At 37.0% G+C, this 144,179-nt stretch overlaps 12 protein-coding genes and 1 long non-coding RNA gene across 16 annotated transcripts; 8 read left to right on the top strand and 5 right to left on the bottom strand.

Annotated features, from left to right (window-relative positions):
* Positions 1-10,613: 10,613 nt before the first annotated feature.
* Positions 10,614-12,203, bottom strand: LOC126792091 (GDSL esterase/lipase At4g18970-like). Its single transcript, XM_050518580.1, has 5 exons — positions 11,933-12,203; positions 11,624-11,748; positions 11,269-11,508; positions 10,940-11,192; positions 10,614-10,837 (listed from the first exon to the last, which is right to left on the bottom strand). Exons 1-5 carry the CDS (start codon positions 12,201-12,203, stop codon positions 10,614-10,616), a joined length of 1,113 nt encoding a protein of 370 aa, XP_050374537.1.
* Positions 12,204-13,317: 1,114 nt separating this feature from the next.
* On the top strand, positions 13,318-19,559 carry LOC126792637 (threonine--tRNA ligase, mitochondrial 1). The gene is made up of 20 exons (XM_050519078.1): positions 13,318-13,631; positions 13,812-14,049; positions 14,128-14,187; positions 14,278-14,367; positions 14,504-14,578; positions 14,690-14,818; positions 14,913-15,002; positions 15,609-15,697; positions 15,788-15,884; positions 15,961-16,047; positions 16,383-16,467; positions 16,580-16,674; positions 16,796-16,828; positions 16,923-17,009; positions 17,118-17,222; positions 17,552-17,644; positions 17,738-17,962; positions 18,650-18,721; positions 18,978-19,049; positions 19,289-19,559. The coding sequence occupies exons 1-20, from the start codon at positions 13,318-13,320 to the stop codon at positions 19,382-19,384; spliced, it is 2,232 nt and encodes a 743-aa protein (XP_050375035.1). The 3' UTR covers positions 19,385-19,559.
* Positions 19,560-39,780: 20,221 nt separating this feature from the next.
* Positions 39,781-40,813, top strand: LOC126791283 (uncharacterized). Its single transcript, XR_007671807.1, has 3 exons — positions 39,781-39,933; positions 40,574-40,651; positions 40,751-40,813. It is a non-coding gene; the product is annotated as an uncharacterized LOC126791283 (long non-coding RNA).
* Positions 40,814-41,211: 398 nt separating this feature from the next.
* On the top strand, positions 41,212-42,060 carry LOC126792093 (26S proteasome regulatory subunit 7-like). The gene is made up of 3 exons (XM_050518581.1): positions 41,212-41,225; positions 41,338-41,513; positions 41,712-42,060. Exons 1-3 carry the CDS (start codon positions 41,212-41,214, stop codon positions 41,867-41,869), a joined length of 348 nt encoding a protein of 115 aa, XP_050374538.1. The 3' UTR covers positions 41,870-42,060.
* Positions 42,061-43,435: 1,375 nt separating this feature from the next.
* LOC126791273 (villin-4) lies at positions 43,436-53,717 on the top strand. Of its 3 annotated transcripts, XR_007671805.1 has the most exons (24): positions 43,436-43,603; positions 44,609-44,724; positions 44,984-45,083; positions 45,338-45,406; positions 45,520-45,756; positions 46,671-46,848; positions 46,930-47,062; positions 47,401-47,563; positions 47,660-47,807; positions 47,928-48,028; positions 48,160-48,315; positions 48,894-48,962; positions 49,054-49,122; positions 49,263-49,400; positions 49,574-49,702; positions 49,963-50,110; positions 50,249-50,259; positions 50,923-51,063; positions 51,340-51,465; positions 51,542-51,607; positions 52,303-52,621; positions 52,715-52,914; positions 52,995-53,184; positions 53,277-53,717. XR_007671805.1 is itself a non-coding variant. In XM_050517705.1 (23 exons), exons 2-23 carry the CDS (start codon positions 44,669-44,671, stop codon positions 53,106-53,108), a joined length of 2,871 nt encoding a protein of 956 aa, XP_050373662.1. In that variant the 5' UTR covers positions 43,436-43,603; positions 44,609-44,668; the 3' UTR covers positions 53,109-53,717. The 3 variants fall into 3 exon arrangements, 2 of the variants coding, with proteins under 2 accessions (XP_050373662.1, XP_050373663.1); XM_050517705.1 differs by having other exon boundaries at positions 52,995-53,717; XM_050517706.1 differs by having other exon boundaries at positions 52,724-52,914; positions 52,995-53,717.
* A 4,819-nt stretch (positions 53,718-58,536) lies between these two features.
* On the top strand, positions 58,537-65,009 carry LOC126791276 (putative glucose-6-phosphate 1-epimerase). Its single transcript, XM_050517708.1, has 9 exons — positions 58,537-58,783; positions 59,998-60,072; positions 60,941-60,997; positions 61,079-61,239; positions 61,375-61,515; positions 62,867-62,969; positions 63,066-63,165; positions 63,771-64,017; positions 64,629-65,009. The coding sequence occupies exons 1-8, from the start codon at positions 58,652-58,654 to the stop codon at positions 63,983-63,985; spliced, it is 984 nt and encodes a 327-aa protein (XP_050373665.1). The 5' UTR covers positions 58,537-58,651; the 3' UTR covers positions 63,986-64,017; positions 64,629-65,009.
* Positions 65,010-67,489: 2,480 nt separating this feature from the next.
* On the top strand, positions 67,490-69,351 carry LOC126791277 (peroxidase 45-like). The gene is made up of 4 exons (XM_050517709.1): positions 67,490-67,727; positions 67,850-68,047; positions 68,254-68,419; positions 68,674-69,351. The coding sequence occupies exons 1-4, from the start codon at positions 67,518-67,520 to the stop codon at positions 69,078-69,080; spliced, it is 981 nt and encodes a 326-aa protein (XP_050373666.1). The 5' UTR covers positions 67,490-67,517; the 3' UTR covers positions 69,081-69,351.
* A 108-nt stretch (positions 69,352-69,459) lies between these two features.
* Positions 69,460-72,010, bottom strand: LOC126792094 (putative pentatricopeptide repeat-containing protein At1g09680). The gene has a single exon (XM_050518582.1). It carries the CDS (start codon positions 72,008-72,010, stop codon positions 70,304-70,306), a length of 1,707 nt encoding a protein of 568 aa, XP_050374539.1. The 3' UTR covers positions 69,460-70,303.
* Positions 72,011-79,172: 7,162 nt separating this feature from the next.
* Positions 79,173-80,120, top strand: LOC126792095 (uncharacterized mitochondrial protein AtMg00860-like). Its single transcript, XM_050518583.1, has 3 exons — positions 79,173-79,310; positions 79,408-79,480; positions 79,600-80,120. Exons 1-3 carry the CDS (start codon positions 79,173-79,175, stop codon positions 80,118-80,120), a joined length of 732 nt encoding a protein of 243 aa, XP_050374540.1.
* A 21,888-nt stretch (positions 80,121-102,008) lies between these two features.
* LOC126791278 (uncharacterized) lies at positions 102,009-105,071 on the bottom strand. The gene is made up of 3 exons (XM_050517711.1): positions 104,533-105,071; positions 103,110-103,351; positions 102,009-102,800 (listed from the first exon to the last, which is right to left on the bottom strand). Exons 2-3 carry the CDS (start codon positions 103,347-103,349, stop codon positions 102,135-102,137), a joined length of 906 nt encoding a protein of 301 aa, XP_050373668.1. The 5' UTR covers positions 103,350-103,351; positions 104,533-105,071; the 3' UTR covers positions 102,009-102,134.
* A 28,188-nt stretch (positions 105,072-133,259) lies between these two features.
* On the top strand, positions 133,260-138,031 carry LOC126791279 (nifU-like protein 3, chloroplastic). Of its 2 annotated transcripts, XR_007671806.1 has the most exons (5): positions 133,260-133,452; positions 133,551-133,668; positions 136,623-136,921; positions 137,036-137,291; positions 138,004-138,031. XR_007671806.1 is itself a non-coding variant. In XM_050517712.1 (4 exons), the coding sequence occupies exons 1-4, from the start codon at positions 133,354-133,356 to the stop codon at positions 137,225-137,227; spliced, it is 708 nt and encodes a 235-aa protein (XP_050373669.1). In that variant the 5' UTR covers positions 133,260-133,353; the 3' UTR covers positions 137,228-137,360. The 2 variants fall into 2 exon arrangements, 1 of the variants encoding a protein (XP_050373669.1); XM_050517712.1 differs by lacking the exon at positions 138,004-138,031 and having other exon boundaries at positions 137,036-137,360.
* Positions 138,032-138,636: 605 nt separating this feature from the next.
* LOC126791282 (uncharacterized) lies at positions 138,637-139,289 on the bottom strand. Its single transcript, XM_050517715.1, has 2 exons — positions 139,095-139,289; positions 138,637-138,919 (listed from the first exon to the last, which is right to left on the bottom strand). The coding sequence occupies exons 1-2, from the start codon at positions 139,256-139,258 to the stop codon at positions 138,775-138,777; spliced, it is 309 nt and encodes a 102-aa protein (XP_050373672.1). The 5' UTR covers positions 139,259-139,289; the 3' UTR covers positions 138,637-138,774.
* Positions 139,290-139,450: 161 nt separating this feature from the next.
* Positions 139,451-142,417, bottom strand: LOC126791281 (uncharacterized). Its single transcript, XM_050517714.1, has 3 exons — positions 142,225-142,417; positions 141,928-142,101; positions 139,451-139,848 (listed from the first exon to the last, which is right to left on the bottom strand). The coding sequence occupies exons 1-3, from the start codon at positions 142,374-142,376 to the stop codon at positions 139,599-139,601; spliced, it is 576 nt and encodes a 191-aa protein (XP_050373671.1). The 5' UTR covers positions 142,377-142,417; the 3' UTR covers positions 139,451-139,598.
* Positions 142,418-144,179: the final 1,762 nt, after the last annotated feature.

Raw genomic sequence — 144,179 nt, forward strand, 5'->3', positions numbered from 1 at the left:
TTAATACCACTAAGGAGATTTACAAAGTGTAACTTGTTACTTTTTCACTTATGTTTTCGGTTTGGATTCTTTTTGTGATGTTTTGTTTCTGTTTTTGGCTAGTTCCAAATTTATGGAATACTCATATGTAGTTTATGATTTTGCAAGATGTTATAAAGTAGTTCTAATTTTGTTTTCTATGATTTCTATGTAGATGTCGTGAGTTTATAATTTAATGATTTAATGATTCTCTTCCTTGTGCGTTAACTATATGTGATTCAAGGCGCTAAGTTAATTTTGCATATAAGATTCTTAAGTGTTCTTGTTAACTTGTTAGTAATCACTAGGAATTAACCATGATCCGTTGTTATCTAAGATGCGCTAAGTAATTAGATAAGAGATGAATCAATGAAGTGGTAAGATTGAGAATAACATGTTACCTTGTAATTTCTAAGCGCTAAGATAGGATTACCAGACCATGTTTCGAGTTAGGGATGCGCTAAGTAACCTAGTTCGGCATTAGGTTGTTGTTTGTTCACTCAATACTTGTCCGCTAAGACTCGGTGTTTGCATAGGATGGGATTATAATTTTGAAGCTACTTGTGACGATTTGTTTGGTGATGTTTATGTGTTGGTTGGTTGATCACATGTATATATCAGTTTAAGATTTATTTTTATGTTCTTGATCCGATCCTATATCAAATCTTTATATCTCTTATGAATTCGTTGTTAAATGTTTGTGATTCTTTACCCTGGTTGGATCCCCGGTTTGTGAACGATACCCTCTTGCTTTATACTACTAATGATGCATATAAGATTAATATTGATCTCGAGTAATCGAATCGATTAGTTCTGACTCATTTTCATTCTGCAAAACTGCAAATCTTGACCCATTGGAACCACTTTTCTTGGTCTCATTAGAGTTGCCAAACTTCTTTTTATTCCTATAACTCATTAGCATCCAAGGGCCCATATCATCTTTAACAAAATTATCACATAGGGAGTTTGTATCCATCTCTTGAACAGTAGCATCAGTGGGAATAGAAACACTTCCAGTTAGAACATCAAAAAGATTATTATTATCAAAAGAAACATTATCATAAGCTTTGATAGAAATACACTTATCTTTTGAGTGTCCAAAACACCCACATTCAAAGCAAATCATGGAAATGCCTTCATTAACAACATGATATGCAATACCTTTAACTTCCACAAAAGGTCATAGAGGCTTGTTTAAATCCACCTCAATGTAGATTCTAGCAAATTTACCATGACCTTGACTCATAGCGATAGGATCAATATGAACAACACCACCAACCAACTTCCCAATTTTATCAATAGTAAAATCTATAAAATATTTTACAGGAAGACAAAAAATCCTTACCCATAGCGCCCCATGTTTCAAATGACTTCATTAGCAAGGTCGAAATTTGGGCACCATAGTCTGACAATAATTGTTTGAGCAGAAATGATCCAGGGGCCATTACAAAGAGCATAATTCATGTCTTATTCGAGATTGAATTTTACAATGATGAACTCATTTGGGAGATCGATCAACTTCCATGCTCTTTTCACCTGCCACTTTCATCTTAAACCTATCAGCATAAAATCAAAAGAGTTGGTGGAATTGGGTTTACCCATGAGCTTTACTACCATAGCGCAGCACCATTCATAGTCCAGCTTGTTATGAACCTTTTCAGAGAATGTGACATTGCAACCATGCTTGCCGATGGAGTAAGCCCAATCATCATCGGTGAAATCGAAATCCTCGGTCATGGTGTGTTTGAAACAATCGATTGGATTTTTCAAGGTATTCACATAACTCACAAAAGTAGGAGATTGAAGGGAATTATCCACCTCCTCCATCTGAAAAGCATCAAAATCATAACAGATGTCACCATCGGTTTTAGAACGTTTACGTTGCAGCATCGAAGAAGCGGAGACTCCACCGCTTCCAGAAGGAATGATGGAGAATTTAAACATAGAATTAGGCCCAGTTTGGCGCAGCTTCTTGAGCTGCTTTTGGGTCTTACATGAGGTGTTTGGTAACACGTGAAAACTGATTTCGGCGGAAGTGGATTGTCCCAAAAGCAGGTTTAAGAGAAGTTGTTCTATATATGCTTTACGAATAGCTTCTGCGGAGATCTCAAAAACACGGAACCATTTAAATGAATCTTCTCTTTTAACCCTATTTTGTCCTCGGTGGTTTCTTCAAAATACCCCGAAACCTTATCTCCTCTCGACCTATCATCATCGCATATAGCTTGCAAAAGATAGATTGTTCTCCTTCTCCTAATCTCTAATCCCTAATTCAATAATCAACTCGATCAAGAACAACCATTCTCGTCAAAATCTTATTAGAGGAGCGTTGTCCCCTGTCTTAAGAGGTAAACCCCTACAATTATTTTACTTGACTGGTTGATGTGTTGTTGATTGTCATTGTTTTCTGGGTTCTGGGTTCACCTTCCCATTTTGTCGTATCAAGTATGTAATCAGGTATTGTTTCTAGAAACTGTTGTGTTTTCTCTCCTCTAGACATGAAGTTTCTTTTAATCCAATTACGCATTTGAAGGATGCTTGATCTTATATGCTTATTCTTTACCTGTTTCCGACTGAATAGGATTTGCGGAAATCAGATTCTGAGTCATCTGATTCGCTGGATAGCTTATTTGGCAACAAAGATACAAGCACTCATCTGGAGGTTTCTAGTTTTAGTCAGCCAAAAGAGGTATTTTGTGAAAACCTCTGTGAACTTTTTTGTTGTATTCGGGATGACCCAATTGGTGGCTAGTGGTATATTTGTTTGACTGAGCACTCCATGGTAGTGGAGGTCTTTGTTTTTGTTTTTTTGTTGTTGTCTGGAAGTGTTTTCCTTTCACTTCTTGTTTGGTTAAGATTTCTTAACTACTGTTTCATTTTGCTTTTCTTTTTTTTCAATTTGATGAATTTGGTTCATATTAGAAATTTTTTAAAAAAATATTTGCAACTAAAGATACTATCAATAGTGCTTAACTGAAATTGGATTGTGAAGTTCAGGTAAAGGGTGCTCTAGAAGGCTAAATATAGCAATCTTCAAGATAATGATAAGACAAGTTATGCTTACGAATTTTGTGTTTTTTTCCTTCAAAGATATTAAGCTTAATTTTAAACCATATTTCAGAAGCTTGATTCACCGGATGGAGTAGATGATGGAAGAAAGGCATCCTTACTTACAATGAATTTTTGTAGAGATGAAGTTGAGTTTTGCAATGAACAGACTAATTAGTAGGTTGACATTTCTGGATATTCATTCGACAGCAAAAGGCTTTGCTGGTTGTCAAATTCTTGTTTATAAATCTCTGATAGAGCGGATGTTCAATGAGAATTATCATTAGTACTTATATCTTGTTTATAAACAAGACTGATGGTCATGTATCCATAAAATTTTGAATTATAATGGTATGTCTGTTTTGGTAATTAGACATTCTCAAAATACTTTTTGTTTACACCATACCAAATACTTAATTGATTTTCGTTCTCACAGCAATTTTGAAAACAGTTTACCAAACACCTTTGCTGCTTCATGTCACAGCAAATCCAAAAGCAATTTTGCTCACAGTAAATCCAAAAGCAATTTTGCTCACAACACAGCTGCGCCAAACTAGGCCTTAGCCACCCGATTAGAGTAATCTAGCATAGAAATGCTGGAAAAATGGAACGGAAAAGTACCCAATCGGAGAAGAAGATCATAAACGGAAAGATGATAGAGAGCGTGTGAGGCGCGTTCCACTGTTTTAGAATATTGGTAAAATGAGATACACACATTTTCAAGCCCTTTTTTAAGTTAAACCCACAATTTTTTTTAATCTACACCCAAAACGTATATCTACATTCTTTTTTGGGTTATGTTTTATAATTAACATATTCAAATTATTTATTTGAGTTTACTTTTTTGCCCTTTTAACTAAAAAATGGAAAATATCTCAGCTCTATTTAGGATTACAATTTTGTAAATTCTATAAACATGTAACAATTTTAAATATAATATGTACTTATAAATCAAAATATTCAATTTGGTAAATCTGGACAAATTTTATGTTAAGAAATAATCAATTGAAGAAGAAATTTTATGTTATAAACATAATTTTATTAATCAAAACAATTGAATTGAATACCTTAAAAGCTGTCAATTTGGCTCTTACTTTTTACCACTTTAAGACTATTTAATCATATAATATGGTATTATATTTTTTTCCTCCTCAAAAATACATATTTATTTTTTGTAGTTGTCTAATTTTCTTTTTTCAGTGTATGTTAGAGATTACTTTAATAGTGTCAAACAAATCGAAACAGTCTTGGGAGGCCGCTAACTAGGGTTTGGCGTCGGAGTGGTAGCGTCAGACATGGCGCTCCCAAAATCAGGCAAAATTGAGGCTGAAACGGTATGGTAGTTAAGAGGCAAGGCTTTTTCTACTACCGACGTTGCTTCTTCGGTCTTAGAGGTTCAAAAGCTAGTGGTTGCCATCAGACTTAGGTGTGCAACCGTGTGTTTGCAGCGACAGGGGGGCTGCTACATTTGCCGTGATCATGCGGATCAAGACAATTGTTGGATGGTTGGAAGTAAGGCTGAGAGTGACTGCACTTCTTTGGGCGGTGGGGTTGTCGGTTTGAGTTGGTTGCCGACTTCGGATCTGGGATTCGAGTCGTCGTTGTTGCATGTTGGACTAGTGGGGCTGGTGGCTTCTAAGTGTACGACGGTATCCTCTCTTTTGCTAGAAGTAACTCGTAGATCTTGGATTGACTAACTGTGGGTGAGTATCGATCTACAACAATGGTTGATTGTGGAAGCCATCGGCAATATGCGCCATAGGTTGAGCTTTGATGGGAGTTGGGTTCCCATAGCATTTGGCGGCTCCCATTCTTAGGCCTGGGTCAGTTTGGGCTTGAGAAGTGGGTGGGTTGTGTGAAGGCTAGCTCACTTTTAGACTAGGATTTGAGACCCTAGAGGTTGGGTGGGGCTGACTTGGTTACCTAGTCATTATTTACGCGTGGTGCTACATTCTAAGCCTCTAAGGTTTGCAACATTGAAATTTGTTGGGGTCTCTCCTGAATAGTTTCACATGGTTATTTGGTGGCCCAAAAGGGCGTTTTGTGTTCATGATATATTCCTACATATTACACTCTCCTCGGTGACCGGCTTCTCAAATTCCTAGGTGACGATCTTTGTGCATATACTCAGAGATTCAGCATATGAGTGTTCAAAAATCTAGTTTGTATGTTTTTGTTTATTTTGCACATTTCAATTATGTCGTAGTTCGCGAGGAGGAATGTGTTCAGGTTGTATCGTACATACCCCGTTCTAATATATGACTTTCGTCGATTAAATTTTGTTGTACTTTTATATATTTTTTTTTATTTCTATATATTCAACCATTGACCATTAGTAGGTTATGAATTTTTTGTTTTGTTTTTAGATTCCATATATGATATAGGTGTATGATCCCTCCAAATTCATTTGTTATAATAACAATCATATCTCAGAGGTAATTTATAGTTAAGTGTGGTATATCCAAACAATGCATCATACCTATGAAATCCACCTTCCTTAACTCAGAAGGTAAATCCTACCTATAAAGTAAAATTAACAAACCAAACCCACTTATCTTCAAGAGTTCAAGGAATAATTAATCTATATATTCCAAAAATTTAACCTACTGAATACAAATTACCTTTTCCACAGGATATAAAAACAATCAAATAAATACCCCTCAAAACCACCTGCCTTCCATGTACATTTGTCTATCACACACGTACAACAACCTAAATTACAAGTAGAATACACCTCACCAACAAATTCAACTCAACAAAGAATCATATATACTTATTTGACAGAATTCAAATGTGAGTCATATCTATGGTACTGGAACCACACAACAACAAACACCATAAACATAACCAACTCATACAATTAGAAGCTCAATACCTACCAAATAGGTCCAAATAAGTGAAGACAAGAGTTGTTGACAAAGCAACGCCATAGAGGCTTGTGAAATCGAGCAATTCATTCATATCGCAAAAATTATACCGATTGATATCATGAATAAAGGTGGGAAACTAAAATTGAGAAACCTCTTATATCAAGGTTTCATATGAGGAGATTATATAATCTCCAAATCCCCCTGTATTTAATTATGTTACTTTGATCATAGATGAGAATGAAATCAATATATGATGCTACAATCAAGGACCAGATATTGAATCAATTAACTCAATCATGGTTGCATTTTTAAACAAAGACATGTTTCAATCAAGTGATACATGTCATTTTTGGATTTTATAGTTATATATTAGGAGAGTGGAACATTTAGTAAATACCAACAAAATATAGGTTTTGAGTGTAAAGTTTATGAGATAAACTGAAATTAATTCTTTATTTTTCAAAAAGAAGAGAGCGTGATAAATAGGTTTGGTGTAACTTTAAGAAGTAGGTGTAATATAAAATAGGTCTACCTTTTTTGGGTGTATGTCTAAATGCCCTTGAACTAACTTCAAGCATTAAAATCGTCATCATCATCAGTTAAAATATCAACATCCAAATTATCATCCAAAGTAGCACCACTATTACCATCACCTCCAACACCATCACCTCATCAAGACTAACAGAGGCTGAGAGAAGGGTTAATGCAAGAAAGAAAGAGGCTGAAGTCTTTTTAAAGTCTCAAACTATCTCAAAACATTATCTCATCAATTTTTCCTTCAATTGACTATAAGATATTGTTTTAGTAATTCCAAGGATGTCAGACTTCACAAACTTAAGAATTTATTTAGAGAAGCACAAAGTTTAGGCTTATTCTAATTTAGTTGGTCCAACAATTATTCCAATTCTACAAGATACCAGATCAGCAAATTATCTAGTCATTGCATCTAAAGCATAATCATTAGAAAGTGTTTGTAACATGTAAACAACAAAAAGTGCAATCTTGAAATTTCCAATCCTGAGTCACACCTCAAATCTATGAGAGCTAGAAACAATATAAACGCATTAGGCACAACATTTAGGAGGCTGGGGATCAAATGCATCCATCGTACATCTATAGCAGATCTAGGGTCAGCAGACATGTAGATCACGTTCTGCTTCTGAGTAGAACAAAAGGAAACATCTTCCACAACTTTCGACCGTAGCAACTCGATGAGTTTCGTAGTGAGTTTTGACATCTTCAATATTGAGAAACACTTGTTTATTTCTTCATAGTAGATTAAGTATTGAACGACCTTCTTTGCCGCAACAACAGCTTCTTGGCTCCTTATAAAAAAAACAAGAAACACATAAAATACAAAAAGCCTAAGCCTAAAGTCAACATAAAAAATGAGGAAGTACCATGGATGAACTGAGCAAACATGATCTTCCAGGTCTTTGATATCCAAAAACACATTATCGCACTACTCAGAAAAATGTGCGTCTGGATCCCTTATGAGAGCATAGTAGTTGCTCGAGAAGTTACCTGAAAAGAAAATGGAGAGGGTGCCTCACCCAGGCCAATACACTTATATATGTTCCCAAAACGGAGCTGCCAAAATCATCTCTAGCGACCACCTTACATAAAAAAACTAGATTGATAATCATTCCAAGAGTTCTAAAGACCTGAACTAATGTCGAATCACGTTGTAACTAGTCGCCATCACCAAACGTCACCACAACATCCAAAACTACCACCTCAACTAGTTTTACAAAATTCCTAGCAACACTTAGGCTAATACAACAACTGCGCCGCTCTACTACTCACACTAAGAACTGACTCCTAGGCGTTACTAGTAGACAAAACCCTTGGGAAGAGTCATTGCTCATCTTAACGAAACTAGGGTTTCATGTATGCAACTCTGGAAAAGCTGGACACATATTTTGTTATATCTATGTCTCTTTTTCAAAAATTGTCATTAGTCAACTTATACAAATATTATTTTCCTGTGTTTTTATTGACAACAACTACTCGTTGCTTCTAAATTATGCTGCCAATAACATGTAATTTTTTTTGACCAAATAAAAACACGTAATTTTTTAGAAAAAAAATTGTTGCTTTTATTTGACATATCACATATAATATAATTTAAAAGTTAAGATAAGAGCTTTTTTTTTCAATAGCAAAGTAGTTACTAACTAGGTCCAAAATACTTTAGACTTAATTTGCTTCTCTTATTGCTTGGTAGCCATAAGAAATTATCGAAACCCATCAAAGACTACGAAAATGAGAATTAGTTGAAGTTTTTGAAATCCATAATTTAGAAGACCTAATTTTCGTTGACACGTTCTTAAATCAACTAATATTATACATTAGACGTAAATTAATCACTTGTCTCCAAAAATTGCCTTTTACCGATTTAAATCCTCTTCACTTAATGTAATGCAGATGGAAATGATTCTGGTTTAATGAGATGACACATGTCGGTATGACATTAAATGAGATAGAATATGACATTTATATTTGGAACAAATTATTTCTTTCCTAAATGTTATTCCTTATATCTTTATGAACTTGTATCATCACATGGCTATTATTGAACTGATAAGAGTTGCATACTCCTTATATAATAAAAAAAATGAATAAGAAAGCAAGAATGGTGACAGATCAAATCTCTTATTAATAAGAGTGAGTATGAAGATGAATCCGGTCATAATACAACTTTATAAAAAGTTGGTAAAAATGCACATCTTCAAATTCGTCTTGGAACTCAATTAGCCTCAAGTTTCTCATATCTTATTTATTCAGTCAATATTATGAACAATATATTTGTTATATAAACCACCAGATCTACATAATAAAATACATGTTTAAATTTTATAAAAATTGCTACTCCCCAACATGCATCATTTTTGTACTTCTATTCACTTCAGGTAATCATCTTTGTTTTCTTACTTGTTCTTAATTTTTGTTGAATATTTCGATGAATTCTTTTTCTCATGTTGTCTTAGCATGGTCAAGTTCTTCACTTTGATTTTTCTTTTTTCTTACTCTTTTTCATCATATGACTTTAGTTGAATTGTAGTGACAGTGTATAAATATTTTCCATAAGGAATCCTTAATAAGATTGCTGGGTACTTATTTTGATGTTTGAGGATTAAGAGTTTAAGTCATCGACTCTTAGCTCAATGTTTTTATATATGATCCTATTTGACTCTATTTAATTTTGGCAAAAGTCTAGAACTAAGTTCAAATTATATAATCTCAGTTTGATCGGTCTCACTAAATGTTATTGTGCAGCAATATCTCTTGTACTTTAATTAAATCTAAACTTCAAAGCACCCAAATTAGTTATTTAACTTCAAATCTAATATCAAACTAAACAAAACACGCTACCTATGATGAGAATCATCCATGAGTAATGTATGAGATTTGGAAACATTATTATTGCGATCTTATTGGTTGTAAATATAAACTGCTTGAATGGTGTTGCTAAATGTACCCAGCAAATTTCTTGGCATATCCAGTAAAGTGAAAAGACAAAATTACCCTAATACAAAATGACCTTAACAGTCCTGATAACTCAAGATAAAAAAACAACCCATAAAATTCAACTCTTATTTATACCCAGCTATTTTTGGAATGTACCCAACCACACCCACTATTTCAGGTTGTTACATTGTTGGTTTCACCATAAAACCCAAAACCTCACTTTTCACATTTCTTCTCAAAAACATGTTCACTTTCATGGCATCAAGGCTTTTACACTTTAACTGACGGGTTTCCTGCTCTTGGTACTCTAGGATCTGCAACGAGTTATGTAAATCAAAAGTTAAGATTTCATTTATGGCAACTTAGTTGAGAAATTTGGAATGTAGCTATAAGCATGTTATTTACAACTATAAGTAACTAATTTACAAATCAATAGTAAATAAGAAAATCCTAAACAGATAAATACTTAACTAAATTAAATAAACAAAATCATGTTGCAGATCCAAGGAAATACGTACATCAAAATTTTAATCAGGGGTGTTGCTCTTTGCAAGCATAAAGTACAACAATATATGTAAAATATTGACCGATCTTCGGATCTTCCCAACGCCAAAATGGGATCTCTATCCATACTACAACGCTAAAATGGTGTAAGAAAGTTGATATAAATAATTCAATCAAATAATGAAAGCATGTTATACAGTTCAAATTGATCAAATTTGTCATAACAAATTTGAATTAAGAGCAAAACAAAACACTACCCATGAATCAAAGAGCATGAATCAATAGATGAACATAGAATTCAGTCCCTAAACAAATGAAATATGTTGTGGATGTAATTTAAACCAAGAAATGAGAGATACCTTCAAATCTGCAGAAGCAAGAGAGTCGACGGAAGTAAGAGAGTGATGACCAAGAAGAGGCAGGTGTAGTTTTTATGGGTTTGGTACAAGAAAGGGGCGGGATGTGATTCACTCTTTTGCTGGGTTTTGATAGAACAAGGTCATCATGGGAAATTACTAGATGTAGTGAGTAATTATGTGGGTGTATAAAGTATGCTCGGTATGCCAAGAAATTTGTTTGGTACATTTAGTAGCACCATATTATTATTATTATTATTATATTTTTTGTATTTGTATTTGTATTTGTTCCCATAACTAGCTGCGGGATTTATTTAGTTAACTTGTTATATATTTATTATTATTATTATAATTTAGCTAAATGACTAATATCATATGGAAAAGCGTCGGTAGATTGTGTAGAATTATATGCTCTTGCTGCAATAGCAAGATTTGAAATCTCAGTAGGATGGATAGCATCCCAAAATGCGTATATAGTTCTGTTCTGGCATGGGGTTTTGAACGGAGTACATAGCCCTGTCGTACTATTCTTTTCAACTTCACAACATGGTGCTGTGAAATTCACAGAACCTGAGATTCAAAATATATATGAGATGCATTGATGAACTCTTAAACTTCAGATTATGCATGATAAACACAATAAAGAAGAGAATGAAAAAGAAGATTAATTACCAGGAGGAGAGGAAGCAGCACCAGATTGTCCAATTCCATAATAATCTATGTATATAAACTTAGCATTTGTGAGATTTGTGTTAAGGTCAGTGACAAGTGATTTGAGCTTTGCATTGAAAATTTGGGCAGCATTGTTGATGTTATCGACGCATACGCTACCGCTTGTGCCACACATTGCCACTTGAAAGGGTGTAGAGCCTATCATACCTAGTCCAAAAATGACTACCTTCCTTGCCCCAGAGTTGTAAAGGGTCTACCATCATTACAAATGCTCTAGTAAGTTTCACATTAAAAGAAGAATAATCATGAAAAGTTGAGTGCGTACTAACCCGTAGTTGTTGAGAGTACTGTTGAATAAGAACATCTGCATATTGCTCTGGAGTATATAATTGACTAGTTCTATAGAGTCTTGGCATGAAATAGTTGTTAATGTAATCATTGCTGCCTATTCCAACTGAATATATGCACTTGCTTAGATGACCTTCACCATTATTTCCCTTTAAGGCAATGAGCGTTTTGACTATACTTTGGTGATTTTTCAATTGTTTATTCAAGGGTATTCTCATTCCCTGAAATCAAATTAAAACATATCGAAGTTACATATTTCATAAAGTTGTTCTTGTTACACACACTTCTTATATTTTCAAGTAATGAACTGGTATCAAATAGTTAAAACATACGTACCTGGTTACGTCCAGATTCGTCACGGATACCTGCTGCACCAGATGCATAATTTACTCCTTTTCTTATATCTCCTCTTACTGGATTCGCGAAAGGGGGAATGTAATCAACAAAACCTAGTAGTTCAGCTGCAATGGAGAGATATTAGCATGGTGATACATTAGAGCATTCTTACTTAATACTCGCTAATGAATTATATAAGTTTATAATTTTCAAATGTAAGTTATATAATTCATTCAATTCTAAAACTAGCGCAAATAGTTAACTAAACTAACATGATTAATGTGTTAAATTTTTTACAAAGATACTAACCAATAATATCGACTAAATTTCTTCCATTGCAAAATCTTCCAGTTGGACCTTGTGGAAAATCAATGCCATATGGACGATAATTGACTTTGGCCAATGTTAGAAGCCAATTGTTATTTCCACTATCAGATAATGAGTCTCCAAATATGAAGTAACAAGGAACTTGTGGTGCTCCATCAACTAAGTAATGTGTATTCGATGAAACAAAAAACAGTAAAACATAATAGCACATAAAAAATGTGTTTGTAGCTACTTCACGTAGGATGATGGCCATTGAAGATTCAAAATTGAATAACAAGAAGGTAAATGTTCTTCAAATAATGAACCAAAAAAGATTATATATAGGCGATATTGGTTTAATGTGTTAGGCCGGAAATAAATTGTCTAAGCCCACCTAGTATATTGCCTAAACCAAAAAAAGATAAAAATTGACTTCTCACTAATCCGTATTAATGCATTCATATTCAATTTGGCAGGCCTATTTAGTGATTGAGTCATGGTCTTATTGCTACTTGTGAGACTAACTCAATTTACTCTCATTTGGGATACGACGTTCTTGTTAGATTTCGACCAGATTAATAATCTTACAGTTACATTATTATATTTTGTTGGTTTTGTATGAGTTGAAACAACTATGGATGTGAAAGAAAAAAGAATTCTACATAGAAAATTGATAAATAGAACAATAATATAGATGCAGACCCATTTAGGAAGAAAGTCAAATAAAATAAATTGCCGCGAGAGAAGACTTCTTGCCTTCTTGCAACAAGGCAAGCAACCTTGTCATAAATTTTCCTAATGTATTTTTTTTCTCATATGAATGTATATCATTTCCAATCCACAAGTATAATATAACGTGCACACTATCTCAAGAGAAATGTCTAAAAACTTTAATCATCTAAAATTATTCTCTAAAATTTATTTAGTGCTAGAAAGAGAAATCAAATCATTTACACTTATCCATTAAAGTAACACCTTTCATTACTTCAGTATTTTATGGAAATTAGATCTAACTTCTAAATGGTAGTCTTAGATGATAGAAAATTCTACAATGCAGCGCTACATACAATGCAAACTATTTTTTGTTTGTGTGAAAAAAAAAGTCAGTAAAAAAAATTGATGACAACATATAATGAGAATCACAAGATTTTAAAAGTTGGAATTAAACTGTGAAGATTTTGATCGGCATGGTGTGCAGATGTGCACCGTAGACAAATAATGGTAGCATATAAAATAGAGTTCAGACATACAAATTGGATCGGATACAGAGTAGTTTCATCCCACTGGATCCACACATTTTAAGGCCCAACTGGATAACAAGCCCAAATGTTTTAGTCTCGGACAACATATAGTGATATGAGAGCGGGTCACAGAAATATTGTTACTATATGCTGCAGTGCTCTAAAACCTCGATATCAGCCGCAGCCGCAGCCGCAGCCGCTTTCTCGTTCTCTCTTCTCCGCCGTAACCGAAACTCTCCCTCACTCTCCACTTTGACTCCTCCGCCGTACCGGAAATCCTTCTCCTCCCTACCTCCGCCGCCATCTTCCGCCGCTATGCCGCCGGCCGCCGCCGCCATGGCGTCCTATCCTAAAGACGACGCTTACCTCGCTAGCGTGATTCCCAAGCGCATCGAGCTCTTCAAGGCCATCCAGGCGCAGCAGCTCGCCGAGCGTCAGGCTCTCCCTTCCGATCCTATCAAGTGAGTCTTCTTCAAACCCTAAACCCTAAGACCTTCAGTGTTGCTGTGTGTGAGTGGATTTTGGTTCTGTTTGAGTATTGTTATCGAACTCTAAGCCCTAGCTGAGACCATCGGCGGTGGTCTGTGTTGATTTAGGGATGGAATTTGATTCTGTTGTGGACTTTTTGGCTTGGTTTTTAGGATTACATTGAAGGACGGGAATGTGAAGGAGGGGAAGAAGTGGGTGACTTCGCCGTTCGACGTTGCGAAGGAGATTTCAAAGAGCTTGGCGTCGAATGCGTTGATTTCTTCGGTCAATGGAGTGCTGTGGGACATGAGCAGGCCTCTGGAGGGTGACTGTGACTTGAAGCTGTATACTTTCGACGAAGATGAAGGGAGGGACACTTTCTGGCATTCCAGCGCGCACATTCTCGGAGAGGTAGTGAGGCTTTTATTTTCGAATGTTTATGTGTGTTTTGATTGAGTTGCAGTGATGGAATTTCGATTTTGGTTGCAGGCGCTTGAAGCGGAGTATGGTTGCAAGCTGTGTATAGGTCCTTGCACAACTAGAGGAGAGGTATTCTGATTTTGTTTGGTTGTGCCTTTTATTTCGTGACTACTGAATACTCATTTGAGTAACTTATGGAATGTTTGAATTTAATGACAGGGTTTCTATTATGATGCATTTTACGGAGATTTGGGATTGAATGAGGACCACTTCAAGAAAATTGTATCAGGAGCAGACAAGGCTGTTAAGGTATGTTTATTATCTTGTAAGAAAATTCATGCAAAGTTACCTTTGTTTAGGAAACTATTTCACCTTAATGGATTGCGAATGACATTAGGTGTTGCAATATTATACTCTTGACTTTTTATTTGTATTATTCTTCCAGGACAAACAGCCATTTGAGCGCATTGAAGTATCGAAGGATCAGGCACTTGAGATTTTTTCTGATAATGCATTTAAGGTAAGTGAAGCTGCCAATTAGTTTCTTTTTAATTGGTTGAGTTTAACTAGTTTGTTCATGCTTTACCCACTTCAAATATGTTTTGTTTTTTCTTTGCTCTACTTCCACCAGGTTGAAATCATCAATGATCTTCCAGCTGACAAAACTATCACCGTCTACAGATGTGGCCCCTTAGTTGACTTGTGTCGTGGACCACACATACCGAACACATCGTTTGTCAAAGCGTTTGCATGTTTGAAAGTATGTTAATATGTCATTTCTGAGATGTACCTTCTGATTTGTTATTACTGGCTTAGATAGTCTGTATGTTTGATCTGTGAATTTGTAACTCCAGGCTTCATCTGCTTACTGGAGAGGAAATAAAGATCGTGAAAGCTTACAGAGAGTTTACGGAATATCTTATCCTGATAAGAAAAGATTGCAGGTGATATTATATTTGTCTTCTGGCAACTTTGGCTTTGGTTTACTTATCTCATTTCTTAGTTCTGTCAGCTGCTTAAGCTGAGTTTGTTACTGTGGTTAGAATATAAAGTTCCTTGTGCTCATTGTTGCACTAAGTACCCAAATGGCATTTTGGACAAAAATGTGTAAGGATCTAATTCAATGCTACATGATGACATTTAACTTGACCATTGCTTACAGATTGCAATTGTTTTGAAAAGGTTTCAGTCCGTTTCACATATGAAGGATAAATTGTGTTTTAACTAACTAAAATAGTACAATCGGTAGTTGAAAGGGTAATTTATAGATTACACCATGCGAACTTAAACCTGGTTTCCTACATTAATCCATTGAAGCTGCATAAAGTCAAATGATGGCATGCTGTTGAAGACATGTCATGTTGTTTCAAACATGAGCTTAACCTGTAATCAATCCGTATAAAACAATGAATGCTACCGTAAACAATTGGTTGAAAAAAATATATTTTATAGTCATCATAGAAAATCTTTAGAAGCTATGCCTATGAATTTTTGTGTTTATCAGACCTAAAAGTATGTCATTCTTCCTAATGTGGACTTCCTTTTTTTAGGAATATCTCAAGAATCTGGAAGAAGCCAAGAAATATGATCATAGATTGTTAGGTACAAAGCAGGAGCTGTTCTTTAATCACCCACTTAGGTATGTTCTGGATTTATATATCTTTATTGTTTTAATTGGCTAAGATTGTTTATTATTTAATAATCTAATATATACTTTTGTCAAATTCAGTCCAGGAAGTTGGTTCTTCCTGCCCAATGGGACCCGGATTTATAACAAGCTTATGGACTTCATAAAAAATCAATACAGACAAAGAGGATACCAAGAGGTTAATGAATTTTCAGTTGTTCTGTCGTCCCATTAATCTTTAATGATTTGTACTTAGTTTTACTTTTCTTGGGTAGGTTATATCGCCAAACATGTACAATATGCAACTCTGGGAAACATCTGGTCATGCTGCGAATTACAAGGATAATATGTTTGTCTTTGAGGTGAGTTTTTTATATAACTTCTACATATTCATGTTGGAGCACCTTGTGAAAACCCCCTCGTGCTTAAATGCAATCTGTCTGTCAGGATCAAGGAAATGGAAAACAAATTAATGATATATAATGACTAGAGATTGTTTTTTATTTGTGTGCGTGGATGTATTTTTTCTGGGGAAGTTTGTAATGCTGGTTGATTCATAAACAGGCTTTATTGCTCAATATATAAGTAATGTTGAACTCATTGTAGGAAATGATTACTTATTTCAGTAGCTAGGAATTAGTTTTAGCTCGATTTGGTGTTGCATATGATGAATTGTAATAACTATTTTCTACTACAGATTGAGAAACAAGAGTTTGGATTGAAGCCCATGAATTGTCCGGGGCATTGTTTAATGTTTCAGCACAGAGTTCGTTCCTATAGAGGTCAAGTATCATCTTTTGTTCTGATTTTTCATTTTCTTGCCAGATGGTCAAATCAATACGTATTCATGTTCATCATAGGCATTGATTATTGTTTTTTGTTATTATTTTAAAGAACTTCCTCTTAGAATGGCTGACTTTGGGGTGTTGCACCGGAATGAGGCCAGTGGAGCTCTCACCGGGTTAACTCGCGTCAGGAGGTTTCAGCAGGTTCGACTATCTGATTGATATACTTATTTGTGGATTTATACTTTTTACTTCTTTCTCTTTTTTACTCATCCAGTTGTATGTTTGTGATCATTTGACCAACTTTTGCTCACTTACGTTCCAGGATGATGCACATATCTTCTGCAGGGAATCTCAAGTGAGTTAAACATAATTGATTCTCCACATCACTATTAAAATATTTCAGGCTTTGTTTCGATTGCTGGACTCATATGTGGTTCTTTTCTTTTCAGATAAAAGATGAAGTTAAGGGTGTCTTAGATTTCATCCAGTACACCTACGATATATTTGGTTTCACTTTTGATCTGAAGCTATCTACAGTAAGATGTCCCTAATAATGCATCTTTTTTGTGATTCTGATGTCTTTCTCTTTGAAGGAGTTCAGCTTCATTGTATGTGTGCAATAATTAGTTTCTTGTGTGTTGCAGAGGCCAGAAAAGTACCTTGGAGATATAGAAACATGGGAGAAAGCTGAGGCAGCGCTGACAGACGCGTTAAACGAATTTAAAAACGAATTTGGCAAAGACTGGCAGGTACTTTTTATAATGCTCTAGTTGCCTCTAGGCACCTACCTAATGCTTTAATTGATTACACGTCTAGTGTGTATTTTTATGGTAAAAGGCACATCATGGCAATATTATTAATGTATGAAATTTAGATAATGGTTTTGCTGGTACGTGGAGCTAGATGGATATGGTTGGAGTTTTGATTCCATTAACCTGGGCCTAGAGTAGAATGCCAAACTTTTGTGGCTGATGTTGTGTTGTTTAGGGTCCATTATCTATTTATTTATAAGAGTACTCCTGTAGCTGCCTCAGATTTATTGTTTGGCTACGGAGTTTCACATTTGATCATGTTACAGATAAATGAAGGGGATGGTGCGTTTTATGGACCAAAGATAGATATCAGTGTATCTGATGCATTGAACAGGAAATTTCAGTGTGCAACGTTACAGGTATGTTGTCATCAGTTTTCCTGTCCAGTGATCCTTTTATTTTGTTTTCTCATTATTTCTGTAATTGTTTTGGGGAAAAACTGTTGGTTGCAGCTGGATTTTCAGCTTCCTGCTCGCTTTGAGCTGTATTACTCAGCAGAGGGGGAAGAAGGCAAAAGGGAGGCACCTGTTATGATACATAGAGCCATTTTGGGTTCTGTTGAGCGTATGTTTGCTATACTGTTGGAGCACTATAAGGGGAAATGGCCGTTCTGGCTTAGTCCTCGTCAGGCAATAGTTTGCCCCGTCTCTGATAAGTCTCAGCCCTATGCTCAACAGGTACTTCAAAAAAAATATTTCCTGTTTTTTTAAATATCAGGTTTTGATTCTTTTTTTTTTGTCCTCTTTCAATTATTCAATAATATACTTCAAAATTTCACTAACTTTTTTGTGGTTCTCCTTTTAAGGAATTATACAATATGTACATTAATTTTATTAGATATATAGGTTCAACATACTTTACATTCTATATTCATGGAGTGCTGACATGTGCTTCTTCCCTAAGAAGTAATCAATCTTAGTAGTGGTGTTCTTTGAGATCTGTTGCTTTGTTATGTGTCTTCTAAATTAAGTCAATCACTTCAACACTCAAGGCCAGCTTGCACAATTTGCAGTCCTAACACTAAATTAGTTGAGTAGGTTCTCATAGCTAGCTAATTGCCAAGCTAGAGCCGATTACTATATGGTATGAAAAGTTATTTAGCAGTTCTGGTTATGCCTGAATCATAGCCAAGTCAAAAAGTGATATAGTTTGCAGAAACCAGACAGGCTAAATTAATATCTCCCGCAACATCAATCTGAGAAATAAGCTGGTTGCTCTCAGCAATAGTTCTTGCTATTTTTTTTCCGACAATGTAATAGTTTCTTGCACTTGATTTATGTTTCTCTTCTTAAGTTTATTTGAATTTAAATAAAAAAAATGTTACATGAGACTTAGTTGGGGACATTTTTTTGAATTTTTTGTAGGTCCGGGACAGAATCTTTCAGGCAGGTTATTTTGTTGATGTTGACACTAGTGACCGGACCATTCAGAAAAAGGTTTGGATTCATAATTGTGTCGTAATGTATCATATTTGTTTTATTTTTTATTTTTTACTTATTGAAGGTCCATAGGTCATGCAAGCTCTCTCCCTCCCATATGAAGCAAATGAATCTTGGCAATGAGATTGTTAACTATCTATTAGATTCTTTCCGCCCAAAGAATATGATGATTGTTCTTCTGTTGCTTCACATGTCAATTTATTGTTACTGAAGAACCGAGCTCCTAATTCGTTGGGGTTGTTTGTTTTTGCAGGTACGAGAAGCTCAAATGGCACAATACAACTACATTTTAGTTGTGGGCGAGGAGGAAGTCAAAACTGGACAGGTTATCCCACTATTATTCGTTTAAATCTTAATGTTGCATTTCACCCTATTTGCAGTTTTCTGGCGCAAAAACATTGTTCAATTCCTTTTATAACATTCTCTTTTACTTACCGGGACTAAGCTTTGTATGGGGAGCATGGTTTACATACAAGAAAATTATAATTGACATAACACCATTATGTGCATGGTAGGCATGATAAATTTTTGTTAAAAGTAAGAAGTTACTCTTTTATTGTTCAGGTGAGTGTACGGGTTAGAGATAAGGCAGACTCCATTGTAAAGACCATGGATGACCTACTCCAAGAATTTAAGGAAAATGTGGAATCTTTTCGTTGAACTTTTCTAAAGAAGAATGCTGAAAGTAATTGTAGACTTCTATCAAATGAACACGCATGAGGGCTTTTTCGGATACTGAATTGTCTGATATACTATTACTACAATGGATTGTACTGGTGTATTCACGTTTTGCAGATTCAAATGTTGTTGAAGCGTTTGCCATCTTGTACACTTTGCTCCTGTGTAGTTTAATTTTTTGCCGCCTTCATTTTTTTATTTTTTATCGAGTGTTCTAGGCTTGGTCAGATTGCTTTAGTACGGCGCTTTGATGGGTAGGGATTCATTTATCAGATCATCTTACCATTTAGTGTTTCAACCGTTTTATTATTATTATTATTTTCTTTTTTGAAGGAGTAGTGTTTATCTATAATTTGCTATTTTAATGGAGTATACAGCCTAAAACATAAAAAGTGCGTTTAAGCCTGCATTTTACAAATTTGAGAAGTGGAGAACCGGACTTTTGAATTGTTCCCGATCTTTGTGCAAGTAACGGTACATAGTGTTAATTTCATCAGATTTTATCTTTAATTTATTTTCCATCGTGTCTACTTCGAACTAGATTATAATACCTTTTCTTAATTTTTCATTCCAGAATGCATCTTACTATCATGTCAGATTAGTATTCCGGGGTCTGCTCTTCCCTTTGTGCTGCCTTACACCTAGACAACTGATTTTATTTAGCAAAACCAAAAAAAAAAAACGTATTAAATACAAGAACTGATCTCAATACATGTTTTCCTATGGAATGGAATTAGAATTGCATCTTCAAATTGGAATGCACGGAAGAAAATCGGCACGATTTATATTGTGCCCTGGCCCTAGCTAGCATGCAGTATTTGATCAGGAATATTTTATGTCACCACCCTGTCCCGGAACTATAATCATGATCTATAGTTTGGAAACCCTCCATTCCGGATTTTCTGTTATACACACTACTATCCCAATTACAATGGCAGATGATCAGAATTGCTGCATCATAAAGAGAACACAACAGTGCAAATCAAACTGGTCCGAGCTCCCACTTGAAATCCCAGAGTTGATATTGAAAAGGCTTGCGTCGATCATTGCCATCCTTCGCTTCAAAGGAGTTTGCTCTTCGTGGATATATGCTGCAAACTCTTACATCGCTGCATCTTATAACAAGCCCTTGCCTCAATCTCCATAGCTCGTGCTTGGTAAGGGTCAAGAAGACGTACAACAGTTTTCGGTTTTTCAGTCTAGAAGAGAACAAGGTTTATACCATCGAGAACAAACTATTTGAAGGTCGTTTTATAGGCTCATCACATAAGTGGCTGACTGGGTGGTGAATATGAACAAGTCTTCAACCATCAATCTTCTAACAGTTTCAGGTGAAAGCATTCAATTCCCTAATATTCGAGCTTTTGGTAATGGATTTTCCAACTTATCTAGTTGTCAGCTATTGAATGTAGTCCTTTCCTCGGAGCCATCGCCGGAATAAGTTCTTTTTGACGATTCGCACTATGAATTACCTCGCAACCTTTAATTTAAGCATGAAGACAACGCATGGAGTATTTTGCTCCTTCAGCCTTTCTGTGGGGAGATTTATTGTATTTAAAAATGGCAAACTATTTTCATTAATGGGCAACAGTGCAGTTCATATGATACCGACCGTGACAAATCTCTTCATGATCGATTAACTATATATATACTCGGACGGAGCTGGCCGTTTTCGTGTGCATGTGATGAGGGTTTTGATTGGGAGCTTGAGTGATTTTGTATGATCACAAAAGTATATTTTGAGGTCTATAAGATGAGTTTCACGCTTAGATCAGATGCTTATAATATCGCTTCGTGGGAGAGAGTGGAAAGTTGAAGTCACAATCTATGATTTGGTGTCGGAATCAATCTCCGATGGTATTATCAGCTACAGATTATACAGGGTTCAAAGAAAACTCATAATAGCCGGGGCCGTGTTTTCATGTACAACTTGCAAGTTAAAATTGTAAAGCCATGTTTCAGCGAATTATATGAGTCCAAAACGGATCAAGATTCGTTCTGGATCGCTCCCAATTTGTCCTTGAAGTAGGAATTTGTCTTTGCTAAAACTCATGTATTCGATTTAGTTGTTTATATGCTAAATTTAATAAGTGGGTAGTCGTTTCAATAATGCAGATAATTAAGATATTTTGGTATCTAGTTAACATCAATGAAAAGCCACTAAATAGAAACAAGTTAACAAGTAGTCGATCAAAACTGACAATCTTTTCTTGTCTATATTTCACCAAATTAACCTTCAAAATTATTAAACTTCCAACTTTGATTTAAAGTTGTGGTTTCCGTTACGAAAATGCTAATGTTAGTCCTAGTGTTGGAGTATACACAGCCTAAATTTAATTTGAAGCTTTAAAGCCATGCATACAAATTTGAAAAGTTGAGATCTTAACTACAACAAACTTGAGATATCTGTAGACACATGAAATTTAATGAAGTAAATCATCTTCATTAAATAATTAAATCGATCAAGAATCCAACAAAATTGCACACGTGACCCAAAAGTCAACAAAGTTAGTGCAGATCTGAATAAAACTCGTGTCAGCACATAAATTGATGATCTTAATCGAAGCTACGTGATTCCGACTTAAATCGGAAATTGAATGTCATTGACGATTCGAAATGGTAATTGGACATTTGATTAAATTAATAAATTCTTTAACGGTTATAATTAAATCAATTATTTGAATATGTTTAATTTAGTTATGAGAATAACTAATTTTAAATTAATCAGAAAAATACATATTGATTTAATTATATAATTAAAGGAATTTATTATTTTAGTATCATTAAAATATTCTATTAAAAAGAAGCTTTGACACTATAAATATCTATTCCAACATGAAGAGGGGGAGCGGAGAAGAAGAGAGAAAATCACTTGAGCAAGATCACTCTCGAGAAATCCCGAAGTCTCCTAAGTCCACGAAGAACCGTCAAGCTACCAAATCGCTTGTTCTTCATCAAATCCAAAATCCAAACTCAAGTCCACGAAGAATCATCAAGCTACCAAATCGCTCGTTCTTCATCAAATCCAAATCCAAACTCAAGTCCACGAAGAATCGTCAAGCTACCAAATGGCTCGTTCTTCATCAAATCCAAATCCAAATTCAAATTCTCAAGATCAAGTGCATGTCACCCTTGAGCCAAATCACATACGGAGATAGAATCAGAGGAGTTCACAAAGATTGTAACCTCGCGCTTGATTATCAATAAATCACATTTTATTTGTACACGTGTCTGCATTATTATTTGTTTTCAGATTCTCGTTCTACAGTATAAAACCGATAAAATTTGATAGTCTAGAGGTACCAAAGTGAAAATAGTCACTCATTATTTTCTGTAATTAGGTAGAATTCAGTTGAGTAAAATACCCTAGCCCTAGCTAGTAGTAGTTGATTATGTATTTATCACCGTCAAAATATATATATACTTGAAAAATTCTTCTCCCTTATTTGCTACGGACTGCTATCCCATAAACAATGGACAATGATCAGAATTGTTGCACCAAAAAGGGAACACAACAATCAGAATCAAAGTGGTCTAATCTCCCCATTGAAATCGCAGAGTTGGTCTCCATCACCACAATCCGATTCCTCAAACAAAGCCAGGCTTCCAATATTGGGTAAGTCAGGTATTTGAGCGATTGCTCGTTGGGATGAACATCTCCGACATGGCTAGACCATGACGAGCATGACTCAAAGATTTTTAGTATGACGATTAAAGAAGCAGGCGACAGATGATTATCAGATTCGACCATCCGAGTCCAACGGTGCATTGGCCGACCATGATAGATTCCAACTATAGGGAGGCTTTCGGGGATCAACCTTAACAGATTTGCGAGGAGGTGGCAGCAATGTGACTTGGCTGGAACCTTTGGTGGCCTCTACTTTCCATGGTTCAACATCGTAATGATCTTGGTTAGGCTGGTGATCCGCTGCTCTTCGTGAGTTGTCCAACGACGGCGATATTTTGATCATGGTGAGAGGATTTTGACGTTGTTGGGCAGCAGTCGGTGGAATGGGTCATGTTACTGATGTATAGGGAGCCGGCCGACGGTTTTTGTCTCAACGAGAAGCAACGCTGGGCATAGAGGAGCCTGAGTGCCCACTGCTTTGGGTGGGTTGAGTAATTTCACCTGGGCCTTTTTGGGCTTAGGTATTGAGGCCCACTCATTGTTGGGTCATGATCTACGACCTTAGAGGTTAGATGAAGTTATTTTGCTGTGTTTTCAGGTTCTCTTGTTATGTGTGGAATTCCACTCCAGGGTTTTCAATATTGAGATTACTTGGGTTTTTCTTGGGTATTTTCGCATGGCTCTTCAGTGGCCCACAAGGGCGTTCCATGTTCATAATGCCTGCCTAGAAGTTACACTCTCCTCGGTAACCGACTTCTCTAGTTCCTTGGTGACAATTTGTGCCTCTCCTCAGAGATTCAGCATATGAATAGTTAGTTCTCTAGTTTAGGGTTTTGATTTTTCTGCACATTTTAAATTCTATCGTTGCCCGCGAAAGTGGAATATGTTCATGTTGTTTCGTACATTTTTTATTATTAATATATGACCTTATGTCGATTCTCAAAATAAAAAAACTATATGTTCTCATATGGCTGATGGATCGATGTTGGTGTTAACAATTTAGATTACATAGGATGTAAATAAGATTATATGTCTTCATCTTATATCCAATTGGATTGAATCATATGGTTGCAAATTTTATTCCGATCGAAATTTTCGAAGGTGTTTGCTACTTTGAACCTTGTAACAACAATTTAACGACAATAGTCTCAAGAGTTGGGTGAAAATAATAAATTCCACGTGACAGTTTTTCATTAGTACGAAAGATCACTGGACATTGTCACGTGGTCCTCTGGGAGGATTGAAAAATTTCTCACATAATACCAATTAACGTGGAAATTATATGGTATTTCATATTTATGATCCAAAACAGGGAATTAAAGTGCAAACAAAAATCTGGAAAATAAAAAAGAAACAAAATGTGAAAAGAAAGAAGTTGGAAAAAAAAGTAGAAGGTTAGAACGAAAATAAAATTGGATATTTGGATAAGTATAATTGGAGGCCTACTCAAATCAATATAACCCTTAAAAAATAGTCATCTATTTTTCAAATTATATAAAGAAGAAGAAGAATAAACAGATCTAATTAAAACAAGTTCCCCCTTTTCCAAAATGTAAAGAGGTTATGGCTCACCTTTTTCTCTCGTTGATAACCCTAGTTGTGCTCTCCCTCTCTGGTGGAGTCGATGGTTCTCGAACTATCGGAGGCGGTAGAATATTTTGGGATGACAACCTTGGCTTGTCTCCGGCATCGAGGGGACTATGTCCTCCTTATGTGTTTCTTTCTCCCTGTCAATCCAAGGCTGCGGAGGTGGACTGCGTTTGAAATCGTAATCTTCGATCTATACTAGGAACGACCATAGTTGCCGATGACTTGGTCGACTGTAGTGGTGGTTAATTGGCTGCTCTGACGGGGTTTGTGCCACTGATGGATGATGATACCGATCACAGTCTGCGGAGGTGGAGTGCTTTTGGGATCATAATCTCTTATCTAACCTCATGCATTAGTGGCCTTGGCATTGTCATTGTTAGTAAACTTGGTCAACATCGACACTTTGGGTAGAGAAACATAGACATCGCAATGCTCCTCATATGCTCTTTCGCATTCAGCCAGCACCTGAGCCTCAAGAGCTTCCGGTCCATTGAACTCCTCAGGATCCACTTTTGCAAAAGTGTCAAGTGTGTTGTAACGGAAGGTCTCCAAATGAATCATGGATGGATCTGCTTCTTCTGTAAAAGGCCCTCAGGTAGATCATGGTCACTATCACTAGACTGGTATGTCGCATGGCATACATATATCCAACAAAGTGAAGGGAGACTCATGGTTACACAAATCAAACTCTAAGCGTTTGGTCTCCAACTTGGCAACCAAAGCATAGCCCACAAACTTCTCAACAGCCTCATCATAAAGAGGCTTGACAACACTAAAGAGATCTTCTGGGGTGCTGTAGTCAACAACATCTACACGAGCCAACATCTTATCTTTTCCCTTCTTTTGCGCTCCGACAGCCACCATTTCAAAGATATTAGAACTAGAAAAAGACATCTTTGGCTAGGAAGAAGATATGTTTGGAACTCTTGGCTTGTTGGATGAATTGAAGGCTAAGGAGGAGCCACTTATATGTAACTCGGAGGAGGGGCTCTTGTGAGTCTGCATTGTCATCTCTGCATTCCACTCAAGCTAAAAAAGAAGGATTCTCTCCCACTCTCAGGATTGTGCATCATGATCTATGCATTCCATTTCTGGTAGCTAGATTCTCTCCCTCTCCATCCCATGACCCTAGCCTCCATCATCTTCAATTTCCTCGTCACCTTGCATCATCTTTGCATTCACAAAAAGAGACTCACTCCATTCCATTTCTTGCAAAGATGTGACTTATACTTCTCAATTTTATTTTCCCATGAAGCCATCCCTTTCGATACTCTTTTTCGCAAATCTGCATTATCATCTCTCCATTACACTTAGGATGGTGTATTGTATAGGATTTGTATGGATTTTGTTTTTAATTCATAGACTTTCAGAGTAGTCCACAAACTTTTAAAAAGAACACATACTTACATAGATTTCTGTTGATTTCTTTAAAGTCATTGGCTTTGATTATAAACTTTTATTTATTTATGAAAATCCACAAAGTTCATTATGAACGACTTTTACAGATTTCATAGAAACTCAAAATAATTTTATAACATAAAGTAATTTGAACATAAAGGAAAACATCTCAATGTCACGAATGAGAAAGTATATGCATCAAATAAAAAAACAATACCAAAAATAAAAGGAAGAAAAAAAACTTTAACAAAATTTCATGTTGGCGGATGAGTCCCTAAAACAAAGAAAATATCATAATTCTTCTCATTCATCGTCACTTTCTCCATTGTCATAGTTTTCATTATTGGCATTTTGTTGAACATTTGGTTTGGTATCTACCCACATATGATTGGCAATACTCATTCTCCATTCATTAGCATTATCTCTCTGTTGTTTCTTTCCATGGGCAAATTTATTGTTTGTGGAAGTCAATAAATTGTTTAAGAAGTTTCAAGATAAAGAAGTCGGTGTTCATGAAATATTGATATGATTAGTATTTTTCTTTCTTCTTACATACTTTTTTCATCGTCATTGTTTTTAGGCAGAAATATCACTTTAGTCATCAAAGTATGCTTCGATCGATACTACTTGACATTAAACTTTTGAAAACTTCACTTTGGTCATCCAACTATACTACCCGTATGTCACGTTGGTCATTTTGTTTATCTTCTTTGTTACTTGAACATTAAATCATGTATGGTCATATTTATCATTCCAATTAGAAAATAATTACAATGTTGTGCTAGAAAATAAGAAAAAAAATGTCGTTTGATTGTTTTAATCTCCGAAGTACCATTCGAGTTAACAAAGAAAAACGGTGAAAATACACGGAATGACCAATGTGACATACATTTAGTGTAGTTGGATGACTAAAATGAAGTTTTTAAAAGTTCAAAGACCAAAGTGTCGATCGAAGTTTACATCAATGACCAAAGTGATATTTATTCCTTATTATTATTGTTAGCATTGGACATGTGTCCACATATGACAATGTGGTTTTAATAAGTGTAAAGATATAAGGTAAGAATATAACATAAAGAAGAAGAAAAATAATCATGGGATCGTAGGTTGGATAAACATATTAGGTTGTAGGAAAAAGAATCCGTAAAGAAAAGACAAAAAGAAAAAAGGTGGAAAATAAACATCTTTAAATACAATGATAAAGTCCATGAAAATCTTTGGTCTATATGTTAGACAATTTTTGAATTATGGTGTGTATAATTAAAACTGAAAAATTCATGAGATTCTATGAGTTTATAATTCCATAAGTATGAATGATATTTTGAATACCCACATAATTCTATTAATTTAAAAACAAATCATGATTGAATACCCCAAGACTTTCATGGATTCCATAATGACTTTTAAAAATCATAATTGAATACACTTGACTTTTGAGTTTCATAGAGTTCTTTATAACTCTCACTAATTCTGTTACGATCTGAATCTTTTTGCCTCTTTCCCATGATTGAGAGTCGTACCAAGTGTAGCGACTATAAAAGTTGACTTGTCGCTGCATACGTTTTCGGGAAAACGTCTTTCACTAAAGCTGTAGAGTTCGTCGATACGAATTCGTGGACATGAGACACACCTAAATCGGAGTTCGTATGAAGAAGTTACGAATAAAAAAAGGTATTTGGGCATTTTTGGATAATAGTATAAATATGAGAATTAAAGAGAAAAATGGGAGGAACCCATATTTTGTTCCACCCAAACCACAAACTTTAGGCCTCTGGATCTCTGCCGTCCGGCCACCATAGATTGGCACACCGGTCTCGTTTGAAAGGTTGTTGCATCCCCTGTCAATTGGTGGTAGCGCCACCTGCTCTCTCGTCGCCGTTTTAGACCGGTGAAGCCCAGAAGGTCCCCCGAAAGTGCACAATTTCGCCGATCTTCTCCTTGCTGAAACTCCCTCCTCCGGCCACCAATCGGTGAGATTCTTGCCTCATTTGAAAGATCTCATTCCATACTACAAACCCTCCAAAGGATTTAACCCAAATCATTTTGTGCTAGGAGAATCGAAGAAAAGAAATTCTAGAGTTTAAATTGGGGCTTTTCGGTTTTTGTTAAATTGAAGTGTTTAGGCTCGGATTTGGAGTCTGTGGTGAAGTAGAAAGTTGTTAGTAATCTCATTTCAATTGTGATGGTGAAATTTGGTGGTCATTGGTGGTGGTCGGAATATGGGCAGCCGGCCGCCACTTCCTGTGGCGCTTGGGGCGGCTGCCGCCGTGCCAGAGTTGTTTTCGACGGCTTTTTGAGTCGTTTGATGGATGTGAGCGGTGCTGTATTTTGTATAGAATTTTTGGAGGAGTTTTGAGGTGGAGTACACGATGAATTTCCCGAATTAATCGTAAAAGAGATGAGATCTCAATCATTAAAATTGAGCACCCTCGGTTTTATGATCCTATAATATTTTGTGGAGTATACGGAAGTCGTTGGTGAAGTTGGAGAATTTTCGGTTGAAGTTAGAACGATTTAGGTTCGGTTGATATTTTACGAATTATAGAATTTAATTCTTAATGTGTCATTTTACAGAATACCGAGAGGATACTTGCCCTAAGGAGAGCTCGGAGCACCGACATGCGTAAATATACTGTGAGTCGACATTTACTTTTAAATATATGTATGCATGACTATTGAGTTATTTATTCTTTTGGAATTATATTTTGTTTTATGAATATTTATTTGGAAATGGGATCTCCAAGAGATTGTAAAATTATTTTGGTTTCTTTGAGAAATGAGATTTATAGGAATTTACGATTTATAATTCTAATTATTTTATTTATTTTATTTTAGTTTTATTCCCTTATTTTGTGACATGTGAGACATGTTGGGATAATATATATATATATTCTATTTTGTGATAGACGGTTGGAAATCGTATGTGGTATTATTTTCGGTTATCTAAATGAGTTGAACTATGAGTGGCTTGATCCATTGTCAAAATGGTACGTAGGCAGCCTGACCAAGGTTTGGGTGCAATCACCATTATTTAGATTAAATATCGGTTAATTTTTCCTATGTTTAATGTTGGTTGCTATGTGTTTGTATCGATTGATGGTAGATATGATTTTTGAATTCTTGTATTGGTTTTGGGGTTATAGTTACATATTTGTGGTAGGGTTGTGATATGCATTGATTGGAACAGTATATTGGTTATTTATTTGTTCTCCAGTAAGCCTATTAACTCGGCTATTCGATTAGAATCAACGAGATATAAACAAGCCTTATCAACTCGGCTGTTCCATTAGAATCAACAAGGTATAGGCAATATATGTATTTATTGTTGAATATGGGGTTGTCGGAAGATGATGATATGGTGATGATATGATATGATGATGATGATTATGATGATGATGGCGATGATGCTAGCAATGTATATGTATATTCCACCTTATGGTGTCGGTGGCTATCCCGAGTAGTGCACCAAAGCCCTTTCCGCCTGGGTGGTGATGTGGTATGCCGGAAATCCCATGCAAGCTCGTTACCATCTCCATTAGCGCGACGTGATAGTTTTGGGAGTATGAGAGTACACATTTCCTTTTCCCGGAAGGGGCACATTGACGAGAGCTAGCAGAGTATTATAATATCCCTTTCCGCCTTGGAGGCGATGTGGTATTCAGAAATATCGCAAAAGCCCAATAATAAGAGTATGAGAACATTTCTGAGTTGTCCGGGAGGGGGCATAATGTATGACATATGATATGACATGATCACTTTACTGAGGACAGTGGGGATAGTTCATTTTCTAGTATTGATATTATTTTAGACTAGCGGGGACTGATTGGAGCACTTTGTGCGATGTTCTTAATATGTTTTTACCTCCATTTTTACTTTTCTTAGCCCTTCTTGTTGTAATATTGAGTCATTGAGTCGTAGTAAGTCTTGGCCAGTATTGGATGCATTTTTTGTGCTTACATAAGTTAAAAACGCAGAATTGGTCTAGAGTCCTAATTTGAGTAGTAATCCGTGTAGGACTAGGAAACCTAGTTTGATTAAGAGTCTTAATCTTTCTACGTTTTGGTCACATTGGCGATATTTTGAGAGTCATTCTTGCACTAGGAATCCTTGTTAGACTAGGAAATATAGAGCTCATATATTACATGTATCTTTTTAAGACAACAATTGTCTAGATTAGGACATAATTTTCGAAACTAATTATCTCTTACTTATGATTTTATTTTCTTATTTTCAGATTGGATTTAAGAGATAACACTAGAGGAAAACAAGGAGAAGCCATGCACATAGAGTCCTATCATCAACAAGTCATGTAACAATTAAATAGAAGAGATAAAATAGTGGAGAAAATTAAGAAATTGAGTCCTTGCCGTGAGAAGAAGAAAAGAAAAAGGAAGCAATAAATGTGAAGATTAATTAAGTGAAAAGAAGAGAGATGGAGCCATGCATATGCAACCTAAAAGCTAGAAGATGATCATTAAATGAATAAAACATTGCATGCTTTAGGGAACAAAACATGACATGATTTAGGGAATAAAACATCGCATGATTAAAGAATTAAAGCATGACATTATAATAGGAAGAAAGAGACAGTATCAAAGAGCTAACCGTGCATCATACCTTCTCTATATATACAAGGCTTCACCTCTCAAATAAGGGCACTTCTCATTTGCATTCAAGAGCCAAAACTCTAGCAAAATACTACCTCAAACATTCTTCACCAAAAACAGCAAGCCGTTCTCCCCCCTATATAAATTTCATCTCCACCGAAATCACCATTGAAGACACACCTCCAAGGTTCCTACAAGTGTGATTCTCGCAACTCATCTTCATTGCTTTGTTTGTTTTTTATTTTCTACAATACTTTGTCTATGGAGATTGTAGTATAATGTTTGTGTGAGATTATTGTTTTGTATTTAGATTCGAAATTTTCAGATTGTTTTATCGGATTTTTGGATCTTTGCTATAATTATTGAGTTTGTATTTCTATTGCTGTGTTCTAATCATCTTTCTCATACTTTTAGATAATTTTCAGATATGTGCATATGAATTTAGTGCTTGGATACAATCCCTAAGATTGTATTTGAGTGCTAGATTCATCAACCATATTGACACAAATCGAATCATGCCCTAAGTAGGTTCGGTTTGTGTTGATTAAAAGTGGTAAAAATTCTGGAAATTTGCATGTGAAACAATGGTGGGTGACGCCAGACATGAAACATGTCTCTAACAAAGATTTGGTGCTTAAATGTAATCTTGTTTGATTTCTACTCTAAGTGTTATTGAATTCGATTGCATGCAAATTTAGATTAGGCCCTAAGTCAATCTAAATGTTAAATGAAATCTTGCATGATTAGATAATCCCCTAAGGCTCTAATTGTATTGGTGTCTAAAAAGTATGTAATTGGTCAAATTAGAATACATGATAGGTTCGAACTTGTAATTATGTTGTGTAATGGTAAATTTGGTTTAAGTTTGTTAAAGATAAGTCGATCATGTAAATAATAATTTAGGTTTTATTTTAGTAGTTAATAATCAATCTCAAAGCCCCCATTATTTGTTAACACTAAAAGTTTAGAGTTCCCTTCAATTCCCCAGACTGAACGATCCCTACTTATTTTATACTAACGATGACATTTTGCAGAGTTTATTATAGACGTTTAATTAACAATCTATCAATTTGTTTTATTCTATATTTTTGTGATAAATGTTTTAATTTTGTTATAGTTTGCATATAGGACACTTGTTACACTTAGATAAAGTTTTAAGGAAGCTAAAATATTTATTTATGCTTAGTTTATTGTAAGTTATAAAATAAACGGAATAAGTAAAGTCCATTTTGTTAATATTAGCCTTAACCCTCCATTTGTACCTTGCTAAGTGATAAAGCGTTTTGTTAGAACGTCTATAAAATACCCTGAAAAACATCATCGTTAGTATAGAATAAGCAGGGATTGTTCAGTCCGGAGAATCAAAAGGGTCTCAACACTTAAACTACTACTTAAAATAAATCCTAAATTGGGGGATTTGATTTGGATTCTAAAACTACTACTTAAAATAAATCCTAAATTACTTATATACAATTGATCTACCACTCATCACATAACCAAAACACGAATTCTACTCAAGAGACATGTATGACATGCATAGAATAACATATAGGCAGCAAGTATTTTCGATTCTTCTTAAGTCCATTTCAATTCCAATTCTAATTAGAGTCCAAAACGGTTCATCTAATCGTTAAGACTTCTTAATTATTTAGAATCAACGAAGCGTTCAATCCTAAACATATGCTAAAAAGAGTTCAACATAACAAAACGTTCTAGTTAAACAACAAAGTAGCACATAAACACAATAAGTCGAATTGGAAACATGTAAGCAAGCATGGCGTCACTCATCTTGATTAGACATCCAAATTCCTAGAACTATCACAACCCTAAACAAATATCAATAATTGAAACACGAAGCGCATATTCAATCAAAGAACACTTTGGTGAATTAAATCGCAACCTTAGGAGAACCATGGCCTTGGCTTCCTCAAGCATTGATTTTGATGCACAAGTTCATGGAATAAATTGAAATAAAACCTAAATTAATTTCGAAAATACTACTGCCCTAAGCTATTACACACGGCATACATACATATTTCATGAGTTCGTACAATCAAAACATAAAACCAAAGAAGTCTGAATTTATATTCTTCATATATGAAACCGAAAATAACATCCAATAATTCATTCATAGAATTCGAAAATTGCAGAAAATAAAAAGAAAGATTACAAGCCATGGATGAATCACACATTAGAAACCTTCTAGGATGAAGCAAGGATGAAATCGAATTGGAAGAGGAGGAAGATGAGCACGGTTTGGTGATGATGGATGAAGGTTTTTGGCTTGAATTTTTTGGATGTATTTGGGCAGCAATTCGGCTAGCTTTGTGAGAGAATGGAGATGCAAAATATGAAGGGAGGTCGTGCTTTTTATAGAGGAAGGAGGAGAGGAGGGGCTGCTAGGGTTTTGAATGGGCTGATACATGTATGCATGGCTATGATCTTTTCTCTTTAATTGGATCGAATATGTGCCCCTCTTTTCCTTGTAGAACAAGCTCTTATCTCCTTATTTATCTAGGGTTACACATCATGCGCTGAGCTCCTTCTCCTTGATGACTGTGGACGGCTCCTCCCTACAATTTCTCAAGAGTTCACACGACATGGAACTCCTTGGGCTGATCACAAGGCACGGCCTCCTCTCCTATTTTCTCTCAAGAGTCTTGCACGGCAAGGACTCATATTTCTTCTCCAATTCATGCATTCTCTCATCTCCTATCTTGCACGGATGATCTCTATTTTAATTCCTTGAACTATCTCTTAAATCCAAACTTGAAAATAAGAAAAGAAAATCAATAGTAAGAGATAATGTATTTCGAAAATCATGTCATAATCTAGACATTTGTTGTCTTAAAAAGACACATGTAATAGATGAGCTCAACTAGATTAGGAAAGTTTCTAATTTGCAAAACGGAAACTTACTAGAATAAGTAAGTTACTAGAACAAGAAAGTTCATTTAGGAAAGTTTCGTAATAAGAGTTTGAGTTCAAGTAGGACTTTCCAAAATGGTACGTTTCCTAGTCTAACAAGGATTCCTAATGCAAAAAGGACTCTCAAGATATCGCCAATGCGACCAAAACGTAGAAAGATAAAGACTCCTAATTCAACTAGGTTTCCTAGTCCTATAAAGATTCCTACTCAAACTAGGACTCTAGACCAATTCTTCGTTTTTAACTCGTTTAAGCACAAATACACATCCATAACCGTCCTAAACTCCTATTGTGACTCAATGACTCGATATTACAACAATAAGGGTTAAACAAAGTACAAATGGAGGTAAAAACATATTAAGAACGCAGCACAAAGTGCTCCTATCACTAAGGTCACTTGGAGTTGAGGGCAGCTTTTATTAACACTTTAGGGCCAGTCTAACACTCAAAGTTATTTCGAGCTGAGTAAGGGGCATGCTATTTTCATTACCCTAGTTTAAGGTTTAAAAAATTGGATCTCAGAGGCACATAGACTGACATACATCTCAGTGATGGAGTCGATTGAGAAAACATCTTTTCGAGGATGTGGCCCCCGTGGTGTCCAACAAATGAGTCATACCTTGCGACTATCTTTGATTCTAACTATCCAACCTTCTGAAACAAAAGAATGAGTTTGTGTCTAGACGACGTACTTAGGCCGCACGTCTAACTCGCTTTATAACTTAGAAAATAACTTTGTATAAATAGATGTATATAGTTTCAAAAGAAAATGATATTCTAACTTTTAAGGTATATCGGATAAAGCAAGACCTTTACATGAGGCTGTTTCAGTCCATTGCACAGCTAGCTCCTCTGCTCCACGTACCTTAAATATTAGGATTGTGTGTGAATAAAATCAATTAGACTTAGTAATACTTTACACTTGTAGATTTCGTAACAATAAAAAAATAAAAAATAAAAAAGAAATAAAATAAAAGAAGAAAAAAATAATGAAGAATAAAAGAAAATATAAATAATAATAATAATAATAATAATAATAATAATAATAATAATAATAATAAATGATTAAAGGAAAGAAGTTCTAACTGGGCCAGAAAGTTTTGTTATTCCATTCAAGGCTTATGTTATTTCCAGGAAAACTTCGTTCGCATTGGGTTGGCCAATTTGTTGTTATTAACGTGTTTGCTCATAGTGCAGTTGAGATTCAAAGTGATACAACAGGGAAGACATTCAAGGTGAATGAGCATCGACTTAAGCCCTACTATGAGCCATTTGAGGAGCACACGTATGAGAGGAAATTGTGAGAGATGCGCCTAAAGGAGAATGAACATGAGAGAGTCTAGGCTAAGAGACTATAAAACTCAAGCATTGCATGGGAGGCAACCTATTTCAACCGTATCTGTGGATGAGTCGTCTACGGGAGTTTGAATTTTCTAATCTCTTCACTCTTATGGTTGAATTGTATATGTGATTGTATTTTATGCTTGTGAATTACATTCTTACTATTGAGGACAATGTAATTTTTTAAAGTGTGGGGTATGTTTACAAGTTTGCTTTGTGTTTATTTGTTTCTGTTAAAAAAAAGTTCAAAAAAGAAAAGGCTGCTTGGCGCGATCCATGATCCAAAAATACAAGATCAGGCTAGGAAACGAATTATACCTCTTATGGTTTATATTGCGTATGTAAGGTTTGCTGGTCTGTAAAGGCAAAGCTTCTCACCTAATCGAGAATTACTTTGGGTATGTTTGCTTTATTTGAGTCAATTGAGTCTTAGGATGCCCCTAAACTCTAGGATGATTATGTCTCTAAATACATAGATGATAGTTTTGCATTCTATAAGAATTGAATTGTAAGTTTTATTAATAATGTGAATTTTGTATCAACATGTGAGATTTGGATTGATTGATCATGGCATACATTTTTGGTCAGTTTAAAGTCTATAACAACTTGTGATTTTTTTAGCCTATATGTACTTTTTTCATGAGATATAATATGAAATTTCGTGGTTGTTCATGAATCTCACTATTCTTTGCATATTCAATAGCTATGTGTCATAGCTTTTAATGGACTCTAGAATTTACTAGAACTCATTTTTGTGACTCTAGAAACTTTTAAGTCATAAAATGCTCTGCTTTTGAAAAGTTATGGATCATTTCTAGGAATACCACCACTTTAGCCAAACAGCCATGTATCCTTTTATGTGCCATGTTTGAGAGCCCTTAGTTGAACCCCATTTAAGCCTATATTGAGCCTTTTCTTCATCACCTATGTTATCTCCATGCTTAGTATAGTTACATCCACCTTGTCCTATAGACTTGGCAAAATTCTTGTTGAGATGATGTTATGATGATGCATGAAATAAGTGTGGGGTGAAAGACATGTGAAAAAAGAATCAACAAGCTTTTTAAGCAAGCATTGCCAAAAAAGAAAAAAAAATGAATGATGAACTCGGCAAGAAAAGAAAAAAAAGAAAAAAAAACTATGTTGTCTTCCATTTGTGATTTGGAGTTGAGTTGTAATTGAAGGTCTAAAACTTTTTACTTGACCTTTGTCCATGTTCACTTTGTGGTTATAATGATGATTGTGCCCAACTTGTTATATTCGGCCCCTGATGGTGTGTGGTGTCATAATGATGATGTTTACTCTGCTAAGTCTATATGATTACCTTTGTGATTCCTTGATATTTCATGCCTTTAGCTAAGCCTAAACATTTACATTATCTAATGATCCTAATGATTTTGAAAATGAGCAAATCTTGGTTTGTGGAGATGATTACAAGAGTTGAGCATATGGTTTTGGTCCATTTGTGCACTTAGTTGTTAAATGAGGTTTTCCTTTGTTATTCACAAAGTGCTTTCATTTGTTGAAATATGCAAGTTATTTGATGCCTTAATATCAGTTCTCTTGCATATACTTGTGTGTGAATGATAACCATGAATCTGAGTGAAAAGAAGAGAGTATGCCTTGTGTGGAGGATTTGATTGCCGAAACATGTTAAATGCTTATTGTCTCGTATTTGACTTATTCATAGTATGAAGCATGTTTATGAAACTTAGAATTTATGTGCTTACATTCAAATGCTTAAACTTGAAAGCTATGTGTTTTGAGATTCTGAGGCAATCATTTAGGAGTAATATTGTCTTGTTTAGTTTTGTTTTGCTAAGGGACTAGCAAAAGTCAGGTGTGGGGTAGTTGATAAGAGCACTTTGTGCGACGTTCTTAACATGTTTTTACCTCCATTTGTACTTTGCTTACCACTTATTATTGTACTATTGAGTCATTGAGTCGTAGTAAGAGTCTTGGGTGGTATTGAATGTATTTTTGTGCTTACATGAGTTAAAAACGTACCATTTGAGAAAATCTTACTTGAACTTAAACTTTTATTCCGTAATTTTCCTAATCTTACTCTCCTATTCTAGTAACTTACTTGATCTTTTTATATGAATTATCTTGTCTTTTATAATTTTCAGATTGTACAATGAAGGAAAAAAATAGAGGAAAAGTCAAGCAAAGGAGGAAAATAAAGAAAGAATGAGACACCTACAAAGGAGAAAAAAAAATGAATTTATCAAAGGAGATTGCACCCACCAATGACAAAAATAAGTGAAAGAAAAAGAGAGAAAGAAAAAGAAAGAGAATAAAAAAAGATAATGCAAAAGAGAAAGAATGAGACACCTACAAAGGAGAAAAGAAAGAATTTTTCAAATGAGATTGCACCCACCAATGACAAAAATAAGTGAAAGAAATTGAGGAGAAAAAAAAGGAAGAGAATAAAAAGAGATAATGCAAAAGAGAAAGAATGAGATATCTAAAAATGAGAAAAATAATGAATTTATCAAATGAGATTGCACTCATCAATGACAAAAATAATTGAAAAAAAATTAAGGAGAAATCCATCACCGGTTTGGAGATGACATTCATTTCGCAAGGAAGAATAAGAAGTACGTACGTAGATTGAAAACCTAGTTGCATACGTATATGAATTATGAGCCAATAGTGACTAAGGAAGTCGACCTGGAATCCCTTGAATTGAAGAACAACAGGGAAATGCTGGGAAACCATGCATATAGATCGAATGTTCTTAGTTCAGAACGTTAATCACCTAAAGAGCGAAGGATTCAAAATACAAGCAAATAAGAAGCCAGGTAAGTAATTAAATGTAGTTGTTATCACGACCGGGGCGAGTCCAATATTCTAACTTCACTAATTATTTTATAGTATAAAGGAAATATTTTATATGCTGATCTAATATTGTATACGAAAAAAGTCTAAAACTTTATTCTTTTCTCATATTTTTTTATGTAAGATTCTTCTATTTTAGTGTTTATTAATTTAATTTTTAAATTTATAACTTATTTATTAGATAAATTTGTTCTTTTTATTTTAATTTTAAGTTGTGAGATGGAAAAATTTTACAAATAAATATCGGACGAGATATCATCTCCTCTTATACAGAATGAAAGATAAAAACAAAAGTGGAATAGCTTCATTTTGATGATAAATATCTACATACTTAATTTAAGGATGACAGAGTTAAAAAAAATCTGCAGTTCGCACAAATAAGAGTAATATGTTTTTGCCCCTATTCTTATAAGTTCCTGATTCCACCACTAGTTGTTATTGATTTTTTAGTGGTATATATATGTATTTATTCACGAAGTAGAGAAACTAGATAGTTTGACCAGAGTAGACTAATTTCATGCACTACTAAGTTTGAGACTACTATATACTTCTCTATCAAAGTAATTTACATATGAACGTACTTACTATGTACAGATACGTAGACTGATGTACTTACTATGTACTTACATCATGTATATATGCATGTCTCGATCGATCACCGGGAGTACGTCAGGGTCATCATAGAGGTGGGTAATAGTTCAGTAGATGATTGCATGTTAAATATTGGTTGTAACTTTGTATACTACACCAATTGACGCCCTGATGAGTAATGTTTGGAGCAGTACGTCCATCAAGACTTGGATTCTACAAGCATGAAGATAAAAACATGGAAAAGCTTAGATGGTGCACTTCCCAAAAGCTATCAGGATATTATGTTCCACAATGAACAACTGTATACACTGAGTTGGAACGGCCGAACGGGGAAGCCAAGTAGAACTTAATTTGGGACTTTAGGAAACCACTTCCTGTGAAAATCACGTTACACTTTATTGGCATGTTTACTTAATGGGAATGAAATGGAAAAGTGAGAGAATGATTTCGGGTATAGAGAATTCAAGTGTTTATTTACACATGGTAGAATTGTAATAGGTGTTGGTCTCACCTCTTCATTATGAATTAAATGCTTAACAACCTAGAATTGAAAATCTAAGGGGGAAAGTGGGCTTGAGATTGAAACATTAGGAATCGATATTTATTCCGATAATATCATCTATTAATATTATAGATTTTCCAAAAAAGATGAGAAATATGTTTTTTTTGTCTAATCCTTGTGACTTCCTTAACTTAAAAAATAATACAAAAATAATTTTGACAAATTTTAGCACAAGAGAGTTATATATATATATATATATGTAGGAAGTTGATGTTAATATGTAACCTCGTGATTATAATATATATATATATATATATATCAAATATATATAGACTGTTTACAATAAGAGTGATTGAAATGTATAACTGTATTTTTAGGGTTAGTTTAGTAATTAAATTGGAATTAGTTCAATTGCTAATTCTAATTCTATACAGTAAGTAAACGCTTGATGAAATTCAAAATCTCTCTACAAATTCAATTCGGTTCTCATTCATTTAACCACTTATTTATATAAGTAAACGTGCTCTATGTTTGTAGGCTAGCTACACGGCTTGTTTGATGGAGTCATCAACTAGATGACAATTTGCAAGTGCAGCGGATTTTTCAAAGAAAGTTGTGTCTCTCCCATTAAAACCCTAATTGGTTATAGTTGATCCTATTCGGTAAAAATTTAAAGCAAAAGTATAGCCATGTATTCATAAAAACGACATCAAACAAAACTTACGTACTTAGACTAATTCGATTCACTGATTCAGAATCGTTAGCTTATTATCTCTCATATTCATATCCTAGAGTAATTTCACCATTTACTGTTCGTACTTTTTTTTGGTTGGATAAAAATTCAAGATTTACTGGTTATTTGTCTATAAGTGCAAAATGCATAGTAAAAACAGATGTGTCTAGTAGGCTGCGTGAGCAGCATGAAAATAAAAGCTTTGAAATATAGTACTCCCAAATCTACACTCTGATCTACGCACTCTAATGGCGCCGGAGCCGGAAGACTTGAAGGACGAGGAGAACCCTAGACCCCTTGATGATGACGACATCGCCCTCCTCAGCGCTCACTAAGAATGTTGAGAAGGAAAACAAGGAGCTGGCTAAAAAGGTCAATGATTTTATGTGGTATGTTTAATTTTCATCCCCCAATTGCTCAGTTTGAAGTTTTTGGGGTACCTTTTCTTGTGTATTGACAAGTTTATGTTGGGTTCTTCGTATATGTACCTTATTGAAATCCCAATTGCTCAGTGTGAGAGTGTTGGGTGCTTAGTTTTGACTTTTGAGTATGGATAAGTTTTAAAGTTGGGTTTTTTATAGTTATGTAAAATGTTGCTATCTTAATTGCTGAGTGTGTAGTATTGGGTGCTTAGGTTTGTGTATGGAGTAGTTTAAATTTGGGTTCTTTATATTCATGTACATTGTTGCAATCCCAATTCCTCGGTTTGAAGTGTTGGGAGCTTAGTTTTGTGTGTGTATGGAGAAGTTTAAGTTGGTTTCTTTAAAGGTGCAATCCGAATCGCTCAGTTTTGAAGTAGTGGGTGCTTAGTTTTGTTTATGGAGAAGTTTAAAGTTGGGTTGGGTTTTATAGGTATTAAGGAGTCTGACACTGGACTAACTGCTCCCAGCCAGTGAGATCTTGTTTCTGATAAGCAGATGATTGATTTACATTTCCAACTACCCAGATAGTAATGTGTAGTTTCTTTGTATGTAATGTATTGATGACGCAATGATGGGTTTTTGTGAGCCAGATAGCTAGATGCACGAAGATAATCAGTCCTAATTATGAAGATGCCAAATATGTCATAAACGTTAAGCAGATTGCTAAGGTATAATCTTTCTGGATATAATAATCAATTCCTATTCTGTTTTCTTGTTAGTCTTTTTTTGGTGAACACTTACAGTGTATATTTTCTGGCAATATGCAGTTTGTAGTCGGCCTGGGCGATAAGGTTTCCTCAACAGATATAGAAGAGGGCATGCGTGTCGGGTAGGCATATCTTTAACCTCTAAGAAATTTCCTTATTTGAGTTCCATGTTTGGGGCAGATCCCCACAAAAGAATTACATGACATTCTGCGGATCAAAAGAGAGTACTTTACTATTGTAGCACTTAAGTTTATACTTATATTACCTGAAATTAAAGCGTATACTTGAGTAAAACCGCAATAAAAAACAAAGAATCAAAGTTTTCAACGCTGTTGAATTCTTAGAAGACATAGGGCAGTAATTTGATAGCGCTAGGCCGTTGTGGACCAATTGCGTACTTGACTTGTAACTTAGAATCGGGCTTCCACAATTGTTGATATTTTGCTTTTACTTGAGGAAATAATTTGAACCAGCTAAGTAGTTCTTGACCATGCCACTCAGTAATTAGGATTAAAGTCCTGATGGCTACCAACAGGTCTATTTTTTATTTCCTATTGTGATTTAGAGGCGGACTATTTAAATGGAATAGAAAATTTTACTAACTCCTACTCTCTACTGTGGTACACTGGTACTGTACTATTTTTCAGGCCTGACACACTTGACCCTGCTTTGTTACGTCCTGGACGATTGGATCGTAAGGTGGAGTTTGGCCTTGCCGATATGGAGAGTCAGACTCAAATATTCAAGATCCATACACAAACTATGAGCTGTGAAAGAGATATTAGGTTTGAACTTCTGGCTCGACTATGCCCAAATGCAACTGGTAAGTACTGATTCAAATAACATTGTCACTTCAGACCAGCCATTTTCTTTTTATTCTTTGTAATTTTGATGAGACCATTTCTTTACCTTACTGAATATACTGGTGGGAATCTTTGGATTTGCATCTCCTTATGTTTGTGATTCCTTATTTGTTATTGGACTAGAGATATCTCATATGACATTGGTTTTTGTTTCTCAGGAGCTGACATTAGAAGTGTATGTACAGAAGCTGGAATGTGTGCCATCCGTGCTCGAAGAAAGACGGCAACAGAAAAAGACTTCCTCGAAGCTGTGAACAAAGTCATCAAGGGGTACCAGAAATTCAGTGCAACACCCAAGTACATGTTCTACAACTGAGCACATGATGTACCCATCAGGCATAGATTCTGTTTCGTATTTGTATTGTGATATTAAATTGATCGGCTGGCAAAAATTTGTAAGACGAGTCGGGTTTTCATCATGGTTTTTGATCGCATAACTGCCCTTGTTCCTCCTTTTTTACACGAACCATAGCTCCTATCTTATTCATTACTAATCTGCGCAGATTGATTTTATGGTTAAGTTGGTACTGTTTTTCTTGAATTCACAATGTGCTATGCTTGGATCCTATATTCTGACTTGTGCTTCTGTATAACATGCCAGCCACGACTCTAAATTTGTTCTACAATGGGTTTTTACAGTAGAACGTGCATGCTTTTTCTGGTGCTGTTTGGTTTTGACAGTTTAATGTCATTCACTTAAGAATCACTGATATACCTAATACCATGAGATCATTGAGATGAATTGTTTTTTCTTATATTTTTTTCATATCGTAATTCATTAATTTATGAAGAAAAGATGGAAGAAATAGAGCAAAGAACAAGAGGTTTGTCCCTAACATGAAGCCCGACCTTAGGCTTTATAGGCAAAGCATGAATGATGGCCGGTGACCGACCTTTTCTCTCCTACTCTCCTTCCATCTTTTCCAATTCAATCCTCACAAAAAGCGGAAGTCAGCTCTCTCCATCACCATTCACCCATCAAGTCTTTCTCGGACCACCCTTAACATCCTTTTTTCTCTTTTTTTTTCATTTTAATTTTATATTTTTCATAAAAAAAACAATTTTATTTTAATTTTTAATTTTTTCCATCACAAAATAAACAAAAAGAAATCCACCAAACATCTCAATCAAAAACCCAGAAAACGATTGATCAAAGACTCAATTAGGATACTTTGTCACACAATATACAAACAAAAACACAGCACATTACCATTACCACAGAAGAAGCAGCAAGAAATCCTACCCTCAGTTTATCCAAATTCAAAGGTACTTTCTTTTCATTTCCTTTTACCTCATTCTTTCTTACCTCATTCTTTCTTACCTCATGTTTTTCTGTTCCTACATTTACCTCTGCCATCAAACCCCAACTAGTCCTTTGGTACATTTTAACTCCCAGACACATAAAGTCATAAATGCCACCAAACCAAGAATCATTACCTGACTTTTGCAGTAAAGCTCTCAACTTTTATCCTTTTTACTCCAGGTGATTTTTACCCAAAGTTTAACCTTTCCCTCCAAACAAGTTTAATTTGAAGAAAAAATCAAACAAATATTAAAAAGAAAAAAAATGCAGAATAATTAAATTACAATAATGTTGAATAATGATGTAATTGAATAAGAGGAATTTACAGTTCATGTGTTGTAGCGTGTTCTATTCTCACTCTCACTCTCTCTCTCTCTCTTTTATGTTGCGGTTAGTGATAAGCACGCCTGGCAACTCATCATTCCCTCCAACCTTCCCTCCCTTTCTCTCTCCTCACTTTTCTCTCATTCTCTTTCTCTCTCTAAACCCATTTCTTCAATTCTTCATTCATTCCTTCCTTCATTCTTCTTCTTCTTCTTCTTCTTCTTCTTCTTCTTGTCCCCACTTTTGCTCTGTTTTCTTTTTCAGCTCTTCTCCCCCTACATTTCACTTTACTAATGTATATTCCATGAAAAAAATTAAAAATGTGTTGAATTATTCATCTCTGTGAATTTCCTGCGTTAGATTGGATCTGGGTTCTGCTCTGTTTGGACTTTGATTACGATTTTCTGCGTCATTGACTACCAGGTATGCTAAAGATTCAAACTTTCCTTATTGGGTTTCTACCATTTTTGTTCTTTTTATTGATTGTTAATTTTCTGTCATTGGGTTTGTGAGTTGAGGTTTCATTTTGCTGAGTTCAATCCCATGAACCCATTTTGAGATGGGTGGTAGTAATTGGTAGGTGTAAAGTTTTGGCCTTTTTGTGTGTTGCTCTGTTCTTAGTGATGTGGGTTTGATCGGATTGGTGTGTTTTATGATTCAGTTTCACTGATCTATGAATCACGGCCGTGTTTTGTTGCTGGATTTCAGCTGAGCATTTTCATGTTTGGTTTTGTTTTGTTTTTCTGATATTGTTTTTTTTTTGTTTCCATGAATTTCAGTGCTTGAATATATAGAATAGTGTGGTCCCGAAATTCGAAACTTGGAACTCGTGATTTCTGTGTCATTATTTGGAATTTTGGGGTTCTGGGATTTATTGAACTTAAATTTTTGTTAATTCTAGACCCGTTTGATAATTAGGACTGATGTGCTTGTGTGTCATGCGCCTTTCACATGTGTTGAGTTGTTAGCTGGGAGTTGCATCTTTGAGACTTTGACTATCTCTGAGTTTTTGCATTTACATTTTGGTTGCACTATTCATCTGTTTTTTCCATTTCTGAAATGGTTTCCTGGGTTTCGTGCATGGTTTGGTGTTTTGATTAATCTTTCCTATTGCCATTGTTCTATTTAATGCTTCGTCAATGGCCAAGTGTATCTCTGGTACCTGCATTTTCCTCATTGCCTGTGAATCACTTGTCTTCCTTGCAAATAATGAAATAAAATTAACAATTCTCGTTGATCAAAGGTCTAAAGCTGAATAGGTAGCTCTATTAGTCAGTTGCATTGTCGCAGCCTTCTGTTGAGCTTCAGTTTTCTTTGGCACACTAAGCTTCACATTGCACATTTCATGCAAGACACATATAATGGGACTGTTTTGCTCTTCCCTAAGATTTGTTGTACACTCACACTGTAGTTCATACATTGTTTCAGGCTCATTTGACCCCGTATCTAGCCAAAATTGAACTTGATAGATAAAGCTGCAGAAACAAAATGGCTGTTTCGATGAGAGAATTGGATCCAGCTTTCCACGGAGCTGGACAAAAGGCGTATCCTTTATCTTATAAATGTTCAGAACCCTTTACAGTTAAATTGTCGCAAAAAAAAAAGGACCTTCACACTTCTTATCATTGTACTTAGGATTTTGTTTTATCATTGCAATTATAAGGTAACAGAAGATAAATACCGTAGCTATTTCTGCAGTGCTGCTGCTACTGTCCATTTTTCTTTATTTTGGATTTATATGGGTTCTGGTTTTAATCTTCCTTTTGCAATGATTGTGTTATGATTTACCTTGACAATGAATAGTGGACTTGAGATGTGGCACATTGAAAATTTCCGTCCTGTTAGCGTTCCACAATCCTCTCATGGAAAGTTTTTTATGGGTGACTCGTATGTGATCTTGAAAGTAAGTACTTAAGTCTGATTCAACTCATTTCTACTGCAATGTCCAGAAGCTATCTTTTAGTAACCATTCCTTAAAGAGTATTGCGTGGCTTGCTTTTGAAGTGATACATGTTACACAACAGCAAGGTTATGCATGGAATATAAGTCAATGTCATTGCGTTTCTTTATTCTTTGGATAAGATTTCTCATATATATTTCTTGTGTATAATATTTCAAAATTTCTCATTAATTGAGGCTTTTACCCGTACCACTCAGACAACAGGCTCAAAAGCCGGTGCCTTGCGTCATGATATCCATTATTGGCTCGGAAAAGATACTTCTCAGGTAAACTGTACTATATTCCTTGTTCAAGTTATGGTCAGATTTTTAATTTCTGGGATATCACTATCAAAAATAATTTCCTGGCATATCTCTCATATAGTAATAATTTGGAACAGGATGAAGCAGGTACTGCAGCCATCAAGACAGTTGAATTAGATGCAGCACTTGGAGGCCGTGCTGTTCAGTATCGTGAAGTACAGGGTCACGAGACTGCTAAGTTTCTATCTTATTTCAAACCGTGTATCATACCCCAAGAAGGTGGAATTGCATCTGGGTTTAAACATGCTGAGGCTGAAGAATACACAACACGGTTGTATGTTTGCAAAGGGAAACATGTCGTCCATGTCAAAGAGGCAAGCCTATGTTCACAAATTCTCTACTCATGGTGGATAAATGCATTAATCTATGGTATTATTGATATATGGATGATTATGTACATACTCATACATTCAACACTTAAGTATGAGTATAATATGTGAATGATTTCATATATATTTATAGATTGATATGTATGTCTTAGCACAAGTGGTAAGAGAACCATTACCTAGGAAGTAGATTATTCTAGGGGTGAGCATAAAAAACGGAAATCCCGATCCTGTCCCGATCCCGTCCCGAAATTCATAGGGACGGGACGTGACGGAGGTCTAAAAATGTTCGTCCCATCCCGATCCCGTCCCGCTTCATAATAAGTGGGATGGGACGTGGGACGAATAATTTCTATCCCGCTTCGTCCCGTCCCACCTTTAATGAAAACTTAAAAATTCTTATATATTTGTATCAAAATGAAACTAATTTATGTTCTTAATAACTCCAAAATTATATCAACTCAAATAATAATGGTAAATTATAATATTTTGAACATAATATGCATTTTTTTTGTTAAAATTTCATTATTGAATGTTACTTTGTTATGAAAAAAATAAAAATATAGGTTTTTATTTAACTTGATAAGAAGGTGGGATTTGTCCCGTCCCGTCCCAACCGGGATTAATCCCGAGTGGGATGCATTCTTAAAAACCCTCGTCCCGTCCCGATTCAAAAAAGTGGGACGGGACGTGGGATGAGCTCCGTCCCGTCCCATCCCGTCCCGTGCCCACCCTTAGATTATTCGGTCCTGGGCTCGAGTCACCACAAGCGGTAGGTTTGAAACCCTTTGATCATCTTTTCTAAAATAGAGGACAATGCAAGTATGCATAGGCCATACGTTAGGCATACACCATGTAGTTTTCTTTTCCTTTGAAGTCATTTTTGATATGTTTGATTACAGGTTTCTTTTGCTCGATCTTCACTCAACCACGACGATATTTTTATTCTGGATACCAAGTCTAAAATTTTTCAGTTTAATGGTTCCAACTCATCCATTCAAGAAAGGGCAAAGGCTTTAGAAGTTGTTCAGTACATTAAAGATACGTATCATGACGGGAAATGCGACATAGCTTCCATTGGTAAGTCAGATGAGTTGGGGGTAGCTAACTGATGATCAGTTTTTCTTCTTCTCTGAGTCAGTCTACTTGGCTCTCTTGTAGAGGATGGAAAGTTGATGGCTGATGCTGATACCGGAGAATTTTGGGCTTTATTTGGTGGTTTTGCTCCACTTCCAAGGAAATCAGCCAATGATGAGGATACAAATTTTGATTCTCATACTACTACACTATTTCGGTAATTTTGCATCTCATTGTACCTTTTGTATAAGGCATATTATCAAAATGACCTCATATCTGTCCTGTTACATAATTTCCTTGCTTATTTGAAGTCCCCTCTCATTGTATTTAAAAAGATCAGTATATTAAGATTATCTACATAAGTACAGATTTATGTACACCTCAATTTGTCCTTTCAACTTTTTGATCCAGTACAATGAATTTTTTGTTGGTAGCCAAAAGAAATTTAGATGATATATTGAGTACACCACTTAATTTTGTGAAGTTGGAAGCAGCAGTTGAATTTTAGAATCCAAATGTACTGTAGCACTTACAAAATAATTTTTGCGTTTGAAGTGTTGAGAAAGGGCAGGCAGAACCGGTTGAAGCTGATTCTTTGACAAGGGATTTACTAGAAACAGACAAGTGCTATCTCCTAGATTGTGGGCTGGAAGTTTTTGTTTGGATGGGGAGAAACACATCTCTTGATGAGAGGAGGAGTGCAAGTGGGGCTGCAGAAGTATGATCCTTCCTGTTATTATATATATAACATTTGTATTTCATAATGATTTAAAATTCTGAAGAACCTTTGTATTTCCTTGATCTCATTGTATAGGAACTGGTACGTGGTCCTGATCGGTCAAAGTCCCACATGATTCGTGTTATTGAAGGATTTGAGACAGTAATGTTCAAGTCCAAATTCGATACGTGGCCTGAAGCAGTTGAAGTAGCTGTGTCAGAGGATGGTAGGGGCAAGGTTGCAGGTCAGTCAGGATTGTTTTACTTCTGTTTTTTCTTTCAATAATATATTGCTAATTTGCTATGATAATTTTTATCAAAAACCAAAGCACAACCTTATTTCTGTTGTTTTGGTTGTTTTATAGCACTATTAAAGCGTCAAGGAGTTAATGTGAAGGGTCTGTTGAAAGCTGATCCTGTAAAAGAAGAACCTCAACCATACATTGATTGCACAGGAAATCTGCAGGTGCTGTATATCTAAATTTATGATAGTCTGATGATTGACTCATTATTTGAAAGCCTGAGCTGACCAATAGTTGACTTTGTAACTATATATTCCCCTTTATGATCATTCTTACTTATCAAATTGTTTGGCAGGTATGGCGAGTGAATGGCCAGGAAAAAGTCCTTCTTCCTGCTTCCGATCAGTCAAAAATCTATAGCGGAGATTGCTATATCTTCCAGTACTCGTATCCAGGAGAAGATAAAGAAGAACACCTTATAGGAACATGGTTTGGAAAACAGAGTGTTGAGGTAATATTTTGCCAAGAATGTCATATTATTGTTATAGCCTTCTCACGATTAGTAGGTTTAGCATTATGGACAGCGGAAATAGGAAACATTTTAAAGAAGTTTCTATCTTAAAAGATATGCATAAATACAGTAGCATAGTGAGAGGCTGCCAAAAAAGTGAAATCCAATCTATGGCTTTCCAAGTGCATGGCTTTTTTCAATATACTATATTCGACTCATACATCCAATAAAAACTCGTATCTCGACAGGAATTCTTTATTGCTCTTGAGCTCTCTCCTGAGTGAAAGGGTAAAATACCGAAAGTTATAGAAATATATAGATAGTTCAAAAAGAAAAAATAAATGAGAGGAAATGTCGAGAAAACATCGGATATCAATGGAAATTCTATAAATATTTTTGCCTACAATTGTGAAACTAACTAAGTATACTGAAAATTTTTTAAATAGTTCACCTTCTCATTTTAAGAAGATGCATTTGTGTGTACAAGAGTTAGAAAGATGTATGATTATTTATGCAAATCCATCTAGATTGCATGTCTGGTTGAGGGGTTACTAAATATGAATTACAACTCAAAATAGGAAGAAAGAGCATCAGCTATTTCACTTGCAAGCAAGATGGTCGCGTCAATGAAGTTTCTGGCAGCCCAGGTAGAGTTCACTGTGAATGTTGTTGCTACAGCTTAGTGATTAATGATGCTTAATTTTCCTCACTAATGGTACTTTTTGTATCAATTTCCAGGCTCGTATCTATGAAGGAAATGAACCAATTCAGTTCTATTCAATCTTCCAAAGCATAATTGTTCTGAAGGTTTGTAAACTTTATCATGCAATTTAGGATAATATTGAAGCCTAAGACAAAGATCGTTGAAAATTAATCTTTTTATTCATGATTTACACAATCACAACTGAAATTTAATCCCCAGAGCGGACCTATGTGAAATCTTACAGGGTGGTCTAAGTGATGGTTACAAAAAGTATGTCGCAGAGAAGGAACTTCCAGATGAGACATATCAAGAAGATGGTGTTGCATTATTTCGTGTCCAGGGATCTGGACCTGATAATATGCAAGCAATTCAAGTTGAAGCAGTAAGTCTTCCCTCTTTTACTTTCCTGGTGTGGTTTGCATATGATACATCTAGACTCCAGTATTTACGTGTCTGGGTGTTTGCATAATGTACAATTGTATATACCTGTCCTGTATATGGAAGTTATTCACCCCTTTCTCTTCTGATCTACTTCTTTTTATCCTCTTTCATCAGGTGGCATCATCTTTGAATTCCTCGTACTGCTATATAGTACACAGTGGCTCAACTGTCTTTACATGGTCTGGAAGCCTTGCAACAACAGAGGACCAAGAACTTGTTGAGAGACAGCTGGATTTAATAAAGGTGTGGCAAGTTCAATGTTTTCTCTTAGTCACTAAAACAAGCTATACATACACCACCTTATGGTAGTTATTTGCTGTTACATATATGTAATGGAAAAAAGGCCAGTAAGTGTGCTTATGCATAGCTTGACATGTGTCTACGTGTGTCATAGTGCTTTCAGTTATTTTGTTTGTTAACTCTGTGAATAAGGTAGTTATTAACTTTTCACTACCCAATCTACGTACTGATCTGCATACCTTTTACTTTCCAATTGTCTACAGCCAAATCTTCAGACAAAACCGCAGAAAGAAAATTCCGAATCTGAACAGTTTTGGGATTTGTTAGGAGGAAAGGCCGAGTATTCCAGCCAAAAGATTGTAAGAGATGCCGAAAGTGATCCCCGCCTATTTTCATGCGTCTTCTCAAATGGTATGAAATGTTGTGATTGGTGGTGAAGTTTTTATATCTTCTAACTTTATTTATTGAATGTAGTTTACGCCATGAGGTATTTTGACTTTTTTTTCTTTCTGTTGTTTTGATATGACCACTTTGCTCGTCGATCTTCAGAGAATTTAAAGGTAGGTTGTTTTTTCTATCATTTTCGGTCCTTGATTAAAATGCTAGGTTTTGAAAAATAAAAGTATTTCAGCTTTGTACATTATGAATTGATGTAGGCCTTTTTTAAACAATAAAAATAAAACATAAATAATATTAATAACATAATAATATGATGCAGGCATTCAATATCTCAAGTCTTATTCTACTACTAATGCTGGATTATCTTGAGTCGTGCCATTAACAATGGCTTATGATGCTTCTACAAAAAGCAGCTTCTTCCATACTTACGAGCATTAAATTATGTGTACATGTGCACCAGTATCACACTTATTTGGATTTAAAGAATAACCAGAGTGATTTTATTATAAAAGCTGTCAACTACCTTTCTCCGTTCAATTTAATGCTTCATTCTGGTATTCCTTCAAAGTTGGTAACTTCATATATTAGTAATTTCAATCTTTCAAAAAATATACATATTGCCATATTGGTAATCCTAGACTCCCAATGCCTTCCTGTCTGAGACTTGATATAGAAACATTTAATGCCTCACATGGTAATTGATATCCATGTCTTCATGTCCATTTAGCTCAAAAATTGCATGTGATAGTGAGGCTTTCTCCCATTAAGTTATGTGATCATTTGGATGTATTTTTGCACAGTTTTAATGGAAGTTTTTGTTGTAGGTAGTGGAGATACACAATTTCACCCAGGACGATCTGATGACTGAAGATGTATTCATCTTGGATTGCCACTCTGATATCTTTGTTTGGGTTGGCCAAGAAGTTAACTCCAAGGATAAAATGCATGCTTTAACTATTGGGGAGGTACGAGTATTGACCTAGAAGCAGCGGCTGTAATTTGGTTCAATGGCTGGTATTTTAGTACCAAACTATAATGTGGCTTTCATTTCAATGTGCACTTGGACATAGTAAATTTTTATTGTCATAAACATATCTTTGATATATTTGCAAGATTTGCTTACTCTTTTTAAACTATCTCTTCCAAAATTTAATTTGACCTCAGTTTGTCATACTGGTTGTAAACTGTTCTTATCTCTTCTCCTAATATTACTGTTTTTGGCCAACTTTTTGTTCTGACAGAAATTTCTTGAGCGTGATTTTCTTATGGAAAAATTATCTCGTGAAGCTCCTATATATATTGTCATGGAAGGAAGTGAGCCACCTTTCTTCACTCGCTTCTTCACTTGGGACTCTGCAAAAGCAAATGTGAGTGGCTTGTCATATTGTTGATGCAAGTTGAGGTCTTTTTGAAATTCTGATTCATCTTTTATGTTTGGCTCAGATGCATGGAAATTCATTCCAACGAAAACTTACGATTGTGAAACATGGGCGTGCTCCTGTTGTAGATGTAAGCACTCTTCCTGTCAATTTTGGTTGCATTATCACCATTATGATTCTGATGACATTTTTCATACTTAACACGTGGAATCACTTGATTTGATGATGTTGCTAATATTGGTCACTAACTCAATGATGAACCAATTTGAAATTTTGTGAACATTTGTCCTAAAAGTATATGTACCCATAATTATCCCAAAAGAACTCAACAGAAAATATATTTATAATTTCTGTGATCTTATTTGGAAATTGAATTTATGAATTTTTTCTCATTCCTGGAAATTCGTAGTACATTTTGTTTTCCTAGAGTTCCAAGTAATATTGGGCATGGCCTGTGATGGTTCCACAGGCACATCTCATGGAATAATGGTTCCCAAATTTATATTTAGATGTTATTTGGAGAAAATCTTTCTGGGCCCAATGTTTTGGCTCTGACATATATATTTTATCTAAAAATTGTCTGTTAGATTAGATAAGATGTAGTGTCATTTTGGATCCAGTATATCATGTAGGAGTAGTTTAATCAAGTCCATTTCTGTTTTAAATTTTTGTCTCATTAATTGTTCCGTAGCCAGTCTATCAGTTTGTGTGGAATTTTTGTCTGTACTCAATGCAAGTTTGACTCTACACTTGGAATTCTTGCATCTTATTGCCAGATTGGTGATTGGCATTTTTTCTCTAATCTAATATCTAATGCATGATTAGAAACCCAAACGAAGAACACCTGTATCTTATGGCGGGAGATCTAGTGTGCCTGAAAAATCACAGCGTTCCAGAAGCATGTCTTTCAGCCCTGACCGAGTGCGTGTGAGGGGCAGATCTCCAGCGTTCAATGCATTGGCTGCTACTTTTGAGAGTGCTAATGCAAGGAACCTTTCAACTCCACCCCCAATGGTCAGAAAATCCCAACTTTATCCAAAATCTGTGACCCCAGATACATCAAAATTGGCTTCAAAGTCATCAGCTATATCAGCACTCACTGCTGGCTTTGAAAAAGAAAATAATATACCAAGATCGCCTAAAGGTAAATGTGATAAACTCCTTAAAGTTAATATACAAATTCTTGCATTCAGTTGTTTAAGATCCAAAATTTGAAGCACCTTCTTAATGGATGAAGTGAAAGCAGGGCCTCCCAAAGCAAAACCAGAGACAAATAACAAGGAGACTTCTATGAGCAGCAAAATGGAATCCCTCACGATCGAGGAAGATGTGAAAGAGGGTGAAGCGGAAGGTGAAGGTCTTCCCATTTACCCATACGAACGTGTTAAAACAACATCAACAGATCCTGTTGCAGATATTGATGTGACAAAACGAGAGGTAATAAATTGAAATTTATTGCACTGATTATAACATTATAAGTTTCCATCTTGAATTCTGTCCTTGTATGGCACAAGCAGATTTACTTGTCATCAGAGGAGTTTAGGGAGCATCTTGGGATGGCAAAGGATGCTTTCTATAAGTTGCCCAAGTGGAAACAGAACAAGCTTAAAATGACCGTTCAACTGTTTTGAATCTTTTCGTGCTCCCCGTTTTCTTCAGCTTCCTGCAGTTTATGTTGCATGTATTGGAATGCTTCCCACCAAAAGTGTACAGCTCTTGTGAGAACATCAATTTGATTATCTTACTCTAGCAACCGGGGAAGCATTCTAATTACAGTACTCATCGTATTCTCCCTGCAGTGGTGGTACTCATTTTCTCAGGAGTGAAAGGGACAGCATCAGTGCATTTTTAGCTGCTTCTGCTCCCAAGAAACTTATTTTCATGATTGGAGAGAAACACAAATTTTTTTCTCGTCAGTTTTCCGCCCTTTTTGGCCTTGTTGAGCTGGTTGGTTTGAATGTCTAGGTTTGCATTTTTACATCAGTTGGCCGCTTGGTATTATTCTTTGATCACAGGTTTGTTGTGAGCTTGCAGTTTTGCCTTTGGTTCTCATTTCTTATTGACATAATTGATTTTTTTATTTTTCTTATTGAGGGTTCAAAATCTGATTTGAGTAGAAACATTAGGGGGCTTGCATATGCATACTTAAGTTGTATTGAGGCTATGTGGAATGGAAGTGTGTACAGCAGTGTAAAAAATCAATTGGCTCCTATTTTGACAATAAAGTGTGACGTTTCTCCCTTCCCCCTTTTTTCCCACTCTTAACATATTGTTAACAAGCATTCGATTTCACAATAAGAACCATTTTGTAACAAAGGAACCATTTACAAAGTTTTGAATACAAATCTAATCAAAACATGGATGATAATCAACTGATCAACCAATATATATAGTCATATGCGACCCATTTCTACCAGATGTGACTTATCAATGGAAATAAGAGAAAGAAAAGCAAGACGAAATTGAATCAATGCATCTTTTCTAATTCCCTTTCATACCATATTTTTTTCTCCTGTCTTTAAACTGGTCAAGTATCTCACATCTTTCAGACCGAAAATATGGTCTCATCCGTACCACGTTTAGGTGGGTCTTGCCAAAAATTGGATGCTTATATATATATATATATATATATATATACATATATACAGTCCCTATCCAGAGTGAAGGTTCACTCTGAAGTTTCAGAGTGAAGTTTCAATTTTGGCACACTTTTCGGTCAAATTTTTTCACCATAAGTGATTCAATATTTAGATATGCTATTCAAGATCATCTCTATAAAGTTTCATCCAATTTGACAATGATTTGAGCTTTCAAAATTGAGATTTACACGAACGGTTCACGTTGAACAGTTTTAATTCATTCATTGATTTAATCTAATTTCAATACCTTAACGATGTCCGAATTAGATGAAATTTTGTAGAGATAATCTTGAATAGCATACCTAAATATTGAATCGCTTATACTGAAAAAATTTGACCGAAAAGTGTGCCAAAATTGGAACTTCACTCTGAAACTTCAGAGTGAACCTTCACTCTGGATAGGGACTATATATATATATATATATATAAATTCTCAGATACGGACGCATGCACCGTCGGTATGGTGCGGATTTGGCGATTCCGGCCACCGGCGACGTGCAACAACGGCGCCGACCAGCACAGTCGCACTCCCTTCCTCCCAACGCTCTTGTCTGTGCCGGTCAGAGCTGCAGCGCCGACCTACGGCGGCCGGAATCTCGAAATCTCCACACGGTGCCCAGAAATTTGAAATTTTGAGATTCTGGCCGGCCCACGCCGGCGCTGCAGCTCCGGTCGGCACAGAAAGGAGCGCCGGGAGGAGGGGAGTGCGGTTGTGCTGGTCGGCGCCGTCGTTGCGCGTCGTCGGTGGCCGGAATCGCCGAATCTGCATCGTGCGTGTAATATCCCTAAATTTAGTATTTACTATTTAGTAAGGTTATATTAACTTAGAATTAATTCAATTTTTCTTCTAATATTTCTCTTTAGAAACCAATGATACTAAGGTTCATGCTTTCAAAGATAGAAAATTTCTTTTTGTATGTATTAGACCACGATTTGAGTACGTTAGCTCATATTCTTGCGTATACTCGATACTTTGTAATCGAGTTTAAGACTAATACTAATAGTATTATCTTTTATGCATTATATTAGTGTTAGATAGTGCAAATATATTAAAAACCTTATGAAAATAATATACTAAATTCCTTTACTTTTTTAGAATAACACATATAAATGTGTTTGTTTTATCTACACACACACATATATATATAAGTCTTATGCCAATATGTTTTCAACCTAGCTGAATTTTACCCCATCACACTTTTTTTTTCTTTGTCAATAACCACACTAACTAGTTAGGTCATCACTCAATATTAATTATTGAGAAGGGTATGTGAAATTTGCATTTTTGTGTTCCATCACACTATTTGTTTTTTTTTCTTTTTTCTTTGTCAACAACCACACTAACTAGCTAGGTCATCACTCAATATTAATTATTGAGAACGGTAGGTGAGAATTGAATTTTTGTGCTCCATCACACTATTTGTTTTTTTTTCTTTTTGTTTGTCAACAACCCACTAACTAGCTAGGTCATCACTCAATATTAATTATTGAGAACGGTAGGTGAGAATTGAATTTTTGTGTTCCATCACACTATTTGTTTTTTCTTCTTTTTTGTTTGTCAACAACCCACTAACTAGCTATGTTATTAATTATTGAGAAGGGTATGTGAGAATTGAATTTTTGTGTGTTCCTTTTTGGCCTATTTATACTTGTGAGCTTCCTCAAGTTTTCTTCACACTTCAAAATCAGAAATTATGCAAGTCTAGAGTTTCCTTAGTTGATAGAAAACTCAACCATCCAATGTTTCTCAAACTAAAATTCTAGTCTTCACTCTTTCTCTCTTAAACAAATTCTTTTTTTACTAAAGTAATCTAACTTTGGATCTACATCAAAACCTTCCTTTCACTCCTGAAACTTCAAGGTAAGTACATCTTACGTCCTTATAATCTTTTGTCTTTTAAGATTTATCAAAGTGCATAACTAAGGATAAAATGAAAAAGACCATGTTTTGGTAAGAGTTATATTTTCATATTTTATAACATCTGAGTTTGTCCAAGGTAAAAATAACATTAAATTCCTCATGAAAAATGCTTCAATTTAGGCTTTTGAATCACTCAAAAATGTTTAGAAATGGAGAAGTTATGGCTAATCAAAGTTAGAGTTAATAAACTCACTGAAAATCTTTTGTAGCACTCACAATTTTAAAATTTTATATCTCACTCATTTCTTAACCATTTTCCACAAACCTTGTATCAAATTAAATTATAAGATCTCTACTTTTATTCTTTGGAAAGTTTCAGAAGAAATGATAAAATTTTGTTACAATTAGAATATGTAGACATCTAAGATGATAACTTATCGGTTTCTACACTGCTACTATGTTGGACTCAATGACTTTGAACTGGACTGTATGACTTATCCTATTGGATTCCTTACGAAAAATCCTTGAACATAGACTCCTCACTTGCCCAATTTGGACGTTTGTTGATTGAGTTATCAATACGGAAAGTTGACGGATTTTGACACTATTATTTGAAGGACAATTGCTACTTTAGACAAAGACTTTCCTTATTATGGGAGAAATGACTACAAACTAATATTATCTAATTATTTTTAATTTGAAGTACATTTACTTTCGAGTTTATTAACTTGTTTATTTCATGCATATATTGAGTCATTGATAAATATTTATATCTTGGTGTAAGATTATATTTTTTTAGTATTTAATTATTGTCTTAATTATTAAACTTTGTGATATTCTATTGACGTTATTGAGTTGGAAATGTGAAGTCGGGTGATTAGTACTACCCCGTGCTTAAGTGAATTGCTGGTAAAATTGTTTTGTGCTATGTGAGTTAGCTTTGGGCCCTAGTCCGTACAGATAGTGCACTATTATACTCATATGAGAATTGACCTTGAGTATACATAATTTAGTGTTGGCCTCAGTCTCGGTATGCTGAGGTTTTATCTATGTTTTGGGTAAACGTGAACCCTGACATGTGACTTTGTGATTAATTACCAATTTTTTTGAAAATTCACACAATTGATTAAATATATTGATGCTGATATGTATATCTTTAAGCATAAGTAAGAATTCGTGTGACCAAATACACCTGATTCTTGGTACATTTTACTTGGTTGTTCGTATTTGAATTTCTCATTAGCCAAATTATTATAAGAATCTATTATGTACTTACTAAGTCTGTGTTACTCATGATGCTACACAATCTTATTTTTGAGGTAATGAGTAGATGTTTGGGGAATGTGATGAATCTACTAAATAAAATGATGGTTTTTATTCAATTATTATTTCAAGAAAATAAATGCGAGACTCATATATGTTCACTAAATTTCAGTATTTTTAAATCCGTTGTATTGTAAAATAACTCTCCTTCTGTTTCCTAATAAAAGTATTATTCATACATATATTTATATCATTTTTATTGAGAAAAATTTATTGGTTTTAAGGTCACACTTCTAATTCGAGAACCATATTTTCATATAATAGTGGTCTCGGATTTGGAGGCGTGACAGTGCGGACGGTGCGGACGTCCGCAACCGAGAAACTCTATATATATATATTGACGATGTAGATTTGTTTTGTAAACTCTTACCAAATTAAAAGGCTCATTCTGTAATAATAGTTTTGTAGTCTTCCTAGAATACATGAATGAAAGCAGTGACAAAGCTATGAAGAGGCCTGAGGGGGCTGTGGCCTCGCGATAAGTTAAAAAATTTCTTTTAACTATAATATAATTATGTGTGATTATGTTCAAATTGCTATAATTATATTATAATTGTGTATAATTAAGGCATAATTGTGTATATTAATGATAAAATTATATTTTATATATGATATAATTGTGTATTAATCAACATTTAATTTAAAACTTGTTTTAAGATCCGCCACTAAATGAAAGTGAAACAATCTTGATTCTTGAGGGGTGATGAACATATTACATTCTGGAGTCTATGCACAAGGATTGAGAATGGTGTCTTATTTGTTCAATTCTTTGGCTATTTTAGAGCATATTTAGCAATGTTAGTCATATTATAGTTTTTTTTTTTGAAAAAATGACGACAATGTCATATATTTAAACGTAGGAAAGTTAATATAGTATGGAACACTATAAGAAATCGAAACAATGGAACCACCCAAACCACTTAAAGTTAAATTAGCCGTATTTTAGTTATTTTTTAACTAAAATGGCTTAAAAATTATTTTAGCTAGTCAATTTAGAAATAAGTCTACAATTGTCCCTATTTTAGTTTTATTTAAATTCAAGGTATTCAAGAGTGAGATAATTGAAAATTAAAGTAAAGTTATATAATAAAAAATGATTATTGAGGATAATTTTATTTTTATAAAGTCGAGGTAAATGTTCTATGATTTTTCCCTAAGGTCTTAAAAGGAAAATTCGAGAGAGAAGAGACATATAATTTCCTTAAACTGTGAGAGTCGCTGGTACACTCCTATCTCACACTCTTGTTCTGGGCCTAAAAAGATAATAAAGGGGGAGAGAGAGAGAGTCCGTATAAATAAGCGCGCGGCTTTCTTAAGCAAAAGCAAAGCGACGAAGAAGAAAAGAAGAGAAATGAGCAGCGAAAAGGCTCCGACCCCCACCATTGCTACCAAGGCCACACCTTCTCCCGGCGTCGAGTTCGCCAAGGGCATCAACGGCCTCGACAAGGTCGTCCTCCGTGATCCGCGCGGCAGTCTCGCTGAGGTAATCTCCTCCGCTCACTAAATCGCCGTCGTATTCTCCGGTTTCGATTTCCGTTTTAGGTTTCTCTTGTGATCCGTCGAGATCTGATGCTTTTCTTTGATTCCGTTTCTGCTTTTTTTTTTTGGATGTGGAATTGCTTGTTTCGATTGAACTTACTTGCTGCTTGATTGTTTGTGCTAGATCTGATTAGGTCAGATTTGTTGATTCTGTAATTTGGTTGATAGGTTTTGGTTTTATTATAAACCCTAGGTTCAATTGTTTCATGGCAAAAGAAAGAGTCTAAAAAACGCCGCAAGTCTGTTACATATGGCAATTCTGTGATTCTTGAGTTCGTAATGCTTTATAGTGGAAAGCAAGAGTGAGGTTATGAATAAGGCTACGAGTTTACACTTTTACGACGAAAAATCTAGTGTGTAGGCAAGAGTTTGAGGTAAAATCAAGAGCGATTGCGACCGCACTATAGTGTCAGGGATAGTAATGCATAAATTTCATAGACCAGAGTTGCGGTTTACAGAACCAAAACATCCCACATGGTTGCATTTACTGTAGTTGCAATTTATCTAATGTGAATTGCTTTTAGTTTTTGTTCTGATAAATGTGATAGTTTAGTTTGCACGTGATTCACTCGTGGTGAATGAATCCACCATGAGGCTCCATTCCTCTTTCATGAGTGAATTTTGCATTCCTTTGATGCCTATTTAGCTTTTTAGCTGGTTTATTTCTTTTGAACTGTGAATTTTGACACAACTACTTGAACTACGGGTGTGTCCCAGGTTTCAATATTCACAAATTTCGTGTTTAATTGATATTAAAATCAAACAATATTACATTTACTATAATGGATCTGTGGAACTTTGAATTGATTCTCTGAAACTTTGTTAGTCAGACCACCAAGCCTAGATTGGCTCACAAGACACATGTTTAACTGTGTCAACCTTATCCTTTGTGCTTGGTAAAAATGTTGTGTGGAACAGCTGGCATTGCTGTCTCAGCAGATCAGTAGTGGTCAGTACTAGGTTCAGTGTCATTTGACAGCTATAAGGGATAGTTTTTCTTGGTCCCATTTTGAGCATCAATATCTGAAGTGAACAAATTTCCCTTCCTTTCAGTTTTTCATTCTCTTTTATTATTGTCCTATTAAACTTTAGGCTACAGAATCATATTCTTCCTTGGGTGTTTATCAGTTATCTTACACGCATCTTTCCTCTTCCCAGGTGTATTTGTATGGGGGTCATGTAACATCATGGAAGAATGACCAGGGGGAGGAATTGCTATTTGTCAGCAACAAGGTATTGGAGTTGCTTCTGTAAGAGTTATTACCGGTGAACATTATGGAACTTTCTCTTTGTCTCATTTAGATGCTGGGTAGTGTTGATAATCAGGCTTATGTAGGTTATTATAATCAAACAATTTTTTATTGTCTCTTGATCTGTTTACACTTCAATTATAGTATTGTATTACCTAAACTATACTTAGGTGACAATGTGGTATTTGTGCCATTTGCATGGTTGAGTGAGTGAAAGTTTATGTTCTTGTTATATAAAACCTTTGACTAGTGTGTCCGCACCATGATTTAAATGGAATTAGTGTCATTTTGCCTGGTTGAGTGAGTGAAAGTTTATGTTCTTGATGTTCTTGTAATATAAAAACTTTGACAAGTATGTCAGCACCATGATTTAAAGCATGTAATCAAACTCATAATGTAAAAAAATGCTTTGCATACGGCTGACATTCCAGATACCAATTTGTCATATTAAGGTGACCGTGTCTGTATCACCCGTACATACTCGTGTTGCACTGTTTCATGTTTTCATGGTCGATTGGTTACAGTAATTTGTTCTTGTGCTTGAGGTTATCTTAACTGTCAAGATATGTGAATGAGTCATGCAAGTTGTTAATAATTGAGTAGAAGTTTGGAATGACTAAGAGAAGCAGTGTTTTTTCTGGATGGATGAATGTGTGGTTTATATTTTAGGATGTTATCTTGCATATTCTTTTGGCTGTCAAACATTTATTATAGTCTTCAATATTCACTTGATTACTATTGTGCCAATGGGTACAGGTTTGGAATACCTATAGGTGTCATCTGCCTCAACTTTCTTTTGTTCACTGCCCTCAGAACCTAATAAACCCTTACACTTTTTCTTTCTTCTGCAGGCTATATTCAAGCCTCCAAAAGCAATTCGTGGAGGGATCCCACTTTGCTTTCCACAAGTATGCACTTCTACTAGTTGTCTTTCTTGCTTGGGTTGATTGTTTATCTTGGTGAAGGGAACTTGCACTCTGTCTCTGCAGTTTTCAAATTTTGGTTCCCTTGATGCGCATGGATTTGCTAGAAACAGATTTTGGAGCATTGACCGTGATCCATCTCCTTTTCCAACAAATACTTCCAATAAGGTTTTTGTTGATTTGATCCTCAAGCCTACTGAAGAAGATATTAAGACTTGGCCTCACAGGTAAATACTGGGACATAATTATTGAATTATTAAAGTATCTGAATATAATTTTATATAGGATCTCTGTAAATTAATATTTGTATTCACTGTTATAAACTAAGGGGTCTTTTGAATAAACATTTTGTTAAATTGAAGTTATGAGTTCCGCCTTCGAGTAGCTTTGGGCCCTGGTGGAGATTTGATGTTGACATCTCGCATCCGGAATACCAACTCTGATGGGAAGCCTTTCACATTCACGTTTGCATATCACACATATTTCTCAGTTTCAGATATCAGGTAATTACTGAACCCACCACCTATTTTTTTTTTTATATCAGATCTCTATGTGATATCTAGCTTTATGCATGGAATAACGTTGTCATTCATTACAAGGAACAAACATTTTAGGTATCTTGGTTATGCGAAGTTTGAAATTATCATAGCTATAGTTGTAGATCGGAATAAAGGATGTTTCTAATTTACCTAAATATTTTTAGTCTTCATTGTTATTAAGCTAGTATAAAGTGTGAACCCAAACTTATGAAGGCAGTCTTACAATGAAAGGTTCTCCTCTTCAATCTTTTTTGAACAGGAGCTGCTGCTTTTAAGAATTTTTTTATATTCTCATGTCGGTCTGTATTGTTCCAAAGAGTCCCCATTATCCAAAACAAAAGACCACTGATAATTAACATGGTTAGGCTGCCCTAACAGCAGCTAAGCATCCTAATCTGGGAAATATTGTTAGGCATTGTGTGTCAATTGTCATATAATTTGTATATTGGATGCACAAGTTGCGATAGCTACATGTCATCATATGCATGATATGCAATTGGGGAGTGGGTATTTCAGGGCATAGTCCTTTTTATTTTATGCAAGTTTTATTTTTTGTATAATTATTCAAGTTGTGTTATTTAAAGATGAAGAGAGAGAGGGTTGATTACGTTGTCCTTCATCATGAATTTTATTACATACATAATCATCCTTGAAGTACTCCAGCTTAAAAATGTCTTGCCATGATAATCAGAGATGCTAAAATTTTAGATAATGAAGCCTGAATAGGAACCACTCCCAGCTGTGGAAAAAAAACCCTACAAGGACCTGTGGGGAGCCTAGAAATTTTTGAGTGCCTCACATTTACTAAAATATAGTTTTCTCTTATTAGCTTCAATGATTTCCTGGTTATAATTAAATGGGGGTCATGCCTGTAGACCTCTAGAGTTATGTGACCTTGACGGCTTAAATGAGCATTCAATAATATACATTTTCAATATCTTCTGCAGCATTTATTCATTTTCTTTGGTAGATGTTTATGAAGTTAAATTCTACCTAGGTTCTTTTGCACAAGATGAATGTACTAAGATGTACATGCGGCTTCTTTTCTATCCTGCTTGTGAACTCCAATGTGGGCCTATTATAAATCTGTAAACGAAATATATGATTTTCCATGCTTATCAGCTGCTATGTGATGGCCATATGAGTACTGTAAATCTTTTGTGAAATGAATGTAACGTAAGAAAAGAACTATCTACTAATCATTATTCTACCAACATGAATTATAGTTGTTCTGTGTACAACTTCAAAACCATTTTCATTATAACACAAGTTCAGTTCTGAATGGTATTTAACTTTTTTGGTGTTCACTCTACAGTGAAGTTCGTGTAGAAGGCTTGGAGACTCTTGATTATCTGGACAACATGCAGAACAGGCAACGGTGTACTGAGCAAGGGGATGCTATAACATTTGAATCGGAGGTAAGTTTAATAGACCATTCAATTTCTAGTTATTGCATTGGTTAATGTGGTTTTATGAACTATATATTTATTTTCAATAAATGTAACTATGATCAGGTGGACAAGATATATCTGAGCACTCCTACAAAGATTGCAATTCTAGATCATGAGAAGAAGAGAACATTTGTTATACGCAAAGATGGTCTTCCAGATGCTGGTGAGGATAAATAAATTTAATAATACATTCATGTCCTTTTATAATGATGCTGTTATTGGTTGGGGTGTTGTGTTTGCACTGCCTGGTTTTACACCATTGAAGCCGAGGCATGAATAATGGAAGCTCGTTGTTGCTTTATACCATCGTAACATTATTGCTAGGGAGTATTATCTGGGCAATTTTTCTGCCATAAGATGTCTAGGACTGTGTAGGGTACAGTTGTTATTTCTTTCTTTGTTTATTCAAATTGTAGCCTCTCTTTGGATTGATTGATCCAAAAGGTAGTGATAGTAAGGATAGTTCCACTAACACTTAATTGCCACATAGTTTTCTCCCTACCACTGACATTATAATCCTGTTATTTATAAGAAACATAATTCTATTGAAAGAATTAACAAAAGTACCTGCAGTTCAAAGGACAGTTTGTTCATTATTTTCGCTAGTTATCTAGTCTATGTCTAATGTGAACTATATCTAATTGTCACATTGTAAGCTAGTTCTCGCCGTCATATCTATATCCATGAAAGGTGATATTCTTGTTGCTTTGAAATGCCTGCCCCCATGCTGTTGATAAAAATTATAGTTTACTGGTTTCTTTCATCCAGTGGTGTGGAATCCTTGGGATAAGAAGGCAAAGGCTCTGGCTGATTTTGGAGATGATGAGTACAAGCATATGCTCTGTGTAGAGGCTGCTGCTATTGAGAGACCTATCACATTGAAACCTGGAGAGGAGTGGAGAGGGCGGCAGGAGCTTTCAGCTGTTCCTTCCAGTTACTGCAGTGGGCAACTTGATCCTCGAAAGGTTCTCCAGGGAAGTTGAAGATCCGGCACTCTGGCCTAGATTTTGTACAGGTACATCCTGAGAGTCCAAAAACTAGAATTCTCCATTTACATCATTGGTAATGATCTAATGCATAACCTAGGTCTTCCTGGAAATTCAAAGATTGGCATTTCAATGCATTTGGTTTTGGTTGTTTCACTTGTTAATGTTTAATAGTAGCTTTTTTGTATGGTCAGCTTATATTATGGTACATTATTTTCCCTCTTAAATATTTTTACTTTCCATGAATAATTTTTTTCTATTTAGTTTCCAGTGCTAAACCTCTAAAGTTTCATCTGATGACTGTTGTTTCCTTTGCTTTTTGCTATAGTATATTTGACTATACGGTGTAATAGTGCATTATGAAATGGTTTCATCTCATTTGTTCTATCCGGTTTAGTAGTATATTGCATGTTTGGCATGGCTTGCAGTATTAAAAGTATCAGTCTGTCTCAAAAAAAAAAAAAAGAATATGCCTTTGTGGGGTTTGAGTGCAGATGGAAGATATGTGGATTTGCTTTGTTTAGTTAACAAGAATAGCTAGTCTGAAGTTGTGAGAACTTTATCCGCATGCAGAAGTTAATTTTATCTTTAAAATTATCATTTTCACGAATTTGGTGATAATCTGTGTTTTATTTTGCAGGTATTTGTTGCACATGTACATGGGTCGGGACAACCAATTCTGCCCTCTATTTTTCGCTCCGATAATTTTTCTTATGTTGGGTGAAATAATAGATGTCAACACTTGCTATGGTGGATTTGAGACCACATGTTTCTGCTGGATGGAACCTCTATATATGGGTTGAAAGTAAATGTTCTTGTTGGTCAACACTCAATTGGGTTTTGGCTGCTTCTTATCACTTAAAAGCTCTTCATATGTAGCGTTATTGTATTCATCTAAATTGACAATGCCGAAATACAATGCGAATCTCAACTATCTTTTGAGGAGTGTTTTGCTTGTCATTTGGACTTTGGAGAATGAAATCTGATGATAATTAATTCTATATGTGCGCTTGGGGTTTGATCACTTGAATGTGCTTGGAATTGGGTAATAATAGGTGCGTGATATACAAATGATTCGAGAAACCAAACCTGATAAACTTCGATTTTGGTTTCGGTTTGGAACCCTCCTATATCTGGAATCAAATCGGCATGAACGCGTCTACTCAAGCATGATGTACAATTGATCGATCAAGTTGTGTTGAGAGACGCAACCTCGGGCTCTTCTGAAACTAAATGACAGAGGAACCATGTGAGCTTTACAATAATTGTTACGATAGAGCAACAAGGTCAAACAAATAATGTTGATAAATGATAACCATATCCTAATGACGTTATTATCGACAATAGGAGATGGACACGACTATTTTCCAGGCGTTGTCCGGTGGAATATGTTGCAGGTTTATGCGGATAATATGCTGGTATAGACAGACCTTCATTACCAACTTGTGCAAATAGCTGACCTAATGAGATTGGCTAGTCATATATACACAAATGTCTGCGACACCGTTACTCATTTCTTTCCCCAAGTGTAAATGACTCATTGGAATTATTGTCTATATAAGGTTTTATAAGATATATATCATTTTGAATAGTTGTTTCATACATTAAGATCTGGTGGAGTGCACAACTAGTATTCTATAATTTATTCTTAAAAAAAATTAGTACCCTATAATAGACCACTAATCTTCCTTGACTTTCATATTTAGGGAAATTGGCATTGCCCAAATTAATATTGTTCTCCTTTCAGACTTATTTACAACATACGCACAAATCAACCAGGCATTGCTTAATCACCCAAATCATGAAATGACTAATGGCAGCAGATGAGACATCGATATGCACTATCATTTCAAAATGACAAAGTTTCGATGAATTTCATTTGTTAGTTTCAGCCAGTATCTGAAGTGTGTCATTCCTCTTTATTATATTAGAAATTTATAATCAATGAGTATGACTTACCACCTTACCCACATCTACAATTTTGTCTTTTTCATGAAATTCTACTACCTTTTGAACTCTTATGTTAGGTACGTAGTTTCCATTCTGAAGCATTATAATTCACTTGCCACCCTCTAAATGATTCAATCAACTTTCCACCCTCTGTATATATGTCCCTTTTGTCACAGAAACTTGCCTCTGAGCAGGCTGCCTCTTTTGAACGTAATAGGTTTTGCTAAAATGAATAATGCAATCAAATCTCAAAGTGATTTTTTTTAAATTTTTTTAAACCTGCATTATATCTATTTAATCTTAATGTGTTGGTTCTTGGTCAACTGATTATTGAGATGAACTTCCACAAACAACTATGCTATGAGTTCTCTCTATACTTGAACTCCTCAACAGCATTAATCTACTTGCACATATAAAATCATCTATCATGCGAACATGCTTTATATACAGCTAATTGCCTTCCTTGATTGAATTAAGCAACTTCCCTCCTCCTTAATCTATGCAAATCAAGAGTTATAATAGTATTTTGAACATGTCTTGAATATATATAGATAGGGCGATTCTAGTGAGGAATCCATTTTTTAGGTAAAAAAAAAGGGATAGGTTACTTGATCAATTTGTTGATTACATTTCAACATCTCCACCGTTCAAATTTCAGGGTTTAATGTGTACCTCTGTAACATTTCAGAAAACTTGGAGATTGTTAAGGCATGCAAAATGAGAATTTAAACTTTTAAGCATGAACGGTTCTTATTTGACGCGTCCATTGCTTTCACCAAGTTTGATACCTTAACGATCATCATTTTGACTGAAATTTTATAGAGGTGATCTATACATTAGACCTTAACACTTGAACAGTGGAAATATGGAAATGTAATCGAAAAGTTGGTTAATAAGCTATCAATTTGATATACCAAAAAAAGATCCCTTAGTGGAAGGGCCCTATATATATACACACAAAATTGTATCCTAATTGTTATTATAAACAGTTGTATTCATGCTAGAGGTTACAATAGTAATACATTTTTGTTCTTACTTCTTTTGGGTGGTTGAGTGTTTTTAGTTAACAAGCCTTTTATTTTATTTTAGAAGAAACAAGCATTATTTTAGGTGGCTGGATCAGTCTTATTCCAAATTGCTCCTAGATTTTAAATTGAATTGGCCTGTGTTCTTTTAGGTGTCTCCATTCATATGCATTTTTTAGCCTGTCATGATTCTACAATCCCCAGCTAGAGAGATTAAAAACCATTTTTGCGAACAAGTTCCCTCCAAACAATCCAATCATTTGTAACACATATTTACCAAATATCTATACATATGACTTCTTTCCATGTGCTAGAACATGGTATAATACTTAATCAGCTCTCTCAACCCATATCTCCAAACTAAGAAATAATTTAGTATATAATTTAGTTGCCAGGACATCATAGAATAGGTCCAGACCCTTGTTCTTCGTTTTTTAACAGCACTACTTTTCCTATACGCTTTGGTTTTTGTTGGACTTTTCCTTATGTTTGTTGTTTAAATAGGCCTCTAGTCCCACATTACACTTAAACATCAACAGCTCATAAAGAATAACATGGAAGCTCGTAGTTTCATTGTTCTTTCAGTCTTTCTTCTTCCTTTGCTCTTTGGAACAGTTTCTGCTCAGCTTAGGACAGACTTCTATAGGGGCACATGTCCAAATGTTGAGTCCTTAGTCAGCTCAGCTGTCTCGAAAAAATTTCAGCAGACTTTTGTGACTGTTCCAGCCACTCTTCGACTCTTCTTCCACGATTGCTTTGTTCGGGTTAGTAGCTGGACCTTTTCGAGTTCCTTATTTTAGTTCCGATGCAGATAATGTTTGTTCATTGTTAGGTTGATATTACAATGTTGGTCATTTCTATAACAGCTTATGCCTGTGTTATACAGGGTTGTGATGCTTCAGTGATGATTCAGTCCCCAAGTAATAATGGTGAGAAGGATCACCCGGATAACCTTTCCCTCGCCGGAGATGGATTTGACACCGTGATCAAAGCCAAGGCTGCAGTTGATAATGATCCTAACTGTAGAAACAAAGTTTCTTGTGCAGATATACTTGCCCTGGCAACTAGAGATGTTGTGAGATTGGTACGGAAAGTTTCTTATGCAGTCACTTTCATTTCTGTTGTTAAGGTTGGACTTGAGAAAAGCACATAAGCTTTTCGAAAGTAAACAAAGGAATGTGACTAAAACTTATGCCTAGTCTAACCACTACAATTATTCTTCTGTAATGAAGCATTGTCCTATTAAAATACTCCCATAAGTTTTATATGATGAAACTATGTCATATGCAGTCCGGGGGGCCATCGTATTCAGTTGAATTGGGTAGACGCGATGGAAGAGTGTCGACTATTGCAAGTGTTCAAAGGCGTCTTCCTCATCCTACTTTCAATCTAGACCAGCTTAACACCATGTTTAGCACTCATGGTCTCTCCCAGACTGACATGATTGCACTATCAGGTAGCTATAGTCTTCTTTTTCTTTCAGCTTTTGATTGATGTTGTCACACAAGTTAATATTCTCTTGCCAGATAATTTGCAGGCATCTATGAAACTACTGCTATACAGTGTGACGAGATAACATGTCAAACTGTCCAGCAAGCAAAGATTACCTCTGTCACACATTCTTACATAACATTAATGTTTGTGTGTGTGTGTGTGTGAGTAACTAGGATATTCAAGTTGTTTTTCTAACTTCTTGTGTGCTATTCTCAGGCGCGCACACACTTGGATTCTCACATTGCAACCGCTTCTCCAAACGAATCTACAACTTTAGCCCTGCAAATCGTATCGACCCAACACTTGACTCAGGGTATGCATTGCAGCTTAGACAGATGTGCCCCGTTAACGTGGATCCCAGAATTGCCATTAACATGGACCCAACCACACCTCAGAAATTTGACAATGCTTACTTCCAGAACCTTCAGCAAGGAAAGGGTCTATTCACCTCTGACCAGATACTGTTTACGGATTCAAGATCAAGGCCTACTGTCAACACATTTGCATCAAGCAATGCTGCTTTTAACCAGGCTTTTGTGCAGGCCATGACCAAGTTAGGCAGAGTTGGGGTTCTAACTGGAAGTCGAGGGGAGATTCGGCGTGACTGCACCCGTCCAAACTAGAAGTAAAGGAGCTTCGAAATAGCTTCGGATGGAGTGAACATGTTTTTTTTATGCATAATGATTTGAATTTTTGGGATATATACATATATCTTGAGAGTTGATTCATTTGTAAGTGAGGCCATGGATAATGTTTCAGTTTCATGTTTTCGTGGCTTTAGAAAATAAGTAGCTCTTAGTTTACAGCAAGAAGCTCACTTGTTTACCAAATAATGCACTTCTAGCAATGGAATAAATTCAGCAAGCTAATGCTGGTATGGGGAAGCATAAGAAATTTTTCAAAAATAGAAACTGATGCTCTAATACGATAGAATCTCAAGCATTGGCTCCAAAAGCCAAATCTATCTAGATAGCTATAAACAATAAGTATACGATGTTTACTAATGTTAGTAGGAAGAAACCTATTCACCAGCAGAATCCTTCTCAATTAAACAAAATAAACGAGATAAAATAGCTAATGACTTTTACATGTTTGCATGAATAATCAAGGAGATTAGGAGAACAATCATGCATAATTTACTCCAATATCGGGGTCAAGGCTCCAGTACTTCGAGAGACATAAGCAACAATGCATGTTCATTTTTCTATAAACTCAACCGGTTTTAAACTCTGACGAACCTGAGCCTGATCTGGCACCTGATAAACACATGCTTAGTTGAGAGGGTCCGGTATATCTACTAACTAGGTGGTCCGATGTCACACTGCTAATTCACTTTTTTCATCTGTCCTAGCTTGCAAATCGATTCATAGGTCACAAGATGTGGTATGTGACCATCACCCTGCATTTTCTCAAGCAAGTTATAACAAATATTAACAAAACCCGTTTTGCAAAACCCATCGATGAACATCTCATAAGTGGCATCATCAGACTTCATGCCGGCCTTTAACACAAATTTTCCTGCCTCGATGATTCCTATCTCTCTGCAAAATCCATTGCAACACTATGAGACTTGATGCTAAGCCCAAGGATATTCTACTTCACTTCATCTTCCACGGTTACACAACTTTAATAGAAATGGAACATGACAACCGTATACCAACAGCTTTTTGTATAATACGGTAGTCTGCTCCTGTGTTAAAGGGGAAGCACTGCACTGATGAATGACTTCTCTCTACTCATTCATTTCTTCGGTGATCCCAAGTCTTTCATGAACTAACTTTTCTGATCACCAAATGAACCCCCCATTTGATATGAGTAAATTCCTTACTTCTCACACTTGAAGCAATCATTTCTTCTGACGATTTTTTGAAGATTTATTTATATCACTTACTAGCGAATTATATGAAGCATAATCAAGAACTCCTTTCTCACTCCATAGCTTCTCAAAGTCACCTGAACTTCCATGCTTGCAATGTCCTTCCAATAGAATGTTGTACGTAATATCATCTGGGACCACCCCAACATTAATCATAGCATTCAACAGCATATTTGCATTTTTCATCTGTCCTTGCTTGCATAATCCATTCATAAGCACATTATAGGTCACAACACTTGGTACGCGACCATCACCCTGCATTTCCTTGAGCAACTTAAAACCAATATTAACATCGCCCTTCTTGCAAAATCCATCAATGACCATCGTATAAGTGGCATCATCAGGCTTCATGCCGGCCTTCAACATCTCCCTTAAGATTTTTTCTGCCTCACTGATTCTTCCATCTCTGCAAAATCCTGATATAAGGGCTGTGAAAGCTACATTGTCAAGTGCAATATCTTCCTTAATCATCTGCTTCCTTATCTCTAAGGCCGATTCTATTTCTCCCTCTTTGCAGCATCCATCGATAAGCGTAGTATAAGTGATCTTGTCAGGCTTGAAACCTCTCGTATTCATCTCGTCAACAAGCTTCCTAGCTTGTTTCATATCGCCAACCTTGCACAGACCATTTATGAGTGTATTGTACATAACTATATCCGGTTTGATCCCTCTCCGCAACATCTTCTGATACATCTCCAGCGCCAGATCAAGCTTCCCATTCTTACACATCCCATCAATCAAAGTAGTAAATATGACGTCATTCGCAACCAAACCCCTCGCGCACATTTCATCAAACACCCCATTCGCATCATCTAACCTGCCTTCCTTACACAACCCATTAATCAAAACACTATAAGTAAACAAATCAGGACGCATTCCTCTCCCCTCCATATCCCTCTTCAACTTAAAACCCTCCTCTAAATTCCCACACTTACAATACCCATTAAGCAAAGTATTGAAACTTACCACAGTTGGGTTCAAACCCCTGATCCCAATCTCATCGAAAACTCGCCGGGCCTCTCTGACCTGACCCTGCTTACACATCTTATGCATCACAACATTGAAATTATACACATTGGGCGGAAACCCGGAATCCAAAGCCTCCAAAAGAAACCCCCAAGACACGACAGGGGTGTTAAACTTGAACATGTTGTCAAGCAAGTGAGCACAAGCATGACAGGGTATGCGAAAACCGTGCTTCCTAAGTAATCTAAAGCACTGGACAGCGTCCCCGAGAAACACGGAATCAGTGTAACATTTGATCAAAGCGTGAAAGGGGTAGTCAGAGTGGTGATGAGTACCTCGGGAATGGAGGAGGGAGGTGAAGACGGAGGAGGCGGAGTGTTTGCCGGAGCGGGAGACGACGAGTCGTAGGAGGGAGTGGGCCTGGGGGAACATGCGGTGGGAGGAGAGGAAGTGAGCCATGGTGGAGTAGGAGTGGAGGGTGTGGCGGAAGGAGGTGGAAGAGGAGAGGTGGTGGAAGAAGGAGAGGAGGGAGTTGGGGGAGAGGGAGTGGGGGTTGAGGTTGATGAGGTCGATGAGGTCAGGGGCGGTGAGGGGAGGGAGGAGCTTACGGAGGGTGAGAGGAGGGTCTGCGTTGGCGGCGGCGGTGGTGATGGCGGTGGAGATGAGGGAGAGAAGCTCATTGTTGCTCCTTGGAGTTTTAGAGAGTGCCATAGAGAGCAACACAAGGGTGCGCAACGTCTGAGGTAGTTACGGGTAAAACCTCATCCCACAAAAAAAAAAGAAAAAAGAAAAAAAAAATATATATATATAGTCCCTATTTAGAGTGAACATTCACTCTGAAATTACAGAATGAAGTTCCAATTTTAGCATATTTTTCGGTCAAATTTTTTCATCACAAGTGATTTAATATTTATGTATGTTATTCAAGATCATCTCTGCAAAATTTCATTCAATTTGACAATGGTTTGAGTTTTCAAAATTGAGATTTACATGAACAGTTTATGTTGAACAAATTTAATTCGTTCATTGATTTAATCTAATTTCAATACGTTAATGATAACCGAATTGGTTGAAATTTTGCAGAGATGATCTTGAATAGCATACCTAAATATTGAATCACTTGTGATGAAAATTTTGACCGAAAAGTGTGCTGAAATTAGAACTTCACTCTGTAATTTCAGAGTGAAGGTTCACTCTGGATAGGAACTATATATATATATATATATATCCATCGTATGATTAGTTGTGACTTGTGAGAGCTCTAAAACCCTAATTCCCCACACATCGTCTCTTCTCAGTTCTCAAAGTCGTTTGCTCCTTCAACATGTTCAAGTACGAAGAGCATTTGAATTTGGATTACGATGACGACACATAAGGTTTTTTCCCAATCAATTGTAGACGTCCCAATGCTCATGGAGGCCATCATCGTCCTGATAACTCAACCCTTATGTTAGGGTGTTTGACTTAATATCCTCGTTGACTTAGGAATGGTCCGTAGCTTTTGGTAGTTATCGTTGTTCTCTTCTAAACATAGCGTTTAATTGGTAAAGGCAATGATCTGTTCGGACCTGTGTCGTTCCAACACGTGTCCTCCATGATAAGGTCATTGTATTTATATCCAGCTGAGCCTGTAATATCCCTATTTGAATTAAAGCATATTTTCTTCTCTCAGCAATTTCCTTATTTGTTCTTCAATTATTGTTTACTTATTTCTCGTCCTAAATTCTACTCTAAACCTAGTAGTTAGGGATAAAACCCTAATAATCTGGTATCAGAGCCCTCGATTCTGAGGGTGATGGTCTGAAACAAAGCTCCGGCCAATACTGGAATGGCATCTCAAGGCACTGATGTTGCTTAGGTTGAGCTGGCTCTACAGGCTCATAGGACTAAGACCTCTGCTCAGCTCGGCAGGGTTCAGAGTTTGGTGGCAGATGTTCAAGAGTCGTTGACTAGCGTTCAGTCTTCTATGGCAGCGCTCAAGTCCGAGATCTTGTCTGAGCTCCGTCTAATTCTCATGGAGGTGAAATCTACTCCTCCTGCTCCACCTCATGTGTCATCGGAGAGCTCTACTCCTCTTGCTCCACCTCCTATCTCATCGTATTTGTCGTTAACAGTCGGATCTATCCCTATCTTGACTAGCTCAGGAGCTCTTCAACGTTTTCGGCGTCGCTAATGCCTCCTCCAGGTTTTTTGGATAGCTCAACCACTGTTCCACCAGCTGCATCTTCGATCTCCACATATCAGAGTGGTAATGTTGTTCCCTCTACTACTACTCCTTTGTCTTTTAAGGAATTGGGTCATAATGAGGTTATATTGGGTCTAGAAACGGGTCCATCTTCTGGTCCACACACTACCATTCTTCTTACCACTTTCACGATGGGTAGTGGTGCACGATCAGCTCAATTTTATACTACTATTAGGGCTCCTCTCGATCTACGCCCACAAAGTACTATTTCTTTGAGTAGTTTGAGAGGTATTGATACTCGCATGAGTCCTCATCTTCAGCTGAGTGGTAATGGTTCTCAATCTTTTAGCTATGCATCTGGTCCTTATGAACACTATAATTATAGTTCTGCTCCTACGAACCATTACAGTGAAGTTGGCCCTAGTGCATATCGCACAACCTCCTCCCTGGGGTATCATTCCACGTACAATCCTATATCTCAGCAGGTCCAATATACTTCTCATCAACCGTCACACTCCTTCAACCCATATACAGCACCATTTCCTCCTCTATTGCCATCCCCTCGGCATCATTATCAGGCTGGTCACCATGACATGCAATCTGATCACTTGTTACCTTCCATGAAGCAGATGAAATTGGAATTGGCACACTTTAGTGGGGGAGATCCTACTGAATGGTTGCACACTGCTGAACAGTTCTTTGATTTTTACGGGGTCCCTGAGGAGAAGAAATTAACCATAGCTGCAATGCACTTGACTGAAAAAGGCTTCGGATAGGTGGTATTTGTTTAAACATGAGTTTCCCCTTACTTGGCAAGGCTTATCTAATTTGTTAATGAGGGAATTCAGAGGTCTTACCACAGGGGATTATCAAGCAGCATTAGGCAGAATGTCTCAGACTGGGAGTGTAGATGCGTATATGGAGCAATTTGTGAAGTTATCACGACGTGTTCCTGAATTTTCACAAGAGACACTACGATATTTTTTTATAGAAGGGTTGAAGAGGGAGATTAAATGTCATGTTAAGGCTCTCCGGCCTAAGACTATATGAAGCTTTCGACTTAGCTCGCATTTTGAAGGACACTGATTGGGGTCAGAAATCACAGCACAAACATTCTTCTCATGTCAAGATTTTTTCTACATCTGCACCTACAAGTACTCAGCCTGCAAATACACATCACTCTACTAAGAAGCAAAATTATGGGGATAATAGAGGTACTGCAAGCTCCAATACTTCTAGTAACCATTTGAGGCTTACTCAATCTGAATTTGAAGAGCATAGAGCTCAGAAGAAATGTTTTGCATGTCATAGTCCATGGAAGCCTGGCCACAACTGTAGAAGAAATCAAGGGAATCAAGGAAAGTTGTTTGTGGTTGAAATTGTATCAGATGACCATATTGAGCAACCAGTTACAGATGAGGCTGTTGTTATTGCATAGGATAGTTCTCAAGTAATTGTCACAAGTGAACCTGAATTGCAACTACAGGTTTTGGGAGGTCAAGAGGATTCTGATACTATGCAACTCAAAGGGGTGTTTGATAACAAAAGTGTGCATGTGTTGATTGACACGGGGCTTCACACCACTTTATACATCTTGCATTGCTCAAATGGATGAAATCAACCATCAAACAAATTCAGCCATTGAGAGTCAGATCAGCAAGTGGTGCTATCATGCACACTAGCGGCTTGGCTAGAGTTGAAGTGCAAGTGCAGAATTATGTGTTCACAGGTGATTTTTATGTGTTGCCAATCTCTGGTTGTGAAATTATTTTAGGAGTTGTGTGGTTGCGCTCATTAGGCGATATTACTTAGAATTTTGGTAGTATGGTTATGACTTTTTACATATACCAGGACAAATATGTGCTGTAGGTAGGGGTGGACACGGGTCCATTCGGTTCGGTTTTGGACAAAACCCATAACCCAACCCAAATTTTAAATTCGGTTCGGTTCGGTTCGGTTTTTCTATTTTAGAGACTGTGACCCACAACCCAACCCAACCCGTACGGTTCGGTTTTTTTTTTCAGTTTTACCCGTAAGTAAAATACGTAATATTATATATCAATTTTAAAAGTACAAAATTTAACATAAAGATGAAAAACTAATGGTCTAATGATTATTCCATACCTAATTGACTTATGCCTCATCATTTAGCCCGTGGATCCGAAAAGCTCGCCGAGTCCCGCAAGCCCGATGGGCTTTTATCCGAAAACAACACGAATATGTCATAAGGGAATACCCATTACCAAAATGCAAACACTAAAAGCCGTTTGCATATATAAAATCACCTAATTTTTGTCACCGATTGTGTGCAGTCGCTAGGGGTGGACTCGGTTCCATCGGTTCGGTTTAAGAGCACTAACCGAAAACCGAAACCGAGGTCTCGGTTTTGTATTTCTCAAAACCGAAACCGAAAAAAATATCTATTAACCACGGTTTCGGTTAACCTATAATTCGGTTCAGTTCGGTTCGGTTTCGGTTAATAACTTATCATTTGTAATAACTTTTCACACTTGACTTAAAACAAAAGTTACAATCAAAATAAAGTAGTAAGCTACAAGTTTAATACTTCAAAGTAGTAAATAAGTAAACTAGATTGCAATAAGTTAGAAACAACAAATAAAATCAACAAAGTTACGATAGAGTATTAACCAAACGTAATATTTAATGAGTTAAAGACTGTGAGCAATTAAGTTAGACATTTTGAGACCATTATCATGTAAAATCATGTATATCGTATGTAACTCTTAGTCAATAAAAACATGATATACACATATTACTATATTAAATATTAATGATTAAATACATATATGTCGATTCAATTCGGTTCGGTTTGATCGGTTTTTTACATGGACGAAACCGCAAACCGAAACCAAACTATTGAATTTGATGTAAAACCGGAACCGATAGATCGATTTTATTCGGTTTCGGTTTTTCGGTGTCGGTTCGGTACGGTTTTGGTCGGTTTTCGGTTTTTCGGTGTCTAAAAGTCCACCCCTAGCAGTCGCACCAAAAAAACCCATTTGGGAAAGTCCCGGTCAATGAGGATTTTAATATGTTAAAACGCCTTTTTTTTTGTTGACCAAAGGTACGGACTGTCAAACAATATCCAAAACAGATGAAATTTTTACGGGTTCCCTAAATATATATACTGATCACATCTGCTGGTGTCGATCGACCATATTTTGAACTGTAGTTATCGACCGCCGAAGTGTCCACTAATGTATCATACATTTATATTAGATTTATAATAAAACTATCGCATTATGAAGCGACTAAATGATTGAAACTTCTTGGAATCAATCGATATTATCTGATATCATCGGTATATATATTTAGTGATCCTATAAAAATTTCATCCAATTCAGAGCTCATTTAACCGTTGATATTTTCGGTAAATCGAAAACACCACTATTATGCCCTAAGGGAGGACTTATTACAAAGATGCGAACGCCGAAATCCGTTTGCATATCTGAAGTCACCTAATTTTTGTTACCTATCATGTGTGGTCGCACTGAAAAAATCTATTTGGCAAAACCCCGGCCAATGAGGTTTTATTATGTGAAAACGCCTCTTTTTTGGTTGACCGTATGTATGAATGGTCAAACAATGTCCAAAACGAACGAAATTTTTATGGGGTCACTAAATATATATACCAATCACATCTGCTGGTGTCGATCGACCATATTTCGAATTAGAGTTGACGATCACCTAAGTGACAACTAATGTATCATAACATTTATATTAGGTTTAAAATAAAACTATCGCATTATGAAGCGACTGAATGAAGAAAACTTCTAGGGATCGATCGACACCAGCCGATGTGATCGGTATATATATTTAGTGACCCTATAAAAATTTCATCCAATTCAGATCTCATTTGACCGTCGGATTTTTCGGTAAATTGAAAACACCACTATTATGCCATAAGGGAGGATCCATTACAAAGATGCGAACTCCGAAAGCCGTTTGCATATTTGAAGTCAACTAATTTTTGTTACATATCGTGCACGGTCGCACTGAAGAAATTTATTTGGAAAACCCCGGTCAATGATGTTTTATTATGTGAAAACGCCTCTTTTTAGGTTGACCGTATGTACGAACGGTCAAACCATGTCCAAAACGGAAGAAATTTTTACGGGGTCCCTAAATATATATACCGATCACATCTGCTGGTGTCGATCGACCATATTTCGAATTAGAGTTGACGATCACCTAAGTGTCAACTAATGTATCATAACCTTTATATTAGATTTAAAATAAAACTATCGCATTATGAAGCGACTATATGAAGAAAACTTCTAGGGATCGATCGACACCAGCCGATGTGATCGGTATATATATTTAGTGACCCTATAAAAATTTCATCCAATTCAGACCTCATTTGACCGTCGGAATTTTCGGTAAATTGAAAACACCACTATTATGCCCTAAGAGATGATCCATTACAAAGATGCGAACGCTGAAAGCCGTTTGCATATTTGAAGTCAACTAATTTTTGTTACCTATCGTGCGCGGTCGCACTAAAGAAATCTATTTGGTAAAACCCCGGTCAATGAGGTTTTATTATGTGAAAACGCATCTTTTTTTGTTGACCGTAGGTACGAACGGTCAAACCATGTCCAAAATGGACGAAATTTTTACGGGGTCCCTAAATATATATACCAATCACATATGCTGGTGTCGATCGACCATATTTCGAATTAGAGTTGACGATCACCTAAGTGTCAACTAATGTATCATAACCTTTATATTAGGTTTAAAATAAAACTATCGCATTATAAAGTGACTATATGAAAGAAACTTCTAGGGATCGATCGACACCAGCCGATGTGATCGGTATATATATTTAGTAACCCTATAAAAATTTCATCCAATTCGGACCTCATTTGACCATCGGAATTTTCGGTACATCGAAAACACCACTATTATACTATAAGGGAGGACCTATTACAAATATGCGAACGCCGAAAGCCGTTTGCATATCTGAAAATCACCTAATTTTTGTTACCTATCATGCGCGGTCGCACTAAAGAAATCTATTTGGCAAAGCCCCGGTCAATGAGGTTTCAATATGTCAAAACACCTCTTTTTTAGTTAACCGTAGATACGACCGGTCAAACCATGTCCAAAACGGACGAAATTTTTACGGGGTCCCTAAATATATATACCGATCACATTTGCTGGTGTCGATCGACAATATTTCGAATTAGAGTTTGTGATTGCCTAAGTGTCAACTAATGTATCATAACCTTTATATTAGGTTTAAAATAAAACTATCGCATTATGAATGAAGTAAGACGGCTAAATAATGCGTCTCTTATACATTAGGTCAATTAGGTTAGAAATTAGGTGCGGCTGTGAGGCCGAATACACTATTTTTTTTATTAAAAATAATAATAATAATATAAAATTATAAATATGACAAAATGATGTCGTTTTGTAACGTTGACCATTGACTTCGGGTTGTTCGGGTCGGTTCGGTTTCTAAGGGACTGAACCCAAAACCCAACCCAAATAAAATCGGTTCGGTCCGATTTTTTTATTTTCGGTTCGGTTTGATTCGGATTTCGGTTTTTTCGGATTCGGTTTGGGTTCGGGTCCCGTTTTTTTCAGTTTTCGGGTCAGTTTGTCCACCCCTAGCTATAGGGAGAGACTAATCACCAAGCTTCAGTAATTAGCTGTAAAGCTATGTCTAGGTTGCTTAAAAGAGAGACTGAAGCGGTGATGGTGGAAGTCAGCCCTATGGGAATACTATCTACGGGGAATGACAAGAACAATAACACATTGCAACTTGAGATCCAAACCTTATTAGAAGAATATGCTGAGGTTTTTTAAGTCCCTATTGCCCTCCCTCCAGTGGTGGATGAGTTAGTTGATGAAGTACATGGAGCTAAGATTTTTACAAAGTTGGATCTGCTCTCAGGCTATCATGAAATCAGAATGGCTGAAAAAGACATTCAAAAGAGTGCTTTTAGAACACACTCAGGGCACTATGAGTTCTTGGTTATGCCTTTCGGTTTAACCAATGCGCTTGCAACTTTTCAATCTGAAATGAATGATGTATTGAGAAATTTGTTGAGAAAGTGTGTACTAGTTTGTTTTTATGATATCTTAGTCTACAGTGCCACATTGGATGATCATTTACTACACCTCAGGCTAGTTTTGGAAAAATTAAAACAACACACTCTCAAGGTCAAAGAAAGCAAGCGCAGTTTTGGTGTTCAACAAGTGGAATATTTAGGCCATGTCATTAGTGCAGAAGGTGTTGCAGTAGACCCTGAGAAAATTCAGTACATTAAACAGTGGGACAAACCAAAGACACTGAAGGCTTTGAGAGGTTTTCTAGGCCTTGCAGGTTATTATAGAAAGTATGTAAGGAATTTTGGTAGCATTTCCAAACCCCTTACTGTTATGCTTAAGAAAGATAATTTTAAATGGAGTGTAGAATCTACCCAAGCATTTCAATCACTCAAGGAAGCATTGATGACAACTCCTGTGTTAGCTATTCCAGATTTTTCTATACAATTTGTAGTAGAATGTGATGCTTCAGACAAAGGTATAGGGGCTGTGCTTTCTCAAGATGGCCATCCAGTTTCTTTTCTCAGTAAAGCTTTGGCTCCAAGGCACACAGTTTAGTCAATTTACGACAAGGAAATAATGGCAGTAATTTTTGCAATCAACATTGGAGGCCCTATCGGTTAGGAAACTATTTCCAAATCTACACATACCATAGAGCTATTGAACATTTTCTAAAGCAAAGAATTACCACCCCATCTCAGCAAAAATGGCTAATCAAGCTTATGGGATATGATTACTCTATACATTACAAGGCTGGTAAAAACAATGCTGCTTTGAATGCTCTCGATGTTTCCTCTACTCCTATTCCTCAATTCTTGGCTGAGCTTATGAAGGCTTGTAGGAGTGATCCAGAGGCTAGTGTTATTTTTTCTGAGATCAAACAAGGTGGAACTGGCAGGAAGCACTTCTCAATTCACAATGATCATCTTTATTATAGACACAAGACTTTTGTCCCTGTAACTGGTGATTAGAGGGATAAAATTATTAGTGAAATGCATGATGGGAGGTTAGGTGGCCATGCTGGGAGGACTAGAAATTACTAGAGAGTTAAAAGAAGTTTTGCTTGGCCTGGTATGTTGAGAGATGTCAAGAACTACATTGCAAAGTGCCATGTGTGTCATCATAACCATTATGAAACAATTGCTCCTCCTGGGCTGCTGTTGTTGCCTAATGTTATTCCAGATAAATCATGGACTCAAATCTCTATGGACTTTATTGATGGTTTGCCACTGTCAGAGGGAAAGTCAGTTATTTGGGTTATTGTAGATAAACTCACTAAGTATGCACATTCATACCTATGTCACATCCTTACTATGCAGCTTCAGTAGCACAACTATTTGTGAAAGAGATCTTCAAGCTGCATGGCATGCCAGAGCAAATTATATCGGATAGAGATCTTGTATTTCTGAGTTTGTTTTGGGAAGAATTTTTTAAGAAACAAGGAACTAAGCTCAATAAGTCTTCAGCTTATCATCCTTAGAGTGATGGCCAAACTGAAAACTTAAATAGAACCTTGGAGCAGTATTTGAGATGTGTGATAGGAGAGAAACCTCAAGAGTGGGTGTAGGCCATTCCTTGGGCTGGATGGTGGTATAATTCTGCATTTCATTCAGGTATGCAGATGAGTCCATTTCAAGCACTCTATGGTTATCAACCTCCTCCAGTGGTTCCATATGTCCCTGGCACTATAGCTGTTGCGGATGTGGATAATCAACTTCAAACTAGAGATGCCTTGCTTCAAGTACTCAAGAAGAATTTGCAACTAGCACAATCTAGAATGAAGGGTTTTTATTAGGGGTGGGCACGAGACGTGATGCGGCTAATCCCACGTCCCGTCTCACTCATTAAGTTTGGGATGGGATCGGGACGGGATTTGTGTTTTTAAAAGTTCGTCCCACCCGGGATCAATCTTGTCGGGATCGGGATGGGACCGAGCCTATCCCACCTTCTCGAACTTTAAATAATAAATACTTAATTTACTATTAATAAAATTTTAGTATCAATTATTGTAATAGAAGAAATTAACATACAGATTGTTCCAAATATTCTTCATCATCTACTTCGATACCATGAGTTTAATTATTATAAAATTAAATTAATCATTCAAATTATAGCGTTATAGATATTGTACATAAAATTTCTAGTGTTATCATACAAGAGAAACATATATAATTATATATTGTATATAAGATTGTATAAGTTTCAATTGCTAAGTTCATAGAAATTTGCAATATACAAATCGTCTTTATTTATATCATATAAATCGAACCATATATTAATGAGAAAATTAACCGGGACTTATTTATCTTTAGAAAATGAACCAAGATCCAATATTCATTCTTTGAAGTTAGTCATTTCCTTATCAAATGCATCTAAGATGTTCTCATAAATTATAAATGTATGATGATGATGAAATATTTGATGGTTAAAATTCAAATGAAATTTAAAGCGGGACGGGATGGGACGGGACGAAGCGGGATATAAATTATTCGTCTCACGTCTCGTCCACTATTATGAAACGGGATGGGATCGGGACGGGACATACGTTTTTAGACTTCCGTCCTGTCCGTATGAATTTCAGGACAAGATCAAGATTTCGGCTTTTTATGCCCACCCCTAGTTTTTATGACAAGAGGCACACTGAAAGGGAGTTTCAAGTACATGATTGGGTATATCTAAAACTGCAACACTACAAACAACATTCCATGAACCCTCAAGGCCGGAATAAGCTCTCTCCGAGGTATTTTGGACCTTTTCAGGTCATTGAACGGATTGGTAAGGTTGCATAAAAGCTTGAACTACCTACTATTGCTCGAATTCACAATGTGTTTCATGTGTCTCTCCTAAAAAAATCTCTCAGTGACACGACAATCACTTCTCCACAATTATCTCCAGTCATTGACCCTGATAACCCTTAATGGCAACCTGATAAGATTCTGCAGCGCAAAATTTTCAAAAAAAGGGTAAAGCTGGTGCACAGTGGTTGATACAGTGGAAGAATGCTAGTTCTGAGGATGCTACATGGGAAGATGCAGATTTGATTATTGCTCGATTCCCTGAGTTTGATTACAAGTCAGCTGGCCACACCACAGTTCCTTCATCTACTATACCTTGAGGTCAAGTTTTGTGTTAAGGAGGGTGAGATGTTAGGGTGTTTGACTTAATATCCTTGTTGACTTAGGAATGATCTGTAGCTTTTGGTAGTTGTCCTTGTTTTCTTCTAAACACAGCGTTTAGTTTGGTAAAGGCAGTGATATGTTCGGACCTGTGTCGTTCCAACACGTGTCCTTCATGATAAGGTCATTATATTTATATCCAGCTGTAATATCCCTATAGATGAATTAAAACATATTTTCTTCTCTCAGCAATTTCCTTATTTATTTTTCAATTATTGTTTACTTATTTCTCGTCCTAAATTCTACTCCAAATCGTTAGGGCTAAAACCCTAATACCTTCAGCCTCTCTCTAATTGCTACTAGAAGTTTTTCCTCTCGAATCCGAGTTTCACCTTTAGAGGTACAAGTTCTAAGAGTTTCAATTACTTTTGCATAAGGTTACTTTGGCTTTGGATTCAAGTCTGTATGTTTGGTTATATATGTGTTGTATCATTGCGAACTTATTTTGCTATTTGAATTGTTAGGAGTGGGAAGGTAGGTTGGATATTGGCATGTCCAACAATGTGACAACTTCCATTCGAGGGTTTATTTGGGAATCGGCCATTGGTAGAACCAAAACTACCGATAGAGCCGATCGTACTACTGTTGAGAAGGTGCGGCACAATGTACTTGACACTCTTTTGAATTTTCTTTAGTCATTCGAAGTTTCGAACTATGTTACATAATTTATGATTGTGTATTGTATTGTGCTTAGGTTTTCGATTTCAGAACCCAGCGGATTATATTCAAGATGATGAACCGTGGTGTGTGCGAGACGGAGCATACATTATTTCCACTGGGAAAGAGGTATGTTGGGTGCCTAATCTTTCTTTTAAATCCTGTATGTGATATTTTTGTTTGGTTTCCATCTGATTAATAATATCGTTCTCTTTTGCACTGTTATAATTGGTCATTCCTCCCTGAGCAGGCAAATGTTTATCATTCAATCAATGCTGGTGGCCAAGAACTGGCAATCAAAGTGTTCAAGACGTCTGTTCTGGATTTTAAGTAACTTCTGCGGCAATTTTGAACTAATTATATGTATTTCAGCAACTTTGGACTGTGTTAGTGTTAGGGCCAAAAAACCCGCATATAATGCATCTGTAAACTTCAGGGACAGAGCAAAATACGTACTAGGGGACTTTCGATTCAGACACATATTTAGCACGAAGAATCCCAGGAAACTGATGAAGATATGGGCTGAGAAAGAAATGAAGAATCTGAAGAGATAAAAATAAATCAATTATTTTTGTTATTTTTTTACTATAATGACTCTTGCATATATCTATTTTGATCAAGTTAATAGGGTTATTGTAGGCTATCCACAATTTGATGAAGCTTTAGAAGGGGCTTCATTGTAGTTGAGATGAATGATTACATTTGAGATGGTTTAATAATTGCAGGATAAACAATGCAGGAATCAGATGCCCTATTGTACATGATATAAATCTTCATGTACTTGTCATGGATTTCATAGGTAAATGCAACATCTTTTTTCCTAATGGATATATTACTTATTATAGGTGTAGTAACGTACTGCATCTTCTTTTGATTTTCAAACCATTTCCTGTGATCAACTCTGGTTTTGATAAGACACTTCAATAACTGCTGGTTGGAGTAACATTTGTTCTCATTTTCTTTTTCAGGTAAGGCAGGGTGTGCAGCACCTCTTCTGAACGATGATGCATTATCATTAGACAAGCTGCGAAAAGGTTACAGATAGGTGTGCTCCAATCTTTGATTACATTATTGCATGTTAATGGTTGCCTTATATATATGTTATAGCTGTTTGAGGTACCATACTTGTCTTCATGTTTTGCAATAAAAACATAGAGAAGCGCTTTAACGTCAAATTTTTGTGTTGCTTTGTAAAACAAGGGTTTTATTTTTTTGATTGGTCTATTTACTACTGGAATGACTTGTATTGTTTGGTTTCAGATAGTAATTGCTATGCGAATTTTATATCAAAAGGCTAAATTGGTGCATACCGACCTCAGTGAATACAACATACTTTACTTTGAGGTTAGTATTGCATGAACTCTTAAAGCACTGTGAATGATAGCATGCAAGTTTATTAATTCATCATATCTTTATGTCAGGGACACATGTACATTATTGATGTTTCTCAAGCAGTTGAGGTTTTCCACATTAATGCCAATGAATTCCTACGTCAAGATTGTGTCCCTGTTTCTGTAAGATTTTAACCAATCTTCAGCTATATTTTCCCATTGCTTTCAAAATGAATCAGTGCCTACGAGCTTATCAGTTTTGGTGCCACACATGCTTTCTTCAGAAAACGTGGTGTAGCAGTTATGACAGTTAGGGAGCTCTTTGATTTTATAGTTGATCCAAGTATTGTTGAGGAAGCAGCGGACAATTATTTGGATGAGGTTTGATTTCCGGCCTCTTTTTCCTGTCAAATAAGACGAGACTTCTGCACGGCCGCTAATTAGCCTTTATATCAGGTACAGCAAAAAATTGTGGACAGAGGAGATATATCTGTGGTGGATGAAACTGCTGAATCTGTATTTGTTCAGGTGATACAAACAGATATACTTGAGAGATTGATTGCCATTCATATTTGGCATTTTCATTTGTTGTTTTTTTTTATACCAACACCACAAGCATGCCCAGCGAACACGGCAGCGGAGCTTTTCTGTAAGCACGTGGTGAAGTATTTTTGGATACCCGAAGACATAATCAGTGATCACGACACAAGATTTACTGGTAGATTTTGGACTTCGTTGTTCAACATGATTGGTACGAAGTTGAAGTTCTCAACAGCCAATCATCCTCAAACAGATGGCCAAACGGAGAGGATTAATGCCTTACTTGAAGAGTATTTGCGGTGTTATGTGATAGCAAGTCAGCAGAATTGGCTCAGTCTCATGGATACAGCCCAATTAAATTACAATCTGCACAGGTTTTTGTCGATTGGTATGAGTCCGGCAGAAATAACATTGGGGCAGCAACCCCAAACACCCGTTGAAGTGGCTAGGCAGAAGGCATGAGGTCAATGCCCTGCTGCATACAAGTTTGCTAGGGAAAAGCAAGAATTAATTGAGCAAGTCCGAGATAGCTTGGTAAAAGCTCAAAGACGCATGAAGAAAAGTGCGGATGCAAGTAGGAAGTCACTTGAGTTCAACGTTGGTGACATGGTGTTAGTGAAATTGACATTACAGATTTGGAAAAAGATAAATTCCAAGGCTGTGCACTGAGGCTTAATTCCTAAGTACGATGGTCCGTTCGAAGTGGTGAAGTGGGTTGGAAAGGTAGCTTACAAGTTGAAGCTACCCGAACGATTGAAAGTTCATCCTACATTCCATGTAAGTTATCTAAAGCTTTTTCACAAAGATTTAGTTGACATGGGACGTCAACAAGTCAAGAGAGCACCTCCAGTTATTCGAAAGCAATTCGGCAAGCAATTGGACATTACGACGATCGAAAACTCTAGTTCGAAATATGGTTAATCAACACCGACAGATATAATTGGTATATATATTTAGGAAACCCGTAAAAATTTCATCCATTTTGGAAATGGTTGACCGTCCGTACCTACGGTCAACCAAAAAAATGCGTTTTCACATATTAAAACCCCCATTGACCAGGGTTTTGCTAAATGAGTTTCCTCAGTGTGACCGCACACGATCGGTGACAAAAATTAGCTGATTTCATATATGCAAACAGCTTTCAGTGTTCACATCTTGGTAATAAGTCTTCCCTTAGGGTATATTAGTGGTGTTTTTGGTTTACCGAAAATTCTGACAGTCAAACGAGGTCTGAGTTGGATGAATTTTTTATAGGGTCACTAAATATATATATCAATCACATCGCCGGTGTCGATTGATCCCGAGAAGTTTCCTTCATATAGTCGCTTCATAATGCGATAATTGTTTTCTAAACATAATAAAAATGTTATGATACATTAGCGAACACTTAGGCGATCGACAACTCCAGTTCGAAATATGGTCGATCAACACCAACAGATGTGATTGATATATACATTTAGGTACCCTGTAAAATTTCGTCCGTTTTGGACATGGTTTGACCGTTCATACCTACGGTTAACCAAATAATAAGCTTTTTGAAATATTGAAACCCTATTGACCGGGGCTTTGCCGAATGAGTTTCCTCAGTGCGACCGCGCAAGATAGGTAATAAAACTTAGGTGCGGTGTACCGGAAATTCTGACGGTCAAACAAGATCCGAATTGGATGAAATTTTTACAGGGTCACTAAATATAAGTACTGATCACATCGGCTGGTGCCGATTAATCCCGAAAAGTTTCCTTCATATAGTCACTTCATAATGTGATAGTTTTATTTTAAACCTAGTATAAAGGTTATGTTACATTAGTGGACACTTCGACGATTGACAATTCTGGTTCTAAATACGGTCGATCGACACTAGCAGATGTGATCGTATATACATTTTGGAAATAGTTTGACCGTCCGTACCTACGGTCAACAAAAAATAGGCATTTTGACATATTAAAACCCCATTGAGCGGGGCTTTGCCAAATGAGTTTCCTCGGTGCGACCACGCACTATCGGTGACAAAAATTAGATGATTTCATATATGCAAACGGCTTTCAACGTTCGCATCTTGGTAATGGGTCCTCCCTTAGGGCATATTAGTGGTGTTTTCGGTTTACCGGAAATTCTGACGGTCAGACAAGGTCTAAATTAGATGAAGTTTTAACAGGGTCCCTAAATAATAGTACCGATAACATCTGCTGGTGTCGATTAATCTCGAGAAATTTACTTCATATAGTTGCTTCATAGTGCTACAATTGTATTTTAAATCAAGTATAAATTTATAATATAAAGAAATATAAAATTTTAAATCTAAAATTATTAACATATATGATATTTTATGTATAATTATAACAAAAAAAACATAGGCAAAATTGCCAAAATACACCCCAAATTTGGCTAAAATTGTCAATTTGCACCCCAAACTTGTATTTGAGTCAATTTACCTCCTAAACTTGGTAAAAATTGCCGATTTGCACCCCATCCGTTAAATTTAACTGTTTTCATCTAATTTTGCGTCAAATGTCATGCACATGAGGGATAATGTTGTCATTTTCTATTTATATTTTTCTTAAAAACAAATATAAATATTCTTTAAGGAGGATTACTTTTTAATCAAATTATTTATTTACATCTTTTTTCTACCTACTTAACCTTATTTCGAATTATATATTCAACATACCCACCCATTCAAATATAGTGTGTTGTGTATATATATATATATACAGTCCCTATCTAGAGTGAAGCTTCACTCTGAAATTACATAGTGAAGTTCCAATTTTGGCACACTTTTCGGTCAAATTTTTTCACCATAAGCGATTCAATATTTAGGTATGCTATTCAAGATCATCTCTACAAAATTTCATCTAATTCCGACATCGTTAAGGTATTGAAATTTGATCAAATCAATGAATGAATTAAAACTATTCAACGTGAACCGTTTGTGTAAATCTCAATTTTAAAAGCTCAAACCATTGTCAAATTGGATGAAACTTTGTAGAGATGATCTTGAATAACATACCTAAATATTGAATCACTTATGGTGAAAATATTTGACCGAAAAGTGTGCCAAAATTGGAACTTCACTCTAAAATTTCATAATGAAACTTCACTCTGGATAGAGACTATATATATATATATATGTACACATTGTTGGAGGAGGAACGAAACGAGAATAATAACAACGTAATGGAACAAAACGTAACCATTTAATTATTGATAATGGGGCATATATATATGCATTACATAACTACAATCCCGTAGGATTCGGAGTCCTAATCTATTACAGAGATGCGAATCTATCTCTAACAAGAAACCTAATAGGGCTAAGACACACACAATGGTAGAATAATAATTCTCCGAGAACACACATTTATTTTTAATTTTCAATGTATTTATTTATATTTTTCTAATATCTTTTAACATACTATATCACGTAAAATAATAAATATATAAATCAATAACATGTTTCGAAAAAACAAATTGTAACAAGTGTTCATCTTAAGTAATTTTATTAATTTATTTCATTATTAAATATGAATAAGTATATAATGACAATATTGCCCCTCAAATGTATGACATGTGACTTAAAATTGGATGGAAAACATTAAATTTAATGGATATGGTGCAAATCGGAAATTTTACCAAATTTAGGAGTAAATTGACTCAAATGCAAGTTCAGGGTACAAATTGACAATTATGACCAAATTTAGAGTGCAAATCGGCTTTTTTGCCAAAAAACATATAATTGATATATGTGTAATATATAATAAGCATGCATAATATTTTATTTCTTGGCGGGCTTTTACGGGCCGGGCCTTGCGGGCTTTTGTCCGGCCGGACCGGGTTTCACACATCTAAACTACGCTCGGCCCTCTACCCACGGAAATGGATTTTCTCGTGGATCAGGCCAGATAAAAGCCCATCGGGTTTGCGGATCTCCGCGGATTAAATGATGAGGCCGGCCGATGACCTTTCAATGATATGAACCTCTAACATATACAATTAGATGTAAATCAAGATACACAATCCTATTTAATCTAGCAATCTAGCTGTATCTCAAGAATATACATAACTGCTCTTGAATAAATACATTAAATTTTACCTAGACTAAGCGTACATTAGTTAAAACACAATATATTAGCACTCTCCCTTGACCGTGTCAGCCGCATTTGCCTTTACGTCTTTTTTTAGCCAAATTAGTTGCAAATGGTTGTAACACCTAAACAACTCCACGCCTCCACATAACAAAATCATGCATCATCGGTCACTTTATAAAAAGGAAGAAGTATTAAAAACATGGGCAAATTAGAAGAAAAAAAGTGCAATCTCCTATTATAAATTTGAAAAAAACGTCATCACTTATTTTCTCATTAAAAAAATGTCAACTCATTTCAATCGAAATTATAAAATAGTCAACAAGATTTAAACAAAATTAAGAAATAGTCACTTCTTTTATATTTTCTGGACTGTTTTACCCTTTCTTACACTTTTTCATCTTTTTTTCCTTAGTTTTTTATTTTGACCATAACTTTGCCATATGTCCATAGATTTGAGCGTGGTTTGTATGATTTGAAAGATCTCTCTCCCATCTTTCATTTGATACCCTATCCACTCCGAACCGACCACCGTACAAATGCAAAAACTGTAACAGCCTAGTCCACACAGTTGATGATATTGTCTGCTTTGGGCCCATTGGCCTGCACGGTTTTGTTCCTGAGGTAGGACCCCAAAATCCACCTTCATTATGAGAAGCTTACCTTATTCATATAAGCACAGCTTCCACTCTTCCGTTGGCGATGTGAGATCCGTGACCTACCAGCCTGCTAAGTTCCCTAACCAAGCATCACAATCCACCCCCCTTAAGGGGCTGACATTCTCGTCGCACACTTTCGGCCGCGGACAGGCTCTGATACCATATGTAACAGCCCACTTCACATAGCTGAGGATATTGTTTGCTTTGGGCCCACTAGCCCGCACGATTTTGTTCATAAGGTGGCACCCCAAAACGCGTCCTCAATATAAGAAGCTGACCCGGCTCATATAAGCACAGCTTCCACTCTCCAACGGGGTGATGTGAGATCCGTGACCTACCTGCCTGCTAGGTTCCTTAGCCAAGCGTCACAGCAACCCTCGCAAAGGGTTGTTGATGTCGATGGCGGTGCTCCAAGCAATTCCAGCTAAACCGGAGCTCAAGGCTTCCTAATCCTAGTTATTCTCTTCATTTTGAGCATACTCATACCAATCTCCTTTGAATTTGAACATAATTTTCACATATTAAAAAAATTCCTCTCGGCATCTCACACCCACCCATTGTCACACATGTCACAATCGCTATCACACCTCATATCACACTAACTATCACACCCGTTCTCACATTACCTGTCAAACTACATATCACACCCACTGTCACACACGTTATTACACTACCTATCACACCCACTGAAACACTACCTAGTCACACCTAATGTTCAAAATCTCCACGATATTTCCGATATATCATCTAATATCTTCCTTTAAAAGATGATATATCTTAGGGGTAAATATCTTTTTTTTTCCCGTATCTGTGATATTTCTGCAATAACATAAAATATCTCCAACATTTTTATCTGATATTTATGATATATCCGATATATCTTCGATATTTTGGAGAAATATCCGAAAGCATTTATTTAAATTTTTTTATCTCAACTTAAGGATGTCTCAGACTCTCGGAGATGTGTTTTTGATTAATTAATCACCTCGAGCCTCGAGAGATATCAAAAACAAGACTAGAAGAGTAGTCCCTCAATCGGCTAATTTTTAATTTTTCGTAAAAGAAATCTGGGTGAGGAGTGAAGGTTCAAGTCTTAACTCTTAAGAGCAAACCATATAAGTGACAAGTGCTCTCCTTGACCTGGATGATGAAATGACAACCCTCCTCCACACGTCATAGAAAAGGCAATTGATTTTAGAATTGATGTAAACAAGGTATTATCTGATGGAGTTGGAGACCCGGAAAGTGATTTTAATAATGCTAGAGTGTGGGGCGGCGTAGCAACTCCAGATAGTTTAGATGATGATAATGTTGATGGTGGTGGTGGTGGTGGTGGTGGTGGTGGTGGTAATGATGGTGGTAATGGTGATGGTAGTGGTGGAAGTCGACAAGGTGGTGGAGATACAAGGTTTGAATATGGACAATCTTATGTAGGTGGAGGATTTGAGTAGTTTACTTGTGAAAGTAATTTTGATCATGCTACCCAAGATGATGATCATCATCTAGAGCAGGTGGTCATGGTGCGCAACAAAAGAATAGGTGCGAGAAGAGGACAAGAAGAGCCATTCATGATCAAAGTATTACATCTGATGTTACTTTATTTGCCTTAAGTTTTGATTCTATATTGATAGAGCACAAAGCATGGTGGGACGTTAAACGAATCACATGAAGTCAAACTATCAATGTGGTCATCCTATTTATGATTATGGTCAGTTTGAAGAAGTATATAATCAATCATCAAGTTGGATTTATCCTTACTATCCCATTTTCGGAAAAACTGTCGGTAGCTCGAAAAAGATATATGTCTATCATATTAACCATTACAATTCGTACTATATGGCTCGTATATCTTGGGCAGAATATTGTAGTTTTGTTGACCAACATGCGTGTTTTCAAGGACCTAGAGTCTTTTTCTGGTACTAGATAAAGTTAATAATTGTATATGTTTGTATGTAATTTAATAATAAATAAGTAAATAATTTCAGAACAGGATCGATATATTTTTTCCAATATCCCCGATATATCCAATATCTCCTTTAAAAAAAACTATATATCTACCGATACCGATATTTTGAACCTTGGTCACACCCACTGTCGCAGTCATACTCGTTGTCACACCACCTGTCACAGTGTTTTCTGTGACTGTTGTGACTAGAAGAAGGAGAAGAAGTAGAAATAGAATGACTAGAATCTCATTCAGATAAAAAAACAGAAAACTGTTTTAGGCACCCAAAGAATTGCTATGGCACTCAGTGGTCACCATCGTCTAATCTCGGCGTTTCTGGCCAGCCATGCATCAACAACATCACAACCACAGTCGTCCTCTCCTTCCAGCACACCCCTACATAAACAGTTGCACAACCGCCGCCTTTGCCGCCCTCCATATCATCATTGCCTCCAATCTCAATGAGGCTTGAGAGTTCATAGAGAGAGAGAGAGAGAGAGAGAGAGAGGCACAGTAGAGACGGCAATGAAGGCAGCAAGTTTGCTTCTATGAAACAACCGGATCACACATGGAACTCTCGCTCTTAAGACTCTCACCTTCGGCATCGGAGCAGATCAAAGCTGGCACTTTAGGCAACGGGGGAGATAGACGACATGAGAGTAGAGAGAGATCTACGTCGTTCTTAACATCGGAGCAACGGTACGACGCCAGAGTGGTAGCCAGGAATGGTGAGCCTCTGATCGATGGCCCCGAGTTTGAAGAAAGAGGAGATGGTATCACTGTCGAGTAAAAACTAAAGCGGCGACACTATCTGATAAAGCCAGTGGTAAGTTTGTAAATATTATCAACTTCGAGAGCAACGGTCTAACAGATTTGATTGCTTGACTTTTTATAATTTTGAAACCTTAACTGATTTTTTTCTAATTTCATGTATCAAATGTGACTTTTTTATAAAAATCTGTTAAAACTTTTTATTTGCTAATTAGTGTACCCGTGAAAAGTTGTACTAGAGTTAGTTGAATCCTAACATTATTAGCCCAGACGAAGGAGAAATAAAATTCAATATAAACTTCATAATAAGCTAGCAAAGCTAAATGCTCACATATACTACCATAAATCGAATACCAAAATTAAGTTTAATCACGGATTCCAACTCAATTATACCTACAAAGGAAAATTTTAATGCTAGGGGTGTTTGCACCTAAATTTAGCAACCCCCATGAGTTGCTAAATTGGATTGAAGTTTAGCCAAATTTAGAAAGACTTGCTCATTTGGCTGGAGTTGAGAATAACAAGAGGAAAGGGTCAGGACGGCCGAGCCCCGGGTTAAGTCCAACCAGGATGTCACACGAATTAATAACGACCCATGATTATTTGGATCTCCCTCGACCATGTACTGTTCATGTGTACTGTTCATACCCGAAAATCCCAGATTTTTCTCTCCCCGAGCGGCTGACTTTGGGCTGCCGGATCTCCGCCGTCCGGCCACCATAGAGCGGCGCACCGGTCACGTTTGAAAGGTTGTTTCGTCCCCTACCGATTGGTGGCAGCGCCACCCGCTATTGCCGTCGTTTAGGAGCGGTGAAGCCCGGAAGTTCCCCCGAAAATGCATATTTCACCGAACTTCAACTCGTCGGATCTCCCTCCTCCAGCAACCAGATTCTTATCCCATTTTGAAGGTCTCCTTCCATACTACAAACTCTCCAAAAGATTTAACCCAAATCGTTGTGTGCTAGGAGAATCGAAGAATAGAAATCCTAAGTTTTAAATTGGGGCTTTTCGGTTTTTGTTAAATTGAAGTATTTAGGCACAAAATTAGACTTTGTGATGAACTAGAAAGTTGTTCGGAATGTCATTTAGATTGTGGTGGTGAAATTTGGTGGTCATTGGTGGTGGTCGGCAAATAGTGGCACCGCATGAACAGTGTTCATGAAAATTAATGTGAGTACCCATGGGTTGCCTAGTGCCTATCGGTGTACTGCATGAGGAGTAACAAATGGGTTACCTGGGTCTCAAGAGTACCCATGTTTTAAATGATTTTGGGTAACAGATGGGTTGCCCAGTGTCACATGAGTACGTTGGTCTTAAAATGTTATTTGACATATTTTCTTTTGTATGTGATGTGTGTTATACTGTTGGTTTACTCATATGAGTTGCAAAGCTTACCGGGTTTGTGTTTACAATCCCGGTGCACATATTCGATGGTGTAGGGGATAGTTCTACATGTGTGGATTAGCAGAATTAGAGGATTTTCTCTGAAGATTGTCGAAGATTTCTTTCTGCTGTTTGTGGTGAGGATTGAGTGAATTTTACATTTCCATTGGTTGTGTATTATTCAAGTCAACTGAGTCATGCTGTGGACTCAGTTTCGATATACTGTTATGATAAGATGATTTCAATATATTTGAGATTGAGTTGTTGATTTCTGCTTTAATGTTGTATCTGGTACAACACATGTACCAAGGGCAGATAGATGGGCTATTGGACCAAGGGTTCATTAGACCTAGTGTCGCACCTTGGGGTGCGCTGGTGTTGTTCGTGAAAAAGAAATATGGTTCCTTGCGGTTGTGTGTCGACTATAGGAAATTGAATAAGGTGACCATCAAGAATAGGTATCATTTACCTATGATTGATGAATTGTTCGATCAACTTAGAAGGGCTACGGTATTCTCGAATATTGATCTGAGATCCGGTTACCATCAACTCAAGGTGAAGAAGTTACAGGAATGCTAACTGGATTGAGTAGATAGATTTCCATCAGGGTAGAGACCTATCAAGAAGTCTTGATGAAGAGCGTTGATCTACATTGAGCGATATTGAGTGTCCAATGCTGAGCACTGGATTTTAGTTATGCAACGAATCCAAGTTGGGGCCCAATGAGGTTGAAGTATTGTTTTCAAGGTACGGGATGTGAAGACCATAGGTTGAAGGTGGTTTAACGAAAATTTTCGTGACAAGCATTTCTAACATTAGTGGTAATAGAGTGGTAGGGTGTGTGATACATCCTTAATGTGGTGATGCAATTATTGAGTTGAGATTCACATTATATCACTGTTGCGTTTCAACTTGTGTTGGTTGGGCCATACACAATTGAAGTTACTCATTTTTCTTGGCTGACCAAGAAATCTAAGGTGTTTTTGAAATTTCATTTATGGCGTCATGATTTAATTATTTGCTAGATGAGCATTTAATTGAGAACGCTAATATGTCGTGAAATTAATCAGTTGTCTAGTGTTGAGAATTGGATCGTGGCTATGCCACTGATCCAAATGAGACGCAGTGGCGGTGAAGTAATTCTATTGAAGGTAAGGAATGAGATGGCCTTAGCTTAATGGTGTTTTAACGAATTTTTAGTGACGAGCACCTTCTAACTTTGGTAAAGGGGCGGTTGAGGACCGAATACTTCTTCCAAGTACAAGTGGTGTTTAGTGTTGGAGACTTGGAGACTTGGAGGCTGAGTTTTCTCCATGCATCAGGTTAGTTATTGTTGGATAAGGAGATGTTAACTCAAGAGTTCAACAAGGGCTAAATTTTACGATAAGGGAGTGATCCTTTAATTGCTGCTTGCAGAGTAGTTATTTTGGCCAAATGTTTGACAATTGAGCAGTAGCATTTGGCTTCTCAAAATAATTAGGTGGCCATTAGGAGTTTTTCATGAAATTAAAGAAACAATTGCTTAGAGTGGTAGTGCATCGATAATTCTGGGTAAGTCTGGAAGAGATGATGGACCCAACATCATATTTATGTTGAAGTGGTTACTGAACTTATTAGTACTATAACTGTGGAGAAACCAATACTTTAGATAGTGCCACTGAGGTGTTTGTGTAGGGCCATGTGTCATGCATTTGAGACATGCATGAAGCAGGGGAGTAGGGTATGTCTCAGTTGTGCTCGTGTTAGGAATTGTGCTGGAAAATCCACCTAATTTTCATGTTCCGTTATCGAGAAATAAATATCTTCTTTGTTTGTCCTCCAAATTGTGGCATACCACTCATAGAAGCATGTAGTTGTAATTGATTTCCAACTATAAGAATTGGTGAGGGTGGTAGGGTTCGTGATGCATCTCTCTTGTGGTGACGATAGAGGTTCTCTACTGTCTTGTGTGTGTGTTAGTCAATTCTCTGGTGAACTGGTCGAGAGTAATTCTTAGTCCAAGATGGTGTTTTGTTGTGGTCGTGGACTCATTGAGTTATGATTCTTATCGTGTTGCCTTTACGAATAAAGTGTTTGTGTGGGCATCATGCACGACAATTTTTGTGATTTATAATGAGAGTATCATGAAAGGAGATTGTTTTGTTGATTGGAAGGAATGGTAGGTTTGTGGTTCTAGCGATGCATTGTGGTGAAGTCATGAAGGTACTGTTATGGATAAAGTACGATTTTTTTGAAAACCATTGTTTGTGATATAAGTAGTAGGCATGTGTTAATCATTGATTTGACTCATGTTAGATGTCGAGAGTTTGCGACCATGCTGAGTGGTAGGGGCTAGCTCATGATGTGAGTATTGTCTGTTAATCGTAAGGGATTGGTGAATTAGACAAAAGGGTATGTTGACGTCTTTATGCTGAGAACATCATTAGGTTTCGGGAGGATCATCTATCGATGGTCGAGTTCCATTACAAGCATGCTAACTTGGGTGGCTCACATGTGGCTATTAATGTTAGAACATATAACAGATGGTCTGTTTGGAATAAGTTCGAGGTATGGAGTAGTTGAATACTAAAATGGTCCGAGAGACTCGGATATTTCGGTTTCGAAGACGTGATAGCGACATAGTGTAAACAGAGATTATGTAGTGTTGATATGGGAGACCACTTAACCTCGAAACTCATTCTGCAATAGCGTAGTGAGGTCTGTCATAGAAGAGAAGTCACATGTAAGATTCGTTGAACTTTTTCGAAAGTATGTGACATTCAAGACAACGATGTCTAGCTTGTCTCCTAAATGCCCTACCATACAATATGTTCCTTTGAACTTATATTGCCCTTAAGAGAAGACTATTAGAGTGGTGTTGTGTGACCATTTAGTTGAAGGGCTCACCTATAGTGGGGTGGTGGAAGTGAGCAGGAAGAGAAGTTGACATCGAGGGTACACTGGACTCTACAGGAGCAAGGTTGGAAATTTAGTATACCAATGTCATCATCTAGCAGGTTTAGATACTTATCGTATGCCATGTGCCTATGCTAAGGTTGTACATCTTTGCACTCAATGTGTGTTATATAAGTAAATGCAGTTATGACCTATTGGGATTTGGTTGAATAGTGGTCACGTTTAAAAGGTACCTCTCGATTGGTGGTAGTGGCACCCGCCATCTCGCCGTCGTTTGGGAGCGGTGAAGTCCGGAAGTTACCCCGAAAATGTATATTTCGCCGAACTTCAACTCGTCGGATCTCCCTCCTCTGTTAACCAATCGGTAAGATTGTTGTCCCATTTTGAAGGTCTCCTTCCATACTACAAACCCTCTAAAAATATTTTTTCCCAAATCGTTGTGTGCTTGGAGAATCGAATAAACGAAATCATAGGTTTTAAATTGGGGCTTTTCGGTTTTTGTTAAATTGAAGTGTTTAGGCACAGAATTAGACTTTGTGGTGAACTAGAAAGTTTTTCGGAATGTCATTTAGATTGTAGTGGTGAAATTTGGTGGTAATTGACGGTGGTCGGAAAACAGTGGCGCCGCATGAACAATGTTCGTGAACAGTGTTCTGTAAAACAGTAAACCCGAACAGTGTTTAGTAAACAGTAAAACATTAACAGTGTTATATGAACAACATTTAGTTGTGCTGAAATCGTCACCTGATATTTTACGTATCGTTTTCTAAGAATTTTATCATGCTATTAGGTAACCGACGAAACGAGTGAGAGAATCGTTTTCAGTGTTGTGTTATGATTATTGAATTTAGTTTGAGTTGTTACCATAGTCGTTGCATCACTAGTTAGAAAAATTATTTAAAAATATGTTTTGGTTTAAATTACGTGAACTTGATCGCCTACGTTTCATGGGTAAGTGAAACGCTATTTTAATAAATGATTTTGAAAAGGTTTTTGTGATTATGGACTATGGTGAATATGAGTAAATCTCAATATAACGAGTCTACCCTTGGCGGTGACTCATATCGTCTATGTTTTATGGGTAATTGAAACGCTATTTTAATAAATGATTTTGAAAAGGTTTTTGTGATTATGGACTATGGTGAATATGAGAAAATCTCACTATGACGAGTCTACCCTTGGCAGTGACTCATAGTTACGTTTCTTGTTAAAAGATCGAACTAGGACAAGTATATGATATAGTGGGTTATGTATGTGTATAAAATGATAAATACGATACATGTATATGGGTTGCTATATTATATACTGTCACGTTTTTATTTTCAAATGAATTATACTGTGGCAACTATATTTATTTTATCTGAGCAATAGTCGCTTTGTTGTAGTACAATAACATGGGTGGATTGTTTTTGTACATGCTTTTAACATTGAGTCTTGTTAAAACGTTTTCTGTCTTCGAATGTGTTTTTTGTCTTCGGATGTGCTTTCTGTCTTGGGACGTGTTTTCCTGTTTTCGGACGTGTTTTCTGTCTTCGGATGTGTTATCTGTCTTCGGACGTGTTTTTCTGTCTTAAGACGTGTTGGCAGTATCGGAACCAACCCTTGGCCGGGTGACAGTTACGATTCAGTTAGAGCTCTAATCTGTCTGCCGGTGTACTGCATGAGGGGTAACAGATGGGTTCTCTAGGTCTCATGAGTACCGATATGTTTTAGTGATATTAGGTAACAGATGGGCTGCTCAGTGTCTGTCGGTATATTGCATGAGGGGTAACAGATGAGTACCTGGGTCTCATGAGTACCTATATTTTACATGATTTTAGGTAACCATATGGGTTGCCCAGTGCCTATCGGTGTACTGCATGAGGGGTAGCAGATGGGTTACCTGGGTCCTAAGTAGCATGGACACGGACACAGACACGAGTGTCTGTATTGAACACGATTCGATACGTAGACATGACATATATAAATTGTTTTGGACACGGACATGTGGTGGTCTGGTGGACACGTTAATTAAATATTATTTTTAATATATATATATATATATATATTTAAAAAATTAATTTATAAATTTGAAAGTATTTAGAATTTTATATGTATATATATGTCAAAGTGTGCATTAAAATGATGAAAACATAACTTGTTAGAATGGCTAAGGACTTGATAAGTACCTTGGATAACCAAGGTTCGAATCCCACCACAAACATTCTTATTTTTATCACAAGTTTCTCTCCTTATATATATATATATATATATATATATATTAAAGTGTGATTAAATATAACAAAAACTGAATCTGTTGAAATAGTTGAGGAGTTCTTGAGTGCCTTGGATCACCAAGGTTCGAATCTCACCATAAACACTTTTACTTTTATTGTGAGTTGGTGCGTGTCCGCGTGTCCGATTCGGATACTCGTGTGTCCGTGCCGTGTCCAAAGTTAGTTCGCGTGTCCAAGCAATACGCTGCTCATAGCACGTGTCCATGCTTCATAGCCTGGGTCTCATGAGTACCCTTGTTTTAAATGATTTTGGGTAACAGATGGGTTGCCCAGTGTCACATGAGTACGTTGGTCTAAAAATGTTATTTGACATATTTTCTTTTATATGCGATGTGTGTTATACTGTTGGTTTACTCATACGAGCTGCAAAGCTTATCGGGTTTGTGTAGGGTATAGTTCTACAGGTGTGGATTAGCATAATTAGAAGGTTTTCTCTGAAGATTGTCGAAGATTTCTTTCTGCTGTTTGTGGTGAGGATTGAGTGAATTTTACATTTCTATTGGTTGTGTATTATTCAAGTCGACTGAGTCATGTTGTGGACTTAGTTTCGATACACTGTTATGATAAGATGATTTCAATATATTCGAGATTGTTTTAGAGTTTTCATGGCTTCGAATTCGAATTTTTATCATTTGAATTTTGGGGCTGTGACAGGCACGCCCGCATACCAAAAGAACAATTGTTTCTAAGTCCCTCGGCATGTCCTCGGCCGAGACGATGTTTTGCCAAACAAGGGGTAAGGACCATATTTAGGCCTCGAGCTTTTTGGCCTGCTCATGTCGGTAGTTATAATTTAATCTATAATATTAATAACTCAAACATGTTTTACCAACTAAAATGTATGTAAAATTACATTAACACCCTCGCACTATAAATTAATTTGAAATTTCTTTTAATAATTCAAGGGTAAAAAGAGAAATAATAAAATCAAGATGAAATACACTTAGATATTATTCACTTCTTCTGCAGATAACTACCCATTACCATTTTACTATAATATTATTATTTAATCAATAAACGCCCATTATTTTTTTTTTCTAAATTTTTTTTTGACAAATTATTCTTATACATGCATGTGTTTATGACTAGATTGCTTAACTCTAAGTGATTAGTCTACTAGGTGTAGACCAATTGCCTAAGATCTCATCTAGTTTTCAATTCCACAAATTAGGTAATTGTATTACTTCTTATGTTGTAGACTCGTTTTGATGAGCTAGCTTAATCTGTAATTAGTGAAAATACCGGTCATGGTGCTAGCTTGTAGCCTTAGTGCATGATTTACTTTGCATGAAGATGGCATATGATGTAAGTGCCTTCTGACTATTGAATTTGCGATATTTTTTCTTCTTCTGGTTTTCTTAGAAGAAAAAAAGAACTCTATGATCGTAGTAAACATATTAAATCAACAAACCGGCCAGAATATAATTTTTAAGACGATACATATAAGGAGCACACCCACATTTGGCCACATACAAGGAGCAGATGTAGAAGATATGATCACCATTGCGCAACATTAACAAGTATCTTCCTAATTAGTTCTTGCCTCTCCATATATATTCTGTGCTCTCTTTGGCAATCCTGCAAGATTAGTATGTTTTCATTAAGTGAGATAATCTGGAATACCAGACAATAAAAAAAATAACAAAGCAGTTATAATCACGATTGATCCCCCACAGAGAAATTTGAAGAGGAGCTAACTAGAGGAAGAGTTGCAAAGGCCATTGACATTGACAGAGAAAATTGAGAGTTGAAAGTGATCAGGATTGATGACAGGGAGAATTGAGGGTTTGCTTAAATACCAAGACATATCATTATTACTGGGGTTGTAGGTGATGAACCAACATTTGCAGCCATATGAGTAGCAGACACAATCTAAGTACAAACTGGGGCAGCCGCGCGAGTGCAGACCCTCATAGTAAATTTCTGCAGTTCAAACTGGCAACTATCAGGTACTATTTGCACCCGGCAGTGTGCTCAAGTTATTTTTTTGGTCTCGAGAGTATGGTCAGTTGATTGATCAAGAAGAAACAAAATATAATCTGTTGCTGCATGTTCAATTATTCATTTCAAACGACGGACACAAGTACTAATATTATTGATGGTTCAACATGCATATATAAATAGGGAAAGGATGATGCTTCTAAATGTGCACCACATTAACAGCATATTGTATAGGGGCCAATAAGCCAATAGAAGACAAGTTATAAGAACGTGATTTGAGACATGAAACTCTGAACTCCAGCGCTATCATGCACTTACTTTTGTTTCTCTAAGTATGTGGTTGAGGGGAGTAACAACAACAGAAACATGTTGATGCTTTCCATAGATATTATCTGCATTAGTGACAAATGCCTTGAGACAAATCGAATGGTCGAATATGGTTCCACGATTGTGATTCCGGCCAAGAGACATTAGCTGTATTACAATCTCTATTAGCTTCTTGGCCTCTATCTGACGCATTGATCCGTTTTGGTATTTAGGAAAAGAACTACAATAACTTGCAGAAGTTCTTATTTGAGTTGGCCGTCATATCATCACATAAATTACTTCAGAAAAATTAAGAATTGGTTGTTTCTTCTAAATATCAAGCCAAAAAGAGAATAATCGATCAGTTTAGTCAGTACCTAAATTCTAGACTTCTAGTGCTTACAAGACAGATTATAATGATCCTGGGAAATGGTACGGTCGATTGAGTAAACAAAGGTTTTGAAATGTCCTATTTACATGCATCAATTAAATTCCTCAAAACAGCATCTGAGTCAATTGTTCATTTATTAAATTGACAACTTAATTAGAATTTCAATGATGAACAACTCAAAGATTTTGCAAAGCATGCATGCGATTTGAAGTATTAGTCCTATTTGAGCTTTAAACCATGGAAAAGCCAATGTGGCTGCTTTCTTTCCTGGTCAACTGTGGCACTGGAGCTGCTCATGGGAGTTGTGGGATCACTGCAATCTGCTCTATCAGATTTGAACGAGGAAGGTGAGCCCAGTACCTTTTCTTTATTGAACACCAGCTCCGAACACCCTAAATGAGGCCGCAGGTAAGGTTTCGATCTTTTCTTGCTCTTGCTGCCCCCAATGCTTAATGTAAGCTCCACTTCCTCACTATCTTCGTCATAGACATCCATGCTCCTCATGTTATTACTTTTGATCAATGCCATGTTAGAGCTTGGCGCTGTCTGGTCTTGATCAATAGTACTAACTCCTGTTGAGATGTCTTCCTCGGCAGCTGGCCTTCCGAGATCAAAACTCCTTGAAATTTTCATGGTGTACTCTCCTGAGCAACTTCCACTTCGCTCTCTGGAGTTTGGATCATCTCTCAACCTATGAAGATGGAAATTATAGCCAGAAGAAGTTTGAGCTGTCGCATGCTGCTGACTAAACAACTGAGACTGGTGAATGTGGATGTGATCTGCACTATTAGTCAAGGGACCCCAAATTCGATTTTGTTTTATCTCTTGTTTAAGTTCGTCCATTAGCATCTTTTGTACACTGTACAGCCGGTGGAGTTCACCTATCTGCATTATTTGGTTTCATTTCTTTCATCAATTTGAAACTAAAGAAATTCATCGTATTCAACAGCAATGTAATTCAATAAGAAACAAGATTTAGTGCCTAGTATCTAAACAGCAAAAGAGGTGCATATGAATTGTGTTGGAGTACCATGAAAGATTGGTCATCACTCGTATAAATTAAACGGTTGCTTGAAAAATTGAAGAGGTATTTTCATGAAGCATGAACATATCAATCTGCAAACTATTTCCCAAAGCTATGTATGTAAAGTGTAAACTAAGAGCCGAGTAACAAGCCATAGAATTCTATCATACCTGGTGCCTAAAGGTGTCTTCATGCATCTGCATTGTCTTTCTGATGGAATCCATGTTGCGCTTATCGAGCATTCTGTCCATCGAGTAGCGAAGATTGTCCTCAAATCTAGTATTCTGATACTTCTGCTTCAGCCCACTTTTCTGGAAACAGTCCCAGTCATCCACTCTATGAACAGCTAAGCTGTTGCTACGTTGTGAAGCTCCTAATATATTGGTGGAGTATTCAACTTTGGTTCCCATGCCTGAAGGAGTAATACGCCAGTCAAAAACTGTTGCTAACTACAGAGAAACATGTATATAATTTTCGACAATTGAAAAAACACACAGAATTTCGCTGCTCTATTCAATTAATAGATCAGGTACATGCCAACAGTATCATGTCAAAAATCAAAGACTAAAAAGAAAATACTATCACTAATCACTTAGTGGAGTGGTTGTGAAGTTGTGATATACAAAACCACTAATTGATTGTGGAGACACAGTCGAGTTGGACCCAAGTCTACCAGTCCTGCTACATCTAGGAACAACTGAAAATGTCTGAACATGATGAAATTTGAACTATCTTTAACCCCAATTGCAAGAGAACAATATTTGATTCACTGACACTTGCATTCATATACCACATTTGTGCTCTATGACACTGCTGGTTCCCTATTTGGTGTACAATTGCAGGTAGCATATTTAGAATAGGACTAGATTTTCCCACATGGTGAATAGTATGTCAAATGAGGCATAATCAAGGTTTGTAATGAACAACTTCAAAAAAAAAAGTTTGTAATGAAGGATTTTCCCTTCGAAAGAAAGGGCTCAGAATCAAATCTGGAGCTCCCAAAGTCTAACAAGGTAGAAAAAGTGGGAAGAAAAATTAAAGAAAATGGGATGTGGACAATAATGAGACTAAATAGGAATAATGTGGGTGGCTGGAATAGTTTTTCTGTACGTTTCTGCTTTCATAAACCTCCAACCTATATCTACATGATCATGAATTCATAAAATAGACCGATCATGCTCAGAGGTCACAGCATAAATGAAATTAGTTAGCTACATGCATGAAATATGTATTGATTAACTATGAAATCCAGAAAGAGATAAAATTTGTGTCTAATGCAGTTCAGAATACTTGAACAATTACTGATAGGAGCCTATAAGAGCTTTAGTTCTTTTCAATTTTTTTTGGAGAATGAAGAGCTTTAGAAGATTATCTATAAATAAATGGTTTAAGCTTCTATCCCTATTCATGTTACTATATGTCCACATATAGAAACGAACATATAGATCAGCAGCAACTTCACACCATCACGATTATCCAGAATTAGAATCATCATTTTGATACTTCCCAGAGGACAATAAGTACCAGAAATGGCTAGAAATAAACAGCAACCAAATACAGCATTTAACTTGAAACTTCTTTTGTAGTCCGTACCTAAAATAGAAAGAGGTCGGGTAGAGATTATCTGCTATGAGGCTCATTGAGAACTTTCGCTGTTCAGCTTCATGCCAATTATACTTCGATCATCCATAGGCAATGACCACTAAGAAGACAAAACATACTCAATATGCAAACTGCAGAGAATTCTCTAGTGATGAACTGATGGGGATAAGCAGTACTAGATACGCATATCCTGAGTACTAGTCGATCTTCCTTTACGCGTAGAATCGACGGAGAAATCGAAAGGAGTGCAGCTAGCAAAGGTCTGGAGTCTGGAGTGCAGTGGTCAATTGGGAGACAGAAGATTCCCGGACACCTCTCCACCAGCAAATCTCTTGAAAGAGGCCAATTAGTCCATCCCAGGCTAATAAGGCTCCTCAGTACTAGTTTAATTAGGAAACAACAAAGCAACAACCAAAAGCCTCCTTAACTTAAAGAAATCATAATCATGTTCATGATCATCTTAATAATTCAGGCTTGCCAGGCTGTGAAGTTAGCAGGCATGGGAAAAAAGTAGAGTATACCAAGGTCTTGGTGTGTTCAATATTATTCATTTAGAGAGAGAGAGAGAGAGAGAGAATTTAAAAATATCCATTCATGGTACGGATTGCTCTATTATTATATACACAGAAAGATGGTATCAGTATTCATATAACCCCAAAATTGATTGGCAAACAATAATCCTGATTTGCATCATGTTAAAAATTAGGTCGAACATAAGATTAACTGATATCTATGTGGAGCCGTGGAGGTTATACATGATATCTAGTAATTAATTATTAACAATGTCATTATATTCGTTTATTCGTTGGGAAACATAATTGTACAAAATTATAAGATGTTAAGTTGTTTCATAACTTGGCATAATTTCGACAACAGACAGTAGCCTAGACTCCATCGGTGCCCCGGAATCCACCTCCGGCTTCGGGTGTGTACGAAAATCTCCGACGTGGGATTCAGAACAGTACAGTATTTTGTGGAATTGTACTTGTAGGTTATAACATGGGGAAAGATCGAATATTGATGGGGGGCCACACAGCCATGTATATAATAAAAACCAAACTTGATGACAATCCACGGCCAAAGTAGGCCAGTGATTGTGAACATGATATTCCAGACAAAGTCTTACAGAACATCATCAAGATTTGCATGGAAAATATTCATGGAAAGCTAGTTGGTGCCTTCTTGCCCAGAATTATTCTTAAAATAAATTCTTTTATTGGAGATATCAGATATCAGAATTATTCTTAAATAAATTCTTTTATTGGAAATAATATCCGTACCGTAAGCAACCATATCTAATCCAGGGTTGCAATTAAGATTTACATAATATATTGTTAGGTTCCATAATTATTAGGTCCATAAGATCTTATGTTTAGGAGAGACATGATCATGTTAAATTGAGGCTGCAATTGGATATGATAAATTATACTTTATTAAACTATCAGCTCATACAACTCTATTTCATTTTTTTAAACCATAAGCTACAGCTTTTTTATGGCAAATCACTTGATTTTATAATTATAAACGAAAGGCTAAATAACTATTACATATTTCTGCGTTGTTGTCGTACAACAACTAAGAGATTTTGAGTTAAAACTCAAACTTAGTACATAGCATATGTCTATTCTTTAAAAAAAACTATCATCGAATGGTAACAAAAAAATTAAAAAGAATCTTATCGTATGACTTATAGAAGCATAACAATAGGCTAGATACCTAATCTAAACTATCCTTGGCCCTAGGGCAAACCACCACAACATTGGGCCCAGATTAGGCACCAGAACCCAAATTCTAAACTGAACCAACCAGAATTTGGGCCTAGATCCAAGTCAGAAATCCAAACCCTAGCAGATCCATGCCTCCTCCCAACCGCCAACCAGAGAAAAATTGCAGAGTTGTTGATTCATGTCGCTTGTCCATCACTGCCACCCAGATCCAATTCACATTGATGACCTCGACATCCATGAATTAGCTTTGGTACAGCCTTTGTCGAACACTTCGCAAACACGATCGATCCAGATCCCATCAGCCGCTGCAAGCTGCCGACGAAGCACCTTCTCGCCACCCAAGCACAATCAGCACTGTTTTGCGATCGCCATCTTCCGCAGAACATCACGGTCAACACAATCAACCTTAACGGAAGAGTCGTGCCAAACTTGGTTGCTCCAAGAAACTCGGAGCACCAACATCTTTTTTTTTCACCATAAGCTACAACTTGATTAAACAAGTAATCCACACACACACACACACACACATACAGATATATATATATATATATATATATATACAGTCTCTATCCAGAGTGAAGCTTCACTATGAAATTACAGAGTGAAGTTCTAATTTTGGCAAACATTTCGGTCAAATGTTTTCACCATAAGTGATTCAATATTTAGGTATATTATTCAAGATTATCTTTACAAAGTTTCATCTAATTTCATAATGGTTTGAGCTTTCAAAATTGAGATTTACACGAACGGTTCACGTTAAACAGTTTTAATTCATTCGTTGATTTAATCTAATTTCAATACCTTAACGATGTCCGAATTAGATGAAATTTTGTAGAGATGATATTGAATAACATACCTAAATATTGAATCGCTTATGGTGAAACAATTTGACCTAAAAGTGTGCCAAAATTGAAACTTCACTCTGGATAGGGACTGTATATATATATATATGCCAGATCCGGAGCGGACATCCACAATGCACCAAAACATTTCTCTTATTGAACGCCCAGGACCATCCCCAATGATGTCACCAAGAATATGGGGGCCAAAGAGATTGAGCTCAAAGATCTAAGGAGCTAACTGACTAGAAAATTCATATCTAATCAACGTTGACTCCAAATCGTCAACCAGTGACTCCACCGACAAGCAGAAGTTCCAAATCGTGGACCGGCTTTGATTGGCAAGAGAAAAGTCGTTGTCGGCGCTGGATTCTAGTGAAAAACATGAACATCCGCACTTCTTAAAAGTGCGGATGTCCTCTCTCGATCGTTTATATACATATATATAAACGATCGAGAGAGAACATCTGTATATAAACAATCGAGAGAGAATATCCGCAATTTTAGGAAGTGCCTTTGAATATATATATATATATATATATATATATATATACAGATTTTCTCAAATGCGGAGGTCCGCACCAATGATTTTGGTGCGGATTTCCATCTTTTTACCACTTTTTGATCGAATTTTCTCATCTCCACCGTTTAGTATCTAGATAATATTATGTAGATCATCTCTGCAAAATTTCAGCCAATTTAGTAATTGTTAAGTCCCTCAAAATCGAATAACAAATGGACGGACCGAATTCTGTCGAACCGTTACCGTTCATATTTTTAACAGAAAAACGCAATTTTGAGGGCCTTAACGATTACCAAATTGGCTGAAATTTTGTAGAGATGATCTACACAATATTATCTAGATACTAGACGGTGGAGATGAGAAAATGTGATCAAAAAGTGGTAAAAAGATGGAAATCCGCACCAAAATCTTGGTGCGGACCTCTGCAGCCAAGAAGAGCTATATATATATATAGTTTAGCATTTAGAATTTAGGGTCTTTGAATATATATTTTGAGGTCTCTTATCTACAAAGGAAATGATACAGAAAACTCAGAAAAGAATTTAACTTGACTGAACCATTATCCTGCAGCAATTTAAGTTAAAGCTATATCGATCAGTAATATGTCATGCACAACTATCACAATAATAAGAAAATAATTAACCATAAACGTACTCATCAAGTCTTGTTTATTCTTTAAAAGGTGCAAAATAGATAGCATGGGGAACAAAGAAATCAATGCTTGAATTGAGAGTGGTAACCAACTAATTAATTAATCGATCAGAGACCAATGGATGTTGAGATAAGAGACTAGAGTTTGAAGATTAGAGATGAGATGAAATCATGAAAGAGAAACTTAGGCAGAAATCACTTTCAGCAAAAAGATGAAAGGGCCGCCCTTTCCATAGCGGTGCCTCCCATGCCAAAGCAATAACAATTGAAAATCCCTATTTCAGAGCAGCTTCAGCTACAATTTCTGATCTGGGGATATCACAACCACATTCCGCAGGCCCTGATAATCCTTTCGATAAGGATCACTATATATTATAACACATTATACATATCTCAATATATACACATATATCACTCTATATGACATGAATCAGGTTCATATAATATGAGCATGTGGATATGGATGTGAGCATGCCTTTCTCTTCTTGTATCGTACGTACTTGATTATTAGCTTCTAAAATATCCTTAGGTAACATGGGGCTTTGGTCATCATCTTGTATACTTCTGAACCCCCCATTATTGCACACTAACTCATGAATCATGATACATGCACTTCCACACGAATGTATATATTGCTCACCAAGTACCTACCTACCTTGCTATGTTCTAGGAACTTGCCCCCAAAAAACGATTCTAATAACCGACGGTTCAGTAAGATTTATATATCTTCGATCGCCAAAAAGATGCGTTTCATCGAATCGTGATGTCTATTTATATAGAACAAAAATAAATTACAACAAAAGAGCAATTGATCGAGCATTATTGCTTCCTTGCGATCTTTGAAGCTAGAATCAAGCACAGAACTAAGGTACTACGGCCCTCCTCATTCATGTATTCAGATACGAAAAAACTCCTGCATCCTCTTATTTTGACCTAAATTTCATTTTTCAGCTCTGATTTTGGTCTAACGTAGTCACTAATTTAGAAAATGACTCTAAATTAAACAACCTTGGTGTAAATTGCACCAGGAGTCTTCTCTCAAACTTCACTTCAAAATTTAAGCCCACCCGGTTTTCATTTCTAGTTCCGTCTCTGGTTAGAGTGTTAGCTAGCTAGCTGATCATTATTAAGTATCAGTGTATCACCATGTTGCCTACAATCGCCAAATTTAGATGTCCATAGAGTGTGTGTATTAAACTGAGCATGTTCATGAAGTTTTGAAATTAATCTGTTGTTGGCATTAGCTCAAGTGCTGATCATCGAGCTAGTGTAATTAAAAAAAATGGTTTAAGTTAATTAAAGAAACTTTTAGTTGAATCTTAAAATTTCTGTAGAGTTCAATTCAATTCACTTCCACCTTGAAACTATGACAATGTAGATGTACTTGTCATTCATGTGTCTTAGCTCAACTCTTAACTTACAAGGGGGGCCTAGCTATATTCCAATCCAATGTTGTATACGATTGGAGGAATTCATCTTGATGCAACTAAAGAAGACAACTCAACACATCAATATGGGATGGAATGATCCACGGAATGTGTAGCGCATGCCCCCGACCATGATATAAAAAAAAAATATATATATATATATATATATATATATACGTGGTGAAAGGAATGTTATCTTTTGGAAAATGGCATCACCAAATTAAGAAGAATCGAAGCTCATTACAAAGATATATATAAAGTTACAAACATGAGGGATTATCTAATTCATGGGAGGTAGTGCTGTGCGTATATGAAGTACTACGTACCCACCTTACCAAGAGATATCATTAAGTGTTTGTAATGCTCATCTTGTTACAATATGCGTTATGTACCATTGCACCTACTAGTTGATCTGTAACGCAATGCCTCATGAGAGATTTAGACCGAGATATTGCTTGTTCCCTAATATCGTAATCAACCAATTACATAGCTTTATACGTAATCAACATACTAGAATACGCATAATGAAGAATTATTGACTAATTAATCAACTTGGGACGGCTACACGGATCTAGTGTACATATGTATACGTATGACGTACATACATGCACATGGCGGTTTTGGGTTGGCCACGTGAAACCATCCAGACTAGAGAGAGAGAGAGAGAGAGAGAGAGAGAGAGAGAGAGAGAGAGAGAGAGAGAGTATATTTGTATGTATTTCCGTTTTTCATTGGAGATATAAATGACTAAATGCTGTCATTATTTAACATATGTATGTGTAAAGTGTAAACTGTGGAGTGTATGAGATTTGATTTGTTATAATTAAGAGGTCGACGAAGTAATGAGAATCTAGTCTCTGTCGAGTGTCGATGGCATCAACTTCATGTGTGTGTGTATATATAAATTATATTAAGATATATATATATATATATATTATATGTGACAGTATGCGAACTTCGTGGATTAATTGGTTTTATTCACATATACTAATTAACAAGAAAGGAAGATCGAATCGAATCCAATCCAATTAACCATGTACTTGTCATGTCTTAGGTTTTTATCGGTGTATGTCTGAAGGAGATTAACTCAAACCAGCCGGCCCATTATATGATTTTAGCAGAGGAGAGTTCTGAGTAGCTGTTTACCTGAGTTGCAGATCCCATGCACTAACGTCGCCATCTGTGTTCAGAGTTGGTCGTAGGCAACCTGGGGTTAGTGCCGTCCCAATACAATTTGAGGCCTAAGGCGAAATTTAGAAGAAAATTTGTCTTCTTAATGGAAAAAAATGGGTGGTATTTATTTTAAGAACTAGCAAATTAGGTGTTGGTAAAAGTACAAAATGATATAAGAACGAATACAATTAAAGTTAAAGAAAAAAACTAAATTTTAATTTACAACTGCCAATTAAATATAATATTTTATTCTGACATTTTCACGCCAATTTAGACTTTTATCTTCTATTGTTCGATGAATGAGTATTTTAAGATCTTGTATTCATGTTCATGCCTCTTAATTCACCTATATATATAGACACACGTATGTGGTAAATTTGAGGCATTTTTATTAGGGGTGGGCATAAAAAACGGAAATTTCGATCCCGTCCCGAAATTCATAGGGACGGGACGAAGGTCTAAAAACGTTCGTTCCGTCCCGATCCCGTCCCGCTTCATAATAGTGGGATGTGACGTGGGACGAATAATTTCTATCCCGCTTCGTCTCGTCTCGTCCCACCTTTAATGAAAACTTAAAAATTCTTATATATTTGTATCAAAATGAAACTAATTTATGTTCTTAATAACTCCAAAATTATATCAACTCAAATAATAATGGTAAATTATAATATTTTGAACATAATATGCATTTTTTTTGTTAAAATTTCATTATTGAATGTTACTTTGTTATGAAAAAAATAAAAATATAAGTTTTTATTTAACTTCATAAGAAGGTGGAATTTGTCCCGTCCCGTCCCGATCTCGTCCCGTCTCAACCGGGATTAATCCCGAGTGAGATGAATTCTTAAAAACCATCATCATGTCTCGATCCCGTCCCGATTCAAAAGAGTGGAACGAGACATGAGATGAGCATTGTCCCGTGTTATCCAGTCTCGTGTCCACCCCTAATTTTTATCATGTGAGGCCTAAGGCGGGCCGCTTGCTCGACTATATCAAGGTCCGGCCCTGCTTGGGGTTTTCTATTGTGGGCACAGTACTCATCATGAAAGTCACAACCTCAGAAATGTCCACCACGACGAGCTAAATCAGCTAATTGGTTCACATCATTTAGTTTACTTTTCGTTTCTTCGTTCTGATTGGCCATCTATAGTATACATAGTTAGGGTTATGTAATGACTTCATGCATGTTCATCGATCGATCGTGACCCAACCCTCTTATTAATACGTCATATTTTGAGACATGCATGCTATTTTGTTTTGGGAGAAAAAGACTCATGCGTGGTAGTATGTATGTATGTATATATATATATATGTGCTACAATCACCACTCACCATAGTTACACTACCTAATCAATCGACCATATATCTACCATCTTGATGCTTTCACAGAGTCGATCACAAACTAGGCATAAATTATTTACTCGATCAGTCGCTGTTAGATCTAGCAGATACAACGGCCGGAAAGTGAATATTAATTATTGGTGTTATGAAACTACGTACGTAGGTAGAATCGGAAAGGATCAAGCAATCTGATTAGAATTTTGAGTTGGAAGTTGTAGAAGACCGATCGATCATGAGTTTACAATTGTTCTTGCTCACAATGATGCATGGAATGATGGAAATGAAAGAAACCTAATCGGTCTGTGTATTTAGTTTCGCGGCTTTCGCCAAAGAAAACAAGACAGTGAGAGAGTTGTGTGGGGGGGTTGGGATTGGGAGAAGCACGCGTGGTGCCCTATTAGAGGAACATGCCGTAACATTAGAGGGATCCACCGGTACCCATGGAAGAGCCAATTAAACTCCATCCATATCTCCCAAGAATATTCTCCCCATTCTAATTTCATTATCGCTATTGTTTATTCCGATTCAATTAAGGACCATAAAATGACCTAGTTAGCTACCAAATGTTTACTAAATTATTTCTAATCAAATTCATATAATTGGGGAGGCATTAATCAATCCAAAATGAAGTTTCCTCTTCTTTCTCCTCTTTTTTATTTTTGTCGGAATGTGTGTTTGATTTTTCATCTTTGACCATCATTTCATATTTACAGTTCGTAATTATCGACGTTTCTTATAACAGTGAGTGTTTAATTTGCACGTTGTTACGTTGTGTTTCGTTATTATATACCTCGTACGTTGTGGTTTCCTGAGCTATTGTATATGGGGTTTTGTTTTCCAATTTGAGCATTCCATGGTGATAAACTATGTGAGCATCCTATGTTCAAGACCGAGCAGTACACGACCAATACAAAACTCGCTGTGGTTAGGTTTCAAGTACGAACTATCTCAATATATTATTATATTTGATTTGAAAATAATATTGTGTACGTCTTTGTTGGTTAAGAGTTCATTGTACTTTAACAGTATGCAACACCGTTACTTGTGATTGGAGTGCATCATGACAACTTCATAAAAAAGATGGGAAAACAAACAGTAGTAGAAAATACTATGGATTACATATTATTGAGTATGATCTTAAAACTTATGTTGTCATCTTTCACTGATAATGAAGTCTGATTTGCTGCTGAATTTGAAACCTTTGGTTTATGTAGTACGTGCATTTTTTTGTTGAGGATTTAAAAAGCATAAGTTCCAAACGTATTTACAACATCTCTGTATATATTAAACAATTTGGCATATGGAACTGTCAAGCTGCAATTTTTTCGCCTTGATCTATTAAATTTCCTTAATTTGAGATATTTCATAAATAAAGGGTAACGAGAAAAAAAAACACTAAATATTTTGATAATTTTCTTAAGCAATAAAATTCTTCATTTTTTAAAAACTTGAATCTCTTTTTATCCAAAACATTTAGGACCACTTTCTCGGGAATAAGAAAAAAAAGAGTAACCGATTCCCACTCAGATTCCATTAATAACGTCTCATATTTTTCTGAAGAAAAAAATTCTACAAAAATGCTAGTTTATATTATAGTATAAAGCATGCGGGACAGTTCCTGACTATAGACGCATTTTTGAGGACCTAATATTTTTGGATCATGAACCATACTGATAGATACATCTCCATCTTGTGAGGTAGGCAAAAGAGACACACGTCAGTCACCCAACGCAGGGAAGGTTGTTAGAGTTATCAACTTATCATATCATGCTGTTCCCTCATAAATTGAGCAAGTTCTAGTGGCCACTTTGTGATTTGACCTGTCGGAGGAGATCAGAGTGCTCTAAGTTCTTCAAATCCAGCATACTCAGTCTTCTATCAATTTCTTTCTTGCCTATCTTAATTTTGAAATTAAAACGATAATGAGCTAGCTAGAAGTTCATATTGCTGATCGAGTTTCATGTTGATATTGTTCGACCACCTTCTAAGTCAAATCATGCGAGTGGATGGAGCACCCGATCTTTCGTAACTCAGATCTTGCATGTGGTGACTTCAACAAATTACATAAGTTAAGTTTTTGGGTGAAAAAGGCAATACCTATACATGATTCGTGATTGCAACAAGCTAGCTTATTCAAAATCTCGCAAGATAATAATATTTGCCATACTAGCAGTATTCATGGCGAAAGACATAAACATTATCCGATAAGCAAGCACGACTGATCGGGCTGGCCGAAGTAGAAAGTCCCGGTCCCGGAATTTCAAGCTATTACGGGAAAATTTAATGGAAAGAAAAGATCGCTTCAAAAGAGAAGCCGCACGTAATTGATCGATAGAATGATTTCAACATGAAAGTAATTAAAGAACATAGGATAGAAAGATGGAAGAGGTATACATACGTGCTGATGATGTGCATGCATGCTCAAGTAGAAGTCTATAATTATAGAAAGAAGATAGAAAATGAGTCTTTCGGGAAATTATAATGTAATTGTACGTAGTTTACGAAAATTAACTACTAGGGTTTAGACATTACACACAAACCAGTGAACCAACTTGATCACCGGATGATCTGGTCACACAGTTTTGTGTTGCTAGTTATCTTTATCGAATCAGAAGGTAGAAATTTCTTGCCTCGACACTCCACAGTGTTTATATTAGGGTCAACGAAGGCTCGTAAGCGAGGCCTGGCCCGCATAAAAACCCGTTATAAGTCCGGGCCGGTAGATAGAGGGTCGGACTTAGTTTTTGAGTGAGAAACCCGGCCTAATTTATAAGTCCAGCCTGTCAAAAGCCCGCTAAATTCGGCCCATAAAAGCTCACAAAAGCCTGTCAATTAGTATATATATATATATATATATAATCATATGTTAAATTACTATACACTCATGGCTCATGACCACATTACTAAGAACAAATTTTTTTTATACTACTGAATTTAATACTTAGATTGTTTAGGTTCTTGCATAATTAATGAGAACTGTTATTTACATGATTGTTGACATTGATGTATTATTTTCTTTGTATGATTGTGAACAAAAAAAATTAATTATTGTTCCGGGAGAATTACTATTCTACCCTTATGTGTGTCTTAGCCTAATAGGTTTCCTGTTAGGAGATAGATTAGCATCTCCGTAATAGATTAGGACTCCGAATCCTACGGGATTGTGGTTTTGTAATGCCTATATATAGGCCCCCATATCATTCAATAATACACAATTATTTCATCCTGAAACACGTTATCAGCACGTTGCTCTAAAACCCTGAACTTTTAGAGCCCTAGAAATTTTTTCTCTTCTCCACCGCCGGCCTCCGACATCTTCCCGTCGACGTTCCTCGTCGGCGCAGCCCCTGCCCGCAAGCCCTGCACGCAGCCCCTGCGTGCTGCCCCTGCAGCCCCGCGCGCAGCCCCTGCGTGCTGCCCCCGCAGCCCCGCGCGCAGCCCCTGCGTGCTGCCCCCGCAGCCCCGCGCACAGCCCCTGCAGCCCCGCGCGCAGCCCCTGCGTGCTGCCCCTGCAACCCCCGCGCGCAGCCCCTGCGTGCTGCCCCCGCAGCCCCGCGCGCAGCCCCTGCACGCTGCCCCCGCAGCCCCGCGCGCTGCCCCTGCACGCTGCTCCCGCAGCCCCGCGCACTGCCCCTGCACGCTGCCCCCGCACGCTGCCCTGCCCTGCAGCCCCAGCGACCCCCCCCTGCAGACCCTGCGACCCCCCTGCTGCCCCTGCACGCAGCCTCCGCAGCCCCGCAGGGTATCCTCCGCATTCGCTCCGCAAAAACATCTTTTTGTCCCGACAAACCCCGCATCAGAGGATTCAAAATTGCTCCTCCCGCATATATACGCAATGAACGCGAACTGCACAAGCAAACTCTTCGCTCAAGAGAAGCTACTCCCGTCTTCTCTACCCTTTTGGGCCTTTAAACTATTTCTCTTTTTTCCTTTTTCTTTTCCTATTGCTTATTAAATCATTTATTTGCACGTTTTCGTTTTCTAACTCTGTTTCGCGTGCTTGCATAGGAAAAGTGATTACTCGTCGTACTATGGTGATGACATTCATGCCGAGATTGACGATACTTTTGCCATCTACATACGATTCCGATCGTATCCTCCCAAGATTTTTATGTCATCGGACGAAGATCGAAAAGGAATTCAACAAGCAACTTCATGCATGACGATCGATTTGCAAAGCAATTTACTTATATGCGGTCTATTTGGCAGACCAACAAGTATATTTTTCTTAAAGTTGCTGCTTTTGAAGATATATATATAAATTATCGGGCGCTATTAGCCTTTTTTTTTCATGTCTTCTTTTCCGGCCTTTCTTATAACGCCGATGAGACCAAAGAGGGATATGATTCCCCTCTTGGTCGACGTTTTTCGTGTGACGGTCCTGGGGGAGTCACGTTATTATTTAAAAAGGAAGATATCGATTTCGTGTGGTCGCCTGAGTGCACCGCTGTTTTGGGTGCGATCATGAGAATCGCCGATATGCATCGATTATTTTGTGACCATATACATCACAACCCTTCTAATTCCGGTTACATACTTGAATATTTCGATTATTCGAAACCTATACAACCCTCGTTTCTTATGGATGCGTCGCCATCGCGACTGTTATTTGAATGTTTGAGTTTTCTTAAACTCATGTCTATAAACGATAATCCCAAGGTCTACGTACTCATTTATTTGAGTTGATTCATTACTCTGATGTAGCACTATTTGCTGACAAAAGATCCCAAAAATAAAGAATTCTATGGGACACACTTAAAGTGATTTAATGAACGTCTATGACGTTGTATTATCAGAGTTGACCTTGATGCATACTCCACATCCAAGAAACGCATGCCCTTTTTGGCACCTGTATCTATTTCTTGAGGGAATTTTGGAGATGGAAAAGTAACATTCTTCCATTCTCAAGTAAGCAAACATTTTTGAGCCTCAGGCTAAGGCTCCGCCTAATCCGATATGCAAGATTTTGTTGCTACGGACTTTTGATTAGTCACTCTATTTTGACTATGTCTTCTGCTTACTATTTTTCAAGTATGACGTTGGCATTGCCATGATTATTGCTCGACTTTATCCTAAGTCGTCTATTGGAATTTGAAGCTTGTTTGTGTTGTATTAAATATTGGCATATTCTATAAAATTTCTCGTCTTTCTTGGACTTGTGAGAATTTTATTTGCCTTGGCTTAGCATGTATGGTCAACGTTTACAACTCATGTGGTTTTTAAATTGGCCGCTTTTGGGTTACATGGGACCCCAATAGCACTACATTATGATTTTGGACTTTGAAATTTGGAAAACGGACCTCGGAACGTCAAAATTGACGTCGTTTTTTCCGGTTACTGTTCCGGAGTTTCCGGAACGTTTTCCGGCGTTTTACCGGCGTATTCGCCGCCTTCCGGCCATTTGCCGGCGTTTCCGGCACCGCCGTCCGGTTCCGGACGGCGTTCCCTGTCGGACCTGAAGTTACGGCCTCCATACCGGCCAGGTCCGGCCACCGCCGGCCGGATTTCCGGCAATCGGTGCCGCCGGCTTCCGACGAGTTTTTCAGACGTTTTTTTCCGTCGTTTTCTCGTCATGTTTTCCGCATATTTCAGCAGTTCTTGCTGTCACGTATTCCCAGTCCAAATTTCACCCGGTTTTGAGTTAATTTTACATGGTTTTCCGGTTATTTTTCCGGTTTTCTCCAAGTCGTTTCATAGCTCAAATGATTTTATTATTATTGGTGACCACCCGCACCAAATGGAAGGTTTTCCACCGTAATTGTTTGGTATTCAACTGCTCCAATACCATGTTTTTCCAACTCTTGAGTTGAAGAATGTAGTTCTATTGCCATGTGATACATTCGATGGGATTGCCATTTGTTTCAATCCCCTCTCTTACAATATCCTACGGCGTATTGTGTAGAGAAGTTCACCGCGTTGTTGACTCTCTTAATCTTCATTTTGGGAATGTCCCGCTGTGAAATCGAGTGTCTTGCTAATTGCGTAACCACCCACACTGTCCTACGGCGCAGGTAGTTGTTTTACGGATCTCGTGCGGAGATTGTGTTGTATATCTTCGTGCCTTGCTAAGTTTTAAAGGCCATACATGCCAATGATGGATTTTCATCTTGATATTTGTGTTAAGAATGGAGAGGAATAAATCTGTCAGATTTCATTGACAGTATCTTTTTCAAGCTTCGACAGTAGCTTTGTTAGCCTGTAGACATCGTTTTGCTTGCCTGCAGCAGTAGCTTTATGTAACTCAAGATTCTTTGAATCATGGGTTCGGTTTTACTGTCTTCTCGGTTTTGACATGATCGTTTTTTGGTCATTTTGAACAAGATATGATGATTCGAGTTCTTTGAAATTCACATTATCATCTATTTTTCATGTTCACGAAGCGATTGGAGGACCACCTCACCCATGCTCCACACGGTGAGGCCGAGCCTACCCGTGCCATGCACGGTGAGGCTGAGCCTGCCTATTTCGGCGGCTCCATGGCATTAAGGCCGTCGGTGGCGGCATCCCCTCCTTCACAGGAGCTTGTGATGCATCCCGTGTCTTCTAATGCCTCCATGACAATCTCTGATGCCAATCGCTCATTTTGCAAAGCTTGTTCTTTTGCTAGATTTCAAGGAAGTCCTTATTTGCTAAGGCTCCAACCGAGAATATTCCATTCTTACAAAGTATTTAAGGTGACATTAGTGGACCCTATCCAACCGAATACGGACATTTTTCGGTATTTTTATGGCATAGGTTAAGAGCATCGACGCGTTGGTCACACGTCGCTTTGCTTTCCACAAGAAACGCTGCATTCGCTAAAGTTTTTAGCTATGATCATCATACTAAGGGCTCACCACCCTTCCTATCCTCTCAAATCTATTTGAATGGATACCATTGGAGAGTTCACCTCCACGACTTTGATGATTTCGTTTTGCATATCTACTAGGATCGTCGTTGAACATATTATTCCTCATGTTCATTCACCGCACGATCTAGCAGAGCTCGGACTTGGTTATGGGTACTAACCTGCCGATTTTTGCATGGGGATATGTAATGATGTTGCATGCAGCGACACTTATTCGTTTCAGACCCACAACTTGCCAAGTGTTTAGTGCGTACCAGATGGTCACTGGATACGATCCCAACGTTCTTTTCACTAACGCCTATTTGGTTAAAGTTATTTATGTGCCTCTATTGTAGTTATCTCAATGGGTCTACTTGAAACGATTAAGTATTCTGGTTGGTTATGATTTATGAATCACCAACACTTGTTCGCTATTTCCAATCTACAACCGTTGATCTCTATCCTGCGATATTAGCAGACGGTCACTTTGATGAGACATACTTCCCGTCGTTAGGGGGAGATATGGAATGCTCTCATTCTGGTTTTAACGCCAGGAATTGACGTGGTGTGGCACTATGTCTCATTAAGATCCCGCACTACTCAAAGTGAGCAAATGTGCAACGCATTATCGACCTCCAGAAAGTCAAAGATTCGATGCTCAATGACTTTACCGATATTGCGAAAGTGACGAGATCGCACATAAATGCTGTGATGTGCCGGTAAGGTTGGGACTCTCAGAATATGAGAGAATTTCATATGACCTGGTCCTAGCACCGTTGGCACCATCCCTGACAGTGGGAAGGAAGCCGGCGATGGCACCATCGTACGCTGTGGTGTTGTCGGCGCCCGTGGCATTGCACCACAAAACAAGGGTGGCAAACGCAAAGATGGACTAGTAAGGGTCATAGCTTCGGTCTTGGCTCCTGCCTAGATGAGGGGGAGACCATTATTCTCTAGAATCAAAACTAGAAAGAAGCGAAGTGCGTAGGCACAAGTATTTCGCCCATCATCAAGATGTATTAATCTTGATGATGTATTGATCTCCCATGATTGATGATGTATTCGCTTATGCTCTTATTCCGTTGTAAAGCATCAACGATGAGCAACTTGACCGAAGTGGAAAGAATCAATACAGGCTGAACTAGACTTGTTATGTTGGTCGTTGTTCGTAAGTGTAATGAGAAAGATGAAGTCATGCGATATATGCAGGACTTATGGCGCAAAGATTGTCTCATTATATATTGACTACGATGAGTTATATTCTCTCGTTATGGACATAATTGCTTTCCGCTACTTGATCAGTAGTAGTGTCCATGAAAACTGATTTGCAGCATATGATAGTGGTCATAGAATATCTGTAAAGGGATCTTGACGCAGATATGAGAGTGCCCGAGGGACTTTAAATGCCTCCAGACCACGGAGAGCTTATGTAATCAGATTGCGACGTTCGAGAGAACGTAGTACAATCGGTTGCAAGAACTCATACCCATATGTGTTCATATGAAGCTAATTCTTGATTCTCTATTCCGTCTAAGTATAGATGATGAAGAGATTCAATGAGCTATACATTCATACATGTTAGTGTTGTTGGGACACTATTGCTTTCATTATGACGTGATTAGCTATGCGCCTATGCATTGTCATTGGACTTGCATTGCTTCTTTGACATGGGTTTAGTTCTACACTCAGTGAACCAACACAAATCCTATCCACACCAACGCCGCCAGCAGCTCCAACAACATCAACGTACGCCTTGGTGTAGCAGTCGACACTGGTAGCGTAGAGGATGCGTACGGTTCCGTCTTGGACCAAAATCAGTCCTTCATTGGTCCATTCCCCCATTCTTTTTTGCGAAAGACACATTAAATGTGACAAATCAGAATCTGTCCAGTTTCGTAGGTCAACTTCAACGAGACCTACAAGACAGCTCGCTCGATGAAATATGGTGACATTGGTACCGTTGGAAAGGCCTATGTGTATACTTTCCATGGGCATCAACCATTCGTTCATAGCTATCATATTGAGTGAGTTATGGCCGTTTTAGCAAAGTAGGACAGTCCTGTCCGGAAATTTGCAAGTTAGTCAACTTCGACAGAGCATTGTGAACTGCTCCGATCGGATGAGGTTGTGAACCTTATGTCACTGGAAAGCCACGGGTGTCTACTTTTCATAACATTTTACGGTTCGCTGATACCTATTTTGACGAAGAAGTTATGGCCATTTAAGTGAGTGAATGTCATTCTACCCGAGAATCTGATTTTCATTGCAAACTCTTGTTTTGAGTTGTTATGCAATCTTGTTTCCTAAGATCTAAGTTTGGCTAAGTATAGCATGTATGATCTAAGGATGTGTGGCTAGATTAATGATTAATCATTAGCCCAAGACTACGTTTGAGAAGCATGTAATGAACGTTGTATACGTTGTGCTTTGTACTCCATGATTATGGCACTAATCAGGGGGAGTTGTTTTGTAGACTTCAGGGGGAGTCTACCTCACATGATGCTATCAAATGTAGACGGTGCGTTGTGCTCTTTTTCCCTTCGATCAAGCTTTTGTTTTTACCCAAGAGGTTTTTATTTTGCTTGACAAGGTTTTTACCGAGGCAACGATATGTGCACCATGCAACATAGGCATGCGACACAAGGGGGAGTGTTCCGGGAGAATTACTATTCTACCCTTATGTGTGTCTTAGCCTAATAGGTTTCTTGTTAGGAGATAGATTAGCATCTCCGTAATAGATTAGGACTCCGAATCCTACGGGATTGTGGTTTTGTAATGCCTATATATAGGCCCCCATATCATTCAATAATACACAATTATTTCATCCTGAAACAATTATATCTTTGTATATCATTATCACATGTGAAACTTATTGTTTGATTAGTATGATTTTTTTAAAACCCAGCAAAAAAAACTCGCTAGGTCCGGCCTGAAAAAACCCGCAAAGCTCGCCATACATGGGTGGATTTAGATCTTAAGATAAGCAAAAAATCTCAATCCGGCCCGGCCCGTTTTTTTTTAAAAATGAAAGAAAGCCCGGTCCGGCTTGTTGATGAGCCATAAATTAGCCAACATTGATGTATCTTGCAGGTTCAAGCATCCTATTATGATGATCATTGCGTAACAATTCTAATTTGCTTCCCTTAATCCAGTTCTCCCATCCAGTGCATAGTACATGAAGTTAGGGCCACTATCAACTGGTAGAAAATCGACGATGGGGGAGGTAGTGTGATTCCTGGGTTTGAAGTCGAAGTGTTGTTTGTAAATCTGGCGGTCTAGATGGATTCGGGTGATTAATAATTTGAGTTTTGAAACTTTACAAAAGGGAGACAATAGCTTGGATCTCTCTAGCTCAAATCAGATCGAGGTGGAGTTGCAGCTTTGAGGGTTGGTTTCTCTTGCTGTCTTGAGATTTGGGTTGGGTGTATCTAGATTAGGCTAATAAGCTCGAGAAATTGTAGTGTCCTTGGTTGAAAATCGTTCGAAGACCAAGCAGGTTTTGGAATTGGGATTATGTCACCAAAAAAGGGTTATGGCTTCAATAGCATAAGCCTAGCTTGACGAAAGATGGACTCTTGAAGGTATTAAGGCTGTCTAGCACAATCCAAGTACCAAACGTACCATAAATCTCAAAACATATATTTTCATGCATGAAGTTTCAAATTGGTCTCAACATAAATACATGATGTCAATAACGCCATTAATTCCATGTAATTCATTTGCCAAAGGGTAATTCGGGTACTTACTTTCCCAATCCTCACAGTAACTGACCTGCAAACGCATGCCACCCCCTCTCTCTCTCTCTCTCTCTCTCTCTGCAAACCCTATCTCTCCCTCTCGAATCACGACCATCTCATGTCCTCCATTTCTTCCAGATTTACTCCCACAGTCCCACAAAATGGCAAAATCAACTCCAATTATAATCCCGACCACCAATCACTAGTGCCCTATGGTTACGATCATATACAAAATACAAGGGCCTCCGCCGATCTGGAACAAGTTGCTCTAGGTTGTTGTCAAGGACCCGGAAAACATGGATTGCAATCTACAAAAAGTTGAGGTCTAGGTTCCCCTACGAGAATAGTAGCGGCACTTGTAAAATCTACTAACTCGGGAGGGTGAAGTTGGACTAAGCCGATTAAACGACTTCAGTCGCCGCCGCAAAAAGACTAGTGGGTGTGGTGTTCGAGGAAGGGCAAGGTCGGTGTGGTAAGAGGCTATCAGGCGGTGCTGAGGTTGGGAGCGAAGGTGTCATCGGTGGTGGTGGTCACGAGCAAAGGAGATTGCGGCGAAATAGATGAAGTGGAGGGAGGGGAGACCATTTTATCCCTCAAAATATAACAGTTGACATACAAACTCACGGCGTTTCTAACGTCATGCATATATTTTTACTCAGCCATGTAATTTGATGTACCAAATTTATGATCTAAAATTTGGTGTACACAATAAATTTATAATCTCATAGGGGTCAAACTTCATGTACACTTAACTAAAATTTTCCCATAATAAAAAACACAAAACCCTAATCGAACAACATGAAACTAAACTAATGATGTCGTCTCTAAGAGCTTCTCGCGAAAAACGGATCTCCTTTAGGGTTTTTAGAAAAAGATTTTCGGTTTCGTCCGATAGCGCGTGCATTGACATTGTTGTTGGACGAGAGATTGTGGCGAGGCTGATGGGGGCTTTGCCTTGGGATGTTGGTGGTAGATCTGCATCGGCTGGCGGTTCTGGGTGCAGTTGAAGTTTTGTTTTTCGGCTTTGGGTGACAACAATCTCTTGGCAGCGAGGCTTTTGCATCGCCTCTGATGTTGTGGGTCGATTCTGTCGGCGAGTGGAGATACGAGTTAGGTGGAGGTCGGAGATGGGTGTGGCGACGTCAACGAAGGTTCGCTGGTTTTCTTTGTGGAATTGGGCGGATCTTAGTGCCAGTTGCTGGGTTGATTCAAGAAGGGGAGTGGAGCTGTACCCCTGCTGTAGATCCGAGACATATATCGTGAGCGGTCATCGACGTTAAGGTTTTGTTGTTGCGACGGAAGGCGGTAACAAGTTGGCTGGATCTTGGATTTGGGTCAAGTTTAGGTGGGCCTGGTGTTGGGTTAGGTCTTTTGTGTCCTTTTATTTAGGTTTTGTGTAGGTTTTATGTTGTCCCTCCTCTTTGAGCGAGGGTTTGGTTTTGTCGTATCATTGAGTGTACATATTTATGGTGCATGCTATTTTCAGATATTATTTTAATGTCGATTCATTCTGGGTGTCAATGTAATGGGGATGTTGTCTCTACAAATATGCCGGAGGTTTTGGTATGTGATGCTATTGGAGCGGTTCTCTTTTTGAGATTGGCGGCGAGTAAGTTATCGACTACTTCTGGAATCAGACTTAATTAGTTCGTGGTTGGGCCTCATTGGCTCATGTCTATTACTTCTTGTAATAGTCATGTTACTAGTACTGTTGGTTGGACGGAGTGTGGGGAATTTTGTTCCACGACCAAGTGTTTCTTTTAATTGTAATCTTAGGTGAAATATATGTCTTTTTTCTATAAAAAAAAACCTAATTGAATAAACAATAAGAACTAGAGGAATCTCTCTAAATTCGGATCAAAAGCTATCTACTCTGGATCCAATACCATCTCTCAATATACTATGATATCTTCTCATCCCACGTTGTTCTATTGCTAATATGTTATACATCCTTCATTTCTGTACGTTCTTTTTGTTGATCCATCTTGGCTTCAATTACTGTGGTCAACCTTTTATTCCTGCACCGGCCACCGAATACAAATGAGATAGAGCAAATAGACTGGCCTGAATTTTGAAGTATTTGAAAGAGCTAGCTAAATTTTGAGTTGAGCACATGGAAGAAGAAACATAAGTTGGACAAGTTTGCATCAAGTAATGGAAGATTCAATGGTACAGACAAGGAACTTCAGCCCTAATATTATGCTGCATGTTTTAAATTCTGTAGTGGAGATCTAACCAAAGTTAATCAACAATCACAAAATTGGTTTGGGACAAAACCCTCAAAAGGGAAGATCAGTTAAGCTATTAAGGTTCTCCATGTGTTAGATGGGTAACGGGGGCATTCAAACTGATTAGTATAACATGGCATGTTATGGTTCCTTATTTGTAACAAGTGCCAATTACACAGGCCCATTAGTCCACTTTGTTTCCTTTGATAAGGAATCTTGATAGACATAGATGAACCTGAACGCTCCATAAGTCCATACGACACATTTGTTTCCAAGGACTCTGCAAATCTAACCCAGGTTTAATTTCTTCGAGAGTCCAACACTCGAGAAGCTTAGGTTATTCTAATTGAAGCCTTAACTCACGTTTGGTAAAATTAAAGCCAAAAGTAGGGTTGTGATCGGTTCGAGACGGTTTGGGATTCTGCTCAAGTTGATATTGAACTGATTTTATATTTTGGTATTAGTATTGGTTTGGTACTGCATTTTTCAACCTCGATACCGTTCAAGTTCGATACTTTTTCGGTACCAAAATGGCAAATTCCAGAAATTGTATACTCACCTGCTGCACTTGCATATACATCATTCAAAATGCAATTCTAGCTTCTAGCTTAACATATCACAGTAAAGAAATTTTCATACCTGCATAAGTCTATCACATATCACAAGAATCTCTAGTTCACTACACTAGGTTCAATCATTAACTGAATTAACAACACATTACAGACCTAAATCTAACCACAAAACACAAGTTGGGTGAAGAGACTAAGATGGAGAGGGTCTCCGTCGATTGAGACTTGAGATACAAAGGGCATGTGTCGATTGATGGAGGTGAATCGGTGATGGAGGCGAAGTGAAGGCAGTGATGGAGCTGAAGTTAAGGCGGTGATCGAGGCGAAGTGATGGCGAAGGGCGATGTGATGGAGGGAGAAGATTCATAACTCATAAGACATGAAAGAAAGAGTCATGGAGGCGAGAGAGATTTGAATGTAAACCCTAAAACCCTAAAAAATATATGAAATTTTATATTTTCGGTTCAGGTCAGTATTATTGATCGATCCGATTACTCGACATCAATATTAACTCTGTAAGCATCGTTAGTAGTATAAAGCAAGAGGGTATCATTCACAAACCGGGGATCCAGCCAGGGCAAAGAATCACAAACATTTAACAACGAGGTCACATAGAGATATAAAAGATTAAAGATAGGTTCATATCAAAAACAGAAAATAAAACCTAAACTAATATATACATGTGATTGATCAACACTTACACAAAACATCACACAAAAAAATCATATAAAGCTAACGAAAGTTGAGTCCTAGTTCTCCTTAAAGAATCATGCTGAGATACCATCATGAACAACTAAGGTTGGATCATGCAATCTAAGCTCCAAATCAGTAACCTAACGCATAGACACTTAACACATTCAAGTCTAGCCAATCGGCTTCATCAAAATCTAACATACTTATCATACCATGCAATTCCAAAGCCACACATATTGAATTCATTAAGCATGTCACCTACTTAACCAACAATCATGCAATTTTAAAAATCACATAGAAAAGATAAACATATTCATAGCATAAGTCTTTAATCCAACAACCTAAATAGCATGCTACAATCGCATACATAACACTTAGATACTCTCAAAATCAATCAAGAATGGCACACGACAGAAACTAAAATCATAAAACTAAAAACCAAAAATCACAACTTTATATGATTTGAAACAAGTAGCTAGTTCATAGACAAAATCGAAACAAGTTTACAAAGCACAAATCGCATACACAATCATAAACAAGAAAAACCAAAAACCGAAATTAACATAGAGAGTATCATGGTTACACTTTATCAATCAATCGATTTCGCAAGGTGTAGCCGTGGCTTCTAAGGGAATGGAGCCTCTTCACAATCGTACTTCAAGGCAAGTGAATGGTGAAAGGTGAAATCAGATTTAGGTTTTCTTGGAATGAAGGTATGAAATTCTGGCAGAGCTTTGGCTAGTAAATGCACAAGGTTGATGATGATATTTCTGATGTAGATTCGTGCCTCTATATATAGGAGAAATAAAGCCCCAAGTTTCCCTCACAGCTCTTAGATCAAAAGCAAATCAATGGCTGAGATAATTATGTCGAGCCCACTGGACCTTCGAGTAAAGATTCGGTCATATCTCCATATAGGAATAAGATATTGATGCGATTCCAAATCCTACAGAAAATAGACTCGTAAATCTTTCTGTCCATATATGGCATGTCTTCTAATTCGATCTGAAATGTCCTGGGGAGCCTGTCGAAGTTGGATTATGATTCCTGAAAAATTTCTGATTCTTGCATGGATTGGGCTTTTAAAGTGCAATCTTCTTCTCCATGATAGTTCTGATTTATGTGCACGAAAATATCTTCATATACACCTTGGAAATCATTCTCCAACTTGGTATTGAAATCCAACTCCAAATAGGAATCCATCTATGCCGAACAACCTCTCCTTATTCTACTAGGAATCTGATTTTCAGTTCTCCTCTTTCTTTGCCCAACTAGGATTCCCTTCCGTCTCCAACTTGGATTTGTCTTTCCTATTAAGAATAAGTACGTTAGAAATAAAGAAATAGGAAAAGATGAATCCTACTCGAACAAGGAATCATATCTCAACAAGGATTCTTAATACTTAACACAATTTTATCATCAAAACTCATGTTTTCAATACAAGCTCTACCTAAACATACAAATTACAAATATGAAACTAAAACAACTAAATAAGAGGTAACAAAGAACAAGAATATGACATAAATACATTAAGAACGTCACACTTTGTGTTCCTATCAATTATTCGGTATCATATCCAATGAACCCGACCCATCCCGGTTATATACTTTCGATATCAGTTCGATACCAAATTTTTTTACAGATTCATCCCGGCTCGGGGGGATTCAGTATGGATTGAATGGGTTCAGTACCATTTTTCCGGTACCAACTCTCAGCCCTAGCCAAAACTATGAACACAATCCACAAACAAGTAATAAATCATTTTTAAGGACTAAAATTTGGAAGATCAAATTATTTCGGGAGAATTACTATACCCTTGTGTGTCTTAGCCTATTTAGGTTTCCTTATTGGAGTATATTATGCTATGTAATTGATATGAATTCATGATTCATCAGAATACTCCGTATGTAATGCGTATATATAAGCCTATTATCAATCAATAAAGGGGTTACGTTCTGTTCCATTACATTGTTATTATTCTCATTTCGTTCCTTCTCAAACACGTTATCATGCACTTTGTTCTAAATTGTCTGAGCGACGAGGCCACCACCAGACATTAACCATGACCTTGAATTTCTCCCCTGGCAGCTTTTCCTTCTTGGCATCGCCGAAAATTCTGATCGACTTCGACAAATAGTTGTTGAAAGAAAAAATAAATCAGAAATTGAAGTTACTGTGGGCACCCATGAATTCTGATCTGCTTCTCCCATCCGGGTACTCGACGACGTTGAGCTTCTCCGTCCGGCAACCCATGGAAGCCTCTTCCCTCACAGCTCAGTGTTACGGTTCTTCACGAGTTCGACCCGCTGTCCAGCGAAGCCTCGGCGATGCACCAACTGAGATCCGTCGCCGCCATCAAGCAGACCGACGAGGACCTAATTCAGGCTAAGCGCGCCTGGCTATGCTGCTGCCTAGTCCCGACGTCATTCCATACTCGTCAACGTCGCCGATTCGCTAACTACGATCGTCGCCACGCTCCTAACTATCCCCGATGCGAACTGACAACCCGTTTCCTTCAGATCTGACTAGTGTTGTTGGCCCCCAGACCTGACCCAGCCCAACAACCTATTTTGGGCCTACGGATTGCCGAGCCCAACAGCCCCTTAGGCCTTAAAACCTATTTATTTTCTCCTTTTCTTTTCCTATTTATTTAATCGTTTATTTGCACATTTTAGTTTCTAACTATGTTGCACGTGCTTGTATAGGAAAAATAATCCATCGTCGTCCATTGTGATGACATGCATGCCCATGATGTATATTACGCAAGAGCTTTTTATGTCATGAGTACAAAGATTGACAAGGAACAAGAATTAATCCAGCAACTTTTCTGCATGCCAATCGATTTACAGAGCAATTTAATTATATGGGGTCTATTTGGTAGACCAAGCAAGCTTTTCTAAAAGTTGCTGCTTTTGAACATATATATATATATATATAAATTATCAGGCGCTATTAGCCTTCTTCATGTCTCTTTTCCGGCCCTTCTTACAGTGCCGATGAGATCAAAGAAAGATTTGATTCCCCTCTTAGTCGACGGTTTTTTTGTGACGGTCCTAGGGGAGTCACATAATTATTTAAGGGGAAGAAATCGATTTTGTGTGGTCGTCTGAGTACATCGCTGTTTTGGATGCGATCATGAGAATCGCCGATATGCAGCGATTATTTTGTGACCATATACATCACAACCCTTCTAATTCCGGTTACATACTTGAATAGTTTTGATTATTCGAAACCTATACAACCCTCGTTTCTTGTGGATGCGTCGCCATCGCGACTGTTATTTGAATGTTTGAGTTTCCTTAAACTCATGTCTATACACAATAATCCCAAGATCTACGTACTCATTTATTTGAGTTAAAATTTGCTACTCTGAAGCAGCACTATTTGTTGATAAATGATCTAAAAATGGAAAATTCTATGGGACACACTTAAAGTGATTCAATAACCGTCTATGACGTTATTTGACCAGAGTTGACCTTAATGCATGCTCCACATCCAAGAAACACAAGCTATTTTTTTGGCACATGTATCTATTTATATAGAGGGAACATTTGAAATGGAAACGTAACAATCTTCCATTCTCAAGTTAGCAGATTTTGAGCCTCAGGCTAAGGCTCCGCCCGATCCGATATGCAAGATTTTATTGCTATGGACTTTTGATTAGTTAATCTATTTTGATTATGTTTTCTGCTTACTATTTTTCAAGTATGACATTGACATTGCCATGTTTCTTACTCGACTTTAGCTTAAGTCGTCTATTGGAATTGAAAACTTGTTTGTGTTGTATTAAAGATTGACATATTAAATAAAATTTCTCGTATTCCTTATTTACAAGATGATCTCGTGAGAATTTTATTTGTCTTGAATCTAGCATTAATGGTCAACGTTTACAACTCGCTGTGGTTCTTAGTTGACCGCTTTTGGGTTATATGGGACCCAATAGTACAACATTGTGAATTTGACACTTAACATTTAGAAAACGAACCTCGGAATGTCAAAATTTGACATTGTTATGATCTCTGGCATTTCCGGCACATTTCCGGAATGTTTTGCCAACGTTTCCGGCCGTTTTGGCCGCCTTCCGGCCTATTTCTGGCGTTTCTAGCACCACTGCCCGGTTCCGACCGGCGAATCCTGTTGGATATGAAGTCCGACCTCCTAACCGGCCAGATTCTGGCTGCCAGCGACTGATTTTTGGTCACCGGCGCCACCGGTTTTCCATCGAGTTTTCCGAAAATTCTTTGCCACTTTCTCGTTGTTTTTCCGACATATTTTCAACATTCTTTGTTAAAGTGTTTTCCCACCAAAGTTTCATTCGGTTTTGAGTTATTTGGACATGGTTTTCCGATTATCTTTTCCGGTTTTCTTCAAGTTGTTTCATAGCTCAAACGATTTTATTATTATTGGTGACCACCCGCACCAATTAGATGGTTTTTACCACCCTAATTGTTTGGTATTCAATTGCTCCAATACCATATTTTTCCAACTCTTAAGTTGAAGAATGTAGTCCTATTGCCATGTGATACACTTGATGAGATTGTCCTTTTGTTTCGATTCCCGTTCTTGTAATATCATATGGCGTATTGTCTAGAAACGTTCTGACGTTGACTCTCTTAATTTTATTATGGTGAAGTCTCCTGGCAATGTCAAGTGTCTTGCTAATTGCGTAACTACCCACACTGTCCTACGACGTAGGTAGTTGTTTTACGGATCTCGTGTGGAGATTGTGTTTTATACCTTTGTGCTTTGCTAAGTTTTAAAGGCCATACATGCTAATAATTTTCTTCTGAATACTTATGTTGAGAATGAAGAGGAATATTTTTGTCAGAAATTCAAAAATTGGTTGTACACAACCCTGTTGCCTGCCCCACAGCTTCCCCGCAACTGCCTTGCATGGCTCGGCAACCCTGCGGCTGCCAAGCATCCCCTGCAGCCCTACAACCCCGCAGGTCTTGCCGCTGCCCCGTAGGAAACTGTGCACGGCCTCCTGATAAAACGTGCTTAATTGATGACTCTTATTGTCAATCTTCTCATGTGAAGACTCCAATTGAGCATATTCCATTCTTACAACGTATTTAAGATGTCATTTGTGGCCTTATTCAACCAAGAATGCAGATATTCTAAGTATTTTATGGTATTGGTTGATGCAACGACGCGTTGGTCACACGTCGCTTTGCTCTCTACAAGGAACGCTGCATTTGCTAACTTTAGCTAAGTTCATCAAATTAAGGGTTCACCACCATTCCATCCTTTCTACTCTTTTTGATTGGATACCATTGGAGAGTTCACCTCAAAAATCTTTGATGACTCACTTTGCATATCTTCTGGGATCGTCGTTGAACATATAATTCCTCATGTTCATTCATAGTACGATCCAATAGAGCTCAGACTTGGTTATGGGTACTAACCTACCGGTCTTTGCATGTGGATATGTAATGATGTTGCATACAGTGACACTTAGTCGTTTCAGACCCACAACTTGCCAAGCATTTAGTGCGTACCAGATCATTACTGGATACGATCCCAATGTTCTTTTCACTAACACCTACTTGGTTAAGTTGTTTATGTGCCTCTATTGTAGTAATCTCAACGGGTATACTTGAATTGCTTAAGTATTTTGGTTGGTTATGATTTATGAATCACTAACACTTGTTCGCTATTTCCAATCTACAACAGTGGATCTCTATCCTACGATATTAGCAAACGGTCACTTTAATGAGACATACTTCCCGTCATTAGGGGAGATATGGAATGCTCTCATTCCGGTTTTAACGCCAAGAATTGACATGGTGTGACACCATGTCTCATTAAGATCCCGCACTACTCAAAGTGAGCAAAAGTGCAACGCATTATCGACCTCCAGATGTCAAAGATTTGATGCTCAATGACTTTACCGATATTGCGAAAGTGATGAGATCGCACATAAATGTTGTGGTGTGCCGGTAAGGTTGGAACTCTCAGAATATGGGAGAATTTCATATGACCTGGTCCTAGCACCGTTGGCACCATCCCTGACAGTGGGAAGGAAGCCGGCAATGGCATCATCGTACGCTGTGGTGTTGTCGGCGCCCGTGATATTGCACCACAAAACAAGGACGTCAAACGCAAAGATGGACTAGTAAGGGTCATAGCTTCGGTCTTGGCTCCTACCTAGATGAGGAGAAGACCATCAAATTCTCTGGAATAAAACCAGAAAGAAGCGAGGTGCGTAGGCATAAGTATTTTGTCCATCATCAAGAGACAAGAGATATTTTCTAAACATGTCTATCAACTAAGTTTCTGTGGAACGCTACAAACTTCTTTTGTTGATGTTCGAGAACAAAATAAATCTCTCAATTGATCGTATAAGCACGTGTGTGTGTTTAATGGATTGTTTTCTCATGATTGATGATGTATTCGCTTATGCTCTTCCGTTGTAAAGTATCAACGTTGAGAAACTTGACTGAAGTGGAAGGAATTAATACAGGCTGAACTAGACTTGTTATGTTAGTCATTGTTCGTAAGTGTAATTAGAAAGATGAAATTATGCGATATTTGCAGGACTTATGGTGTAAAGATTGTCTCATTATCCTAGTATTGACTATGATGAGTTATATTCCCTCGTTATGGACATAATTGTTTTCCGCTACTTGATCAGTAGTAGTATCCATGAAAACTGATTTGCAGCAGCATATGATAGTGGTGATAACATATCTGTAAAAGGATCTTGACACCGTTATAATCCAATGGCTCAAAAAATAGATATTTGGAGAGAAATATATCGATATTAACATAGACCATCGGGGTTCAACCAATGTCGATTTTCCAAACTTTGCCTTGCATTTTGTTTGAGTTCATGGGTTGGTCGCTAGGCTACCTCTCTGAGTCCTGGTTGTTGTTTTGTTTTGTTCTTTTTTTGCTAGCGCGAGACATTTCTTTCTATCCACAGAATAGTATGTTCTGTTGTAGTCAGACTTATTGGTAGCCAATCAGAGAGTGGTTCCCTCTATCAATATTACCCAGTTTCCCACCATCACTTGGTCTATCATTAACCAGAAAACAGGTTCAGAAGAAGAAAACTTCCAGTTGTCTCAATTCAATGGTGGGTTCGTTCTCACCAAACACGACACAAACTCCCACCGCTCTGTTCAACCCATCATCAGAAAGAACTTCAACTTCGCAGTTATCACCCTTCAAGGTTGATACTCATTCCTCAGTTCCATTGATTCATTCTCTTAATGTACGATGTCTCTTAAAATTATAAATTATGGGTTTTTTTTTCTTTCTTGTGTGTAGAACTCGATTGTAGATGCCAGTGGGTTTTCGTCAAAGCAAACATCTTTTCTCAGAGGTCGGTTCTGTAGCACACAATTTACTGGGTTTTACTGCAAAACTGCTCGAAGAAAACAACCAGGTATTTTCATGTTTCCTTTATTCTTAGTCATCTATGCAAATGGTACTACTGTGGTTTTCTGCTGTGTTTGTCCAATAGCAAAGTACTTTAACTATGAGTAATGAGAGAATTGCACTCTGCACTGATTTGAGTCAATTGTTTAGTTTGTTGAATTTGATATTGTTTTCATTTTCTAAAATGTTGAAATTTTTTGTAATCTGATTGTATTATAAATTTATAATTGTAAAAAGTTTGCGAGCTTTATGTCACCATACAGTTCAGCTATGCCAGTGCTAACTATAATGGACTTAGTCTGTTTACAAAGAACATTTTGATGATGGTAGATCCTTAGAAGATTCCTTCTCAAGCTGCCGTGAATAGCAAACTGTGATTGGATTTTTATTTGATTTCATATAAGAATTTAAGATTCTTCAGAACTCAGAAGTAATTGAAAGAGCATCTTGTATAAAACCTTGAGAACATTTACGGAGGAAAAAAAAAGAATCGTAAAGGCTTGGTTGATGTGATACAACATGAAACATGATATTAGAGCTTTAATATCTGTTCAAGGCTGCATTTTGGATTTGATGGCATCAATCTTAGTAAGAGCTCGAACAAGACATGGTTAGGATGAATAGAAGAGGTAGATGGATTTTTTCCACCAATATAATTTCAATTGGTTTGCCTGACCTGCATGGAAGCATACGTTGTCCAGGAAATCCAGGTATCTCATAACATTAGCCAGCAGTTTCAGTGAGGTAGATGAAAATGTATCAGATGGATGAACACAAAACTAACAGGTAAGCCCCTAGGGTCTTTTATGTCAATTTTGATGAGAATGTTCAGGCTAAGATATCAGTGTAAGGAACTACTAAGGAGTTAGCAGGGAGAGGACTTGATATGTCAATGTGGAACCAGAAGTTGACATTCTCTAAAGTCACCCTCACCTGGAAGCAAATTTGCCGACCACCCAATTTTGCCCACTAATATGCCCACCTTCTTATCCTACTGACATATGTCATTTTTCTAACCATAGCCATTGTTTTCAACCATAGTTTATCAATTAACATTAAAGTAATTCTTTCATTAAAGATCATACTAATAAATCAGAAAATGCTTTTGAAAGTAAAATGAAGAATCATCCGGAGCTGGTAAGATCGCACCATCGGTTATCGGCTTTGCCGGCCAAAAGTATTTCCGAAACTCTACTGGGTTAGTTTTGCAAAGTTTAGAATAAACAACATGGAAGAAGAATTCAATTTTCATTGGGGGCTTTCAAGAGGGGAAATTGATAGTTAACTCCAGTCGAAGAACTTGATGGGTTGGGGAGAGGTTTTGATGCAGCGGAGGATTCGATAGCTGAAGAGAAACAAAGAGAGGACCAGAGATGAGAAGGTCATGGGGTGGAGTTGATGATTTTATAATGCTTGAGTGGTTTTGTTGGTCTTGAATTTCGGCAATCTATTTCAATGGGTCCTCGTTACTGCCTAGAGGAGAAGTAATAGACTAATAGGTGATGCATTGGGGTGAGAATGTTTGAGGGACCTGGGTTTTGGAGGGAGTGGCCGGCGTGCCTGAGAATAGAAGTTGCAGGGTGAGGTCACTGAGGTGTATAGTTGTGGTTAGGTTCAAGTATGAATTAATATAAAATATTAATGTTAGAAAAAATTGTGATTTCTTATTGTATATGTATATTGTTATATCCTAGTTGAAAAAATGGACAGATGTTAGTAGGATAATAGGGTGGGCATCAAAGTGGGCAAATTATGGTGGTAGGCAAATTCGCTTCCCCCTCACCTAGAAATATAAATAGGGAAGAAATAGTTGAAAACGCAATGATTAGCAATAGACTCTAACAACAATGTCATCGCTTGTACTAACTGTCACAATTGAAACAACCACCTTATGTCTCCTTTCTTACAGTCTACTGATGTCAGATGTGTCCACTAGAACCTTTATTGGGGGATTCCTGTGATTTTCATTTCATGAGTGTAAGTAATACAGGTTCAGAGAATCAGAATGCAAATCAAATGATGATTTCCTCTACAATTTATGAGTTTAAATGCTGCCTAATGTATATATTTGTGTCAAACTTCTATTTGTTCCCTAATGTTTGTACTTGATCCATGTATAGCCCAGTGTTTTTTCTCTACCTAATTTCTTCATATACCGGTGCTTCATTCATGATTAAGGGGCTGCATTTAGATTTCATAGGATTCAAATTATTAATAAGTAGGCGAATGTTACCTGTGGAGATGCTTGAAATGAATGAATGAGGTAGATAAAGAAATTGACCGATTTTGCTGCAATAGGTTGGGATCAGATATAACCTTTCTTAGCCAGGGTACCTATAAAACGATATCATCAGCCAATGAGTTCATTGAGGTTACTGACAGTGGATTGGATGGAGCAGAGAAGGGTACAGCCATAAGGGTAATGGCCTTTTTTTGCAGTCGTGAGGTTCAGACCAAGTTATTATTATGAGAAACTAGATTGAAAGCACATCCATGAGAACAGTATGCCAAGATTGAATTAGATGACATTCTCAAATTGTCAACCTTGGCAACATCAGAAACATTAAACGCAACCTTACACATCCCAAAATTGAATTATATGAAATTCTCAAAATTTCAACCTTACCAATATTGATCTTATATTGGTAAGGTTGAAATCAATATTGGTAAGGTTGAAATTTCTAAGAACTCATTTTTCGTCTTATATTCTAAATGCAACCTATTTACTGCAAATATTCATTTAATTAGAATGGTGATTCTATTGAGACTTCTTTTCAGTTCTCATTAACTGATGCATAGTGAGATGAGTTTTTTTAAGGAAATGGGAAACTCTCATAGGAAAGAACATGGATAGATTTATAGTATGTGGGAATGATCAGGTAAATCAATCTGCCATTAAATTACTGTAGAAGTCTAATCCTCTTTTCCATATTGAGATGTACTTAAGTCCTCATTATACAGGGCATGTTGTTTCACCAAGCTGTGTCCTTCCTTTGACTGAAGAAAATGTGGAGAAAGTCTTGGACGAAGTACGACCTAGTTTGATGGCAGATGGCGGAAATGTGGCACTACATGAAATAGATGGACTTGTAGTGGTATTAAAACTAGAAGGAGCTTGTGGATCATGCCCAAGCTCGACGATGACACTAAAGATGGGAATTGAAACTCGCCTGCGTGATAAGATACCAGAGATTTTGGAAGTGGAGCAAATTTTGGACACTGAGACGGGCCTCGAGTTGAATGAGGAAAATGTCGAAAAGGTTAAACTTATTTTCAAATCTTACAAATCCTAACATGTAAAATATCTAAATCTTGTTCACAGACTCAGTGCAAATGTTTGGTTCAAAGCTAATGTCCAGCTTCCATCTTTTCAGCTTCTTGCTGAGATTAGGCCATATCTGGCTGGCACAGGTGGTGGAATTCTGGAGCTTGTAGAGATCCAAGACTACATTGTTAAAGTTCGGTTAAGTGGACCAGCAGCTGGGGTCATGACAGTTCGTGTTGCTCTAACTCAGAAATTGAGAGAAAAAATACCTGTAATAGCAGCTGTGCAGCTGATAGAATGATCTAAAAATTTATTGTGAATTTGTGATGCAGAGATGGGTGAATTGTTCAGAACATTTCTTAAAGGTGCGAGTTTAACATCGAAACCTGAATATAGTACATATGGTAAGTAGCTTCTTTATAACATACAAACAAGATACCATGTCTTTTTATTTGGTCAATGTTATGAAGACTTGAAATTGGCTGTAAAGAAACCAAAGTCTCACTTTAACGTACAGTTTGAACATGCTACAACAGAAACCATAGAATATTATTACATAATGCTATTCTATAGTAGAACGGGATGATTCTTAGAAAAAGAAAAAGATAGTAGAACAGGATGGCTGCTCAATGTCTTGTACCCTGAGGATATAACTGTTAATTTTACATATCGGTAAATTAAACTTTGGTAATAGTAATCATCATCCTCTGTCTCGTGATCTGTTGAACCTCCTTGCAACGGCAGCAATGGCTGCAAGAAACACAACACCAGTTAAAAGTTGGAAGCCAACACCAATGCCAACATACACTAGGACCTGGGGAGAAAGATAAAATATACGGTACCCTCTCACCAAATGATTAGTTGGTTTTCAATATCTTATCAATCATTTAGTGTGTCCTCAGCTAATTTGATTCATTCTTTTTTGTACAAGTTCTCTTTCCTCATTTGTTTCTATTTTTTCTTTGTGGTGGAATCATGGATATCTTGGAGATCGGAAAATACATCGTCAAATTATGATTAACTGCTCCACCAGCTGTTGTCATGTCAGTTACTGAATTTCAGCCTCATTCCTTACAGGAGAAAACCTGGTATCGTGGTTGTGCACCGGCGGATCTTATTACAAGCTTAGGGATGCTCAAGCATCCCCAAGTCAATTAGAAAGACAAAAAAAATTGGTATTAATTTTTTTTAATTAAGACTAGCATCCCATACTCTTTCCTACACTGAATCCCTCCACCAACACTTATACATACACACCCACACCCAATTTCCTCCCACACCAACATCTCTAATCTCACACGGAACACCAATTTTTTTTTCTTTTTATCTCTTGTGTCTTCTTCTCCTTTCTTTTTCTCTATAAAATTAAATCTCTAACCCTAAAAACTAAAGCCTAATTCTTAAATTAGAGTGATTAACTTCACGATCTCCACTCCTCTAGTGAGCACTGAATGTCATGATTGAATTGGGGATTTTCCCATTTGGGATTTCTGGCTTTCTACGTTTGCTTTCCATTCACCCTCGGTTACATATGTTTGGAGGTATTTTGATGCAGATAATGTAAAACAATCAGTTCAAAAGTGAATCACATAGTATTTTGAGTACATTGTCAAAAACAATTTTTGCCTTCGGCCAAATTTCAAATCCTCCATAAATTACAATTCTAGATCAAGCATCCCCTAAACACCGTTTAAGATCCGCCACTGGTTGTGCACACACTAGCTAGAATGATGAATGGCGTCAAATGTGAATGTACTGTAAATTTGTGATCCAGAGAAAATGTTTGGGACATTTTCTTTTTGTAGAAGTATACTGATCTACACTTGAATATCAATTGCCAATTTGCCATCAAACATCTTCCTCCTTGAGCAAAAGGTAGAACAGTTCATAAAAACTAGTATACCCTTGAGAGGGTTTTATAACTGAAGGCGGAAGAACTTGATTCTCCAAGTTCTGTTTGATTTTGTGAACCACTGAATAATCAAAGCTGTACCTGTTACACATTGAGAAAGCAATATATATAAATTCAGTAGTCACATCGCTTGATTTCTTCACGCCCTTCATTCACCATGTTAAACATAGTTTATCCCAAAGTGGATGGTCTAAAAATATCAAAATGGAAGCTTGTCTAGCCCCAGAGGGAAGGTTTCAAGGTCATAATCCCAAACCTCAGATTGGTGATGAAATGCCCCAGGGTAAGGAATCTGCAAGAAACAAGCTTTCGTGATGAAATGTTTGGGAAATGTTGGTAATAGTGAAAGCCCTCTCCAGATTGCCACAATTGACACTTCTCCATGATGAAATCTATAAGGAGCTTTGAGTCCCCTTCCATACCAATTTGAGTCGTGCCATTCCTGCAAAGCCTAGAGATGCCCCTCACTCGCACATTGCCAAACGAAGGTTTATGACTTGAGGTCGCCTCTCGCACACAATAATGGAAGATGTTTTTGGGATCACTATTTGGTCAGACTTCTTCGGCGACTTGTACCTTAAGTTGTAAAGAGTCTAAAGTTTATGACTTGCAGTATACACATAATTATGTTACATTAATAACCGTGGGAAATCAAGATTACAAGATGCTACTATATTTACCAGCAGGATGGCTACTCAAAATGTCTAGTAGCCGCTAAAGTACAACATATCCTGCTCACTTGGTAACAACATAAGTTCTATTAATAGTAATCATCATCTTCTTCATCTCTTGAAGCATTGAATCTCCTTGCCACAGCAGCAATGGCACCAAGAAACACAGCTATAGCGAACAGTTGGAAGCCACCACCAATGCCAATAGCAACACTAGGACCTGGGGCGAAAAATGAAAATGGTGACCAACCCCACCCACCATAGTATGGTGATCCATAACCATACCCATAACCACCGACTAATGGCGGAGCAACAGGAGGATTGATGTATATATTGGTCCTACAAAAGAAACATAAACCATTACAAAGGGAAGTCAAAAATATTGATTTACATTCATATTGCATAAAATGGTTGATTTAATTCATCGCTGTGAGAATATGAAAGTCTGATACATCCCAAGATTGTAGATGCAAGTCCTCTTTAATCATATTTATGGCCTCCCCGTTATGTTACTGAACATTTTTAGAACCAAGGTGTATGGAACTTTCTTCAGATAATCAGCATTATGCCCTAACTACCTCTACTCAGTGGTAAAAAAAATGGCTTAGCAGTCTGACAAAATATACAAGCAAGCATATAAGCAGTCAAGTCCGTCGTTCAAATTATAAAAAACATATAAATGGCAGATACCGCCTAGATTGTACAATACGCATATTAATGCAGCAGATGGAAATGAATTGTCAAACAAAAGGTTCGATATCATGTCAGACAATGATCGTATATGTGCTTAAGAACCCTTACAAGCCAGCTTAGGGTAATTATATTATTAACTGAAAACCAAATTGACTGTCGCAAATTACACCTATCTGATTCTCTCCTTGAACCTGAAAAGGAAGCCCTCAGTTCTCAAGTTGATCCCTTCTCTCAACTAGGAGTGAAGAAGAAAGATCTCCCAAACGCCAATTTGAATTAAGAGCTGTGAAAATTTCAAGAGCAATTCCTTCTGGTGTAGGACCATTTTAATTCAAGTCAATTATATTTGTGACAGTCAGGGTCCAGAATCTTTGACAGAAGAATTTGTTTCACATCTACCTAGCTGATATATAATTTGTAAGTAACTTATGTTTCAGAAGACTTAAAATCCAGTGCCAAATTAATGGCAAACTATAAACACTAATGAATCACTGATTTCCAAAGTCAGTGCAAAATTGTAAATGCCAGTGGTTTTGAAAGACATTCATAACATTGACGTTAAGTTCTTATGTAGTTCCCAGAACTCAAGTAATTTATGTGAAGATACAGCTCTTAGGAGAAATAAAATAATGTACTAGCTATACAACATTTGAAAAGGGTCTGTAACTTTAATTTCTATTGTCCTTCAAGAGCTGAGTGTCTTTGTGAAGCATTGAAGCTCTAAATGTTAACCAATCGATTAGCATCTAACAATACCTGGTCAGCTAACATTAATTTTTCCAGACACTTTTCTCATTTAGAGCAGGCATACATACAACTCTCACACACCACCAATGATCTTCAACTATGAGAATGCAGCGGATGAGAGCTGGAGGTTAAATTTAAGTTGGTAACAATTTTAGATAATGACTGAACATCAAACGTCAACTGCTCAATAAAACAGTATAATTCAACAATGTTGATCCTCTGAGGGTAGTACTGTAATAGAGCCACTGATTGAAACCCAAGGTGATTGCTAAAACAAAACCCATCTTATTATTCGTTGATGACCAGAAAAGGTTGACCTCAGTACTTCAACAGTGATAAAATTTTCAGTAAGTCAACTTGAATTACCGAACCTTGAACTTGAAAAGTTCAAGAGCATTGTCTTCCCATACAGGGATAAATTTTCAAAAGAGAAAATGCAGTTGCCACAGTGAAGCCTAAAGTTACCATTAGATTCTCTAGTAGCAAAGAAATAAGTTTCACAGCTTATCGAACTCTTTAGAATTTGTAGACCACCAAGTATAAAAATCATATTAGATTTGTTTCACCTAAAGTCTCGTTTCACAATATTATAAGAACCATGCTTATCACAGCTTATCAATATTAGAACTTGTTTCCTAATGTCTGGGAGAAAGTATAAGAAACCTTTATTAGATTAGAAACAGGATAATAGGCAATTAGGCATAAATGGAAGTTAGTGGATCAACATCTAATTATGAAAACAAAATATATGTTACAAAAAAGGAGATTGCTTTAGGACACCCATTTTCTAACTCAGAAAAATGAAGCTCTCATCTCTAAATAGCTAGTTGATAGCTCAAAGCCTATAGCAGTAATAATAATTATCACTTGGCAATAGTTTGTACAACCAATACTAGGCATATACCTGTTGATCATCACAACCATTTGGCCCAGCTAAATCACTAATTTCCAAAATAAACTTGTATAGTATCAGATTACCTGGAATTGTTATTGATCCTAGGGGAGGAAGACCGAGGTGCCGAAGACCGAAACGCCTGACCGCCAACTCTACCCCCACTCTTGGCAGCTGAAGCATCATCAACAGAGCCTAGAGTCAACACACCAGCTGCCAATGTCACCATTGCCAGCTTTGCAAATTGGTTCTCTTTCTTTCTGGGAAATATATCAACACATAACAAAAATTCACATCAAACTAAACAGTAACTAGAATAAGAATCAAGCTTTGAAAACAAAAACCCAGTTTAGTAAAGCAAACCAATTCTAGCGTGCAAGTACCTGTAAAGGCCTTTCTGATGATCATCATCTGATGAGGAGCTTCTTTTGCATGAGATAGTGTTTGGTGCAGTGAAGAACTTAGTTTTGGGTTTGTGGGTCTGAGGAATGAGAGCGTTTGCAAGAAAGCTTTGCTGGGATGAGGCGACAGACATAATTACTTGTTTTCTGGGCTGTTAATTGTCAGTTGTTTCTCTTTTTGCTGCTAGAGGTGTTCATCCATTTCCATGATTCCAGCAAAACCACGTGGCGTGATATTAATGGCCTGGCAAGTAAAGAAGATTGACACATATTTTGGCTCACATTGTCAACACGGTCAAAACTCAAATGGTCGTTTATGCATCAATTATTTTGATTTGAAACATCATTTGCACCAATAGCTAAATGCACCTCAATTTTTTTAAATTGATTTTTCAACTCACAGCAATTTTGGAGGTGTAATAAGCAATGAAAGTTGTTGATGCCTAAAAATTTGGTTAAGAGACCCAATTCATATCTCGAGTCCAATAAGCGAATAATGTCGTAATTATCACGCCATGCATGTGGACCCTGACCACAATCAAGCATTTGAGGCTTGTAAGAATGAGTGTGGTGTAGAAGGTAACATAAATATATGAGACTCATTCTTAGTTTTTGGCTTGTCGGTAATTTTGGAATTTGGAGACCAAAATTTATACTTAAACCCAATTCTAATTATGGGCCAATGAAGAAGAGAGAAAGCCCAAAAAAATACCCAAACTAGCTCAAAACTTTAAAACCAAACAAAATAGCAAAACTCAAACATAGGATTCTCTCTCATAAAAAGACTCAATCCTAGCAACAATTGCAGCAAAATCCTGCAATAATATTCCCAACATGAATCTTGCAGCAAACACAACAATATGAATCCTAGAAAAGAGACCAAAGGATTCATATAAGCCAACCTAAGCCACCACCACTATAAATTGAGAGTTATAGTTGTTGTGAGGGGGGAAGAAAACACAAAGGCTAACACCAAGAAGCCACCAAGCTCTCCTATTCTAAAACATAGAAACCATGATTCCCAGCCAAGTCCTTTCTCAGAAAGATCCCTAAACTGATCCATATTCAACCCAAAAGCCATAGACAAGCCATGAAACAACTCAATCAATTCCCCACTACATGTCCCAATAACCCATCTCTAATCCAATACCTTATCAATTACAACCCAAGCTTCATGACTGCCTTAGAAACTCTTCTTCACTACAATCATGTTTTTCCATCTCCCACACCGCACACATCTTGCCAAGCTTTTTTAGACGATTTAATTCAATGTTGTGAATATGCAAGGAGCTGTCGGGAATAAACAACAACAAGCTTCATAGGCCTCCTTGTCCTTTGAGGTTTGTTGGGCCTAGTTTCATCTTACTCAGACGAAGAGGATTGAAATGGCCAGCCTCACTAATAATCATGCCGTACAGGTTTGGTCAAAACCCCCTCTTACAAAGGTACACTTAATTATTTTAGAGGTGCAAATAGAACTATCCATTAATTAAATTGTTTTCGTTTCAATAAGGGAAAAGAAGTTTGCCAATTACACAACCTCAATTATGGAACTCAAAATTATAGTCTCTAGAGTAGAGAGAGGTAAGCTTCAATTCCAAGCACCAACAGTTGAAGAACGCTTGAGATAAGCTAGTGCATCCGGCATAAAAATTTGTTTCAAGCCAATTTAGAGAAGCCAGCAAGATGTTCGATATCTTGTAAGATGGTAAAAATGCGGCAAGGAGTGCCATTATTGTTGTTGAGACGATCAATAATCAAGACATTTGAAAAGTTTAACCCTAAGTTTAGGAAACCGTACGTACCATGCAAGCTAGAAACCTGCACGAAGGCCAACTCATAAGGCGAAAGCTTCAACTAGAATCAACTACCATTGTTTCTGTATAAGCTATAGTAGAGAAATCTAGCTTGATGATCGCAAATTACAAAACCTCCAG

The sequence above is a fragment of the Argentina anserina genome, chromosome 4 (assembly GCF_933775445.1).
Source record: "Argentina anserina chromosome 4, drPotAnse1.1, whole genome shotgun sequence".
Lineage (NCBI taxonomy): Eukaryota > Viridiplantae > Streptophyta > Magnoliopsida > Rosales > Rosaceae > Argentina > Argentina anserina.

Coding starts and splice junctions, on each gene's coding strand:
- LOC126792091 (XM_050518580.1), bottom strand. CDS start 12,203: ATGGCCATCATCCTACGTGAAGTAGCTACAAACACATTTTTTATGTGC. Junction 11,749..11,932: donor AAATTTAGTCGATATTATTG/GTTAGTATCTTT, acceptor TCTCCATTGCAG/CTGAACTACTAGGTTTTGTT. Junction 11,193..11,268: donor AGTACTCTCAACAACTACGG/GTTAGTACGCAC, acceptor TAATGATGGTAG/ACCCTTTACAACTCTGGGGC.
- LOC126792637 (XM_050519078.1), top strand. CDS start 13,318: ATGCTGCAGTGCTCTAAAACCTCGATATCAGCCGCAGCCGCAGCCGCA. Junction 16,829..16,922: donor TCTTCTGCAGGGAATCTCAA/GTGAGTTAAACA, acceptor TTTTCTTTTCAG/ATAAAAGATGAAGTTAAGGG. Junction 17,010..17,117: donor TTGATCTGAAGCTATCTACA/GTAAGATGTCCC, acceptor TGTGTGTTGCAG/AGGCCAGAAAAGTACCTTGG.
- LOC126792093 (XM_050518581.1), top strand. Junction 41,514..41,711: donor ACTATGCCCAAATGCAACTG/GTAAGTACTGAT, acceptor TTTGTTTCTCAG/GAGCTGACATTAGAAGTGTA.
- LOC126791273 (XM_050517705.1), top strand. CDS start 44,669: ATGGCTGTTTCGATGAGAGAATTGGATCCAGCTTTCCACGGAGCTGGA. Junction 44,725..44,983: donor CACGGAGCTGGACAAAAGGC/GTATCCTTTATC, acceptor GACAATGAATAG/TGGACTTGAGATGTGGCACA. Junction 51,064..51,339: donor ATGCTTTAACTATTGGGGAG/GTACGAGTATTG, acceptor TTGTTCTGACAG/AAATTTCTTGAGCGTGATTT.
- LOC126791276 (XM_050517708.1), top strand. CDS start 58,652: ATGAGCAGCGAAAAGGCTCCGACCCCCACCATTGCTACCAAGGCCACA. Junction 58,784..59,997: donor CGCGCGGCAGTCTCGCTGAG/GTAATCTCCTCC, acceptor TCCTCTTCCCAG/GTGTATTTGTATGGGGGTCA. Junction 60,998..61,078: donor TCCCACTTTGCTTTCCACAA/GTATGCACTTCT, acceptor CTGTCTCTGCAG/TTTTCAAATTTTGGTTCCCT.
- LOC126791277 (XM_050517709.1), top strand. CDS start 67,518: ATGGAAGCTCGTAGTTTCATTGTTCTTTCAGTCTTTCTTCTTCCTTTG. Junction 67,728..67,849: donor TCCACGATTGCTTTGTTCGG/GTTAGTAGCTGG, acceptor TGTGTTATACAG/GGTTGTGATGCTTCAGTGAT. Junction 68,048..68,253: donor CTAGAGATGTTGTGAGATTG/GTACGGAAAGTT, acceptor TGTCATATGCAG/TCCGGGGGGCCATCGTATTC.
- LOC126792094 (XM_050518582.1), bottom strand. CDS start 72,010: ATGGCACTCTCTAAAACTCCAAGGAGCAACAATGAGCTTCTCTCCCTC.
- LOC126792095 (XM_050518583.1), top strand. CDS start 79,173: ATGTCTAGGTTGCTTAAAAGAGAGACTGAAGCGGTGATGGTGGAAGTC. Junction 79,311..79,407: donor TATTAGAAGAATATGCTGAG/GTTTTTTAAGTC, acceptor ATCTGCTCTCAG/GCTATCATGAAATCAGAATG. Junction 79,481..79,599: donor ACACACTCAGGGCACTATGA/GTTCTTGGTTAT, acceptor ATGATATCTTAG/TCTACAGTGCCACATTGGAT.
- LOC126791278 (XM_050517711.1), bottom strand. CDS start 103,349: ATGGGAACCAAAGTTGAATACTCCACCAATATATTAGGAGCTTCACAA. Junction 102,801..103,109: donor AAGACACCTTTAGGCACCAG/GTATGATAGAAT, acceptor CAAATAATGCAG/ATAGGTGAACTCCACCGGCT.
- LOC126791279 (XM_050517712.1), top strand. CDS start 133,354: ATGGTGGGTTCGTTCTCACCAAACACGACACAAACTCCCACCGCTCTG. Junction 133,453..133,550: donor CGCAGTTATCACCCTTCAAG/GTTGATACTCAT, acceptor TCTTGTGTGTAG/AACTCGATTGTAGATGCCAG. Junction 133,669..136,622: donor TGCTCGAAGAAAACAACCAG/GTATTTTCATGT, acceptor CTCATTATACAG/GGCATGTTGTTTCACCAAGC.
- LOC126791282 (XM_050517715.1), bottom strand. CDS start 139,258: ATGGAAGGGGACTCAAAGCTCCTTATAGATTTCATCATGGAGAAGTGT. Junction 138,920..139,094: donor CATTTCATCACCAATCTGAG/GTTTGGGATTAT, acceptor AATGTGTAACAG/GTACAGCTTTGATTATTCAG.
- LOC126791281 (XM_050517714.1), bottom strand. CDS start 142,376: ATGTCTGTCGCCTCATCCCAGCAAAGCTTTCTTGCAAACGCTCTCATT. Junction 142,102..142,224: donor CATCAGAAAGGCCTTTACAG/GTACTTGCACGC, acceptor TATATTTCCCAG/AAAGAAAGAGAACCAATTTG. Junction 139,849..141,927: donor AGGATCAATAACAATTCCAG/GTAATCTGATAC, acceptor TTTCTTTTGTAG/GACCAATATATACATCAATC.